Raw genomic sequence first — 144,179 nt, 5'->3', positions numbered from 1 at the left:
AAATTCTGACGTCTTCATGGTGGTGTAACCACACTGGAAATACTGTGTTCAGTTCAGCCAGCCAACCTGGACATTGGTTTTAGGGTTTATTCTATAAAAGAGATGAATGACTCTGGAGATGCTGATATGGACAGGTCTTGAAGATAAGGCTGTGGACTAGCTGGGGTGATTCCTCTGCTTTGGTTCAACAGTGTTGTGTTTTCTTTGTCTCCAGCATGTTAAATCTCTAGGCAATGACTGTTTCATTTCCTGAACTTGCCTTTGTCTTGTTTAAAGATGCACTTAACTGATGCTTAATATAATATCATGGATAGTCTTGAATTTAATGAGTTGCCATGTCAGATTTCATTTAAATCCTTTGATTTTTGTCTGAGGTTTATAGCCTAAAGCTCTGTGTTTCATTTTGACCGGAGTTATTGCTCTAGCTATTGGCACTGGATGGGCTGTATTTACATACCTACAAAATAAAGATTGAGCCAAAGTAAATTAAAACTTAATAATAATAAAAAACCCTCAGAAAATGAAAACAACAACTGAGCTCCATACTTCACCTTCTCAGAAATCTTAAACCACAACACATCAGCAAAAAGTACCTTTTTAGCTTTATTACTCAAGGCATGTTTATGTATTTGGGCCTCAAATGAATGGGCCCTTCTTAAATATGACATTTGTGGATTTTAAACCAAGCTGAACCTTTCTGCAGGGATTATGCTAAACTAACACCCACGGAGATTACAGACTCCTCTTTTCATGTGGAGAGGATGTCACCCCACATATTTATTTTCATCTGTGTGTTCAACCCATGCTCCTGCAGTGCTGCTGTGCTGGGGCAGATAGAGGGATCATGCAGCCTGGGATGCTGAAGCTCCAGGTCTGCTGGTATTTGCATACATGCCTGTGCCATAAGCAGTCATGGACACAGAGAATCATTAAGTTTGGAAAAGACCTCTAAGACAATCATCTCAACACCACCAAGGCAACTATGACATGCCCCAGAGTGCCAGTCTACATGTTGTTTGAACACCTCCAGGCGTAGTGACTCCACCACTTCCCTGTACAGCCTGTTCCAAAGCTTGACCATTCTTTCAGTTAACAAATTTTTCCCAATATCCAACCCAAGCCTTCCCTGGTGCAACTTCAGACCATATCCTCTTGTCTTATCACTTCTTACTTGGGAGAAGAGACAGACCTCCACCTCACTACAACCTCCTTTCAGGGAGCTGTAGAGAGTGAGAAGGTCTGCCCTGAGCCTCCTTTTCTCCAGGCTAAACAAGCCCAGTTCTCTCGTCTGCTCCCCAAACCACACCACCTTTCCTTTTATTTTACACTCTGTTATGTGAGAAGCAGAAGCAGGCATGTCTTTGTATACTGCTGTGATGAAGATGAGCAATCTCCTTGTGGAGATGAAGCTTTGACATTTCCATTTCTCCTATTTGCCTTTGCTCTTGAATCATAAACCTGGATCTTCTCCTGAATTGCATTTCTAATGAGCATGGTGTTTACAAGCTCGAAGCTGATTTAACAAAGTGACTTTGTGCGTGTACTTTTGGTCCCCTGTGTGAGACCTTTTAAAATGCTGTTTGACAGGTAAACAGCAGCTGCTGCATATTCTGAAGAAGCAGATGCTCAGGTGTGCTCTGGTCAGATAGCAGCAGCCTGTGAAGTTAATTGGTGTTTGTAGCTATGATGCCACGTTCATTGTGAGATGCATTAGCTGCTCTTTTCTTTACATTTCTTTACAGCCTCTTCAGAAAAAAAAAACCCAAGATCTGCTGGAGGGAATGGCACTACAAATCCATCTGGTGAAATCAAGAGCTGTGTTAAAGCTGTAATCAAGCATTTCTCCCCCACCCCATCAGACTCTCTTCAACTAAGTAGCTCATGGGAGAGGTTTATTTCCCCATTTGTAAAGACTTGAAGTGGGACAAAGGATTTGTGTGGCCAAGGATTAATGACAAAAGACTAAGGCAGTCTTTCTAGCATTGTGTCCCTCTCTTAATCAAAACCCAAAATGGAATACAAAATACTTCTCTTGTGTTTTGGTAAATCACAAAGTTATTCCCCCAGTTTTCCTTTACCTCAGCACAGGGCATTTTACTTTCAAAGCAGAACATATTTGGGTTTTTCTTATATACTTCAGTGTTTTCCCTTCCTTTCAAGTTACAAAACAAACAAACCCTACAAAACACTTTGAGAAGATGCATTAAACTTGCCCTCCTTAATGAAGCTGAGGTGATTGAAATGAAATGTAGATGTGTCTGGGGCTTTTGCTTTCAGGGCTGATAATGAGACTTAAACAAGAAAAAAAGAGAAAAATAATTAAATGCTCCTTAATTAGGCACCTGTTATGTTCTGTCACGATCAGTGCTGTAAGGGACAAAAACAACCCCAACCAAATGCCAGTGACATTCTGCAGAATTTTGAAAAGCCACCATTTCTCCTCACCCTTTGCTAAAGAAATGCAATGAGGCTGGCTGTGGTTTGCTAACAGATATTTTTAAATCGGTTTGGGGAAAGTTATCCCATGAGGTAGAAAAATGCTGTTTGAAGTCGAAGCTGTTCATCTGAAGAAACATCCGTCACAAGACATGAAAAGAATGATTCCTTTGTGGCTGGGAAATCAATGAGACATCTGTTTTAATGTACGGCCCAGAAATAATGCAGCTAGTTCAAAAGGGAATCATAAAGAAGGCTGCTTTTTGTCTCTTCTCTCCAGAGTGGTTAGGATGGAATACAGAAAGGTATTTTGGCACGAGGAGGACTCTTTTAGTTTGTGTCCTTAACTATGTGGTCGAAGAGGACCTTTTTAGCCTGCTGACTTTTAGGGTTAGATGAGCTGTGGAGATTTGTGTTTGCTAGAATCATAGAATGCTTTAGGTTGGAAGAGACCTTTAAAGGTCATCTGCATGAACATCTGCAACTAGATCAGGTTGCTCAGAGCTGCATCCAACCTGACCTAGAACGTTTCCAGGGATGGTGCTTCTACCACCTTTTTGGGCAACCTGGGTCAGGGTTTCACCAGCCTCAGTGTAAAAAAATGTCTTCCTTCTGTCTAGCCTAAATCTCCCTTCTATTAGTTTAAAAATCATCCCTTGTCCTGTTCAATAGATTGTACTAAAAGGATTGTCCCCATCTTCGACAGGCCCTCTGGTATAAGGTCTCCCCAGAGCTTTGTCTTTTCCAGGCTGAAATATCTAAGCTCTCAACCTGTCCTCACAGCAGAGGGGTTCCAGCCCTCGGAACATTGCTGTGGCCTCCTCTGGCCCTGCTCCAACAGGTTCATGTCTCTCTTGTGCTGAGAACCCCACTGCAGGTGTGGTCTCAGCAGAGCAAAGCAGAGGGGCAGAATTATCTCCTTTGACTTGATGGCTACAAAAGAACCTCATGTGGGGCTGGATTTTGTCTGTTTTCCAGGCACAGATTACTCAAATGACTGATCCTGCCCCATTCTTGGTGGGGAGCAGGAGCTTCAGGCTGCATGGCCACTGTGTTGCCCAGCAGGAGGCTGAAGCACCAATTCACCTTGTGCTTGCTCTTACTGGAAATATGGGACTGTATGCTCCCAAACCAGAGAGGCAGTGGAGCATGTATGGACATCTCTGCATGTGGTATGACCACGTCTGCTTGTCTTGTGTCCTGGTTTAACACAGCCTGCGCTAAACAAGACTCACTCCCGTGACTGAGAGCAAGGGAAACGCACAGAAATCTTTGTAGTTTGAGATAAGGAGAGTTTAATGAAAATAATACAATGTACCTTAGCTATTTGGCAGAAAACCAAAAGCAGAAGCAGTAGCAGAAGCCAGCCATAAAACTACTCCTTCACCCCCAAAGCTTGCAGCTAGCCCAGTGGAAAAGACCAACACCCCAAACTGGAAACTGGAAGCAAAGAACCCTGGAAACAGAAAGCCCCTGAACGTACAATCCAAACTACAAACCCTGTGATGCTTGCTCCAGATGGCACTTTCATTATAGAGCTGGCATGATGTCAGCAAGGTGTTGAATACTCATCAGCAGATCCAGCTGAACCCATGACATCTTGCGTGCTTCCATTCTCTCCTCTGGAGCCTCTGGAAACCTTGCTGGGTCTCTATCTCTTATCACTGGAGTGCTTACACAATGAGTTCAGGTTTTCCATTGTGGGCTGTTCTTTACAATCTCTTTAGCTTTCCTGCATGGCTGCCCAGGGGGGTTGTGGAGTCTCCTTCTCTGAGACTTTCAAAACCTGCCTGGATGTGTTCTTGTGTGGACTAACCCTAGGTGATCCTGCTCTGGCAGGGGGGTTGGACTCGGTGATATCTGGAGGTCCCTTTCAACTTCTAACATTCTGTGCTTCTGTGATATGGTAGTGGTGTGGGAAGCAGCAAAAAAAGGTTTAATAGCCATTTCCTTCTGCTGGAAGGACCCTCCCCAAAAAACCTAGATAACCTAAATGAGGCCTAGCTTTTTATTTGTAAAGTTTTTTTGAGGACAAGAAGAAATTAAACACGAAGGACTTCATTACCCCAAGGCACATACTGCTGGTGTTTTATAGCAGCATTGTATGAGAAACATGACCAAGAGAAATCCTCAGGTATTAACTAATGGGTTTGTTAGATCCCCACTGGTGTGTGCAGTACAGAGTCTCCTTAGGGCAAAATTGGACTCGCAGATGTCTTTTTCCAAAAGGAGGAGAGAATAGCAAGAGGATAAGCAGCTCTGGCAATGTTTGAAATCTGAGATCAATGGTCGCCCTGGAAACAACATGTTGGAAGTCTAGAAAACCTCCTGGCAGTGCGTGGGTGGAGTAAAAACAACCCTTGGGTTTATATGTGCAATTCCAACAAGTTGTGCTCGGCAGGAGGGAAGGCAGCTACTGAGGGGACACACGCACCCGTCCTCCAGGGAGCCATCTTATCGCTCCTGCGCACAGAAAGCTGCTGGAAAGGATTTTGTTTAGGACATGCTTTCCCTTGGGAAGTGTCAGTGAAATGAATGCTTTTTTTGTTCCAGTCAGCACAGTCCTGTGGAAAAAAAAATTCTGTGGAGAGATGCACAGAACAATAAAACATGTAGTCAAAGGTGGGAGAGCTGTGCCTTGCCAAAGGCAGCAACCCCCCCCCCCCTCCCCTTGCTGTTCCCACCAAAGAGAATCATAATAGATTCATGATAGAATCATTTTGGTTGGAAAAGACATTTCAGAACATCAAGTCCAACCGTCAACCCAGCACTGCCAAGTTCACCACTAAGCCATGTTCCCTAGCACCACATCTACAGGTCTTTTAAATCCCTTCAGCCTGTTCCAGCACCTCATCACTCTTTCAGTAAATAAATGTTTCCCAATATCCAACTTAAACCTGCCCTGGGACGCCTTAAGACCATTTTTTCTTGTCCTGCTGCTTGTTACTTCAAGGTTAAGAGGAGATCTTACTGCTCTCTACAACTACCTGAAAGGAGGTTGTAGTGAGGAAATGGGCTTAAGTTGTGCCAGGGAAGGTTTAGGTTGGATATTAGGAAAAAATATTTACTGAAAGAGTGATGAGGTGCTGGAATAGGCTGCCCAGGGAGGTGGTGGAGTTGCCATCCCTGGAGGTGTTCAAGAAGCTGTAGATGTGGTGCTTCGGGATAGTTTAGTGGTCATGGTAGTTGGGTTGCAATTGGACTCAATGATCACAGAGGTCTTTTCAGGCCTTAATGATTCTATCCTTACCTCGCTACAACCTCCCTTCAGGTAGTTGTATCCCTTGTCCTGTCACTACAGGTCCTGATAAAAAGTCTCTCCACTTCATTCATATAGGCCCCCTGTAAGTACTAAAAGGCTGCAGTAAAGTCCTCCCTGAGCCTCCTTTTTGCCTGGTTCCTTCAGCTGCTTCCACCTGACAATTCCTGGGCACATTGCTTTTTTTATGCAGTCAGATGAATGAAGTTATCTATTATGACCCTAAAATCTTGTCCCTAAGTGACAAGATGTTAAGTTAGGATTTGTTTTGACCAGGTGTGTTCATTTACACCCAATTTAGTTTGATATGCTGTTCCTTGGCCAGTTTTCTGATACCATTGTGCAGCTCCTCACTGTCAATCTCATTTTCACTCTGAATATCTTTGAAACTGCAGTGATCTCACCACCTTTTACAGGGGCATGAATGTGCTGGTGGATATGCTGGACAGCATAGATTGGACCTCCGGAAGGAGTGGGAGAAACTGATGTTTTTACTACCTTGTGCTTTGTGCCCTTGAATCAGTTACTTCTCCATGGGAAAACTGCTGATCCAGTCCAGATACTCAGTTTTTCTAAGAGCCAGTGGTGAGACCAAAAATTCAAAATCACCAGATCTTCCCTGGTCAACACACCTGTTGAGCCCATCCAGGAGCTGCTAGAACAACATGTTGATGTGAGTTCTTAGGGTCTTGGTTTAGTGGTGACCTTGCAGCATTGGGTTAACAGCCACAAAAATGATGAAGGGAGTGGAACATCTTCCTTATGAGGAGAGACTGAGGGAGCTGGGGCTCTTTAGCTTGGAGAGGAGGAGACTGAGGGGTGACCTCATTCATATTTATAAATATGTAAAGGGTGAGTGCCAAGAGGATGGAGCCAGGCTCTGCTCAGTGATGCCCAATGACAGGACAAGGGGCAATGGATGGAAGTTGAGGCATAGGAAGTTCCATGGAAACATGAGTAGGAATTTTTTCACTGCGGGGGTGATGGAACACTGGAACAGGCTGCCCAGGGGGTTGTGGAGTCTCTTTCTCTGGAGATATTCAAAACTTGCCTGGATGTATTCCTGTGTGAATTGCTCTAGGTGATCCTGCTCTGGCAGTGGGGTTGGATTAGATGATCCTTCGAGGTTCCTTCCAATCCTTAACATTCTGTGAACAGTTGGACTTGATGATCTCAAAGATCTCTTCCAGCCAAAATGATTCCATGATTCTTCCCAGCGTATGATGTTTATTTCTGTGCCACTCCTAATTCTATTCTTTAGAAGAATTTTTCTACCAACTTGCGTGTACAACTGTGTCCAGGAAGTCCCACAGCATTAAAATTGAGTGACTTTCCTTTCAAGCACTGGTAGCAGGAAACTCTATGGATGACATAAGGGAAATCAGATTATTATGTAAAGGAAATTGGTGTATTTCTACGTATGTAAAGCAAGTCACACGTTTCCACCTTCTTGAGGTTGTTTCACTGTTGATGTGAGATAGGAAGGGCAACTCTATGATATCCCTGTTTTGTATTGGTTCTTCGTCAGCCTTGATGGAGTTAAGACTTAAAGCACTGAAGACAGGAGTCCTGTGTTACTTGTGAATACATTTTTATTTCGGTGAAATATGTAAATGGTCTTCAGGCTTTAATAAAACTAAAAGCTGGTAATGAGGCAAGTGCTAAATATTAGTTGAGAGATGCAAGGCTTGAAGGGAGATTTAAGTTCTGCAGAAAACCCCTCCAGTTTCTAGTGTTTGCTGGGTCATTTAATGCAGAGAATTCCTAAAGAAAAAGGATTTTCTAAAGAAAAAAAAAAAGCAACCCTTCCAAATTAAACATGGTTAGTGTTTCTCATTTCACTATTTCCATACTCTATGATGAGAAAAAATACCATCCTGCCTTAATTTGCTGTCTTTTTATTTAGGAAGGGAAAAAAAAAAAAGTTTGACCAAAGTAAATAAAGCTTTTCCAGACTTATGGACTCCCTTAAAACATAGTCTTTATTCAGCTTTGCTTTTTCTGTAGACCTGGGTAAAATCTACACCACACTAAGAAGAGTTTGTTTATCTGATACCTCAGAGACGTCCTTGACAAGCATGAAAATGGTCTCAGTGCCAAGGTTGCATGAGCTGATAAGGAGATGCAATAAGCAGGAAAAAAAATAAGTAAGCTGAGTGCTTTCAGCTAGTGAGAAAGAATGATGTGCAGAGGAAGATTAGCACTTGTGTTTGACGTATCAGCTCATGCTCTGAACATTACACATCAGTGTGACGAAGCTTATTTCTTTGCGGTTGGTCTTTCATTGCTTGGTGAATCTGGCAGCTAGAAGAGGTAAGAATAAATCTGATACTAAATTTACAATGCATGGAAAAAATGCTGGTTTCACACTTTATGAATATACACCTACCAAGCCTTTCTTTTCTTTATGCATACATCTGATTCCATCATATTCAAAAAGCTTCAAAGAATCACAGAATAGTAATAGTTGGAAGGGACCTCTGTAAATCATCTAGTCCAAACCCTCTGCTAAAAGAGTGTCACCCACAGCAGGTTTCTCAGGATTGCGATGTCCAGGCAGATTTGAAATCTCTCCAGAGAAGGAGACTCCACAACCTCTCTGGGCAGCCTATTCTAGGGCTCCAGCACCCTCCAGCAAAGAAATTTTTCCTCCTGTTCAAATGGAAGCACCTGGGTCCTAGCTTGCACCCCTTGTCCTGTTTCTGGGCATTCTGAAAAGAATCTGTTGCTGTCCTCTTGACCCCTACTTTTTAGCTATTTATAAGCATTGAGAAGATCTCCTTTCAGTCTGTTCTCCAGGCTAAACAGCTCCAACTCTCTCAGCCTTCACTCTATCACAGAGGTGCTCCAGTCTCCTCAGCATCTTTGTAGCCTCTCCTGGACTCTTTCCAATAGTTTCCTGTCTCTCTTGACCTAGGAAGCCCAGAACTGGACACAATAGTCCAGGCATGGCCTCACTAGAGCAGAGTGGGAGCGGAGAAGAACCTCCCTGCACCTGCTGCCCACACTAATCTTAATGCACCCCAGGCCACTCTTGGCCTTTTTGTCCAAAGGAGCACACTGTTGTAAGTGTCCTGGTTTTGCTGGGACAGGATCCCAGGCCAGCTATAGGCTGCAGACCATTAGCAGTTCCGAGTCAGCCAGGACAGCTGACCTGAATTGGCTCCAGGTGGATTGCAGACCATAAGCATCATACTCAGTATAAAGGATGAAATTTGCTTGGACTGCTTGTTTGAGTTTTTCCTTGCCTTGTTTCTCTTCTTTCTTCTGCTTTTGAGGGCTGCTTTTCTGGATTTTGTGGCTGCTGCAATTTGCTGGGCTAAGTACAACTTTATATACTTTATATTGACATTGTTGCCAGTTTGTTTATTTCATTAAGTCCTTTTTAATTTCAACCTGCGTTTTTTTTCTCTCTTTTTCCTGATTTTCCCCTCTCTTGCTGGGCAGGGGGATCACTGCTGGTATTTAGTCTCAGATATGGGCTAAATGTTGATAGTAAGAGTGCCTCATGTGAATAAAGCCATATGCATGTGTCTGCAGAATCCAGACTCAAGTGCTGACTTTGTTTTGGGGAACCTATTTTTTTTTAAATGTGTCTTGTTTGTGTGATTTCTTGTTTTAACAAACCATAATCTATGATTTATATTCTATAAGTGGTTGTATTTTCATATCCAATCCCTGCCTCCCTCCCCCAGCATGCTTCATTGACAGTGGTGATGGCTTTAAGGGAAATGTCTTTTCCCTTTATTTTCCCAGAGAATTTGGCTTAGACAGTTTTTCTGTGATGGATGGAGCTCTGAGCAACTTAATGTAGCTGAAGGTATCCCTGTGCTGTAGACAGGTTGTACCAGATAACCTTTAAAGGTCCCTTCCAGCTCAAACCATTCTGTGATTCTATGGACTTCCACAGATTGTATCAGAAAATTGAAATTCTACTGCTAAAAAGTAAAGGATGTTTAATGACTCTAAAAGCCTACCAAGATTAATTCAGAAAGTGACTCTTCTGCATATGCAGCTTCTTAATTTTGACCATGAACATTTTGTTTGAAGTTATAGAATCAGAATATCACAGAATGGTTTTGATTGGAAGGGACATTTAAAGATCATCTAGTTCCAAACACCTGATGTGGTCATGGACATCTTTCACTAGATAAAGTTGTTCAAAGCCCTAGCTTGGTCTTTAAAACTTTCAGGATGGGGCATCCACAACTTCTCTGCATGACTTGTTTCAGTGCCCCACTTCTATCTGCTCAAAATCTCCCCTCTTCTAGTTTAAAACCATTACACCTTGTCCTATCATTACAGGCCCTGGTAAAATGCCCTTCTCCATCTTTTCTGCATATCCTCTAAGCATTGAAAGGCTGCAATAACTGGTGCCTCTTTAGTCATATCTGAACTTCCCAAAGGAGTGGTGATAGTCTCTTTTTGTGGTGCCCATTGAAAGGTCAGGGAACAAGGGGTACCAGCTAGCACACAGCAGGTTCCATGTCAACATGAGGAGATGCATTTTTACGGCGAGGCTGACAGAGCACTGAAATGGGCTGCCCAGAGAGGTTGTGGAGTCGTCTTCTCTGGAAACATGAAAAATCCACCTGGATGCATTCCTGTGCAGCCTGTCCTAGGTGAATTTGCTGTGGCAGGTGGGTTGGACTCCATAATCTCTGGAGGTCCCTTCTGATTCCTACCATTCTGTGAGTTTAAAATCATTGCTTCTGTGGGAGTGGCAGTTTTCACTGCTGCAGACTTTGCTGTTGCAAATGTTCTGTAAACAAGTATGGTGCCATGTGCTCCATAAACACTATGAAAGCAATATGCTATGTTGTCTTTCACTAATTGTCATCTCTTGGTGGATGCCAGCATGTGTATATGACACAACAGCACTATCCAAGTTCTCAAATGAACCCCTGTACATGGGTTCGCTTTCAGCCCATGTGTTCAGTGGTAGAAGCAGGGCCTCCTAAGAAGCTTGCTGGTAATTCCTTTTGGCCTTTGCTGGATGGGAAAACATTTGCAGCTAATGAACTTTTATTCTTGGAAAATATATACGTTGCTGTCCTCAGTCTGTCTTATTCTTGCCTTGTACATCCCTCTGACTCTGTAGGGAAGATGTCTTTTTGGTTGGTGGAGAAGAATACAAAGAATCGAGTGATCTATAAATAAACAGATGAAGACCACTGAAAGAGGAGTGAAGTTGTTTGAGTGAGGAGAACACCAAAGTATCATGATTGTTTCCGGGAATAATCCCCTCTTACAAAACCCTTAACTTTTTCCACATTTCAACTTCTGGGTACAATTGTCCTTTAACACAAATTCGAGTTCAGAATGCAGCATGAGTTCATGTGGCTTCATCTAAATGCTATGGAATTTGATTTCTTCACAATTTTTTTTTCTGAATTATTTATTACCACGTGGGTGCTATGGAAATGCATTTTAGATTGATTTATTCAAACTGAAATTGAAAAGTGGAAAATTCTTCTTGTACAAGCCTAGCACTGGAGGAGCTGTACAGAAAGAGTCTTGATCATATTGAATCAATGTCTTGTGGATTATTATTATTTTTTTTTAACTAGAATTCAGGTGGCTGACCCAAAGTGCATTTAATTCTCACTGAAGTGAGTCACTTTGAAAGATTAGTGATTATGTAGTTGAGCCTGCAACTCTTAAGGATAAGTCTTGGCATGAAATACAACAAACCAGCTTTATAGACTACATGTCTCCTTTACATACACTGTAACACCTAAGAGAAAAAAAAATCAATTCTGTCCTTATTAATTTGACCTGAGGTGGGCCTCAGTTTGGCAGCTGACTTGATTTAACTTGCCAGCTTTATAACAGAACCACGGAATACCAGGGGCCGGAAGGGACCTTGAGAGATCAACTAGTCCAACTCTACTGCCAGAGCAGAATCACCTATACCAGATCACACAGGAATACATCCAGGCAGGTTTTGAATATCTCTGGAAAAGGAGATTTCACAACCCCCCTGGGTAGCCTGTTCCAGTGTTCCACCACCCTCATGGTGAAAAATTCCTCCTCATGTTTCTGCGGAAATTCCTATGCCTCAACTTGCACCCATTGCCCCTTGTCCTGTCATTGGGCATCACAGAGCAGAGCCTGGCTCCATCCTCTTGGCACTCACTCATTTACTTGAATGAGGTCACCCCTTAGGCTCCTTCAAGCTAAAGAGCCCCAGCTCCCTCAGTCTCTACTCATAAAGAAGATATTCCACTCCCTTCGTCATTTTTGTTGCTCTGCACTGGAATCCTTCCATCAGTTCCTTGAGGTCCTCTTTGAACGGAGGATCCCAGAACTAGACACAATATTCCAGATGAATCCTCACCAGGGCAGAGTAGAGAGGGAGGAGAACGTCTCTCGACGTATTGATCACACCCCTTCTAATAGTCCCCAGGATGGCATTGGCCTTCTTGGCCACAAGAGCACATTGCTGGCTCACAGTCAGCCTTCCATCCACTTCCCCCTTCACTGCTCTCCAACAAGTCAGTCCCCAACCTGTACTGATACCTGAGGCTGTTCTTCAAGTGCTACATTTAATTTTTTCTAAGTGTATAGGAGGTTAGGATGCCTGTTTATTAGTAAGAATAACAGAACCACAGAATGGTGGGTGTTGGAAGGGACCTTTGGAGAGCCAATCCTCCTGCTAAATCAGGGTCACCTGGAGCCAGTTGCCCAGGATCCAATCAAGATGGATTTGGAATATTTCCCAGGAAGGAGACTCTACAACCTCTCTGTAAGCCTGGTCCAGGGCTCTGTCACCTATGAAGTCAAGAAGACTTTCTTCGTGTTCAGATGGAATCTCCTGGGTTCTAATCTGTGTCTGTTGTTTCTTATTGTGCCACTGGGGCAGCACCAAGAAAAGTCTGGTCTTATCCTTTTGACATGCTACTGATGGGCATTGAGAATATCCCTTCTCTGCCTTCTCCAGGCTAAACAGCCCTAGGGCTCTCAGCCTTAACACCAAAGAAGAAAACTAATGTACTGAAGTAGACTGGGCTTTCTGAATGAATTATTAGAAATTTGGTGTTGGGCTCAGAATGCAATTTTCCTGTTTCAGAAAAATATTTCTGAGTGACAGTTTTGATATATTAATTCATATGTTTGGCTCTTATGCTGATCTTGCCTTGCAGCTTAAGTAATGCTGATCAGTATCTGCATTTGATGTTCCCTGCTTTTTTTTTTTTTTTTTTTTTTTTTTTTTTTTTACAGACATCCTTTACATCTGCTTTCAAACCTTCTTCTTGTAGGGTTCATAAGTTGATTGCTTTAGCCTCATCCCACAACCCACACCTCTTCCAGTATGTGTTTTCAAGCATGACTGGGACTGTATGGTATTACTGAGGTGGTTTCATGAGAGGATTCTATAATTTCTATTCCTGCTGGATAGGGAAATAATTTTGCCTGCATATGAGGACCATATTTTCTTCTGCAGTGACATCATAGGTGTGGTGCGGTTCTCGCTCCTCCTGTTACAGAGTGACTCATTCTTTTCTCTGCTCCTCATCAAACTAATGAAATCCCAGCCTATGACATAAAATCCTAGGGATTTCTAAATTACTGCTTGCCTTTATGCTTGGCACTGCTAAATGCTGATTTCCAGAGCTCCATGTCTTGAGGTTATCTGGTTCTTCTCAATGTTCAGACACAAACTCGGAATCCCCTTCCCCTTGACCCCACTACCAAAAAGTGCCAGCAGCTTTGGTAGTAGTGGTGAGTAGTGGTCACTCCAAGAGGTGCTGGAGTGGGTCCAGAGGAGAGTGACAAAACTGGTGAAGGGACTGGAGGGAAAGTCTAATGAGGAGAGGCTGAGGGAGCTGGGGTCATTTAGCCTGGAGGAGACTCAGGGGTGGCCTTATCACGCTCTACAACTACTTGAAGGGAAGTTGCAGTGAGGTGGGGGTCAGGCTTTTCTCCCAGGCAACTTGTGACAAGGGGGCATGGCCTGAAGCTGTGCCAGGGGAGGCTTAGTTTGGATGTTAGGAAGCACTTCCTCCTGGGAAGGGTAGTTAGACACTGGAATGGACTGCCCAGGGAGGTGGTGGAGTTGCCACCCCTGGAGGTCTTTAAGGAAAGATTGGATGTGGCACACAGTGACATGGTTTAGCTAACATCATGATGTTAGGTCGTAGGCTGGACTTGATGATTTCAGAGGTCTATTTCAGCCCCAGTAATTGTGTGATTGTGTGAGTATCCATCCAGTGGGCCTACTGCTAGTCATGGGCAGCTTCTAGCAATGTGCCAAGCCATGTGTTATCTACAGAAATATGTTTATTGCAGAAGCCACACTTTTTAAGTACCCCACTCTTTGCCACTCTTGATAATAGATCCATCCTTCTGCTATGTTTGAATAGCCAGAGGCATGAACAAGAATATATAGTTTCTTGAAGAACTCCAAGACAACTTCTGTTCCAGACCAATTGTTTTGCTGTCAGCACCTTTCCCTGTAGTTAGTTTCTTACCATCTTACAATTGTTGAATTCAATTCCCATTTGCTACAGTGTAGTTTTTTCTCATATGACACTGTAGAAAAAACTTTAATGAAGTCCAGATATATGAAAACTGGTTCATTTCTCTAGTTTGAAAGTCTGTTACTCTGAAAAGTTCAGCCTTTGGTAAGCCCATCTTACTTTATACTCCCATTTTTTCACTTTCTTCCATGTCCTTAATTTATTTCTTTCCTTCAAAGAGTGTGCTAAAACCATGGATGAAGTTTTTGCAGTCCAAAGGCTTTTAATTTTCCAAATAATTTTTCTTCTTTTTTTGCTTTTCATATAGACAAGGTTTTCTGTCCTGTCTTTGCCAAAAAGTAGACTGTGTCTTATTTTGAATTAGATGGTAAATAGAATAAAAATGCAAAATAACCATAGAATCACAAAGCAGAATAATGTCCCAGTCCAGGAACTAGGAAGATACAAGCTCATTCTGGTCCTGTGATGTGACTTAGGCTGACATCATCAAATTCTTATTACATGCAGACGTGTATTTATTAGATTAAGGCCTAACAACTATCTAAAGCTATGCAAACCTTGTATGATAAAGAAAATGTCTTAGTAGGAAAACATTGACTGCTGAGCATGGGAGATCCAGGCTGAGGGAGCTGGGGTTGCTCAGCATGGAGAAGAGAAGGCTCTGAGGAGACCTTATAGCAGCCTTCCGGTACCTGAAGAAGGATGGAGAGAGACTGATGAGGGGTAATAGCTCCAAACTGGAGAAGAGCAGATTTAGATGGGATGTTAGAAACAAGTTCTTTATCATGAGGGTAGTGGAACACTGGAACAGGTTGCCTGGGGAGGTGGTTTGGGCCCCATGCCTGGAGATATTCAAGCTGAAGCTTGACGGGTCTCTGGGCAACCTGATCTAGCTGAGGATGCTCCTGCTGACTGCAGAGAGGGTTGGACTGGATGACCTTTGGAGGTCCTTTCCAACCTAGACCATTCTAAGATTCAGTGAACTTCTTCCTGATATCAATGATATTGAATTTGTAGCTCAGTGCTCATTAAACCTGAATAACTGTTATCTGCACAGTGTGGAGACCTCTATGTCCTCTGGTATGGTTCTTTAATATTCCCATCCTCTTTTGAATCCACTGGGAAATTTCAACCAAACTTGATGTTGGTAATAATTGGAAAGTTTTTGCATATCTGGAAGTTTGGACAGATGGAGGAGAGAGATATGTAGCAATGTTAGTGCTGACACATGAGGAAAGACCAGAGTATAAGCCCTGGTACTATAGGGAATGATACCTTCAAACCACCAGCAATGGGAAGAGTTTCATGTGAACTCGCACCTGTATTGGGCAATGAGGAATCAAAAGGCTGAGAGATCTGGGGCTGGGTAGCCTGGAGAAGACAGAGAGGGGATCTAATCAATGCTTATCAGTACCCATCTTATCAATGCTAGTTTTCCTGCCCATGAAACAACTAGTTTAAAACTGCCAATGGGGTCTGTCTTTTTCTTTTAGCTTTGGGCATTCCCTACCCAGCATGGATACTCCTGTCAAGGGACCACATTTGAGAAAAGCCCTATTCAGAGTCATAGGATTACAGGTTTTTGCTCAGTCTGGAAGATTTTCCAGATGGTAGCTGAGCTATGACTTAAGAGAAATAAAAGATATTCTCATGTCTTTTAGATTTCAGGTTCCCCTGTCTTTGACACTATCCTGAGCATTCATCTGGATAATTTAATTCTGCTGTTCCTCTATGTACAACAATGTGGTAGAACAGTTGTCTTAGCAATAAATAAAATCATGCATGTCTTGTCTCTGTCAGCTGCCAGGTTACACCTCAAAGCTTGAGTGGTCATATTGACAACAGGTTGTGGGGCCATATTGCCTGATTTTTATTGCCCTATGGTTAAAAAATCCAAGACACTTAGAAATCTTTCCTCATTGTAATCCAGTGATGAGATTTTTTTTCTCTTCTTATTATTCTTCCATGAGAAGGATAAAATTTCCACCTCTGCCTGTGACATTTTGTTGAGCATTTAATATCTTCTTACCTAGCATGTCATATTCCATTTTAATAGACCCTTGGCAGGACTGTGGGGCTGTGAAAAAGGCCATTTACCTATAAGGTTTTTCCTCTTCCATTTTCTTCATTTGTGTTTGGCTTAAATTTTTCCATACTGTGGTCAAACCCTCTATAACAGTTGTGATTTGTGCCTGTGAAATCTCTGCCATTAATTTTGAATGAATAGGCCTGTAGAAACCTTTCTTTGATTGAAGGTAGGAACGTAAAGGAGTGATTGAGTTAACCAAGGGGATGCTTTGGGGAATGAGGGTAGAGAAATGGCCTGAAGGAACAGGATTGAATTAATTATCTTTTGAATTCAGCAGTAGAGTAGTAGTTACTATTATAAATCTAGGGTAATATACTTAAACACAAGCTACAAACAGGATAGAAACAACTGGTTAGGTGGCAGTTCTTGCAGAAAAGTATCTAAGGGTTGTTCTGTGTTGCTATTTGAATACAAAGTCATGATTGCAGTTTTGGACTTTCATGACTTGCAAATTAGTCTTTGCCTGAAAGATGTGTGAAAAAAGTTCCTGCTCTGTCTCAGGTGATGTTTCTCTGATAGGTTTTGTTCTGTCACAATTAGATTTGCATTTAGATAAACATTGTCTTTAAGTCATCGGGCACCTGCTTATAGGACCTCTGTCTGATAAGGGTGTAGCTCCAAACCCATATCTATTAACAGAATCACTGAATGGAATCATAGAATTCTTTAGGCTGGAAAAGACCTCTAAGATCATCAAGGTCAACCACCAGCCCAACAACACCATGCCTGCCAAATCACGTCCCCAACTTCCATGTCTGTGTTCTTTGAACACCTCCATGGATGGTGACTCCATCTCCCTAGGCAGCCCATTCCAATGCCCAACCACTCTTTTTCAGTGAAGTTCATCCTAATGTCTAACCTAAACCTCCCTTGGTGCAACTTGAGGCTATTTTCCTCTTGTCCTATCAGTAGTTACTTAGTAGAAGAGACCAACCCTGTAGAATTAATGTGGTACTATTCCTACATGGCAGGAAGATCAGCTTTTAGCAGCTTAAAGAGCTTTGCACTTGCTGTGTTCAGTTCCCAGTGGCTGTAGATATTTTCCCCACTCTTGCACTGATATGTGGTATTTCTCTTCTAGCCTCTTAGATGATCTTCTCACTTTCTGGCTTATTTCTGTGCTGAGGGCATTGCAGGCACTGCCAGCACCTCTGAGTTATTTACTTCCTGTTGTGCTCTTTTAACATCTTGTGATGCGTTCTTCCAGTACATCCTTCGATCCCCTTCCACCCTTCCTTTTTAGTAAGGTGTCTACTAAGACTTCTTAAGGCTCTTTTTTTCATACTAGTGGTAGAAAGACCATGACCCCTTTGCTACTGGAGTCAGCGATTTTACTTCCATAAGGCTGAAACAGTCCATGGATGGAGCAGGCAGATCTGGAGGGATGTGCCAGGAATGGCTCAATGCCATCAGGTAGGACTTAAGAGAAGTGGTGGTGACTTGGGCTGATGAGGTCCATGGTGGGGAAGAAGTCCAACCTGCATTTAACATAATGTGTCCAGGAACTGGCTAAAATAATCACGTAGAACTTCAGAGAAACAAGGGGCAACTTGGGCTGGTGTGCTCCACAGTGGAAGAAAGTTCCAACATACATTTATCATGACTCACCACCTTATGGTATGGTTGGCAAGAACTTCACAGAATCACAGAATATTAGGGGCTGGAAGGGACCTTGAAAGATCATCTAGTCCAACCCCTGTGCCAGAGCAGGATCACCTAGAGCAGATCACACAGGAATACATCCAGAGGGGTCTTGAATATCTCCAGAGAGGGAAAATCCACAACCCCCTTGGGTAGCCTGTTCCTGTGCTTCAGCACATTCACAGTGAAAAAATTCTTCCTCATGTTCACATGGAACTTCCTGTGCCTCAACTTCCACCCATTGCCCCTTGTCCTGTCAATGGGCATCACTGAGCAGAGCCTGGCTCCATCCTCTTGGCACTCACCCTTTATATATTTATAAATATGAATGAGGTCACCCCTTAGCCTCTCCAAGCTAAGGAGCCCCAGCTCCCTCAGTCTCTCCTCATAAGGAAGATGTTCCACTCCTTTGATCATCTTTGTGGCTCTGTGCTAGACTCTCTCTAGTAGCTCCCTGATCCTCTTGAACTGAGGGGCCCAGAATGGATACAATATTCCAGATGAGGTCTCACCAGGGCAGAGTCTGGGCTTAGGTGGAGACATCTCTCCACGGGTTGAAGAGATGTTGAGCTCATTGTTGATCAGCTAAATTACATTCAAGTGGTTTTAGGGTGGATTAGTTTCCTTTCTAGGTCTGAGCTGGGGGTTAGGGAAGCAGGTTGGAGCAGAGTGGAGATCTAGGGATGGGGAGAGTAGGAAGAGCCAGTTTCTGGGTAAAAACATATAAAACAGTGAAGTTATGAGCAAACCCAGAACCTCAGGTCAGAAGCCTTAAAGAAACATGTTCAAGCTGGACAGGGTGTTTTTAATCCTGCTGAGGGCTTTACCAAACCTGTTAACTTCAGTACAAAGTAGCAACTCAAAGGCGTTGGGATTGTGTGGGGTTAGATGGTGCACATCATCGGGCTTTGGTAAGACGGAATGTAACTTTGAAGCCTTAGGGAAACTCTGGTGGGTCACAGGGTGGGTGGCTTCCTGTTGTGGGCTTTATTTTTTAGCAGCTGGCACACCTTTGTTTTGGTATAGGAGGAAAAGAGAAGCCTAAAGCTGGTTTAGGCTTTAGACATAGGACTGGGAGATGTAGGGAAAGCAGAGCTGGACAGATCTGTGAAGGGTGCTTATTTGTCTGTAAAGTGGATGAGTTGTTTGTTACTGCAGCGCTTTTTTAGGGTGGGAAGTTCCTTTCACCTTATTCTTTTGAAGCCTGCCGCTGCATCCTTGCCTTTCACTCTGACCTTCATGCTTGTGAGAATTACCAAATGACCTCCTCTACACAGTGAGCACATGCTCTTGGCTGGTAATTCAAGGCTCCTTGTGACTTAGCAGTGCTCTGCCTGTTGCTGCCACGTGTTTAGCTCTCCCACAGTCAAAGAAAAACCAAACAAAAACTCCATCTTAGCTCTGCCAAAGGGTCAGCCTTCATGTTTTGCATTTCCTTACACACTTTATTTTGGACACAGTGGGACCTGGAGTTAAGATTGGAAAAGACTAACCATCACAGGAACATAGAGGAAGGCTGGAGAGGGACTTCTCATAAGGGTAGCTAGCAATGGCACAAGAGGAAACTGTTTTAAGCTGAGGGATAACAGGTTTAGACTGGATCGCCTAAATCATACTGATTCCCTTTGGCATTGGAAGGCATCTATGAAATTCCCCCAGAGTTTTCTTCTTCAGGCTGAACAATCCCAGCTCCCTCAGCCTATCCTCACAGTAAGGTGCTCTAGCCCTTGGATCATCTCTGTGGCTCTCCTCTGGACTCACTCTGACAGTTCCATGCCCTTCTTATAGGGACAACAGAACTGGATACGGTATTTAAATTGGGGTCTCACAAGAGCAGAGTAAAGGGAAGAATCACCTCTTGTGACCTGCTGGCTACATCATCTTGATGCAGCCTAGGATATGGTTTACTTTCTGGGCAGCATGAGTGCACTGCTGGCTCATGTTGAGCTTCTCTTCAAGAGAAGGATGTCTCTAAGTCTCTGAGATGCTATATGATGTTAAATGCCTTGCACAAGGTCAGGTAGATGACATCAGTTGCTCTTCCTATATTTACCAGAGCTGCAACTCTGTTGTAGAAATCCACCAGATTTGTCAGGCATAATATGCCCTTTGATGAGAAAACAGTCTCAAGTTATGCCAGGAGAGGTTTAGGTTAGACATTAGGGAGAATTTCTTCTCTCCAGGAGTAGGTAAGGCTCTCCAGGGAGGCAGTGGAATCTCCATCCCTGGGGTGAATTAAAAGACATGTAGGTGTGATGTTGAGATACATGGTTTTGTGGTGACAGGGTAGTGCTGGGTTAAAGGTTGGCCTTTAGAGATCTTAAAGACCTCTTGCAGCCGAAATGATCCCATGATTCTATAGTGCCCCAAATGTTCCTTTCCATGATCACTCTTCTATAGGTAAGGCTTCCTCAGAAATGGTCTCATACAAGCACTTTGACAGATAAAGATGATCTTGCCTCTGTGACTGAGCAACCTACCCCTGCTTGCTTCCTTGACAAATTTGCACTCAGTTCATGTTCATGGAATCATAGAATTGTTCTTAAGCCCTTCATCATCATCACCCCCATGATCCTCTGTGGGGAGAAGCAGGGCCTGCATTCAGCCACCATTGTGAAGATGAATGTGTTGGATAGTTTTGATTACTAATTTGCTATTTTAAGTCCCCATTGTGCTTTGATGGCTCTTATGGGATTTTTATTTCACAGCAAGGGACAAAGATCTAAGGGGGGTGTCGGTTTACTTTTTTCCATCTTATAACAATACAAAATGTCATCTTGGCCTAAGTAGATACACATGTCACCAGCCCTGTGGCAGTGTACTGCCTAAAAACATCACCCTTCATGCAAATACTTGAATATTTAAATGTACTGTAGGGAAGGGAATGAATAAATGAAATTCTAGAATATTAAATTAATCTGCTATTGCCTCATGCTCAGTTCAGAAGTGAAAACCTCTTAAAAATGCCTCTTTTTAAAACTGTTTAATGATTATTTTCCAGCTCAGAACAATCAAGAGATTGTCTTTTCCAGACCAAAATATGTGGCTGGTCTATAGCAAAATCCTGATTACGTTTCCTTAAATCCAGGTGTGTGTTTTTTCACTAATCCAGTTGGTTTTTCACTAGGAGTCTTGATCTAAACATAATATCAAATTCTGACTTTAACTGTTTCATTCTCCCACTGTAAGCTATTCTTGGATTTTACTTGGCTCTGAACACTTCCATCTCTACAAGCTTATGGTCTAAAAATGTGTAGACATAGCAGTTCAGGTCATGGTTTGGTGGGCATGATGGTGTTGGGTTGATGGTTGGACTTGATATTAGAGGTCTATTCCAATCTTAATAACTCCATGATTCCATAACTATGAAATTTTCTGTATTTAGGGGACAAATGGGATTAAACTCAACTTTTTTTTTTTTTTTTGCTTGCTAAAATGTTCTCCATTAAAAACGATGATTTGTAATCATGCTGTGTATTTACATGAAAAACATTCTGAAGCAAGGTCCTACCATTCACAAAATACTTCATCGCCTACGCATTCTACATGCAGTACTTGGACACTACAAATGTTATTGGGTGTAAAAGTTAAGTCTGCAGCTTGCTTTAATGGAATCAAGGCTGAGTCTTGAAGTTGTGCATGTACTTACAAGCTTGCTTCTGTGGACATTAGGAATTTTGGGCTGGAAAGGACCTATAATGCTCATCTAGTCCAACCCTCCTGCAGTGAGCATCTGCAACTAGATAAGGCTGTCAAAGCCCCATCCAACCTGGCCTGGAATGTTTCCAGGCATGGGGCTTCAAATACTTCTCTAGGCAATCTGGGCCAGAGTCTCACTGCTTGGTAACCTTGCATCTCAGCTGTAAGGGTGTCAACACCCAGTCTTAAACTGGGGTCCAGTGTTGAAATTACTTCATGCCTGAAGTCAGTCTTACAGCTCTGAGCAGTCTTCCTGAAACTAGCACGTTACTTAGGTTGTCAGTACTTGGTGGATGGCTCTCTGATGGCCTCAGTCCTTTCGACACTTCTGCATGTGCTTAATTTGGAATTACTGAGTTTACAATGAAGGACATATATAAGAGCTAGAAGGATTTGTTGTTCCTAATTTCTTGCTACAAAGAGATTTCTTAATGTACCTATTGTATTTTAATTTAAGATTTTTTTTTTCCCAGTAATCAAGACATGTTTGCTACAATCAGTGAATATTTGCTGGCATCAAGACTCTACATATCAGCAGAAACCAATATGCCTGCAAGAGCTGTTACCAATTATTTATCTACAACCAACTTGTGCTTCAAGAAATTCCTCTATAATGGTTTCACCTCAAGCTAGTACATGAAAGGTGTATATGCCTCAGATGCATATGCTTCAGATGCATATTGTAAGAGACACAGTGAGTATATATCCTATAAGATGACTTTTATTACCCCACTTCTGACATGAGCTGTTCCTGAAAGCAGCTCTTAGAGAATCTCAGTGTTGTTTGATTAGAATCATAGAATTGTCAGGGTTGGAAGGGACCTCAAGGAGCATCTAGTTCCAACCCTCCTGCCATGGGCAGGGATGCCTCAAACTAGATCAGGTTGCTCAGAGTCCCATCCAGCCTGGCCTTAAAAACTTCCAGGGATGGGGCTTCCACCACCTCCCTGGGCAACCTGTTCCAGTGTCTCACCACCCTCATGGTGAAGAACTTCTTCCTAACATCCAATCTGAATCTACCCACTTCTAGTTTTGCTTGGATCCATTCCCCCTAGTCTTATCACTACCTGACATCCTAAAAAGTCCCTCCCCAGCTTTCTTGTAGCCCCCTTCAGATACTGGCAGGCCATAATAAGGTCTCCTTGGAGCCTTCTCTTTTCCAGACTGAACAGCCCCAACTCTCTCAGTCTGTCTCCATAGGAGAGGTGCTCCATCCCTCTGATCATCCTTGTGGCCCTTCTCTGGACACAGTCCAGCACCTCCATATCCTTCCTGTAATAGTGGCTCCAGAACTGGATGCAGTACTCCAGGTGGGGTCTCACCAGAGTGGAGTAGAGGGGAAGAATCACCTCCCTCGACCTGCTGGCCACACTTCTCTTGATGCAGTCCAGGATACAATTGGCTTTCTGGGCTGCAAGTGCACACTGGTGGCTCATGTTGAGCTTCTCATCCACCAGCACCCCCAAGTCCTTTTCTTCAGGGCTGCTCTCAAGCCAGTCACTGCCCAGGTTATATCGGTGCCAGGGATTGCCCTGACCTAGATGCAGGACCTTACAATTGGTCTTGTTGAACCACATGAAGTTGTCATGGGCCCACCTCTCCAGCCTGCCAAGGTCTCTCTGGATGTCATCCCTTCCCTCCAGCATGTCTGCTGCAGCACACAGCTTGGTGTCATCAGCAAACTTGCTGAGGGGGCACTCAGTGCCTCTGTCCATGTTGCCAACAAAGATGTTGAACAAGACTGGTCCCAGGACTGAGCCCTGAGGGACTCTGCTTGTCACTGGCCTCCTGTGGGAGGCCATTGACAGCCACTCTTTGGGTGTGGCCACAAGCCAGTTCTTTATCCACTGAATGGTGCACCCATCAAACCCAGACTTTACCAGCTTGGATACCAGGATGTCGTGAGGGACAGCGTCGAAGGCTTTGCTCAGGTCCAGGTAAATGATGTCAGTTGCTCAACTTCCATCTGTTAATGACGTGACCCTATCATAGAAGGGCCACCAGGTTTGTCAGGCAGGATTTGCCCTTGGTGAATCTGTGCTGATTGTACCAAATCATGTCTTCATTATTGTGCTGTCTCAGCAGTGCCTTCAGGAGGAGCTTGACTTCTGTCTTTATTTAGCTAATACATGTTCACTGATAACTTAGAGAAACAACCTGGTGGATTTTGGATTCTGGCAAAGTTTAATTATAGAGGTGTTGATGATTTAGTCTTTTTAGGATGAAGGGCGATCCTGTGCTACTGTTTTTGCATGTTGCTTTTAATTTTGACAGAGAATTGGGGATATACATGGCTTTGTCTGCCTTGTAAACCCACCACTTCTACCTCAGCAAGGCACCCACCCAGCAGAGACATTGAGAAACATAGCTGAGAAATGTCTTGACTCCTTGTTTTATTTTAAAAGCAGCTCTGTAACTTTTATAGATGATGATGGTGGTCAGAATCCTCCACTATTGTGTTTCTTCCGTAGTTGCTGCAACAAAGTCTCAGTAATTCAACCTCTTGTCATGGGTTGTCACATCACACACTGCCAGAGAGAGTGGTGATGACATGGTGATTGTGGTGGATGATTAATTGGGGTGTGTGATGATCATCATGATCTATTAAAAAAACAAAACAAAACCCCCAAAACAAGTAGAAAAAGCACAACTAGCTTTGGAGATGCTGATGTGTCAATGTTGGGAGATCTCCATAGCAGTCCCATTGGCTGGGGTGGTTTGGATGCTGATGTGTCAATGTTGGGAGATCTCCATAGCTGTCCCATTGGCTGGGGTGGTTTGGATCTGAAAAGGGCATTGATTGTGTGGGCTTTTCTCCTATTTTTATTTTTATTTTTTTCCCCATTTCTTTTAACTGTTTCTGTGTGGTCCTGTGCAGATCCCACCAGGATTTCTTGAACTTCAGTCCCTGTTGGAGCAGCTCTGTAGGGAAGTTGATATATGACATGGTTTGGTTTCTCCTATAGTTGGATTTGTACGCTTGGATTGAGGGGAGGGATGGGAGCCCTGCAGTGCCTGTGTTGCAGTACTGCCCTGCAGCCTTGTCCTGCCTTGACAGCTCACTGCTGCTCTGCACTGGGCTCTAACTTCTACCTGCTTGGGAATGGTTCTGCACTCTGTAAATCTGTGCCAGAGTGGAGTTGAATTTTTAGGCTGGAGTCTCCTAAATTCTAGGCTGATAATTTCCTCAGCTGACTACTTCTAAATTGCCAACACTCACTAAATCAATGCGTACTCCACTGAAAAGTGTTGATTTTGGCCACAATAAAATTAATTAAAAAAAAAGTTTAGAAAATATGTCACTGCCTGTCTCCTCAAGAGTGACTTGGAAGCGTTATAGGGAATTGGGTACAGTTTCTTCAAAGCATATCCATGTGTTAATCCACACTGTACCATTCCTCTAACCATCCTTAGCTTTGCTTAAGTGTTTGCACTACGGAGGGAGAATTTTGGGGTTATTTCAAATGTTATTTGCTATGTTCTGTTTGTAAAGTCTGTTTATTGAATCACCAAACCTGGTTGCTTCAGGCTGAGCAGATCCACTCATTGCTACCTTACAAATGTGAAGAGATGTTACAGCATGGCTCCTGGCCTTGGGTTTTTGTGGTATGATCATACTTGAACAGGCTGCCCAGGAAAGTGATAGAGTTGCCATCCCTGGAGATATTTAAAAGATGTAGATGTGGTGCTGAGGGGAATGGTTTAGGGGTCACTTAGGGCAAGATGAACAGGATCATGTTCAAGAGGGTTTGAAATCTCTCCAGAGGAGACTCCACAACCTCTCTGAGCAGTCTGGTCTAGTGCTCTGCCACTTTCACAGGAAAGTTTTTCATTGTGTTCAGATGGAACCTCTTTGGTTCTGCTTTGCGCCTGTTGCCCCTTATCCTGTTGCTGGGCACCACCAAAAAGAGTTTGGCCCCATCCTCTTGACTCCTGCCCCTTAGATATTGATCAGCAGACCTCTCAGTCTTCTCCAGGCTAAACCGCCCCAAACCTCTCTTTCCTCATAAGATGCTCCAGTCTTTTCCCCATCTTCATAGCCTTTTTTCTGGTAGTTCCTTGTCTGTCTTGCACTGGAGAGCCCATGTTTGTTAGAAACAATATTTTTAAAGCATGCATCAGCTTCATTGTTACTTTAGTTGTGCCCTTTCCTCCCTGCCCCTTTCCTCCCTGCCCCTTTCCTCCCTGTCCCAACCCACCAAGTGAATACAGTCTCAAGGATGAGCACTGTTTTTTTCTTCAGCATCACCTGTGGCTTCACTCCACTTGTTTGGATTTTTGCATGGCATCAGTTGCTGGGTCTTTGGTGTGCCTTCTCAATGTATGAAATGGAATTCAAGGTTTTGGCTTGGACATGTGAGTAGCCTGAGATTTATTTAACAGAGGGACTGCTCTTTTCCCCTCTCTAATACTTATGCTGTGGGAGCTGGCAGAGATGATTAAGCAAGTGTCCTTTCCACAGGTGAGAAGTCTTCTGGCTATTTGTCATCTTTCCCACTGAATTTTATAACCCTCCTGGTGAGCTTGAGCTTCTTGTCTGTTCTCAGGGCCCTGCAGAGGAAGATGATTGGCTGTTGCTTTCACTGGGCTTCAGATATGGAACTGTATCTAGAATCTTCTTCTTGAGCATCCTATTCTTCCATGGTGGTGAAAGCTAGGAAGTTCTGTTGTAACACAAAAGAGGTATCGATGGAGTCTGCATCAAATGTCTCGTGTAGACCGTCTATAAGCAATAAAAAGGTAGAGATGGTTCATTTGTGTACCCAAACTTCAGAGGCACACTATGAGTACCTGTGCTGATGCACCTCTGAACATCCCGCAAAGGAGCGGCCATATCAGAGTTGTACAAACATACGAGTCTGGGAAGATCCTTGGTCAAGGAAGCTTCTTTGTAAAGAGGAAAGATGAATGGAAGATAGTTCATGCCCACTTCAGCCCTGATAGCTCTTTCAGTTCAGCCAGAATGCTGTTTGCCACCTGGGTACATGCTAGCTCATGTTCAGATGGCTGCTGACCAACGCCCCCAGGTCTGTCTCCACTTGGACAGCTTGCCAGCCACTCTGTGTCACCCCTGTAATATTTCCTGGGGTGATTGTGACCCAAAATGGAGGACCTGTCACTTGGCCTCTTCAGATGAGGGCAATAAGGAGAAATTCTGATGAGTGAAACTCAGGAACTATCTTTTGTGCTGCCTTTCCAAGATTCTGAGACCAAGGCTCCATGAAAAAGGATGGGGGTTTAAAAGGCTTACACAGACCCCTCCTTAAGCACCATGTGATGATAAGACTTGAATAACTAACTTTTTCTACCAGGTAGGGCTTTTTCTGCTCTGCTGATTGGCTGTAGTCAGTGAGCAGTCGCAGAGTTTAGCCCAGTGCTGTCTCCTGCAGTGGAGACAAAAATATCTAAGACATCTGTGTCAATAAAATTCTCTGAGAGGAGTTCTTCCATTGCTGTCTTCAACTGAAGTGTCACTGGCAAAAATCACAGCCAGATTAGGATGCATACGCAGGACTATTGGATCTACCTCAACCCTCAGTGGATGCAAATACTGTGGCAGCTCCACCAAGTTTGGTGGAGCAAATATTTAGAAATAGAGATGATTTAAGTTCTCTGAGGTGCTGCTGTACCTCATGTTGCAAAAGATTGTTATTTACCAGAATCCTGAGTGACTTTAGGGCTCCCAGGAGCTCTCTCACCTCTTCTGCAGTGAAGATGTTTGCAGACAGAGATGCCTGCTGAATTTCTGCCAAGAACAACTTTCCTACTGCCAGTATGTATATGGCAGGGAGGAGAGGGCACCTGGAGTGCTGCTGCTCCTGTCTCTGGCTGAGGTACCAGCAGGGTTGTGATCATTTATCTCTGACTTAGTGTACATGAAAGCAATAGAGGGGAGTATCTGAGGCTCTTGTATCTAACCCATTTGCCTTCTAGGTAAACTTCACGTTCAAGGAAGGGTAAACTCTGCTGTCCTTGTACATGTAGACTCATAGAACTGTTTTGGTTGGAAAAGATCTTTAAGATCACCATATCCCTCAGCACCACACCTACGCTTCCTCTTTTCATGGGCAGCATGTTCCAGAGCTTGACAGTCCTTCTAGAAATGATATTTTTCCTAATATCTGACCTAAACCTCTATTGGTGCAACCTGAGGCCATCTCCTCTTGTCCTATCACTTGTCTCTTGGGAGAAGAGACTGACACCCACCTTCATACAATCTCCTTTTAGGTAGTTATAGAGAGCCAGAAGGACTCACTTTAGCCTATTTTGGCTCAAGGCTACACCCCTGTTACATCAGCTGCTCCTCACTTGTGCTCCAGACCCTTCACCAGCATCATTGCTTAATAAGGATGCTTAATGTTATTATTGTAGTGAGAGTCCCAAAATTGAACCCATTATCTGAGATGCATTCCCACCAGTGCTGAGTATAGGGGCACAATTATTGCCATAGTCCTGGTAGCCACACTTACTGCTGATACAAGCCAAGATGCTGTTGGCCTTTTTGACTCCTACTCAGTACCCTATTTTCTGCATGACCCATTTCCTACATGGTCAGCGTTGGGTTCATCCTTCCAGGCTGAGCAGGAAAAACAGTGTATGTATCATCCCTTGAGCTGCTTATAGCTAGTGTTGTTTCAGAGCCCATCTCTGGTGGGTCAGTCCAAGGCTTGGCAATTCTTGTTGCTGAACATGGCTGAAGTCTCCAGTTAAGGCTTAGAAGTATGCAGAGGGTGATTCACTATTTGGCAGCAAACACAAAAGCTAAGAGTGAAAGAGAGCAAGAGGGTGAGCTCTTTGGGCTACCACAAGCCTAGGTGATGATTGAACAGTGAACTAGGGAAGCCAAAAGCTTCAGGGTTTGTCAGAGCTCAGAAGAACCTTTGGTCTGTGTAATGACTATGTGACATTTCTGAACATTAGGGGTGTACAAGTTCTGACAACCACTTATGTTGGTCATTGTAAGGCTTCTTTAAAATGACATGCTAGAAAATCATAGAATTGTATCACAGAGTGGAGGAGATCTCAAAGATCATGTAGTCTCAATTCCACTTCCATAGAAAGGGAAATTCTCAACTAGAGTAAGTTGCACAGAATCCTATCCAACCTGATCTTGAACACTTCCAGGGAGGAGGCATCTACAACTTCTCTGGGCAACCTGTTCTAGAGTCTCGTCACCCTCACAGTAAAGAATTTCTTCCTTACATCTAACCTAAATCTGCCCTCTTTCAGTTTGAAACCATTACCCCCATCCTATCACTATACTCCCTGACAAAGACTCCCTATTTTTCTTGTAGACTCCTTTTATGTGCTGAAAGACCATCACAAGGTTTCCTCTGAGCCTTTCCTTCCCCAGTGTGAACAACCCCAACTCTCTCAGCCTGTCCACACAGCAGATCCTTTTTGTGACCTCCTCTGGACCCATTTGAGCGGGTCAGTGTCTTTCTTACACTGGTAGTCCTAGAGCTGCTGCCTTTACAGAGGAAATGGGAAAGCAGCTGTTATCTTGCTGAATGTTATCTTGCTTCTGCACATAATCTAACTGAGACCTGTTGCTACAACCTACCACTTCCATGAGAGAGAAAAACATCTGACTGTAGATATTCCTGTTCCTGTATGTGTGGTGCAACACAGATGTCTTCTGTGACCAGGGGGGTTGCAAGGATATGCCAGTCAGGGCAACATCCACCCTAGATGTCATTGGAATTGCACACAACTGCACCTTGACTATGTGTTGTGGGACTGAACAGGCTGCTCCAGGGAGTGCATATGTGAGTTAGGCCCTTCCTACAACATTGATCCCTACCTCTATCTCCCAGTATAACCCTGGTGGAGAATTTGGCCTGATTTTGGGTTTGATTCTGTCCCTCAAAATCCCATGAATTAGACAGGAGAAGAAATGATGCCTAGATTGGTCTATATTTAGCCTCTGGATTTGGAGATGGTGTAAGACCTTTCAAAACCCAGACAGTCAATCCTAGCCCCTCCTGCCTCCCGCTGTAAGGAAAGGTGTTGATTCTCGACACTGATAAAGCTGCTGCAAATCTGGAATCTTTTGGCTGTATCTCTCCCTTCACTGGAAATAACATGCTCTCCCCCCTTCCATCTCCTCCACCCCACTCAAATTCTTCAGCTACAGCAGGGCAAGCAGCCAACTCCTTTTCTGAGCTTCTCTTGTCTGAGGCTCCGTCCAGATGCTTTGGGAGAGAGGTCTGATCAAAGCAGACAGTGCTGTGATTGAGCCTGTTTGCAAGGAGCTGTGAAATGGTCCTGCACTCCCCAGAAAATGCCACAGCTTCTGGTCAGGCTGCTTTGATGAGACTACTGAGCTTCCCAGACAGCCTCAGTACTGATGTGGTCATCCCCTACATCCAGAATGGCACTAAGGACAGAAAGGGATAAACATAAACATTTGGTTGGCAACATGAACTGTGTTCGCTTCAGGACATGATTTAATGGCCATGGTGGTGTTAGGTTGATGGTTGGGCTTGATGATCTTAGAGGTCTTTTCTGAACAAAATGATTCTCTGAATGGTGGACATCAAGTTCTCCATGGGACAGCAATGTGCCGTTCTGGCCAAGAGGGCAAATGGTATCCTGGGTTGCATCAAGAAAAGTGTGTCCAGCAGGGCTGGGGAGGTTCTTCTCTCCTTCTACTCTGCCCTGGTGAGACCACACTTGGAGTATTGTGTCCAGTTTTGGGCTCCCCAGTTCAAGAGAAACAGGGATCTGCTGGAGAGAGTCCAACAGAGGGGCTTGAGGATGATTAGGGGACTTGAGCATGTCCCCTGTAAAGAGAGATAGAGAGACCTGGGGCTGTTTAGTCTGGAGAAGAGAAGGCTGAGAGGGGGTCTGATCAATGTCTATAAATATCTGAGGGGTGGGTGTCAAGTGCAGGGGGCTGATCTCGTTTCGGTAGTTCACAGTGATAAGACAAGGAACAATGGATCCAAACTTGAACATAAAAGGTTTCACCTCAACATGAGGAGAAACTTCTTTACAGTGAGGGTGACAGAGTACTGGAACAGGCTGCCCAGGGAGGTTGTGGAGTCTCCTTCTCTGGAGACTTTCAAGACGCACCTGGATGCATTCCTGTGTGGCCTGCCCTAAGTGACCCTGCTTTGGCAGGGGCATTGGACTAGATGATCTCTGGAAGTCCCTTCCAACCTTTAACGTTCTGTGATGCTGTGAAAGGGTTTCATTTATTTGCAGCAAGGTCTTGTGTGTTTTCCACTGAATCACAGAATGGTTTGGGTTGGAAGAAACCTTTAAAGGTCACCTAGTCTAACCCACTGCAGGAAGCAGATCATGCAGATTCAACTAAATCATGCTACTCAGAGACCTGTCCCCATTTTTCTGTCTTGGTGAGGATTTATGTTAGTTCTTCTTTTGTCTCAGCAAACTTACTTATTTTTCTTAATTTGTGCTGGAGGGTAAGGTGTTTCTGTGTCCTGCTTACCTGATTGTGATTTATCCTCATGTCAAGTTGGTGACTTGAAGGAGAAGTTATCATAAAACATGAAGTGGTTTTCCTCATAACTTAGGGGAAAAAAAAGAGAGTTGGAAAAATAATTCTGAATTTGTCATCAAAACCAGGGGAGAAAAAAATTCAAGATCTAACTGCATTTTCCCTTCTTTCCCAGCTTTCTGTTATGAAACACATTTACTACTTGTGAATGGCTGTGGTAAAGGGCGAGTAATGTAATTCCTGGAGAAGGGTGATCTCAGGATATGAAAGACTCTAAAGTGAATCCAGATGAAAAATGAGGGTTTGGGGGATTTGCTTTTCAATTTCTCTCCAACTTGCCATTGTTTGTGGAATATGCTCAGGTGTTGCTGGTGCCTGTGTGTATTCTGAACTTGGGACTATGGCAGAAGGAGCAAACTTGCAACAGAAACCTTGCCTAAGTGTGTAGGTGATTATATGACGTCTTAGAAATTGTTAGGCAGCTTTTGAGCCTTGTGTCCAGTGTTTTCTTCCTCTGTTTTTCCTAAACTATTGCCACAACCCTAATTAAAAATACCAAGGTCGTAAATGATGGTCTGCCAGTTACATCTTGTCCTGCTAGAACTTCCACTTGCTTTGCTTTGTGTTAAATATTGGGAAATCAGCTACTGTGTCGCTAAGTGAAGAACTTTCCTAGTTTAATGGAACATTTTGCACGTGAGATGTGTATTGATGAACTTGGTTGGACTAGGGGTGGAGTGCTTCTCCTGTGAGGACAGACAGAGAGAGTTGAGATAGTTCAGTTTGGAGAAGGCTCCAAGGAGATACTATTGTGTGGCCTTCCAATATCTGAAGGGAAGCTGGTGAGGGACTTTTAGGGTGTCAGATAGTGATAGGACTAGGGGGAATGGATCCAAGTTAGAGGAGGGTAGATTTAGATTAGACATCAGGAAGAAGTTCTTCACCATAAGGATGGTGAGACACTGGAATGGGTTGCCCAGGGAGGTGGTGGAAGCCCCATGCCTGGAGGTTTTTAAGGCCAGGCTGGATGTGGCTCTGGGCAACCTGATCTAGTGTGAGATGTCCCTGCCCATGGCAGGGGGGTTGGAGCTAGATGCTCCTTGAGGTCCCTTCCAACCCTGATGGTTCTGTGATTTTGTGATCTTAGAAGTGTTTTCCAACCTTAATGATTCAATGAATTCAGCCTATGAGATTCCATAGCAGATCTCACAACTTTAAACTCGTCTCCACGTAACTTTGAAGAACCAGTGGGTTACACTGGTGTCCCTCTTGTTGCTGGAAGTGCTGGGTCTTTAGAGAGTTGAAGTGTTCCCATATTCTAATATTAACACAGTTTGATGGTTGGACTCAATGGTCTAGAAGCGATTTCCAATCTTAAGGATTCTATGATTCTGTTCTTTCACGTAACTTCCTGTTGAAGTGAGAAGTTTGGAGATGACAAAGTTGTTATGAATTTCAATATAATGTCCTTTACATCATCTATGGTTCTCCAGCATTCTGTCAGATGCCAATTATGGGCAGGTGCTACTACTCTTTACCCCAACATCATCTCATAGCAACACAGACCTTGGTAACCCCACAGCTCAGTTGTGATTAGGAACAAGTTCTTTACTATGAGGGTAGTGGAACACTGGAACAGGTTGCCCAGGGAGGTGGTTTGGGCCCATTCCATGGTGATATTCAAGGTGAGGCTCAATGAGGCCTTGGGCAGCCTGGTGTAGTTGGGGATGTCCCTGCTGACTGCAAGGAGGTTGGACTAGATGACCTTTGGAGGTCCCTTCTGGCCTGAACCATTCTATGACGTATCTTTTGTAGGAGTATTTCCACACATCTCCTCTGCCAGTCTCAGAGGGCAGCAGGACTTTGCTCTCCAGCTTTAAGCTGCCACACTGAAATTCCACTCACTCTACATTCTTTGTTGCATATCTAGAAAGCGATTTTAAATTAGTGTTGTTAATTTGAGATTTTGGCTGTATTGGATGCTTACTTCTTTGGATGGTGCCTTTGGAGATATCACAGGAAAACAGAGTTTTCATTATCTTGGGTTGGCAGGACCTTAGCTACAGGATGAAACCTACATGTGAAATTTGTGTGATAGTCTTTTGTAAGCATTAATGTTGTGGATTGTGTTATTTTTCTGGGTTTTGTTGGGTTTGTTTCATTTTGGTTTCTTTTCTTTGGAGGATGGGAGGGGAGAATGTTCCAGAATTTTTTAGTTTAACAGATGTTGGACTTTTGATTTCTCTATCTTTTTCCCCTTATCTGTGTTTTGTGGCTTTTTTCCCCCTCCTTCCAGATGCATGCATCCTCATCCAGAAAAGCATCAAAGCTCATGGGCTCATCACTTTCTGCTCATGAAGGTTCTTGAATATAGCAGGCAGGTGTCTAGTCCTTGCTGAGGTCTTGATAACCTACTGACATGCTTAAGCTTTTGTTTGTGTGTTCTTCAACAGCAACTTCTATTTAGTTTTTCTTTCATTAATGAATTGTCTTATTTGGTAGATGGAATCATAATCTTTGGTGGATGATGAAGTGGTGCTATAAATGGTCACCCAGACAGGTGGGTGAAGGGAGCTGGCACAACACAGTTCACAGCTGTCCAACTCATCTCCCACCAAAGCAGGACAGTCCTGTCCCTACTGCTTATTGTGGTCATCTCTGGCTCACTGTGAGCTCCAGAATGATGCTGAGAAATTGCCTAGGAGAGGGTTGGCTGCATTGCATCCTGGTATTACATCCACATTGGAGCAGGTGATTGTGAGGGGTGAGGGGTGGTGGGTGACCCTCCAGGCTGGAAGAAATGTTGGATTCTGGATACTGAGGCAAGTTGTTCAACCTTCAGTACAAGACATTTGTGGGTTTAAAAGTTTGGGGTTTTTTTCCCAGAAATCATCCAGCTATGAACTTTGTAGCTCTTAGTTAGCTTTGGTAGAATATCACAGAGGAGTAAAATACTGACCTTACACCAAGCAAAATCTAATTAAAAGTATTAGAAGATTTTGTATGAGCCTTATAAGAAAGACATGAGTGAGGGTAAATTTACAATTACCACACTCCCTTGCTCATTTCACAGTCCAATTCATCTCACTCTTAAGAGCCTTCTTGACAATATTTCAGCATAAATAAAAGGCTCTGCAGTTTCAACTTGCTTGGCCCACCCTAAAGCATGAGTATGGGAGTGCAAAGGATGCAGACGTGCTACTGCATGTCTGCAGAGAGATGAGGCTTGTGTTGTGCAAAAGGGAGCAAATAACAGCTTGCTTCTGAGGGGAACTGGAGCAGCTGTGGACTGCAGCACCCATCCAGCCAGTTTAACTGGTTGCATACACTGGGTCCATCTGGGAGCATTTAATGTGAAATCCTGTGCCTGACTTTCTTAGCGGGTTTTAGGAGGTAGTGTTTGGGGGCTGGGGGGAATCATAGGACGTTTTGGGCTGGAAGGGATCTTTAAATGTCATTGAGTCCAATCTCCCTGCAATCAGCAGGGACATCTTTCACTGGATCAGGTTGCTCAGAGCCCCATTCAACCTGAACTGGAATTGTTCCAGGGATGGGGCACCTACTGTCTCTCTGGGCAACCTGTGCCACTGTTTCACCACCCTTATGTCTAGTCTAAGTCTTCCCTTTTTCAGTTTAAACCTATCACCTTTGTCCTGTCACAACAGACCCTGCTAAAAAGTCTGTCCCCATCTTTCTCCTTGTCCCTTTTAAGCACCAAAAGGTTGCAATAAAGTTTTTCTGGATCCTTCTCGTCTGCATGCTGAACAACCCCAACTCTCTCAACCTGTCCTCACAGCAGAGTGATTCCAGCCCCCTGATCATTTTTGTGGCCTCCTCTGGACCTGCTCCAAGTGTTGCTGGCAACAGAGGGCTTCAGCTGCCAGGGCTAGAGAGTGGAGCTGTGGGGGGAACAGGGGCTCTTCGGTGTCATTGCCAAGGTAACCTCTTCTCTCTCTCAGTCATCCAGAAATCTTATTTATCTGTAGATATGGATGTTCTCCAAGTTGTATGTATTCAGCCTGTGAATAAATGTGGGGAAGGCAGCTGAACACCTGGGGAAAGACGGAGTTTGGTGGTGGCTGTGGATTGTGGTGAACTGTGTATTGACACTGGCTTTTCCCTGTCTCCTAACACAATCATTTGGGGTTGCTAATGGGGGGCTACAGGTGCTTCCTCTTCCATGCCTGACAGCTATGGCTCAGGATACAGCTGCATAGTGGCTCTGAATGGTCTTTTTCTCTGCACGTGGTGCCCGTCACTAAGAAACCAGGGTGGTCATCATTCAGTAAGCATGCTGGTGTGATCACAAGGGAACTAAACTCACATATTTTAAACCTGAATTATTAAATGGCATCTGGTTTAACATTAGACTTGGTAGAGTTAGACAAAGGTTGGGCTTGATGATCTTAAAGGTTTCTTTCAGCCAAAAGAATTCTACAATTCTACATTCCAGGCTATTTGTCCATCAGGATACAAAAGTGACTTGTCAACTCTAGCCTCTTCAAAAAACCACCAAGACCTTTTGGAGGGAGGTGAGGGGGTGTCTGGAGGAAGGCTAGGCAGCTTGATAAGGATTTTCACCATGGCATAACAGTAGCTCTGGCTCCCTTTGGAGAACATGTGATAGGACAAGTGGCAATGGATATAAACTACCACACAGGAAGCTCCACATAAACATGAGGAGGAATTTCTTTGCTGTAAGGGAACAGGCTGCCCGGAGAGGTTGTGGAGTCTCCTTCTCCAGAGACTTTCAAGAGCCATCTGGATGTGTTTCTGTGTGACCTGCACTAGATTCTACAGTCCTGCGCTGGCAGGGGGATTGGACTAGGTGATCTCTGGAGGTCCCTTCCAACCCCTAACAACCTGTGATCCTGTGACATGGTATTTCTATGCTTGCCAGCTCCAGGCTTTGTCATTTACTGCTGCTAACTGTGCCATGGGAGGGTGTGAGGAGCAGCAGACACATAAGCAGTTTGTACCAGGGTCTTTGAAAGCTACAGAACAAGGAAGAGTGTGAGGAGCTCCTCTGGGCCATCAAGGGCTAGGAGCAGAGAGCTGGCATGCATGGTCTGCAAGTGTGAGAACTTAAGTGTCCTCTCACTACAGCTTCTGCTCAGCATCTCAACCCGCAGAAGGACTGTGAAAGGTCATCTTTTGGGAAGGCAGGACTTTGCTAACAGCACCTGCTGAGTGTTAGCAAATGGATGCTCCTTACAGAGAGTGACTTTTGAAAGCTGCTTCTCCCCCACCTTGTCAATCCAGTTGTGCTCCACTGGCTAGGAAAGGATCAAGATTGGAAGTAGGGACACAAGGAGGAAATGCAGAGCCTTTTTCCTACAGGCAGTGATTTAATGCATGAAAACCCCAAGTAATAACCCCTTCTCTGTGGCATCAGGGAAAGCTTCTCTTGGTGAGATCCCTCTTCCTGATCTTCTGTACCAAAGACCTTTTCTGCACTATATTAAATAACACACGTTTAAGCAGTGTCTGAACTGGAACTAGGGCAGGAAGTTATCCAGAAAAAAAAAAAAAAAGGGGAAAACCTTTTGGAAGTGATTATTGGTCTTGTGAGGTGGGAGCTGTCTCAGGGAGAGAGGAGGCAGAAGAACATGAACAGCAGCAATGTGGTCTTTAGCAGGTGTTGGGAAGAGCAGAACCTAATGGGAATCATAGAAACACTTGAAAGCTTTTTAACTCCATACAGGATTTGCAGGAGCTGTTGATAGGAAACGGTAGTGACCCAACTGACAGTTAAAGAGATGAAAGAAAGCCCTTTGGATTAAATAAGATTTAGGAAATAAAAGGATTAGTGCTAGACAAAAGCTAGATTTAGGGGTTTATTTAACCAATGCAGTGTGGCACGATGGGATGTGGGGCATCAGAAAGGAGATGAAAGACAAAATAAAAAGGCGAATGCGGGAGGTAGTGGGGAGGCAAGGAATCAGCAAAACATCTCCAAAACCCCTTCACAAATCTTCTTATAATTGAAAATTGCACAACAGAAAACACAAAAAACCAAAACCCAAGGGTGGGGAGTAGTTTTCATTAGCAATCTCAGCTTCTTTACATAGTAACAAGAAGTGTTATAATGAGGAGAAATCTTCAGCGGTGAGGCTGTCAGCTCAAATCCCTGCCACAGGAAAGGAGAGCCTACGTTGTCAGCCTTTGTGCCCTTACAGATCAGATGCCTGATGGGGTAAAAAAAATTAAATTTATGTAAAACTTTCCCTCTGTTAGATTCATAGTTAAGGGATGTGATTTAACACCAAATTTGATAGAGTTAGATAACGTTTGAACTTGAAGATCTTAAAGGTTTTTTTCCAACTCAAAACGATTCTATGACTCTAACTCATTGTGCTCTCAAGTAGGGAGTGAAGTTGATGGTCGTCATAGAAATTAGGGGTATATATGTGCTGGTGGAGCCAAGAGTGTAGAACTCTAGGCATCATCTGTCACAAGAATGTTTCATCTTGTAGCTGAAAAAAAAAGAAAAGAAGAAAAAAAGACTGAGAGGTTTCCAGAGCTCAGTTTCTGGCTGGATCATGATGATGTCAGGGAGCATAAGTCTGCATTTGCAAGTCCTCAGGTATGCTTGAAATTGAAATTTTCAGAGTTCACTGTAAATAGCTTGCTTGCAGCTCTGGACTCCTCAACTGTGTCTTCCCACTTATAAGCAAATGCAATCAAGTCCAAGGGGAAGAAGCATCATCCTTTGGACCACCCTGAAGCAGAAGTCCTTCTTGGCTTCTGGGCTCTACAACCTTGATTGTCCCATGCCCTTGCTTTTGAGCCCTAAAAAAATGCCCTTTTTATCCAGTATTTATTCATATGCACTTCAGGAGGAGTGGGGTGTTTGTTGCCTTGGTTGACTTATTTTCTGCCCTCTTTTTTAAAAAAAATCACAAAGTATATGCAACAAATCCAGTTATAGGTCACCCAGGTGAGGACCAGAAGACACTTATAGACTTTCTTTTGCCCTCAGCTTTTCCTTTCCCAGAACAGATAACTTGGTCATGTTTAAGCAGGTTTTCAGGAGCATAATCAATGCCAGGAAATTCTGGATCAGGATATTTCAAATCTTCACAGAAGCACACAACGTTAGGGGTTGGAAGGAATCTCTGGAGATTATTTGTTCCAATTTCCCTGCTAAAGCAGGGTCACCCACAGCAGGTTGCCTAGTATCACAATGTGCAGGTGGATTTTTGAATCTCTCCAGAGAAGGAAACTCCACAACCTCTCTGGGCACCCTGCTCCAGTACCCTCACACCAAAGAAGTTTCTCCTGATTTTCAGATGGAACCTCCTGAGCTGCAGTTTGTACCTGTTAGCTGCTGTCCTGTCAGAAGGCACCACTGAAGAGAGTCTGGCCCCATCCTCTTGATCCCCACCCTTTAACTCTGGCTGAGTTTGCTGTTCTCCTGGCTAAACAGCCCCAGGTCTCTCAGCCTTTCCTCATCAGAGAGATGCTCCAGTCTCCTCAGCATCTTTGTAGCTTCCACCTGGACTCTCTCTTGGCAGTTCCCTGTCTGTTTGTGACTGGGGAGCCCAGAACTGGGCACAATACTCCAGATGTGGCCTGCCTAGGGCAGAGTAGAGGGAAAAGGAGAACCTCCCTTGACCTACCGGTGATACTTGATGCATTCCAGAACACTGTTGGCCTTCTGGCTCATGGGGAACTTGTCCACTGGGAATTCAGATCCTTCTCTGCAGAGCTGCTTTGCAGCAGGTTGGTTCCTTCCCTTTTCAGTTTCACATCCATATTGCAGGACATGAGGACGATACTGGAGGTGTCTGCTCCCATAATAGCAGTCACTGAAACTTCACACTGGCTGTTGGTTTTTTTAAATTTTTTTAAATTTTATTTTCCCCTGTGGATGCACTGGTTGCCACTGGTGTTTCTGTGTATTTTTGAATCTGAAAGCAATTATCTGTCATGGGAAATGTTGTCTTGGATGAACAACCTTTGGAAAATGTGTTTTTGAAAGCTAGAAAATGAAGGTATTAACAAAGGCATGTTTGGGGCAACATATTGAAAGAGTGCCACTCTACTGCCTAGGGTAGCACACGGATGATTGATTCAAACATAATTTCAGAACATTCTGGAACACTAAATTTTGCATAAATGCAATTTTATGATAATTTCTTCCAAACTTTGACAAGATTCCATCAGTATTTTCTTCGGAAATTGCACTTAATTCGAGTGTGTTTCTGCACCGCTGTCTTCTCTCATTTGTCTCCTTTTCAATTAGAGTGGAAGAAATGCTGGAAGATTATTGTGGTGGACTTCAAATTCCTCAACCAGAACATACCAAAGGGCTCCAGGAGAACAGAAACCTCTTTTTTTCTTCAGCCACAACAGAATACTCTTGTCCAAATGTCTCCCTGGGGACAGCCTTTCCATGCAAATAATTTTTGCTCATTAGCAACAGGGGCAACCTGGGAAATCCTCCTCTGTGTCCTCCTATGAGTTCACCTGAATCAAAGCTGCTGCTGATTTCAGGGTGAAGGAGCTGACACAGCTCTCAGATGCTATGCTTTTTTAGCCCCCAAAACTAAATTGGCAGAGCCAACCACAGACTATTCCATGTTAACACTGAAGTTGTCCAAAAAAAACAAGTAGACCTGGTACTTGAGGGCATAGTTTGGTGGGTATGGTGGTGCTGGGTTGATGGTTGGAGCTGATGATCTTAGAGGGCCTTTTCCAAACTTAGCGATTTTATGTTAACCACATATTATAAACAGCCACAAAAAAGGGTGGCTAAGGAAAATGCACCTGAGGTTTCTTATTTCTGCTTTATTCATTCGCCAAATATTTTTTCTCCAGATGATGAATGTGGTTCAAGCTTAAAAACCTTTTGATTGGAAAACTCTGGAGCATAATATGATTTCAGACTTGATGATCTCAAAGGTATTTTCCAATCTACAGGAATCTATGATTTTATTCCTGCCTGGATTTGTTAGACATTATACATGAAAATTATTTTTCCCCCCACCTCTTCTTTGTTTGTTTGTTTGTTTTTTTTTTGCTTGTTTTGCTGTGTTTTGTTGTTGTTTTATTTGGTATTTTTGCATTCTGGGGTATTTTTTGGTGGTTGTGTGTGTGTTTTGTTAGGGTTTGTGTATGTGTGGTTTTTGTGGGGGTTTTTTGTGTGTGTGTTCCACTCTGGTAAGCAGCAGCAACACGGAATACTGAAATCCCAGCTCAGCTGGGCTGGCTCCCTGTGTAATAGAATCTGATGAAGCTCATTGAACTCAGACCCTCTCTTACATGAGGTCATCATGTTGATTAGCTCAGGACTCTGCTCAGCTTTGATGTGAGCTGCAATATTTCTATGAGCTCAGCCTAGAGATAAGCTGGTGGCCCTGGACTCCACGGTGGTTAAACATGAATGCAAACAAAGTGGAGATTTGCTTTGTGCCAGATGAGGTCACTTTCAAGTGTCCCCACAAACTCATAGAGAATGGGTATGTTTGGTTTATTGCAAATATATAATGGTACCGAAAGAAACAGTATTCCAGGCGCAACAATATTCATGGCTTGCCAGCTCAGAGGCCTCAACTCTGTGATTTCAGTCTGCAGAAGAGATCAGGCAGTAACTCCGTCAAGACTGGTGGAAGGTTTTGAATGTATTGTCAGTCTCTTTTCTCATATATTATAGAGTTTCTGCACTACCTCTTTCAGCCCTACATTTTAATGTTTTTCCTGACACTGAAGTCAGCTTTATGGGGCATTAGATTGATATATCAAATGTGTGTGTATGGCTGGATAGACATTTCTCCTTTTTTGTCCCTGTGGGTATTTATTTGGAAGGAAATGATGTATAAACTATCAGCAGCTCTTCAATGACTCAAGTATTCAGCTGCTGTGTTTTGGGGAGCAGATGGTTTGTCTGCAGCTACTGAAGGATGGTGTCCTATGTTTCGTATTTTCAAGCCAAGGGAAAGGGAAAATGTAAGCTTACATAAAAGATGGTGTCTTGGAAGGGATTGCCTCAACTCTCAAGTATTGACATCGGTAAAATATAGCAAATTGAGTGCATCAGAGGGAATATGGGAAGCTTCTGAGGTAGTGCATGGGAAGCTTCTGAGGTAGTGCATGGGAAGCAGGAAGGATTTTTGTAAAGACAGAGGCACATATAAACTGTTTTAGTAGTCTCCTTGAGCAGTCAAGCAGATTATGTGGCCAACCTTTGAAGAGAGGCTTGGTGGACTTACACAGTCATAGAATCATAAAATTTGGGTTTTAAGGGACCTTAAAAGTCAACTAGTCCAACTCTCTGCAATGATCAGGAACATCTGCAAACAGATCAGGTCGCTTAGAGCCCTGTCTAGTCTTGCCTGGAATGTTTCCAGCAATGGGGCATCTACCACCTCTTGGGGCAACCTGTGCCAGTATTCCACTACCTTCAGTATAAAACGATTTTTTGTTCTGTCTAGACTAAATCTCCTCTCTTTCAGCCTGAAAAACACCATCCTGTTGTTACAGGCACTGCTGAAAGGAATGTCCCTACCTTTCTTCTAGTACAGGAAGGCTGTAGGCTGCCACAAAGGCTTCTCCAGGCTGACTAATCCCACACCTCTGTCTGTCCTCATAGGAGAGTTATTGCATCTCTCTCATCATTTTGGTGACCATCCTGTTCTCTGTGTGCTGTGAGGATCTGAACAACACATTCTACCACTGCTTCAATATTTAGGAATTGGGTTTGATTTTTAGCATTTTGGTTAAGCTTCACAAAGTCATGTAGGGTCCTTTCGGGACTGCAGTTATTGAACAGTAAACTTAAAATGTGGGCTTAAGATGAAATGTGCTGAAGCTGCTTCCCTGTGCATTCACCATAGGAGAAAAGACCTTTTGGGGAGCAATTCTTCCAAATGTTAGTGAAAAGTTAGGAAACTGCCAGTGCAGCCCTTGAAAATCAAGGTTTTGAAATGATGATGTGTTCATTGTAACAGGTAATGGGAACGTTACATCTGGTCTTCTTCAGGATGAGTCACACAGTTTTCCTCCTTTCTAATTCTGCAGAGACTTGGCACCTCTTTGTGATGAAATCCATATACTGGCTGTGGTTACAAGGCTGAGAAAAAAACAGAGCAGATGAAGAGATACAGGTCAGTGTGTGCATCTATAGCTGTTTGCCAGAGGAATGTTTGAATACCATCCAGAAATTGTCATTCCTGAATATACATCCACCAAGATGACCCTAGAGAATGCACACCTGGTTTTCACTGATCGAGTCACAGAAGAGATACCAGCTCAAGAGTCTTGAGATGGTGGAAAATGTTGACAGGTCAATGCTGTTGCTAAAATATTCTGGGATATGGGATATGATGGGGATGTATTTTTATGTATTAAATTTTGTTCTAAAAACAGGTAAAAAAAGGAGGCTCTGCTCAAAGAAAGAGGACAGAAAGTGTGCAGAACTACTTCTGCTTTAGCTCTGAGCAACTGATCTAGTGTGAGTTGTCCCTGTCTGTGGCAGAGGGGTTGGAACTAGATGACCCCTGAGGTCCCTTCCAAGCCTGGCAATTCTATGATTGTGTTTTGATGAACCTGTCACTCCTTGGGATTTGTTTCCATTTGCTTGATTTTGTTTTTATCTTACATAAGCAATAGCTAATTTTCAGAAGTGATTTCTGAAATGAATGGTAGTCCCTGCCACTGGCGGCCCTGTTACCACAGAACGATGATAGGGCTTGGAAGGGACCCCTGGAGATCATCTAGGCCAACCCTCCTACCAGAGCAGGTTGCAGAATAAATGATTCTTATGGAGAGAAACCTTCTCTGCTTTCTGAGATTAACAGCGCAAGATTGTGTTCTCCATACTGCCTGACTCTAAACCATGGGGATAAAACTGTGCACAAAGAGAAGTATTTTAATTCAGGTGTCTGGGAATACCTGTTACAGGGAAAAAATTTGATGTTTAGTCTAAATTTTGCCTTTCTTAGTGTTACCATTATTTCTAGCTGTTGCTCTTTTCCTATCCTCACTTCTGCTAGCTGTTTATGTCTAACAGATGCCTGTAGCCGGTTACCATATGTCCCCTCAGTCATTGCTCAGCTAAACTCTACACAGACCCCTTACTCCATTTTCCACCCCCCAGCTGAGCCCCCTTTTTAGCTACTTAACATTTTCTTTGGTTTCTCATGGAATCTAGTAAGTCTACATTTCTGCAGAGCTGACTGAGCTGGCCTTGGGAGTGGCAATTTGGTTAAAGGAAAAAAAAAATCTAAATAAATAAAAACACAATCTTTTTTTAATTAAAGCTGCTTATTATTTTCAGTGCTGTGGCTTGTGAGGGCCTCATTGTTCTGGAAGGCTGCACAATAAAAAGGGAGGCTATGATCTATGGCCTTGTTGCTTCTAGAAGGAACTTCCTCAAAAAGGAAAAAGACCAAAACCAACCCCCCCTAAAAAACAAACCAACCTCCCAGAAAAACAAGCAAACCAACCCAACCCCCAACCAACCAAAACAAAACCCAAGGAAAACCCCAACCCTCCCCATCCAAAAAAACAAAGCCAAACCCAACACCCTTACAGACAGAACAGTCACTGCTGTTGTCCTGGTAGCTGGTAGCATTCAACAATGAGTGATACCTTTTTTTCTGATAAGTTGGATTTTTTTCCCATTCCCTTTGTAGTCTTTGCTAAACGATTTTTCCATTAAGTAGTTTTGTAATTGTAGGTATAGAAGCATAAATTGGTTTGGGTTGGAATGGATCTTTAAAGGTCATCTGGTTTAACCCTCCTGTAGTGAGCATAGACATCTTCAGCTAGAGCTGGTTGATCACATCTCTGTCCAACCTGACCTGGGAAGTTTCACTACACTAGATACTTTTTAAAAAGGCCCTTTAGGACCAGTTCCAGAGATGGGGCACCTGCCACCTCTCTGGGCAATCTGGACCAGTGTTTTACTGCCCTCATGATAAAGAATTTCTTCCCCTCTATAGTCTAAATCTTCCCTCTTTTAGGTTAAAACCATCACTCATTGCCCAGCAATAGGCCCTGCTAAAAAGATTGTCCCCGTATTTCTCCTAAGCCCTTTTAAGTACCAGAAGGGCATGAGAAGGTCTTGCTGGAGCCTTCTCTTCTCCAAGCTGAACAATCCCAGCTCTCTCAGCCTCTCCTCAGAGCAGAGATGTTCCAGCCCTATGATCATTTTTTTGGTCTCCTCTGCCATTTGCAAGTCTTTCCCATGCTCTAGGGCTCCAGAGCTGACTTCACTCCACAGTTCGGCTGTGGCTTTGTTTCATGGTGGGAGCCTCTGCTGCTTGTTAGATCCAGTTAATGATGAATGCTGCTGCATTACAAGAAAGATATTGGGGTGCTGGAGTAGGTCCAGAGAAGGGCAGTGAATTTGGTGAAGTGTCTGGAGAACAGGTCTGATGAGGAGCAACTGACAGAACTGGGATTGTTTAATCTGAAGCAAAGGGGGGTAAGGGGAAGCTGTATCACTCTCTACGACTACCTGAAAGCAGGTTCTAACGAGGCAGACATTGGTCTCTTCTCCCAATCAACAAGCAATAGAACAAGAAAAAATATCCAGTGTGGTGGAGAACATTCACCTAGGTAAGGTGCTTTCCATGCCACAAGGCATGATTTCCTCTGTCACTGACATCAGTTACATGTGGGGATGAGCATTGCATTGTGATGGATAATGCACCATAGAATAATCCACAGGACCACTGGAGGAAGAAAACCCTTGGGCTGATTCTTCCAAGCAGTATTAGGTTTTGTTTGCCAAACATACTTAGACCAAGGATCCCCTAAAAGTAGGAATTGTGCAGTTTCCATGCATGACGTACTTGTCCAAGAGTTTAAAGGTTGCCATTGAGCAGCTCCTGTTACCTGCAATTATTTCCTCTGATGGGAAGAGTGAGGTTGGTACTCACACCCCAGCAGCATTGCTATTTCAAGATGAAGCCGGGAAAGGCACAGGGGAATATTGAGAAGAAAATCTGCAATTTTCTCCAGCGTTTTGCTGTCTCCCTTCATTGCATGTCTGGGAGAGGCAAACAAGACCTGATGCGTTTATATTGAAAACAGTTTTGGCAGAATTGGAATCTCTCAAGTGTAGATGATGGAGGTAGACATGATGCTTTGTATTTCTGGTCTGCTCAACATGCAGGGCTCTGTCTGCCTTCAGTTCCAGTGCTGCTTCAGCCTTCAGATCGTTAGGTTCACTTTGTTCAGCCTTCAGCAATGTGGCTCCCAGATGTGTTTTCCGGTATTTCGTTTATAACTGTGAGGAATCTGCAGCATCCACTCACCCCTGTGTCTGTCTCTTTTTTTCTTTTCTTTCCTGGCATTGAAGTTCTTTGAACAGGACATTCCTATTAACATCAATAGTCAAAGAAAATGAAATAAACCCCCAAAGCCTGTCAGCTTTTCATTCTCATCAGGAGGATCTTTAAGGTGGAACTTCAACACACACTTTTTAAGAAGTATTTGCTAGTACAGCTTTGGGGTTTGTTTTGGTTTTCTTTTTTTTTTTTTTTTGTTGTTGTTGTTCACTGGAAGTTTTCATCTGATATCTTAAATTCATATGCAGTGTGCCTTTTCAGTCTTCAGCTTTGTGAGTATTGGTATCAGCATGGTAGCTTCGATAGTTTGGGGATTTAAGCGGTTTATTATACCAACTGAATGTGACTTCCTCAGGGCACAATATTGGTTCTCTTCGGTATCTTTGTTGATGATTTTGATGAGGGGACCAAGAGCACTGTCAGTAAGCTTGCAGTTGACACCAAGTCAGGTGGGTGTGTCAATCTGCTTGAGAGTAGAAAGGCTCTACAAAGGGACATGGACAGGCTGGATTGATGGTCTGAGGCTGATGTGATAAGTTTCAACAAGGCCAAAAGCTGGGTCCCGCACTTGGATCAAAATGACTCCAACCAATGCTCCAGATTTGGGGGAGAGTGGCTGGAAAGCTGTCGAGTGAAAAAGGACCTTGGGGTGCTGGTTGACAGCCAACTGGATGGGACCCAGCGTGTACCCAAGAAGACAAACAGCATCCTGGCCTGTATCAGGAATATTGTGGCCAGTAGGAGAAGGGAAGAGATTGTTCCTCTGTACCTGGCACTGGTGAAGATATCTATCTGGGTTCAGTTTCAGGCCGCTCACTCCAATAAGGACATTGAGGTGCTGGAGAGTGTCCAAAGAAGGGCAACAAAGATGATGAGGGGTCTAGAACACAAGTCTTGTGAGGAGTGGCTGAGGGCACTGAGCTTGTTTAGCCTGGAGAAAACGAGGTTGAAGGAAGACTTTATAACTCTCTCCAACTACTTGAATGGAGGTTGCAAGATGTGGGTTGGTCTCTTCTCCCTAGTTACTAGTGATGGGACAAGGGGAAACAGCCTCAAGTTGTGCCAGTGAAGGTTTGGTTTGGACATTAGGAAAAACTTCTCCCCTGGAAGGCCTGTCAAGCCCTGGAACAGGCTGTCCAGTGAATTGGTGGAGTCACCATCCCTGGAGGGGTTTACAAGATGTGTAGATGTGGTGCTGAGGAGTATGGCTTAGAGGTGATTTGGTAGTTCTGGCTTAAAGGTTGGAGTTGATGATCTCAAAGCTCTTTTCCAACCAAAGTGATCCTAGGAGTCTGTGATTCTATGAAGTTGAGGAAAAGAAACAAGCTGGAGGAAGGGTTGTATGCCTTTGTATGCTGTATGGACCTGAAAGATACTACCTGTCTTTCAATTGTTGCCTCCTTTTGTAATCAGGTGGTTGGATAATGATCTTCAGCTGTTGCTTGGATAAATTGTTTGTAAAGAATTTGGACACACAAAGTAGCCTTTTTAAAATTGTCTAAAGACCTTTTCTTAGAAGAAGTGGTTTTCTTTTCATTTCACAGACACACAAAAATGCTTCTTGCCATATGCATTTTCAGGCCATTTTTTAAAATCACATGGAATGATTTGCTCTTATAAATTTTCACATGCCTGTGAAATGCAGGCACCCATTTTTATCTAGGTCATTTTGAAAGGGTGTCACTATGTCTGACTTCAAAGTGCCTGATAAATCTAGATCAGGAAGGCAATGAATCTGAAATATAAAATCATACATCTCAGAGCATTGTGGAAAATTATAAAGGGAGGGGGAAAAAAAAAGGAGTCTGAGAGATTAAGAGATCAGAAAACCATAACTGAAGCAGGATCGTGGGAGTTGGAGTTACTTTCTTCTTTACATTTATTTTGTTTAACAGGATCTTCGTATAGCTCCTGTTGCAAGGAGAAAACAGCTTCAGCCCACTTTGTCTTTTGCAGGCTTTGCCTTTCACAGCTCATCAGCTGGATCCTAAAAGAGGTTCATGAACTTCACAGCAGGCAGCTAGTCCAATCTTGTCTGCATGCAGTCTTAATTGCAGTACCTAATAATTGGTTTGTGCTCGAAAGCATAGGGTACAACATCTCTTCCAAGAGTATTGCTGTTAATGATGATAACTGCCTATTTTCCATATCCCAGTGTCTGAATCCTGATTACGCCTCAGCCTCTCCAGCTTTCAGGATAGTGTGCTCCTCACTTTAATCCTGTGCTTTATGGAGAAGTACTGTGCTTTGGAAATGCAGCTGGGGTTTGTTGCACTGACTGTAGAGTCTGTGACAGAAAGGCTCTATCCATTCTTCTCAGAATATGCCATGTTTTAGATATTTCCATCAAATTCTAGATCAGTCATTGCCTTCCTAACGTTAGTGGTTCCAGGGTTTCCAGATTTATTTGACAGGAGAAGCTCTGCCTCTTGGTTAATCCTACTCCACCCTGTAATGCCCTCACTGAGGTGGTTACTCCTTCTCTTCCTTATGGAGCCAAACCTTTGCTCCTGGCTGGGAGGGGTGACTGACACACCACTAGGCTGTGCTGTCATTCAAGTGAGATCTGGACAGGCTGGAGAGTTGAGTAGAAAGGAACCTCATGAAGTTCAGCTAGGGCAAGTGTAGCATCCTGCACTCAGGGAGTAATAACCCCCTGCACCAGTACAAATGAGGACTTGGCCTGCTGGAAACCAGCTCTATGGAGAAGAACCTGAAAGTGCTGGTGGACAAAAAGTTCACCATAAGCCAATAATGTATCCTTATGGCCAAGAAGGCAAATGATATCCTGTGATCTGTTAAGAGGAGTGTAGCCAGCAGTTTGAGGCTCCTCCCCCTCTAATCTGCCCTAGTGAGGCCACTTCTGGAGTACTGGGTCCAGTTCTGGGCTCCCCAGTTCAAGAGAGACAAGGAACTACTGCAGAAAGTCCCATGAAGGGCTATGAAGATGGTGAGGGGACTGGAGCATCTTTCTGATGAGGGAAGACTGAAAGACCTGGGGCTGTTTGTCCTGCAGAAAAGCAGCCTGAGAGGAGATTTGATCAAAACTTATCAATATTTAACCAGCAGGGGTTAAGAGGATGTGTCCAGACTATTTTCAGTGGTGCTCAGTGATACAACAAGAGGCAAGGAGCAGAAACTGGAACACAGGAGGTTCTATCTCAACATGAAGAGAATCTTCTTTCCTTTAAGGGTGCTAGGGCATTAGAGTAGGTTTTGTTATAGTCTCCTTCTCTGGAGAGATTCCAAACCTGCCTGGACATTGTGATCCAGGGCAACCTGCTCTGGGTGTGGGACTAGATGATCTCCAGAAGACCCCTTCCAATGCCTACCAATCTGTGATTCTGGAACTGAATGACAGACTTTCTGCAGGCTCCCTGCCATGCCTCACACTCTCTCTGCTTCAACTGAGATGTTTGTCAGAACCCTGTAACGTATAAGATTAGGTTTTATTTAAAATTGTATTTCAAAGGGACAAGTTTTCTGTTTTATGTTTGGTTTTACCATTGTGTTTGTGATTTCTTGACCTGCTAGTCTGCTCTGGCCTGGACCAAGTCCTGGATAACCAAATCACCTGTCAGTGATGACTGATTCCATCCCCAGGTTTTTACAGATATTCCAAGGTATATAGAATCACAGAATGGTTTGAGTTGAAAGGGACCTTTAAAGGTCATCTGTGTCTGTCTAGACATATTGATTAAGCAGTGCACCATTTCAAGTCTCTGGCTGATGACTGCTAGATAGATAATTCATTTCTTGATCCTATCCTTTGTTTTCTAGGCTGTTTCTGATCTAGTAGCAATTCTCTGGCTGATGGCTGCTAGATAGATAATTCATTTCTTGATCCTATCCTTTGTTTTCTAGGCTGTTTCTGATCTAGTAGCAATTCTCTGCCTTTTTCCCCATAAATAAGTAACTTTTTGTGCCTCATTGAAAAGACTTTTCAGGTCATGTCTGAGCTGTATGCCAGGTCATGACCTCAATTACCTTTGGGAGGACAAATTTTTAGGCCCACCAGTGTCACTACCAACATGAAGTTTTGTCTTCAGCAAAGCTAAACGTTCAACAGTTCTTCTTTTAGATTTGCCCAGTGTTCAGCTGTAAAACAAGTGAAAAATTCAGCTTATGGTTAAAACAAGATGTTGCATGAAGTTTTGCATTTCCCTAGGGAACACTGAATCCCAATTCTGAAGAAATTCATGGTTTTAAAGACTGGGCTATGTGATGGCAGAGGCTCATAAGGTTTCTAGTTCTGTTGCCTCAAGCCATTACTCTGCCATGTGGGTAATGTTAACCAGGCTGATTTAATCTTCTTTGATGCAACATAACAACCACTCTGGATCTAAGTATTTTCATTCTTCTGCTATTTTGTTTATTTTTTTTTTAGTGTGTGAAAAGACTGAACTGTCTGTAGTGGGGAAGGGAAAGGAGAGAGGGGTTTATGTTTGGTTTCCTTTGACCAGCTTATAGTTAAGGTTTCAAGTGCTGGCAAAACCTAATGTACTCTCCAAGGCCTTGTTCTGTGTATTATAATTTCTAATCATCTCTGCTACAGTTTCCACAGAAGTGCTAAAACCGTTTTACCACCATTTCCCTGGCAAAAGTATTCAGAGAGTCTCTCAAAGAATAAAACTTTTCATGAACTACAAATCCAAGACATTTGTGAAGTCTTTACAAAAATACTTGGCATTTAAAAGACGGTGTTAAGTCCAAGAGTAATTTTCAGATCTGCAGTATATAAAAAAATATCAGTCCTCTAGCTCCTTGTAAATATCAGCACAGAAAGAGAACTGTGAAAAGTCAATTCTTGATTTCATAATTAAAAAAGTAAAAGGATATTAAAGGCCAGAAGACAGGTTTTTGCAGATCAGAAAATGGTCTCTCCACATATCTTTCATCCAGAATTGTACACAAAATTGAAAACTGGTTTTCCTTACACCAGATTTGTATGTGGGTATTAGTAATTTAATAAAGTTATCCACTCTACAATAATAAAAGACTTTAATTCAGGACCAGTGTGACTCACAGAATCACAGACAGGTAGAGGCTGGAAAGGACACCTCAGTGGTGTCTGCAGCTGAAGAGCAAATTATTTAATCACAGCATGCCAGCGTGGCAGGAGTTGCAAGGAACCTCTGGGGATCATGTAGTTCAAGCTTCCTGCTAAAGCAGGGTCTCTCAGAACAGGTTGCCCAGATCACAATGTTCAGGTGGGTTTGGAATCTCTCCAGGGAAGGAGACTCCACAATCTCCCTGGACAGCCTTGTTCATGCTCTGTCAACCTTACAGGAAAAGTTTTTCCTTATGTTTAGGTGGACTCTTCTGTCTTCAGTTTGTGGCCATTGCCCATTACCCTGTCATTGGGTACTACTGACAAGAGTCTGACCCCTTTGTCTTGACCCCCACCCTTTCAGATATTGATAAGTATTGAGAGGATCCCCTCTATGTCTTCTCTTCTCCAGGCTAAACAGCCCCAGGTGTTTAAAGCTTTTCTCATAAGAGACTCCATGTAGAACAAAACATGTCATTAACCCATTTTCTACACCAAAATTTTCAAGTTCACAATTTTCTAAAGGAAAAAGTGGAGGAAAGTATGAAGGTTTCCAAAGCAAAATGATGTGAAATGGTTCCTTGTGAGGAAGAGACCAGTACAATCAGATCTTAAAGAAGAGATACAAAATTATAGGTTGTGGCTTTTTAATCTTGCTTTGAATTTGCCTTAATTTTCAAGCTGGATCCTGATTTGAACCTTTTGATGTTTTTAAACTCAGTCTCTTTCTTTTAAATATGAAAAACTTAAACACGAAAGATAGAGACAGATTCCATTTCTTGTTTCACTTGACTCTTGACAGAAGTCTTGAAAACCATAACTCTACCTGGTGGAAACAAGTCTGTATGAGACAAGAGCTAAGGTCTGACTGTTTCAAAAAGGTAGAAGGCATGGGAAGAATTCATGCAAACATAACTGTCATTCTGGCTTTGGGTGGAGCAAACACACTTTCACCTTGGTGAACTTAGAAAAATATCAACAAAGCCTTTGCTTTGAAAATCTCATGACTATCTTTATATCAGAAGGACTGTGTAAATGCCACAATGCTCATTCTTGTCATTTGGTTGATCCCAGATAAGCGATCTGAACCCTTCCTTACCAAGGTTTTTGTGAGAATCGTAGAGTGCATCCTGTTGGAAGGGACCTTCAGAGGTCATCTTGTCCAACCTCTCTGTAGTGAGCAGGGATATCTCCAGCTAGATAGGTTGCTCAGGGCCCCATCAAGCTTGACCTTGAATGTCTCCATGGATGAGGCTTCCACCACCTCACTAAGCAACCTGTTCCAGTATTTCACTACCCTCATTGTAAAGAATTTCCTTCCTATGCCTAGCCTGAATTTATGGTGCTCTAGTTTAAAACTATTACCCCTTGCCCTGTCCCTATAAGCCCTTCTAAGCAGCCCTTTCCCAGACTTCCTACAGGTCCCCTTCAGATATTGAAAAGTCTCTATAAAGTCTCTCTAGAACTTTCCCTTCTACCCACTGAACAACCCCAACTCTCTCAGCCTGTCCTCACAGCATTCAAGCCCTTTGGATGTTGTGCCTTCCTCTGGACCTGCTCCATCAGGTCTATGCCCTTCTTGTGCTGAGGGCCCCAGAACAGGACACAGTACTCCAGGTGAGGTCTCACCAGAGCAGAATAGAGTGGTAGAATCACCTCTCTTGACCTGCTGGCTACACTTCTTCTGATGCAGCCCAGGATATCAGACAGATGGATCTCAATCACAACGCAGGCAGTGAAATCAATGCTGAAATTACGTTATGTCCCCAGGGAGAGAAGGAGGTTACTGGATGCTTATGAATTAATTTTGGGGTCTGGACTTTGCAGATATGAAGAGTTTGCCAGTTAATGGCTTTAGGAGTTTATTCTGAGATTGTTCCTAAATCTCATGCTGCATTCACATGCTGTGACAAGAAATCATTACATACATATCTAATACCTCCCATGTACACATCAGGTTTTTTTAATCTCCTAACACTTCCAGGTATGTGGAACAGTTTTTGTGGTTATGCTTTGTGCTTTGCTGAGGGGAGAAGAGTATCTCAGTGAATTTGCCCTTGTACAGCAGTCTGTAGCACTGGTTCTGGGCCTACACCACGAAACTGAGTAGTTGTTGGTCTCTCCTCCCAAGTAACTAGCAAGAGGATGAGAGGAAATGGTCTCAGGTTGTGGTGGGGGAGGTTTTGATTGGATATTAGAAAAAAAATTCTTTACTGGAAGAGTGGTCAGGCATTGGAACAGGCTGCCCAGGGAAGTGATAGAGTCACCATGCTTGGAGGTGTTCAAAAATGCATAGACATAGCATTTCATGTCATGGTCTAGTGGGCATGGTGGTGTTGCGTTGGTGGCTGCGTTTGATCTTAGAGGTCTTTTTCAACCTTAATGATCCTATGATCCAAATTTGGTGATGTGGTCACACAACAAAGGGCACTTCTCTGTAGATGTTGTTTGAATGATGTGGGAATCCAAGGCAAGATGACTGAGCAATATTTTTTTTTTTCTGTTTGCACCTTGTTTGGTGGAGTTAACTTCACAATTGTCAGACTGCCATGTAGATGCCAAGAAACAGCTTGATGCACATCGATTTAAAGACCAGCACACCTACTTACTTGACAATCACTTCGGAGATTCAGTGAGTCTTGGCAGTTTTATGTTGCTGCTCTCCCATGCATGAGAGTTGTGAGAGATGCCACCATACAGCTCTGACAGTAAAGAATGAAACAGCCTCTTTCCTCAGCAGTGAAATATGAGCAGTTACAGTAATTTGCAGACATTTTAATCCCTTGTTGTTAACTTTCTTTCTGAACAAAAGGATGAAAGATTTTGGTTTTTCTTTCTGAAGGCTATAAGCCAGACTGCCAAAGAAGTAAGTTACTCATAGCAGACAAGAATGATAATTTAGATATTGATACCAACCTGTATCTGCCTTGTGCTTTTCAAGCTTCTGTCTTAGAAACATTCTGAAGCTTAACAAGATTTTGGAAGAGCAGTAGCAATTTAAATCCCGGTGTGGTATCGTGACAGCTCTGGAGACAGATCTTGCTCCCACAAAAAAATATGGCAGGATATTAACCTTTCTTTCAAACCAGAGCTGAGGGCTTCAAACCAATGGTATTAACCTCTGAAGGGTGAATGTTGACAAGTGTTTTCTCTCTATTCCCATTGCTCATCTCCAGTGCAGTGGTCTCTGCCCTAAAATATCATATTAGAGAAGTCAGCTGTAAACATGTCATGAGCATATTGTTGGAGAGGGTCCAGAGGAGGCCACAAAAATGATCTGAAGGCTGGAACCCCTCTGCTGTGAGGACAGGCTAAGAGAGTTGGGGCTGTTCAGCCTGGAGAAGAGAAAGCTCCAGGGAGACCTTATTGTCTTTAGGGGACCTAGACAAAAAAACAGCTGGGGACAATCTTTTTAGTAGAGTCTCTTGTCACAAGACAAGAGGTGATGGTTTGAAACTAAAAGAGACTGTTTAGACTAAACAGAAAGAAGACATTTTTTTATGCTGAAGGTGGCAAAACATGGAGCAACAGGTTGCCCAGAATGGTAATAGAAGCCCTGTCCCTCAAAAGCTGGGTTCAAGGGTCAGATTGTTTGAGGCTCTGAACAACCTGTTGCAGATGTCCTTGCTGATAGAATCAAGTAATGAATTATCTACACAGTAGTCAACATCCAGAGCCTTGAAATGGTGCACTCCTTAATAAATATGTCTAGATGTATGTAGATAACCCTTGAAAGTCCCTTCCAACTCAAACTGTTCTGTGATTCTCTATTTGTATGACAATGTAATACCATATTACACATAGCATTTCAGAACACGTCTCAAAGTACCACACAATGTTGTCAAGAGACAGCACTAGTGGCTTTACCATGCTGAATTTTCTTGTTTCTACAGATCTTTGTTTCAGACATAGTAGATAATTTACATGAAATACATATCCAAAATCTTTTGCATGTTTCTTAACCCTACATCTTTGGCTGCAGTATGTCTAGTTTTCTACCAGGATATATTTCCATGTGGTGAAGCACCTGCTGGGTCCAGTGGGTGAATCAGGAATGAGTGTAACCCACTGATGAGGCAGAGCTTAGCAAAGACATTTCTAACTGCTGTATGTCTGCAAACCTGAAGACTTAGAGCTCTTATGTTGTGTCTTTGTATTTATCTTAGGTAATGGCTACGTGACCTTTCACAAGGAGATGTGAGCTTGCTCTGTCTTTGCTCTGAGCTGACTGGAAGCCATAGAGCAACCTAGCATGGCACCAGGCCTAAACTAATATGCCCTGCTCCTCAGCTGAACTTTATTAGCTTGGGCTTGGTGCCTTGCTAACCACAGCTGTGGGTTTCTTGTCAGCTTGGGAGCAGGAGCAGAACAAGCTCAAGTCTTTCTACGGGTAGTGTTGTAGGGTTTTCATGCTTATGAATAGTGCCAGCGTTAGAGATGTGAATATTTCTTCTTTCTGTCCTCCAAACGAGCCACAAGGTGAGTTGCACAACCTTCCAGTTACAGCTCCTCTGTCAGCAAGCCCAGGGGTTTTTTTTAGTCTTGGAAATTTTTGCTTGCTGTCAAAAAGTCATTCTTTGTGCCATTAAGTCTTTTCTTTTGCACTCGTTTAGTAGTTAGAAGAAACAATTAATTTTCTAGCTCTTTAAAAAAAAGAAAAAGAAATAAAAAGGGGCAAGTAACTAAACAAGACAACTGTAGAAAATTAACGAAGAGTAGCTGAAGAAAGACTTGGAAATTTGCATAGAAGAAACAGATGGTTCTTGGCAATGTCTTCAGATTATTTAATCTAGATCTTTGATCAGAGAATTGCTTGTTGGGAATTTTCCTTTTGTAAACATGTTCCTGGGACAGGCCTGTTTGTTCAAAGTAAGGCCACAATTTAGCAAAAGATAAAATGCCTTGGAGATGATGGCCCTTTTCTGGGTTCTGGTTTAATCCAGTCTGCATGAAGTTGGGTGGAAAACTTCAGTAATGGTGGCTTGCTGTGAGGAGCTATCTTCTGGAGTGGGCCTTGTTTAGCGTCTTTGTGCTGCTTGGTTTTGTATGTATAGGGTCTGGGGTTCATAGATTCATGGCACGTAGCAGTAAGGGGTTATGCTGGCCTGCTGGACTCTTGGCTTCAGTGGGTTCTCTTCCCCTTTTTACATTCCACCTCTTCTTTTCACACCTGAGACTGTTGAAATAGTTGCTTACCTCTTACTAATAAGTTTCAATTTGACAAATAGTGGGTTTTTTCCACAGCAAAATTTGGGATAAATGCTTAGCAGTTCTTCCAGTTCAGAATTGCTCAAGCATTTTCACTAAGCTTCCTAAATTTGAATCAGGTGGAGATACTGAAACAATAATCAATTACTCTGTTTTTCAGACTTTAGCTAAAACTAGATAGAAGCAGAACATGTGAAAGTAAAAATCAGTTAAAAAAATATTTCTGCATCAAAAGCTCTGATTTAATTTTTTATCTAAATTTTTTTGCAGAGATTTGATTAGTCTGTTATCAAGATATGCAAATTTTGTCAGTTTACAGAAACTGCTGTTATTTTGTAGACATGTCTGCAACTGCAGAAAAAAAATGGACTTCAAAATGCATAGACATTATCACTAAGGGGGCATTCAGAGAATTTTTGCTAGCTCAGAAAAAAAATGCAGGCAAAAGTTTGTGTTTCCCACCTTCGCATATCTCTGTAAACAATAAAATCATAGACTCCTTTAGGATGGAAAAGACCTTGAAGATCATTGAGTCCAACCATTGACCCAACGCTGCCAGGTCACCACTAAACCATGTCCCTCAGTACCACAACTAGAAATCTTTTAAATCCTTCCAGGAATGGTGACTCCACCACTCCTCCAGGCAGCGTTTCAGGGCTTGACAACTTTTTTGGAAATAAATTTTTCCCAATGTCCAAACTAAACCTCCCTCGGTGCAATCAAAGTCTGTTTCCTTTTGCCCTATCACTTGTTACTTGGGAGAAGAGACCAATCCCCTCCTGGCTCCAACCTCCTTTCAGGGAGTTGTAGACAGCAAGAAGGTCTCCTCCAGACTTCATTTTCTACAGGCTAAACAACGTCAGTTCCCTCAGCTGCTCCTCAGAAATCTTGTGCCCTAAACACTTCTCCAGCTTGGTTGTACTACTTTTGGACAAGCTCTATCACCTCAACGTCTTTCTTGTAGTGAAGGGCCCAAAATTGAACCCTGTATCTGAGGTGCAGCCTCACCAATACTGAGTACAGGGGCACAGTAAGTGCCCTGGTCGTGCTGGAATCCTTTGTTACTTCAGGACAGAATTCAGTCCTGAATTTGGAAATATGGTATGGCAGTTCGACATCATTGAGCACTACATGGGTGGGAGAAGGGAGCTGAGAATTTCAGATGTTGTCCAGTGTCTCTATGTTGGCATCCTCAATGGTATTTCAAAGGAAATATTCCCATGGCATATTGGAGACTAGTAGATCCAGTCTGCCTGCTCTTTAGCTATAGAGTGGAAGCTGTTTTTCCAGAATGACACAAGATTGCCTTTGAGCAAATAGATATTGTTTTCTACTGGGAGTGCTTTTTGTGCTGGTAGACAGGATTTCATGCCCTTGGAATAGGATGGTGACTAGAAGAACAGGTTTTCTGCTCAGAGAAGTGGTATAAAGACTTTGCAATGAATCTCACAATTGTCAGTGCTGGAAGGGACCTCAAGGATCATCTAGTTCCAACTCCCCTGCCATGGGCAGGGACACCTCACACTAGATCAGGTTGCCCAGAGCCCCATCCAGCCTGGCCTTAAAAACCTTCAGGGATGGGGCTCCCACCACCTCTCTGGGCAACCTATTCCAGTGTCTAACCACATTTACGGTGAAGAACTTCTTCCTGATGTCTAATCTTAAATCTCCCCTCCTTTAGCTTGGATCCAGGAACATCTCCAGAATTCCCAGCACCTGCTTTTTTTATAATCCTACAGAGAAAATGATGAATGTGTCTTATTGTTCATCCTTCAAGGGAAGAGAGATAGGGACCCACGTACCAGTGGAGAAAAAGCTTATTGTAAGAGATGTCAAAATGGCTCCTTTATCTATGATGCAGTGAAAATGAGCCTTGCAACAATGCAAGGTTATACTTTCCAGGCAATTCAACATTTATCAAATAACATAGCATCACAGAATGCTTTGGGTTGCAAGGGAATTCTAAAGGTCATCTAGCCCAACCACCCTGCAGTGAGCAGGGGCATCAGCCACTAGATCAGGTTGCCCAGAGCCTTGTTGAGCCTCACCTTGTATATCTCAAAGGATGAGGCATCGACTCCCTCCCTGGGCAACCTGTTTCAGTGTTCCACTACCCTCATGGTAAGGAACTTGTTCTTAACACCCAGCCTAAATCTAATCTTCTCTAGTTTGAAGCCATTGCCCCTCGTCCTATCACTGCAGGCTTTGTAAGCTGTCTCTCCCCATCCTTCTTGTAGGCCCCCTTCAGGTACTGGCAGGCTGCTATTAGGTCTCCCTGGAGCCTTCTCTTCTCCAGGCTGAGCAACCCCAGCTCCTTCAGCCCGTCTTTGTAGGACACGCTTCCACATTTCTGCCTTTTCTGGACTGATATTTTGTATTTTGAATGTGTTTCATTAAAGCTGATGGAGAAGTGATGTTGAAATGCAAATTCTTTTTTTTTTTCTGTTTTAATCTTGAGGCAGTTTTCTAAACTAAATATTTTCTACATAATTTTTATACTGTTGAACCACAGGAAATAATTCAGCAGGGATGGATGGAGGGAAAAGGAGGCTTTTTTCTAATTTTTCTTCCTATGACTGTTTTTGTTATTGTTAGTTTTGTTGTTGCTGTAGTGGGACATATAAGCAGGCCACTCATTTTCTCCCTTGAAGGAGTTTGCTGAGTTTCTGTCTTTTGCTAAATGCACATAACTCTCTGCTACAGTATCATTGCCTCCATAGTAATGATATCATAAATAATTTATTCTTTCAAATGAAGGAGGAAAGTAAATGAGCTGATAAAGCAGGCTTTTCTTCTTCATTCTCTGTTATTTCTTTTTGAACCAGTAAAGCATTAAGTGGAACATGACCTGGGTATTGGACAGAGGACAGAGCAGCAACAGGTAGCAGAGATGAACTGATAAGCAGGTTCTTCACAGTCTGCTCAGAGCTGATTTCTCCTTCTAGACCATTTCCCCCTGCTTTTCCCAGTTTGAGCATGCTTCCTGGACAAAAAAAAAAAGAGTTTAAAAAAAATTTAAAAGTTCTAAAACTGGTTTAAAAATCCATGAGTCTTAAGGGAAACATTCATTAGAGTGATGCCTGCAGTCTTGTCCCTACTTGCAGTGCTGAGAGAGTTGCAGGGCTGGGATCCTGGCCCTTAGCTTTGTCTCCTAAGCCTTACAATCCCATCATGTGTCAATGCTCTCATGATACGAGTGAAGTTAATTAAAAGTGACTGGGTGAGAAAAGTTCCATCTTTGTGGAAAAAAACTGCAGCACTCAGAGTTTGGTTTTCTTTGTTCGCCTCTGGAACAAAACAGACACTTAAAACTGCTCCTGGGGGAAAACTCTGAATTAGCCTAATCTGGGTCTTGAAAACCCTCAATGAATTTAAGCCAGGTGGTGAATCTGGGATTTCTTCACTTTAAAGAGGGTCCTGATAACTCCTTTGGGTTGGGTAGCAGGGGGTGGTCTTACTCCCTGTTACAGTTTGAAAGGGGAACTTTAGCCTAGTTCCTGACTACAAAGGCTGAAAGTAAAATAAATTACCATCGGACGCAAAAGGAAAATAATGATAAGGTCTATATTATTCATTGGATTGTTAATGGGTATATAGAGCAGAGCCATAAACAGTTCTTTCTCTCCTTTCTTCTTCTGCCACTTCTGCTTGCAACTTTCCCCTTTCTCCCTTCCATGGCCTTGCCAAGGGTATCTCTGTTTTGACTACTGTGTGAGGTAACAGGAAGGAAGGGAGGGAGTGGAGGAGGAGGTGAACAGGTCCACTGGATCTGTCCAGGGGATTCTGAGGAGCTTCTGTGTTGTTTATAAATTGTAAATATATGTATATTGTATACTTTGTATGTATTCATTTCATCTCATATTTCTAGATTTTAGTTTGCTGGTAAATGCAGCTTCATTTGCTTCCATCCCAAACTAGGTTTTGCCTCTGCTCCTTCATGCCAAAGGGATTTTTAATTTTTTTTTTTTTAATGAAGATATATCTGACCTCTCTCAGATCATTACCCAAGACAGTTTCAATTAATAAAGAACAAAGCACGTGCCAGACTTGCTCAATAGTTTCTTTGTTCTGAAAATAACTGTAAAATGTCTAATAATTGACCAAACCTATATGGAGCACTGTGTGACAAGGTCAGGGTAATGGATGTAGCATGTACATGAACTCAGGAGATGTTTTTTCCATCTACCTTCCCCTTTGATCACAGGTGTGTTCTGTCATTCCACTTCAGTAACCAAACAGATTAGCTCCTAAAATGAAAAATGTCTTGAAATTTGATATAAAAGACCTAGTGTCCAGGCCAAAATGAAAGGAGGAGGGAGAGAAGTAGTTATAAATTACACTGTCTTCATACTGTGATGCTGGCGGCATAATTTTCTGCAAAGGAGATAATCTTTCCTCATTATTCAGCTGGCCAATGAGGTACACAATTTTTTGCCAGAAGCAGAAGTCACTATAAAGATTGTGTCAAGTTATAGTTTGCCAAATTAAACATCAGTACAAAAGAACAATATCTGCTATCTTGCCATCTGCAGTACGGCGACAGCTGGGGCACCTCTGTAGGTAAAGAGCCTGGCTTCCTGAGTATGGAATGTGGTCTGTGGGTTGGCTAAATGACCTTGAGAAGATGTAGTGCCCTGAAACAGCTTCAAAAAAGTTGCAGCTGATTGCAGGCTTGTGTTTTGTCTCATGCATAGAAAGAAATATTACAGTATTCACAAAATCACAGAATGGTGGCACTTGGAAGGGACTTCTGGAAATCATAGCCCAACTCCCCTGCTAATGCAGGTTTCCCTAGATCAGGTTGTCCAGGATCACAATGCCCAGGTGGGTTTGGAATCTCTCCAACAAAGGAGACTCCACAATCTTTCTGGGCAGCCTGGTCCGGTGCTGTCACCTTCACAGGAAAGAATTTTTTCCTCATATTCAGATGGAGCCTCCTGGGTTCCAGTTTGTGCCCATTGCCTCTTGTCCCATCATTGGGCACAAAGTAGAAAAGAGTCTTGTCCCATCCTCTTGACTCCTCCTCTTAGATATTGATAGGCATGGAGAAGATCCCCTGTCAGACTGCTCTTCTCCAGGCTAAACAGCCCCAGGTCTCACAGCCTTTCCTCCTCACAGAGAGGCTTCAGTCCTCTCAGCATCTTGGTAGCTTTATGCTGGCTTCTGTTCAGTATTTCCATCTCTCTCTTGAACTGGGGAGCCCAGAACTGGACACAGTGCTCCAGAGTGGTTTCACTAGGGCAGAGTATTCTTATTAAATGTGCAGTAACAGTGCTTATGGAGAATATTGACTGAACAATTAATGAGTCATGATACTCTTTGCTGTTTGGGTTGTGGGTTTGTTTCTTTCTTTCCTTCTTTTCCTTGGTTTTATCTGTTTGTTTTGTTTGTGTTTGTGTGGGATTTGTTGTTTGTTTTTGCTAGAATTGAGATGTCTATGGTTACCCTTTTAAGCTTCAGAAATCCTCTGGAACTTACGCTCACTGCTTTGAGTTTTTTAACTGTGACTGCATGCAGTGATTCATATTTAAATAATTAAGCATTGCTGGAAATCAAAAGGAAACTTCTTGAAGCTTGAAGAGATAAAATGCCCTGGTTGAGACTGTGGTCAAATTAAGCTTGAAAACATTTCTGGATGTCATTGGTAATGCTTTTCAAAGTGGATTTTGTTGGGTGGAATGAAATGATGGGTAAATGAAAGAAGTTCCAATGTATGAAGAGATGACAGCACATTATCCTATTTGGCTGTATTTTGTGAGTTGGCACTGGGGACTAAATTACAGTGTGCACTGTAAATCTCAAGGCAAACACTGGGATCAGTGTGATTTACTTAGCTGTGAGCTGTCAAACTCTCCCACCTTTATATACAGTACAGGCTTTGCATATTCAGAGGAACCAGCTAGCTTCAATTCACTGTTTGCAGAAAGCAATGGTAAATCAACTTTTCAGCAAGGCTAGTTTATAAATCAACCAACAGTATATTCCTTTGAGACCTTCAAACCTGTGCAGGAAAGCCACTCTAAAGCCAGATTAACAGGGATCCTGATTTACAGTTGAATCAAACAGCCAAAGTCTATTTTCAGAGAACTGAAATACCAGATTTATACAACTTATCTCAGTGACAATTTTTAAGGCTTGCTACTGGTGCTGTTTGTTCAGGCTTTTTTTTTTTTTTTTTTTTGGGGGAGAGATATAGGAGCTCAAAGTATGCCTTGCTATGGGTTTGCATATGTGTTCTATGCTTGTAGGGGGTTACTATTCAACTGAAATCTGCACCACTCTGCCTGCTGCTGTGGAGCCTCTGCATGGCTGCTCCTCTCCTTCCCTTCATCCTTTTGCTGTGTTTTTTTATCTTGGTTTTATATCATAGCCCAGCTTGAACATGGAAGTGTGAACTGTTGCGTGATTTCTTCAGCACTCAACTTCTCTCTATGACACTACCAGATTTGAGGCTCAGAGGTGGGGGACGAGCATGAGCTGTATGAGTAGGTACTACCCAGGAAGTAAGCAGGCACCTGGCTTTGCCCTGTGGTGGAATTGTGTGCAGTTGAAATGCACTGCTCCTAGGCATCCACCCTGCAGGTGATTTATACAGCAGTGGTCTTACTGGTGATGTTTTACAAGACAGGAGTATCAATATGTGATTCTTATCATGTCTTCCAAAACACAGACTGGCTTTGTACATCTAAAACCGTCTCTATTTGGTTTTTAATACACAGTTGTAGCCAAACCTGGAGGTAATTTGTCATTTAATTTATTCCAGTAATTTTTTTTTTTTTGCTACTATTTTATAAAAAATGTATCTTCATGTTTGACCTGAAGCTGCTGTGTGGTTCTGCTTTGTTAGCTAAAAAGTCTGATTTGAGACTTTGCTACCTTAATATCAACTTAAACAGAGCTGGGCTGCAGGTTGAGTTCCCTTGTTTAGACCCATAATCTCCATCTCCAAAGGGCTGCTTTCTGAGGTAGCATCCATAACTGGGATGTCTATTCCTTTCTGGATCATCAGAAACCTAAATTTATCTCTTCTTTCTGCTCTATTGTAATTTCTCATTTCCCCAGATCTTTATTTATTTTTAGCTGCCAAGGTTTTGCTTTTCCTCAGGAAGGGAAAAGGGAAGCTTTCCAAGCCTGCTTTTGAAGTGACAGAACCACTGTATTTTTTCTAAGAAGAAAGGTGCAAGCTGATAAATTCTACCTATTAAAGCACTTCCCTGCAAGACATAGAGCACCAACCTACTTCTTTCATCAGAATCAGAGGGGAGTGTGTGGGGGGATGTGGGTGTTGGAAGGGACCTCTGGAGATTATCTTGTCCAACCCCCTACTGAAGTGGGTTCACACAGAGCAGGTTGCCAGGGTCAAAATGTCCAGGTGGGTTTGGAATCTCTCCAGAGAAGGAGATTGACCCTGGCTCTATATATTGTCAGTAGAAAGAGAGCTGCTGTGTCTGGGTGAAGCAGCAGTGGACAGTGGGATGACTATTTTATTGGTATTTTCAACTAAATTGTTATTTAAATTAGAGCTGCCTAAATCTAGGTGAGGTATTCACCAGGCAGTTTGAATGTAAGGTGATTTGTGGTCATATCTCAGTTTTGAGGAGATAATTTCTGTCCTGCTGGATGCAGGGCTTAACCTTTTATCATTCCATTAGATAAAAGACCACTTGAATTCAGCTGGATGATGCATTAAACTGAGAGCTGTCGAGGGAGGCTCTACAGAAGGATCTGGACAGAGTGAATCTATGGGAAGAGGCCAGCATGATGCCAAGTGCCTAGTCCTGCACTTGGTCAAAACAACCCCATGCAATATTCCAGGACTGAGGAAGTGTCTGGAAACCTACCTGGTCGTAAAGGCCCTGAGGGTGTTGATTGACAGCCAGTGGGTGCCCAGGTAGCCAAGAAGGCCAACAGCATCCTGGATTGGATCAGGAATAGTGTGGTCAGCAGGAGTAGGGAAGTAACTTTCCCTCTGTACTTGGCACTGGTGAGGCTGCATCTTGAATTCTATGTTTGGTTTTGGGCCACTTGCTCCAAGAAGGATGCTAAGGTGCTGGAGCATGTCAGAGAATGAAAATGAAGCTGGTGAAGGGCCTGGAGAACAGCTCTTCTGAGAAGTGGCTGAAGGAACTAAGGTTGTTTAGCCTGGAGGGGAAAAAAGTCTGAAACGAGACCTTCTCACTCTCTACAACTTCCTGAAAGGAGGTAGTGAGATGGGGCAGCTCTCTTCTCCAAAGTAATAAGCAATTGGACAAGAGGAAGTGGCCTCAAGGTGTACCAGTGGAGGTTTAGGTTGGGTATTAGGAACAATTTGTTCACTGAAAGGGTTGCCAAGCCCTGGAACAGACTGTCCAGTGATGTGGTGGAGTCACCATCCCTGGAGGTACTTCAAAGACATGTCGATGTAGTACTGAGGGATATGGTTTAGTGTTGGACTTGGCAGTGTTGGCTTAATGGTTGGACTTGAGCATCTTAAAAGTCTCTTCTAATCAAAATGATCCTATGTGTTCCTGATTCTCTGTGTCAGGTTCACTGTTTGCTCAGCCATGTTGTGAAAGGAGTAAGTGTGCTGAGGCTAAGTCATGCTTCTCAGACTGCAGAGCTGGCGGTTGTCTGACAGCATTAGGAAGCTCATTGAACAGCTTGTGATGGCCTTAGAAAATCCAGGCCAGCCCTGGGTGCTGGCAAGTGTGCCTGGATTATTTATGGTGCTCAGTTTTTAACTTCATCTGATAGAAAAAGGAAGGAAGCAGACTGAATAAATGTGACACTCCCTTATTACCGTAACTTGGAAGATAATTTATGGCTCACCGAAAGACTTTCGTAGTTTCCTCTGTTGAATGCCAAAACCTTCAAAGGACAGGCTAGTCAGGTCATAGTGTTTTTAATAATCTTTAATTATACAATATCCAGTTAAACTCCTAGGAGGATTTCCAAGAAGCTTAGGTTCCAAATTCCCTATGGACTGCAATGGGGGAAGGAGGAATCTGGAGTAGTTTTAGAAGAATTTGTTTTTGAATTATTTGATTCTGAGCTATAGTGAGCAGACAGCTTGGGAGACTTCTCTTGGTTGAGCAGCTACAAGAAGGGTCAGAAGCAAGACTGGGGACCTAAAGGCCTGTTAGTCTGATCTCAGTGCCAGGGAAGGTTATGGAGCAGATCGTCTTGAGTACCATCACATGGAGCATACCAAATGATCAAGTATTCCGAGCAGTGGCTGAGGGAACTGGGGATGTTTAGTCTGGATAAAAGAAGGCTGAGGGGAGACCTTCTTGCCTTCTACAACTCCCTGAAAGAAGGTTGAAGTGAAGTGTTCTCTTCTCCCAAGTAGCAAGCTACAGGACAAGAGGAAACTGCCTGAGGTTGCACTAGGGGAGGGTTACGTTGGACAGGAAGAACGATTTCTTACCTAAAGGCTGCATGGAGCAGTGGGAGAGTCACCATTCTGAGAGGCATTTAAAGATGTGTAGGTGTGCTGGTTAGGCACATGGTTTGGTGATTACCTGGCAATGACAGGTTAAGAGTTGGACTTTTCCACCTAAAACATGATTCTGGTGCAGGACTCTGTGCAGACATGAGAGGATGGTGTCTGTCTTTGCTATTGCAGTAGCTGGGAGAGGCAGAGAATAAAAGGCTGCTCAGGTAGTGACCAATGCTTCAGTTCACTTCTCTACTGCCATGACATTTGCTACTGGTGGCTCCAGAGGCTCTGCAGACCCTCTGCAACATCAGCCAGGCCACAGGGGCTGTGAAAAATGTATATACTTTGGGATTGCCATGGTTATTTAGGGAAAAAATTGAGACTATAAATTGCTTTTTTCTCTTCAGTGCTTCAGTTGGGTTGATAAAAAGACAGGCTGCTCTGTTTCCTTTGCCTGTGCTGGGTGAAAAGACACCATGGTGATGATTTGCAGCCACCATGCTTTCTTTCCTGCTCTCTGTGACTATTACCCAGCAGAGAGAGGATTTGCCTGTATAGGAGCTGGGGCTCATAGCAAGCCTTAACCACCCTCTTCAAAGGCCCAGGAGCCACCTCTGGTGCATCATCTTGGGCATAACATGCCCATACCATACAAATGACTACAGCTGTTGCTTCTCAGCTTTGAGTTTCAAAGTGTCCAGCCCTCCTGGAAAGGGCAGTCACTCTTTTACCTTGGGAGGTGAAAAAACTCCACCGTTCCCTGGGAGTTCTGGAGGTCAGGCTTTCATCTGGATGCCTTGATGGATCAGACTGCCTCCCCCACCTTTCAATTCTGTCCTTCTTTTCCTGGATATTGTAGAGGGTCATAAAATGCTTTGATAATTAAGCAGGGAAAATTTCCACAACCCATAAAACATAAAAGGTAATACTAAGCCTAATTTAGCTTTCAAATGCCTTTCAAATAACCTGTATTTAATGGTTAATATTACATGGTAAAGGTGCTTGGTTGCTGCTCTTGAGCAAATGAATCTCTAAGCCTGGTTTTTAGTGTCGTGTGTCCAGACTGGCTGTAGCCATTCCAAAAGCATTCCTAGGTTCAGATTTCCATCATAAACTGCAATGTGGGAACCAGCAGAGGTAAAATAAAGAGCTGACCTGAAACTTTGCCCAACCCATGGACTGGACATAAATTGTTCTTTTGAAATGTCAAAAATTATTTGCTTTTGCTTGTTTGTATAATTTTTCTTAGACGAAACTGCGTGAAATTTGGTAAAGGCTGGCACTTGGAGCAGTCTTGGAGAGAAACTTGCACATCTGGGAAAGTTTGGAGAATAGCCTGAACTGTGTTTGGAGATGAGGGTGGTGGAACATGGGAACAGGTTGCCCAGGAAGGTGGGTGAGGCGCCTTCCTTAGCGATATTCAAGGTGAGGTTCGATGAAGCCCTGCACAACCTGATGTAGTTGAGGATGTCCCTGCTGACTGTGTGCAGGGGTTGGGGGGGGAGTTTGGACTAGATAACCTTTGGAGGTCCCTTCCAGCCTGAACCATTCTATGACAGATGGCTTTTGGTAGAAACTATGTCGGAATAATTTGTTTAGAAATTTTAAGAGAGTATTAAAAGAAGAAATCATTGGTACCTGCTTGGCTCTTCTGCAAGACTTTGAATGCAGGACAAATTCATAGAAATGGAGCATGAACTTCAAATTTAAACCAGCAAGTTCTTTACTGTGAGAGTGGTGAGACACTGGAAGGAGTTGCCCAGAGACATTGTGGATGCCTCATCCCTGGAAATGTTCAAGACCAGGATGGATGAGGCTTTGAGTAGCCTGGTCTAGTAGAAGGTGTCCCTGGCTGTGGTAGGGGGCTAGATGGGCTTTAAGATCCCTTCCAACTCAAGCCATTCTATGATTCTGTGTCTCATACCTGTGTCATGGGTGGAAATGATCTTCCTGAGATACCATAGGTTTATGGCTAACCTATAACTGAGTTGCAAGTTGCTCTTAATTTCTTTTGGCTCATCAAACATCACAGGAAACATGTTTGGCCTGTTCAACTGCATGTTGGCCCAAGCTTGGCGTGTGGTCCCCTACCTGCATAGTAATGAGCCACTGTCATCAGCTGCAGTCCTTGGGTCAGTGTACAAAGGGGCTTAGCAGAAGCCAATGAAACCATCAGGATGTAGAATTAAGCTCCTCTCCTTCCACATGCTGAGCAGCAGGAAAGAACCAGCATGCCTAAAAATTCCATTCTGCATCTCCACAGTCTTTGTGTTCAGGAGGAAGTTTGCTTTGCAACAGGAATATCACTGTGAGGTTGAGGGCTGAGGGGATCCATTGGTGATTTTAATACTTACTTTTGAAGAGGCAGGCACCATATTTCTCTGAACTAGGAATTTACAGCCTTGGGTTGAGGAACATGAAGATATAGTAAGAAAATGAGAGCAATGGAGGAACAGAGGTCTAAGCCAAATTGGGGGGATTATGCAGAAAAGGTATACGGGGACAAGAAATCTGGATATTGAGACAGGGAAAAGACTTTGCCATTGACACACTGCAAGTCTTTAGCAATCAAAGTCCAATACAGTTACAGGTCCCTGTATTTTTGGTTTTCTGACCAAATAAAATTGGGAAATAATGGAAATTTTGCAACTGTCCAAATCAAATTAGAATTTTTCTTCTGTGGTAATCTTGATGAGAAATCTCTCACAGTAGCCCTTGTGATGACTTGTTCCTGTGCTGTGTCTAGTTAGATGTTTGCTAGGACAAATTAAAATATGTTAATCTTATAGTGTTTATGGAATCATGGAACAGTTTGGTTTGGAAGAGACCTTTAAAGGTCATATAGTCCAACCCCCCTGCAGTGAGTCAGGACATATTCAACTAGATCAGGTTGCTCAGAGCCTGTATTGTTTGGGATCTGGTGTTGCTGGAATCTTTTTACAGTACTTCCAACACTAATGTGCTGCAGGTTTCCTTGTTGCAGGGCTGGCAGCAGGCATTCCCTATGGAGTCCAACGTTGTTTGCAATGGTGAATATCAATTCCTCTGGTTTAGGCTGACTAATCTGCCTACAATCCTCATCTGTGTTCTGACATCCTGGCCTGATCGCTCAAAAGGCAAAATGCGATTGCTTCTGCCTTTAAAGCTTGTTTTATTATTTTTAGGGAATTTTATAGCGCTGTCAGGATCAGCCCTTGGAAGCTTATTGAGTTAGCGTTCTGTAAACTGGAGATAGAGTGCACTTAATGGAAAACCTAATTAACTCAGCTTTTAGTTGGCTGATAATGACTGGACAAGATTGATATACCAGTTGGACATTCATTTCCTGAAGCACTTCTAAAATGTCTATTCTGAGTAACCACCTTCTGCTGTTTCCCTGAATTCAAACAAAGCAGTCTGACAAGTGCTAAATAATTGCTGTGATACCTTAAATAATTACCATTATAGCTGCACCCATTTATTAGTTTATTTTTTAAGAGGCCAGTACCATATATCCTAGTAACTGCCAAGCAAACTCCTAGTTGTGCTTCAGCAAACCATCAGACATTTTTAACAGTGAGTTCCAAGCCAGATGAAGCTCTGGGAAGCCAATTAATTTTAAGCCGATAAAAGGCTGGAAAGGCTTCACACTAGGAAAAGTTTGTGTGTTTCTCAGATTGATCATGTCTTATTTTTAATGTTTTTAATGAAATATTGACAGAAACTAAGATCGTGCTTCAGGAGCATGCCGAATGATTGCAACCCAAGGGAAACCTGGTGCCTTCAACAACCAGCAAAGCAGGCCAGCCAAGTTGGGTGATGAGTCACACCATGTATGTACAGCCATTTAACCAGGCAGATTTTTTTCTTTTAAAGACTGTGGAGTTAATTTGGAGGGGGAAAAATGCATTGCAGATGTTTTCTTTTTTAATTAAAAAAGAAAAAAGAGAAACTTTTTGCTGCAGTATGTTGAAGGACTGGAGGTTAAGACCTTTTACATCCTCTAATATAAGTTATTGCTTCATCTTAAAATGAACTTCATCTGCTTCCAATGATTCTGGGTCATTTCCTCTTCAGAAATCAGCATGGTGTCTAATATTCAGAGTGTAGGTAATTAAACGTAGGGCCAGGCACAACACATCGAAAATTCAGTCCTAGTTAACTTTAAGGAGCAAGATGGTAAGGGGTTTAATGGAACATAATATATTTCAAAAGGTTTGGAAATGAGTGTTAGACAAAAAGGAAATTGCAGTAAAATTGCATAAATTTTCTTTAAAGTTTTGTTAATAATGCCCCACAGGTATAGTAGCTTGAATAGACCTGTGCACCTAGGTGGTTTACTTTGAGGTTTCACTCACATATGGGAAAATTAAAGTGATGTTGTCACTGTCTTATATAGTTCCCTTTCTCCTTGCACTGATGACACTGCCAAGATTCCCCTAGGTTTGCATGGTATTAAAATAAAGTTATCTTGTGTCTAATTTTGTGCTCGCCTGTTCAAGAGAGACAGAGATCTGCTGGAGAGGGTCCAATGGAGAGCCACAAGGATGATTAGCGGACTTGATCAGCTCCTCTGTGAAGAGTGACTGAGACACCTGGGGCTGTTTAGTCTGGAGATGACTGAGAGGGGATCTGATCAATGTCTATAAATATCTGAGGGGTGGGTGTCAAGTGCAGGGGGCTGATCTCATTTCGGTAGTTCACAGTGATAAGACAAGAACAATGGATACAAACTTGAACATAAAAGGTTTCACCTCAACATGAGGAGAAACTTCTTTACAGTGAGGGTGACAGAGCACTGGAACAGGCTGCCCAGAGAGTTTGTGGAGTCTCCTTCTCTGGAGACTTTCAAAACCCACCTGGATGCATTCCTGTGCAGCCTGCCTTAGGTGATCCTGCATTGGCAGGGGGGTGGACAAGATGATCTCTGGAAGTCCCTTCCAATCTCTAACATTCTGTATTTCTATGATTCTAAACATGGGTACCAGACTCTATTCCTCTGGGCTATCATCTCTGTAAGTACTGTGGTGGATATTTACAGAAGACCTAGCTTCAGCCCAGGGAGGATAATCTGTTGTTTCTTCTGTCCTTGGTAGAAAATGAGATTGATTCAAAATGTCTAAAAGACAACCACCTTCTTGACTACCCAAAAGGAGGTAGCAAGGTGGGTGTCTGTCTCTTCTCCCAAGTAACAAACAATAGGGCAAGAGGAAACTGCTGTGAGTTGTGGCAGGGGAGGTGTAGGTTGACCTTTAGTTTGAACTCAGGTAGGTGGTTGAATTGCCATCACTGGAGGGTTTTAAAAGATGCAGAGATGTGGTGTTAAGGGACATGGTTTAGCACCTGCCTTGGTAAAATCAGGTAATGATTGGATGATGAATCTAATGTCCTTTTCCAACCAAAATGATTCTATGATTCTATTCTATGATTAGGAAAGATTTATTCCTTGAAAGGGTTGTAAATCCCTGGAACAGGTCGTCCAGGGATGTTGTGAAGTCACCGTCTTCAGTGGGATTTCAAAGATACGTTATATGTGTTGTTGAGGAATGTTGGACCAAATTTTGTTGTTTAAAAAGAAGGTAAAAAGTAAAATGTAGTAGTTTGATAGGTTGATGAAGTGTTCAAATGCAGGTTGAATGTGGTCTTGAGTAACCTGATCTAGTAGAAGGTGTCTCTGCCTATGGCAACAGATTGGAACTCAACAATCTTTAAGGTGTCTTCCAACACAAACCATTCTATGATTCTGTGGTTTGGTGGTGACATTTCAGTGCTGGGTTAAGAGTCATACTTGATGATCTTAAAGGCCTTTTCCAACCTAGGCAATTCTACAATCTCGAAGAAGAATCTCTCTATTGGGCAGAGAGGCTGAATTTCCATTTCCCGCTCTTCAGTCTGCACTCCTGATCTCTATCCTCAAGTGACATAAAAAGCAGAGGTGGAGCTTATTGACAAATCAACCATAACTTAGAAAGGGCAGCTAGAATTGCCAATACCTAGGTTGTCTGATGTCACAAATTGTCATGAAGTGTCACACATGGGTTTGTTGTATTCAATGGTTAGAAATGATTAGACTTGATGATCTTAAAGGTCTCTTCCAACCAAAATGATTGAAACATTGTACATCTGCTACACTAAAATGGGGGATGGGGGGCGGGGAGGAGGGGAGGGTGGGAAAGAAAGAGATGGCTCAGATATCTCTTGACACTTTTCTGCTGAGTGTTTTCATCTGCTGAAAACATAAACAGAAGGTCATTCAACAGAAAGTCACTATCACTCAGCTTTGATAAAAATCTTTGCCTACATTCTTCTTTTAAACAGATTTTTTTTAAAATATGTTTTAATCTATGGAAAAATCTTATGGAACCTCACGAATGACATACAACAGTACCAAATTACTACCTGCATTAAAATGTCACTCTGATTACAACACAATCAGGCATCTTTCCCTAAATCGCTAATAGAACCATAAAAGTGAAGATATTCTTTAACGTTAAATTTAAATTGGAGGAGATTTGAAAAGGCGGGGGGGGGAAGGCTGGAGAAGGATGTTGTTAATTAAGTTTCTTTACGATAATTACAAATGCATTCTTTAAAAGAGGGCTCATTAATGTCTGTGTTGTAACCAACTTTTCATTTCCTAAGCTCTTGAGGTAGAGATTTACCAGAGTGAAAATGCTGAGTAGCTGATAATTGGAGCATGAGGAATTGGCTGCTGCTGTGGCTCTGATCTTCTCTCGGCTCTGCTCTATGGTTTGTCGGAGATTCCACGTTTATGGCTGTGCTCTGAGCACAAGCATTGAGAAATCCTCATTCTGCCTGAGCATAAAACATGTTTGATTTGTCAAGGAAACCAAAGTCAAGATGCATGTGATAATGGAGATGAATTGACGAAATGGAATGCCAATAAGGATAAACAGTTACAGGTTTGAAGCCGGGCTGCTCTTGCTCCAAGAGCACTCTGGAGCTGGGATTGCTGCACTGCAGAAGCTTTATTACTGCCACAGCATAGAAAGAAAGCATATCATTAGCAGTTCAAATAAATCCTCTGGGTGGAGGAATAATTTTAGGCATTTTTCAAGTGATGCTATCTCCCAGGCTCTCTCATCTCTTCTAGGAAAATGGACTGAAGTGTTGAGATATGTAGCCTGGGAGCTACATAACTCAGAGCACAGATTTGAGAAGCTGACAGCTGTGCTGTCTATCCACTCAGAGCTGCTCAGTGGGCTGAATTTGCAGGTTCCTCTTCGGTCCTGGTTTGAACAAAGCTTCTAAGACAATATGTTTTGGACAAGGAAGAGCAGCCAGAACTTTGAGTTACAGCCCAGTGACATGCAAGTGCTATATGTTTTATAGGGTGCTGAGAGGTTTTGGGAAAGGGCAATAATGTCACAAAAAGCTTAGATGGAATCAAAAAAGACTCAAGCTTTGGAGACACTGAGAGGCTAAGTTTAAATCTGGAACTGAGTTTTGAAAACATAAAGATATTTGGGGGCACTTTAGGTCACCAGAGGGCTGCATTTTTCCTTCTCTCCCCCCTTTACTCTCCACCCCTTTTTCTCTATTATCCTTTCCCCCTGTGTTCTATTTTCCTTTTCTCTTTTCCTGCTTTCCCCTTTTTTCCTGCTTTCCCCTTTTCCCCCTCTTTGCCCCCCTCACTTTTCCCTTTTTTTCACACTTTTCCTCTTTTACCCTTTTTCTCCTTTTCCCTCCTTATTTTTTATTCCTTTTCTTCTTCCCCTCCCCCCCTCCCCCCCCCCTAAATAATAAAGCAGAAGATAACAGCTATATGGTAACTCAATCATCGCAAAGCTACAAAATACTAAAACTGATGAATTTCTTTTTATGAAGTGTTCTCTGAGATTCACTTCAGCAAGCCAGATTTCTGTGTGGGGTTTTTTGTTTTCTTTTGAGTGGACAGAAATCATTACAGATGTTACAAACAAACAGGTTAGACAGCCTGAGGCAGCTGGAAAGCCTCACACACAAAATTCTGATCAGCCTACAATTACAGGAGAACATGCCCAGCCCATCAGCTTAATTAAAATACCAGCAGATCTTTCATTTATTTCATGTCTTTTCTCTTGTTGGATGAAATGAGGTGGTGAGACCTTGGAGTGCAGGTGCACACGCAACCTGAGTCTGTATTTTGCTTCAGCCAAAATCTAGACCTTTATCAGTATCACCCAGATAATTTATTTTCCTATCCAATCCACACTGGAAGGAAACTTGATCACAGATAGGTCTAGGAACAAAAACTGTTTTGATAAAGCTGTGTTAAGGAAATTATTTGTGATGTGTTGTCTCTTTTCACATGCTTCTATGCACAACACAGTCCTTCCTAACTGAGTTGTTTCCCAGTCTTTCAGGTATCTTCTTCATCAGTGCCAATGAAGATTTTAAAATGGTGGGAAAGTGTTGATTAGTATCCTTCACCAGTTGTGTTCTCCTGCTTTGATAGCTCTGCACTGTGGACGACTCCTGATGTCCAGGCATCTTTTTTCCTGAAAAGAAAAACTATATGTAACAGTGTAGTCAACTGCAGATGACCAACCAGTCTTCTGCAGGTAGAAATTCCAAGTTTGTAAGAACTAGTGGTCGTATATAGCCCAGAAAGCTGAATGTTTAGCTGAAAGGTCCTGTCTAACATACATTTTGAATTTACTCTTGAAGTGTGATTTATTGTGGTTGTTTGGAATTTACAGTAAATTATTTTAATGAATTTCACTAAGTTCATAGAGTTGTGGAGCATCTACTCTCTCTCATCTCACAGAATCATGGAATTGTGGGCGTTGGAAGGGACCTCTGGGTATCATCTTGCCCACCCCCCAGCAGCAGATCACCCACAGCAGGTTGCCGAGGATCGTGATGCCCAGGTAGGCTTGAAATCTCCCCAAAGAGGGAGACTTCACAACCTCTCTGGGAAGCCTGCTCCAGGGCTCTGGCATCCTCACTGGCAAGAAGTTTTTCCTCATGTTCCAGATGTTCTAGTTTGTGTCTGTTGCCCCTTGTCTCTGGGCACCACTGAGAAGAGTCTGGGCCCATCCTCTTGCCCCCATCCTTTAGATATTAATGAACATTGAGAAGATCCTGTCTCAGTCTTCTCCAGGCTAAACAGCCCCAGGTCTAAATTCCATGGCATGGTGTTACAGTCCTGTTTGATGGGAGTTTGTACAAGCACATGATTTCCTATCTATGCCGCACATTTTCTGTACAACTCTGCTTTTACTTTCAATTCCAGATATCTCAGCTGTTCTGATCTTTCTCTGAACAAGAGCTGCAAAAATTTGGTGCTGGTTAATAGAGATCATATAACTAACAAAAGGAATTTTAACCATTCCTAATGTCTGGAACAAACTGGAACTTTAATTCAGACCCCTACGTATTAAATGACGGAGTGTACACGTGAGTATGGGACAAGTGGGGCTGTCACCAGCTCTGTGCAGGAAGTATCCCAAGTGACTGTGGGCTTTGTATTTATCCAGTTTCATCCCCAAAGAATGAGTTTTGAATTCTGAGGTCTGAGCTGAAAACATAATGGAAAGCTTGTGAGAAGCTTGGTAAGTAAAACAGAAATTCTTCACTAACTTTTTCTCTGCTAGAGGCTGGAAAAGAGGAAGAAGGAACTAAAGACTGCAAAATGATCATGCACCACTTCAGAAGACAATTGAAATTCTGCCTTCAATAAAATACTTTAAAATCATTTTGGCTTCAGGGAATCCCAGAATCTCAGCATGCTGGCAGTGGGAAGGAGCCTCTGGAGATCATCTAGTCCAACTCCCCGGCTAAAGCAGCATCATCCAGACCAGGTTCACAGTGATCAGGTGTGATCCTGGGCAGCCTGTGGTGGGTGGCCCTGTATTAACAGGCAGGTCAGACAAGACGATTTCCAGAGATCCCTTCCAAACACTGCCAGTCTGTGATTCAGTGAAATGCTGTGATAAGCATGAGGCAAGAAGGTATTGATGAGCATAGGCACATATGAGCTGCTGCTGCCATCCAGGAGTATGCTTCACATCAAGAGTAGCACTTGAAGAGAGGGAGCGGTCCCAAGGGCTGCAGCATCTCTCCAAAGCATTCCTGGTTTGCCTCTCGTGTGGTTCCTGTGAGTGTGTGGAGCTCCCCACTGTTTCTCCAAACACAAGACATGTTCAAAGGCATTAGTCAGAGATGCATAATGGACTCTTTGAAATCTTCTCTGTGATGTGTTTGATTTCTTCTTTAATCAAAGCTGGATTCATATGTTGGTAATTGCTGAGAAGCTCAGATGATATGATTACATCAGCCATGGCTTTCACTTAAAAATAGAAGAGGCTTTCTTGAAAAACATGATAACACATTCCTGGGGTGATTTAGTCAATCCCAGATTAATTCAGGAGTAAATAGTTAGTGCCTTCAGATTCGAAAGCCAACATGAATGCCTTGTCTCTTTCAATAAGCCACATTTTGCTTTTTTTTTTTTTTTTAAACTTTAAAACACAGTTAGTTACTTCTATCTCTTCAGTCTGCTTCTGTTTAGGCAGCTGGGTGTATATGTGATCTATGAGGCTGAGCTACTGCAAAGGTGACAGCTGACTCTTTAGGCTAATATTTAAACGGCAATGAATAATCTGAGAAGTAAGATAAATCTCTAAGACATTCTACTTTTGGTGTGATTTGAATTTTTGTGGTCTCTCATTGCCAGCCTGAACTGAGTCATTTGAGACTTTGCCTGACATTTTTCTGGCAGTGATGCATCTGAAAATTTGTCAATGTTTTGGTTCTTCTCTTGACATTTTGTTGCTAGTCTGTATTGCATTTTTACAGAGGAAGAATCTTGCTTCATACAAGGTAGGGTGGTGAGATCATAGAATATTCTGGTTTGTAAAGGACCTTTAATGGTCCAACCCACAATACTGCTCTTGGGTTATATCTACAACATCCATAGTGAACACAGGGTCATCATAATCATAGAATCATAGAATTCATTGGGTTGGAAGGGACCTTTAAGGGTCATCTAGTCCAACCCCCAGTACTGCCCCTGTGTTATATCTACAGCAGCCATAGTGAACATATGATCATCATAATCATAGAATTCATTGGTTGGAAGAGACCTTTAAAAGCCATCTAGTCCAACCCCCCTGCAGTGAGCAGGGACATCCCCAAATGGATCAGGTTGCTCAGAGCCCTGTCAAGCCCAGCCTTTAATGTCTCCATTCCATACAGCTTTGAGAACATCCTAGGGTGCAATAAACTTCAGGTCAGTTCTCTGCTTCTTTATACAAAGTGCGCTACAGGAAAAGTGAGCACAGCCCACCTGGGGTGTTCAGCCATGTATTAAGTTGCCAAAGATGCTCTCAACAACATTCCTAGGTGTCCTCCAGCACATGATCCCTTCAGAGTTCCAGAAAAGCCCTTCTGATCAAGGATTTCATTTTGCTCCTACAAAATGTAATTGCTGGAGTGTTTCCAGAGAAAAGCAATGAAGCTGGTGCAGGGTCTTGGACACAAATCTCCTGAGGAATGGCTGAGAGAACTGGGGCTGTTTAGCCTTCAGAAGAGAAAGCTGAGGTGAGACCTCATTGCCCTTTACAACTCCCTGGAAGAAGGCTGAAGCAATCAGAATTAGAGAATGGTCTGGTTTGGAAGGGACCTCCAAAGGTCATCTAGTCCAATGCCCTTTGCAGTAAGCAGGGTTATCCTAAACTAGATCAGGTTTCCCAGAGCCCTGCTGAGCCCCAGCTTGAATATCTCTAGGGATGGGGCCCCAAGATGGGGGTTGGTCTCTTTTCACATGCAGCACATGCCAGGACAAGTGGAAACAGCCTCAAGTTGTGCCAGGAGAGGTCAGGTCATATATTAGGAAAATTTTCTTCACAGAAAGGGTTATCAGGCATTTGAATAGACTGCCCAGGGAGGTGGTAGAGTCACCATCCCTGGAGGTATTTAAAAGTCATGAGGATGTGGTGCTTAGGAACATGGTTTAGTGGTAGTAGTTTAGCAGTAGTAGTGGGATTGTGAGCTCTAGGAGAGCGGTTGGACTAGATGATCTCAAAGGTTTTTTCTGACTTCAGCAGTTGCCTGGATGGAATGTGTGCCAGTCCCCAGGTAGACCCCTTGAAGACCATTCAAAAAAGCCAGTGTCCTGATAGTTATTGAAAAAAACCCAACAACCTACAGGGAATTCATTCATGCACTGAACAGATGCATCAGGCACCATTGTAATTTCTGCCCAATAACAGCCACAGCTGTGGCTTTCATTCAGGAGTTTCTGGCAGGCACTGGAGTGCACCATAAATTGTTATTCAATAGAGAAGAATTTGGAATACAAATTAAGGTGAGCAATTTTATAGCATTACCCAGAATGGATTTCTTAGCACATGACACACTCCCTTAGGAATGTTTCCAAAGAGGCAGCTGCAAATTTTCCCTTAGTAGAATTTATCTCTGCTGGGGTCTGTTCATTTTCAGAGATTTTTATCCTCACCAGCCACTTCAAATCTCTATTAAAAAATCCAGTTGTCTACATAGATAAGACTCTGGAACAGCCCAAATTGTATCCTCAGATTAATTTGCATTTAGATTGTGCCTTTCTGATGGCTCTGAAAGACATTAGAAAGACAAATTAGGTTTCATGCTGGCCCTGTAGAAGCCTCTATTGCAACTTTCTGAGGTTGGAAAAGGCAAAATTAGAGATGCCATGACCTGAGAGCCCTTACCTCCATGCCAAGGCATTCTGCAACTCAAGTAGTAGAAATTCTTCCCTTGAAGAAGCTGTCATGGTTTTAAGCAGGACAGGTTTCTCTAATTCCTCTGTGGCAAATGAAGACTGCTTTACACTCAGGATTGGAGTATTGGAAAGTTTAAATGGAAAAGCTTTTCACAAGTTACCATACTACAATATTACGATGCATAGTGGTGCGCATAGTATAGGATATAAAATGCACAGGAATGCATGTTCTGGGCTTAACACAGAAGCTCATTAATCATAGAAACATAGAATTGTTAAGGTTGGAAGGAACCTCAAGGGTCATCTAATTCCAACCCCCCTGCCATGGGCAGGGACACCTCACACTAGATCAGGTTGCTCAGAGCCCCATCCAGCCTGGCCTTAAAAACCTCCAGGCATGGGGCTTCCACCACCTCCTTGGGCAACCTGTTCCAGTGTCTCACCACCCTCACGGTGAAGAACTTCTTCCTAACATCAAATCTGAATCTACCCATTTCTAGTTTTTTGCTCCATTCCCCCTATTCTTATCACTACCTGACACCCTAACAAGTTCCTCCCCAGCTTTCTTGTAGCCCCCTTCAGATACTGGAAGGCCAAAATAAGGTCTTGGCAGAGTCTTTTCTCCAACAGCCTCAACTCTCTCAGTCTGTCTCCATAGGAGAGGTGCTCCAGCCCTCTGATCATCCTCATGGCCTTTCTCTGGACATTAAGCCAAAAGCTTCATACAAAAACCTTCACCAAATCAGACCAAAACTCAGTACTCTTCTCCCAGTCTGGGGTTCCACATATGCCCCAGGTGTCTTTCTTCCCCCCCCCCCCGCCATTGCTAGGCTGGTTTCAGGCTGGCCAGGTTTGAAACTGCCTCCCCTAAGGCCACAGATAGACTGAAACCATCCTCCCACCACACTAGATAAGGGAGCTCAGCGCATCCAGACATGTGCAGAGGAAGAAAGAGAATGCAACTGACGTCTCAGCCAGCTTCATAATGATGTAGGATTTATGGGAGGAAATGCAAATATTACACATTCCAGTACACCTCCTGGACACTCTGTACCTCCTGGAGGACTGCAACTTTGTGGCTTCCTTGAGGGCAACCAGTTCAAACTGGGACAGAAGCAAAAGTCATTGTTGCTGATTAAAATGAATGAATATATATGTATATATTTACAGTATTTTGCTCTGGTGGCCATTTTGTTGAAAAGTTGACATCCTTTGTGGTGCCAGCAAGCATAAATCTGCTGTAACTGACTGTGAGCCCTTCCTGTGCTTGTAGCTTAACTCGAGGAGATGATGTTTAAGGGATAATTTATGGTTAGTGTTATCCACACTGGTATTCGTTTTATCACTAAACCAGTGCCAAGGCACTGCCTGTAGTAATACTTTAATATTTTTTTCTTTATTCTGGGATATGGTGTGCAGATTGCAATACATTGCAATGAGAAATGATTAGTAGTGTGGTTTCCTCTGGGAAATTCCATTTGTCAGACTTTGAAAAGGAGATGCAGAAGAAGCTATTTGAGAATTACTTGAACAGCTGATATTAAAAGAAAAAAAACAACAACAAACCAATGTCAACAACATAAACCTATAGTACTGTTAGAGAAAACTGGTTTAATCACACTCCTATCTACCTGAGAGTGGACATATCCAGTGTTTGAAGAGCTTGTATACAACCGTTCCAGTTTTGCTGGGACAGGATACCAGGCCAGCCATGGGCTGCAGGTCATTAGCAGTTTGGAGTCAGCCAGGACAGCTGTCCTGAGTTAGCTACAGGTGGATCCCAGACCAACAACATCACACTCAGTATAAAGAAGGAAGTTTGCTGAAGAGAGCTTGGACTCCTTCTGACCTTGCCCTTCCTTGTCTGTCTGCTTTCCTGCTTAGTGTGATTGCTGTGCCTTTACTGGGGTGAGTACAGCTTTATATACTTTGTAATGACATTGAGATCAGTTTTATTAGATCCATTTTCTCTTCTGCCTGTGGTGGTCGTCTCCTTTTCTCAAACCCTCATCTCTGCTGGGCTGGTGTCATAGAGCAACTGCCCCAGGTATGAACTTAATGTAGGCAATAATTCTAGAAAGGATTTGTAATTTCATGTGCACATTGGATGTAAGTCAAACTCAGGTTTGGTGTTTTCCCACTACCTGCTCAACATGGCCTAAGACACGTGAAATGCTGTCATCTGAATGTGAGAACTGGAAAGATAGCAGGTGAAAAATGTGCTTGAAAATACTTGGTTGCTGTTTGGCTATACCCTGATATAATTTATTCTCAGCCTTTCTCCTTCCCCTCCAAGGACTTCAGGACTACCTTGTGTGGTCCTGTTGACTCCATGAGCTTATTTGGCAAAGGACTTTCTTTTGTACTTGACCAGAATTGCCAAGGAAAAAGCTGGAAACGTGCCATGTTCCTGCACTTTATAGTTAAGTTATTCTTCCTGACATGCATTCCTTTATTATGTTTAATGGTGTGGACAACTATCTGATATCTTATTGTTCAGTCATGCAGCAATTTTGCTGTAACTCTCTGCAGTATATTTGAATTTTACAGGATGCTGAGAATTTCATATTGCCAATAATTTTATCTTCTGAATAACCTTTACTTGTTATTCAGCCCCTGCTACAGATCTGTTGTGGATAGGTTGAGAAGTAGAGATCATAGAGCAGATCTCCTGTCAGGGTGGATTTTGTTTCTTGAAAGAAGTTACTAATTATACTAACTCTTGAGAGAATTTTTCACCTTTTCTCATGACAACTTATCTTCTCTATGTGTCTCTCAATCTGTTGAAGGTGTTTTGAGAATCCACATATATCAAATGAGTCATCCTATTCAGATGGTTATTGATGTCTTCAAAGAACTGCAATGCATCTAGCAGGAATGGCAGCCTTATATATATTAAAAAACCACTTACTAGGATATATTTATGGATGTATCCTAACAAATCTGCCTGATGTGGAAATCTAACTAATGGTCTACAGTATCCTGTATTTCCTTATTCCTGGGATCTGGCTAATAAGTTTCTTCATCTACACAGCCTTCCAGTTTTCTGTGCTGAGAGACCTTTGAAGCCATTGAGGTGATAAATCATGTACTTAGGCTTGTGTATATCAGTTCCTCCAGGACCGCTGGGTGAATGGCATCTGGGCTTAGAGATTTGCTACTGTTTTATTGACCTCCTCTAATCCCCTGCCACTGGCACTTCAGTTGGAGATTTCAAACTTGCTTCACCCATGAACCTCTCTCTGAGCTTTTCCTTTGTAAACACCAACTCAGATATTCAGCTTTTTTGATACAACCTTGAGCTTTGCTTTTACTTCTGTCATGTATTAGTCACAGGAACTCTGACAAAGCTCTTGCTGCTTCTGTGTTTGCAAGACTTTGGTGATTGCTTGGGATGTCTGTAGCAACTTGAATACTGAACAGAGTTTTGGGCCCCTCACTACAAGAAGGACATTGAGTTGCAGGAGCTTGTCCAGAGAAGGGCAACAAAGGTGGTGAAGGGTCTAGAAAATGAGTCTTGCAAGGAGCTCTTGAGAACACTGTGGTTGTTTAATGTGGTGAATAGGAGACTGAAAGGAGACCTGAAAGGAGGTTGTAGTGAAGTGGGTGTTGATCTCTTTTGTCCTAGTGCTTGTTACCTGGAAAGAGAAAACAGCCTCAGTTTGCACTAGGAAAGGTTTAGGTTCGGTATTAGGAAAAATTAATAGACTTGGAGGGTTATCAGTCCTTGAAACAGGCTTCCCAGGGAGGTGGTGGAGTGCCTGAAGGTGTTAAAAAACCATGTAGACATGGCACACTGGGACATGGTTTAGTGGGTGTGGTGGTGTTGGGTTGGCAATTGGACTTGATCTTAGACCCCTTTTCTGACTTTAGTGGTTTTTATAATTCTAAAGTATTCCTCAAAGTGGCTCTGATTTGTTTATGCTTTTGCATTTAACGTCTAAACTTTTGTACCTTTTTTTTCTTCACTTGGAAATGACCTCCACTTCTGAGCAATGCCTTTCTACTTGTAAGAGCTTCCTTTAGTCTGACATTTAACAATGTTGAATGTACTTCACTATTCTCTCTCTGAAACTTTTGAAGAGGTGGCACTGATTTATTCTGAAACCCTAGTAAAATATTTTTAGATAGTCTCCTAACTGACTTCAGGTTCATCACCCTTTTTAGCAACTTAGCTTATTCTCCTCTTACTAACCTCTCATGCTTCTGTGTTGTTTCTTACATGAATCTGGGGTGGGTTTCTTTCCCTTTCATTCCTACAAGGATTTTGAATTTGATTAGCAATCATGAAAGCTCTTTGCAATAAATTTTGAATGGAGTCCTGTGGATTTCTTGGAACTAGGTCAAGAAATGCTTCTCCTTCTGTCAGTTTTCTGGTTGCTCCATGAGACAGACATTTATACTACATACAAAATAAACAAGTCAATTGGCTGTTGCCTCACAAGCCACTGTGTCACTTCTTGAATTTTCATGGGAGTAACCAAAGTCTCCCATGATTATTTCCATGTGTTTGCCCTCATGGCTTCAGTAATCTGTTGTAAAATGTCCTGGACAACATTTAATTCAGGGGGACCCGCTTTTTCTTTTGCTTGTAGACTGAATCAAAATTTACCATTTTTCTTTCTTCCATCGGTATGACTGCATTAGTTACATTTAGGTGATTAGTGTTCTGATCCCCAAATCTTGTTTTCTTTCTTCTGTCACAATTTAGAGGTGGTATGAAAGTGATTTTAGTCCAAATATGTTTGTCTAATACATCAAGTTTAAACCAGTCTTAAACACCAGAGTAAATAAAGACTGCTGTAATGGTTTAATTTCTGGATTTCATTGTCTTTATCCCATACCTTCTTGAGCTCTGTTTGACAGAGGCTCTGACTTGCTATGGAAGAGCCAGTTAACCAGATAAGGATCTGCAGATGGTTTGAGAAGGGGGAGAGAAAGGTATAACTTGGAAGGAAGAAAAAGGGAAGACATTTAGCAGACCCCCTCCCACATTCTCCAGTCAAGTATGAGGTGAATTCCCAGGACTTGGAGAGCAGAAGAGGTCCACAAAAATTACAAGAGGAAAGAGGACTGGGAATGGTCTGTCTTGAAAAGAATTGCTTGCTTAATGGTTTGTTGTGGTTTTTGTATCATGCCTTGAAAGGATAAGGGGCTCCAGGGACTGTTTTTCCTGCGTGTTTAGGGAGTGAGGAAAATCTGAATGCCTCAGTGGGGAACTGCAGCCATGAGAGAGCTCAGCAGCCTGAGAAAACCACTAATGACAACCTGTTCCTAAAACATGCTGCTTTGGTTTGGTTTGGTTTTTATTTCTAGGATCAAACGCAGTAATTCTTTCTGACTCAATAAAGCTTCTTTGATAGCAGATCTTATCCTGATGGAGTATTTATTCACTGAAATGAGTATGATCAATCAGGGTATGTAAAGGTCTGGTGGGCTCCTGTGTTGCTTCTTGCCATCACGATCTCTCAGCTTCCTAACCAGCCACCTGGATGATGATGGGAAACCGAAAAGCTCTAGAGAAGCCAGAGCTTCACTTTCCAGGGGTGAGAGGCTTCGGTATTACAATCATAAGATCATCATAGAATACCAGTTTGAAAGACACCTCAAAGATCACTTGGTCCAAACTTTCTTGGGGAAACTCATGGTCTAGACAAGATGGCCTCAGCTGGAATACTGTGTCCAGGTCTGGAGCCCTCAATATAGGAAGGATATGGACCTGATGAAGAGGGTCCAGAGGAAGGCCACAAAAAAGATCAGGGGGTTGGAACACCTCTGCTATGAGGACAAGCTGAGGGAGCTGGAGTTGCTCAGCCTTGAGAAGAGAAGGCTCCAGGGAGACCTAATAGCAGCCTTCCTGTACCCGAATGGGGCCTGCAAGAAGGGTGGAGAGAGACTGTTTACAAAGGTCTAGAGTGACAGGATGAAGGGCAATGGCTTCAAACTAGAGAAGAGTAGATTTAGATTGGATGTTAGGAACAGTTTCTTTACCATGAGGGTAGAGGAACACTGCAACAGGTTGCTCAGGGAGGTGGTTGGGGCCCCATCCCTGGAGATATTCAAGGTGAGGCTCAACAGGACTCTGGGCAGTCTGATGTAGTTGAGGATGCACCTGCTGACTGCAGTGGGGGTTGGACTAGCTGACCTTTAGAGGTCCCTTTCGATCTGGACCATTCTGTGGCCCAGCATCCTGTCCAGCTGAATCTTGAAAATGTCCAGTTTGAACTTCACCCTTTCCCTGGGGAGAATATCCTATGACTGATTGCCCTTGTTCTAAAACCCTTTCCTCTTGTGTCCAATCAATCCGTGGGATGAACTTGTACCCATTACTCATCTTTCCAATGGGACCTCTTGTAAAATGGAAGTCTCCATCTCCTTTGTTGCCACTTTTAAAAAATTGGGACGTGGTGATAAGGTCTCCCTTAAGACTTCTTTTTTCAAGGCTGAACAAACCCAGTTCTCTCAGCCTTTCTTCATATAGCAGCTTCCCAGTCCTTGGATCATCTTCATGGCCTTTTTCTGGACCCTCTCCAGCTTGTCCTTCCTATTTTTCTGTGAGAGAGATCAAAATTGAGCACATTATTCCGAGTGTGGCCTGACTAGCCCTGAGAAGAGTGGGATAATGCCTTCTTTATTTCTGCTGGTGATGCCCTTCTGATGCAATCCATCATTTTGTTGCTTTTCTTTGCCACAGCAGTGCAGTTTGCTTGTACTCAACTTGTCCACCCGATCTTTCTCCAAAGAGCTATTCTACAGCCAGGTAGATCCCAGGCTAGCTTACAGTGCTGTTAGAAGTCAGTGCTAATACATGTTCATCACAGTGGATGCAGTACTAATCTTTCCTCTATTGTCTACTTCTTAGCTGCAAAATGTGTTGATATAGTAGAAAACATTGACCCAAAAAAAGCAGAAGTTGTCTTGAGTATGAAAAAAGCGTTTGGAAAAGTTTGGGGAAGAAACTGATGTTCATTCTTTTAGTTGACAACATAATATTTGTTTGACAACACTGTGTGGTTGCTCTTTCTTCAGTTAGATCAGATGCTTTCTCCATCTGTTGTGAGTGTGGGCCTACTGTACATAAAAAATGAGAAACTATATATGTCTCTCTATACATATTTTATATGTGTGTGTGTATATATATTGTGTTAAAAGAAAATAAAAACCACTCTTGCCAATTCCTTCAGTTTCAGGAGTGAGCAGACTTCTTGAGACCAAGCTTCAGCTGTGATTTGTAACAGAGCTTGACTGAACACAACTTGATTTTGTGTCTTATCTCAAAAATCTGCCGCTTGCTTCCCAGGAAGCTTCAACGGGCTGAGGAAACTGCTGCACACAATCTTTTTGTTCTTTGATTTTTTTCCTTCCTACATTTCTCTAATGGTATAAATGCAGAATTTCCAGTGAAAATGATAAACTCATAAATGGGGTTACGCTGTGGGTAGAACAACACTTCCTATTGTTTTGGAATTTGAGCTATTTCTATGGGAATATTAATATATTAGAATCAAAGTGTTTGTGATGGTTTTACAGTGCCTTGGATATGTTTTCCCTTTGATACTAGCTGAGCTTTGAAAGGCTTAACAGAAACTTTAAATAAATGTGTACTTTAAAGGTGCTTTGTGTTCTCACAGGGATTTATTTGGGTGTTTGTCAGATGCCTTCAGCACTTTTAAAATTAAAACACATTTGGAGTTGAGCAGTGGAGTGCTCTTTTTGGAGATATTTTGGTGGTAGTAAGGCAGGAACAGGAACAATTATATTGTTAAAGGCGTTTTTAAATGATAATTATAAAATTAGTGATTTTTTCTATTAAAACAATGTTACGTATCAAAACATGGTTTTTAAGGAACACTTGAATTTTCATCATGAGCATAAGCCTCGTTGTTCCTTCATAAAGGACTATCTTTTGCTTTAGCACCATGTAAAAACCAAGTTTGACATTGCATGGGATATGTTGCTTCTGAATGTTGGTCTGGCATACTCTTCCCTCCTCAATTCTCTTTGTGATAAAAGTGTCTTTTAAAACAAGCTCTTCAACTCTCAGAATTATAATGCTGCTTAGTGGCTCCCCAGGGAGTTGGCTGAATCTCAGTCTGTGGAGGTGTTTAAAAATCACAAAGATGTGGTGCTGAGGGACATGGTTTAACACCATCCTGGGTAGAGTTAGATAATGGTTGGACTTGATGATCTTAAAGGTCTTTTCCACCTAAAATTATTTTGTGGTTCTATTTTATGGTTCTTCTGCAGGTCATTTTGCTCACAGCCAGCCAGACTCTTGAAGTCGGTAGTACAAACACTGGCAGATTCACTCTTCTGATGACTGGAGATCTTCCAGTGGTCAATAATTAAATGTTTTTAATGTACTAAAGATATTGGGGAGGTTAATACAGGTGACCAGCATGCTGGAATTATTTTCTTTACTGTGCTTCACCTCTTGTGATCCCTACCTTTATATTTTCCCTGAATATTGTCAGCACTTTTTTTTGGTTCTTTAAAAATGTGTTTGCTATTATAGGGTAATTGTGAAAAATGTACATGAATAATTCTTGGGAGAATATGTAAAATATGAAAACCAAGACGCTTTGTATTCTCCTGTGGCTTGAACATACACTTTCCTTCTGTGATCATCCTCATTTCACTCATGAAATCAGTTATTGGTATGAACATTTGCTGTCACAAATCTGAATTCAATTTTCTCTTTGTGCTCTGTTTTCCTGCTGTTTCACTCAAAGTACATGTTCAAAATCAGCTCAGGAAGTACGGGAATGCCAATGAGGAGAACAAATTGGATTAATATTTGAATCTGTTGCAGAAAACATTAGGTTACTTCCAGCAGTGAGTGATGGTGTGTGGGGTAAGATGAGCATTGACATCCCTCTCTGGTAACACTCCCTTCCTGCCCTCAGTTTGGTTTTCTGGTTGGGAAATGAGTGTCAGAAGGGAAATCAGTCTGCCAAGGTCTGAGGGACTACCATAATGCTCTGAAGAACTGCAGCACCAGACTGGACTTAAGGTCCATCTTGCCCAGTGTTGTCCTATCAACAATAAGCTGGTACAGTAGGATGAGTAGGCACTGGGCAAATATATTTAAATATTAACCTCCTCTCTCCCAAGTCCACTCACAGCTTCTATTTTCAGCTCAAGGACCTTCTGGTCCTGCCATGTTCAGGCTGTTCAGTATAGCTCTCTATGGATCTTTCTGACATCTTCCCACCAATCTGCAAACTTCTTGTATGCACAATGTCTTTTGACTAGGACAGCCTTATTATGGCTGTATAAAAACCCATCTCCTTCTGCCTAGTTTTAAGTTCAAAAAAGTTCTTCTAGCCTCATCTGAGTGTATGAGTTTCTTGTAGCTGCAGAAGTGGACATCTTTGTGGTGTTTGTGACTTTGTAGACCTTAGCTGCAGGTGCTCTAATTAGGTCTTACTATTCCACAGCAAGAGGCTCAGAGTCCTTGCTTTTTCATCATATGAAAACCCTTCTACACCGTCTTATCAGCCTCCCTGCACTTCTGTGGTGGGTTGAAATTACCCCCAACATAAAATTTCCAGACCAACTGAGTTGAAAGCAAATGAAGCTGTATTTGTAAGCAAAACTACAATCTAGAAATATGGCATGCAATGAATATGTACAAAATATGCAATATTTACATACATTTACAATTTATAAACAACCCAAGAACCCCCCTGGACAAAACCAGGGGGTTAGCAACAGCTTCCCCCTCCCTGCTCCCTTCCCCCCTGTATGAGGTGAAAGAGAGAGAAGAGTAGAGAGTTGCTGTTAGTACTTAACTACAACAAAGAACACAGCCAAGATCAGCAGCAGCTAAGCAAAAGCCAGCTAGTATCTGCCAGAGTAAAGGAAACTGAAAAGAGAGAGAAGAGTTAGTGTACACAAGTAGCTTTATGTTGGTAATCAGACCAATAGCATAATGTAGACCTTATCACTATTTTCCCTTTTACATCCAGTGGTGATTTATTTGCATTCTACTAATTTCTGTTCAAGATTTGTGGAAAATTTCCTAGGCAGAGCTTAAAACTGCCACCACCTCTCAGCCTTTGGCCATTTAAAGCCTGTTCCCCTCCTCTCCAAAAGGACTGGTACTGTGGTACTGAGAGAACATGGTTTAGCAGCAGACTTGGTAGGGTTAGATAATAGTTGGACTTGATCTTGAAGATCTTTTCCAGCCGAGGTGATTTTATGATTTCAGAAGCCACCACTGTTGGTTGTAGATCTGGAATTGTCTTTCCCCACATGCATTGCTTTGCAGTTACATCCAATGAATTTCAGCTGCTGTCTGATTTCCCTGCCATTGCTTCAGTAATGCTTCACAGTCTGCTCATGGTCCTGTTCCTCTGCATAAGTGTCATCAGTAATCTTTACCTCATGCTTCACCCCTTTTTCTGACATAGAGTAAATATCTCATTTCTCAGCACCAGTGCCAGTAAAACTGAACTGGTGACCTCCCTCTGTTGTGGGAACTAACAAATTACTCATACCCTATTTAACTTATTCCTGCAAGGACTATCCTTGTCCTATAGTCACTTGGCTTTTTTCTGCCACCCTTAGATAAGAGACTGTAGAAATCCTGGTTTGCAGTTTCCTTTCCATGAACATGTTACCTCCAGAATGTCCATCTGTCACCAGTGTCATTGATGCCCAGGCAGATCACTGCTGCACATTCTTTCCCCAGGCTTCCTCAGACCCTGCCCAGGTTTCCGGTCAAATCCACCACCTTTCTTGGAAAACAAGCTCCCCTGTGCTTCTTTCCAGGGTCATGCATCCCGTTCTTTCACTGATGATTGAATCTCCCACTGCTACAACCTGCTTCTTCCTATCTGGTCTTTGATCTCCTCCTTGTTTTAACTTCCCCTGGAAAAAAAAATCTGTCCTTGGACTTCAGAATGTAGTTTCCAGGAATTTTGTGTTTGGTGAAGCTTTGTTTAGAAGTGGTAGAGGAAGGCTGCTTCTGTCACTTCCTCTGAAGATCCTTCCCAAGTGCCAGATGCTTCTCCTGAGCACGCACTTTGCTCTGGCTGTGATGGCTGGCATCATGCAAACAGAGTTGTTTTGCAGGCATGTTGATGAGAGGGATTAAGACTTGTTGTCCTGGTCTGAGGTAGAGCAGAACCAATTCTGTCCAGTGATTGGACTTCTCTGTTCAGTGCCAACACTTTCTGAAGTTCAGGGCATGTTTGTACAGACAGTGGCTGCTTCTAGCAGTGAGAATGTTAATGAGGAGAGTTACTGCTAAGGGCTGGGCTGCAGAAAGGCTCTGGCTTAGACTTGTTCTTATGCAAATCAGGGTCATTGCCACATCTTGTGTCCCACACTGGAAGTCAGAGGTGGCACCTGAAGGGAGAAGGAAACAGGACAGGTGACCTTAAACTAACCAACAAGGGATTCCATCCCATGGATGTTTCTTCAGTACACAGTTGAGGTATTACCAGGGTCAAACCTGGTTCTAAGGAGGACTTTGTCCATTCTGCCTTTGATCCTAATCTGTGTGTTCCAGAATCCAAGTCCTGAACCTAGTTCCCATCTATTTCTGAGTCTGAGATTTCCCCAGTGCCTGCCCACAACATCATTGATGACAGTGACATCATTGCCATCAGGGAGATGAGGTTCAATATTACTTTTCTATGCATTTGTATCTATTTCACGTTGTTGTTATTATTTTCATTAAAGCTGATTTAGTTTTCTTTCGCAACCCAGCAGTCTCTCTCTAACCTTTGGGAAGGGAGAGAGGTTCACAGCATTTGTCTTTCATCTAGTGGTTGGCCCATCCCTAACCCTTGACACCTATACAGAATATTTTAATATGACCATAAGGTGAAAGGATAAACTAATTTCCAGACCTAGGTGTTTCATTTTTCTATATAGTTCTTCTCAACTCAATTTCACTGTCTAGAAGGAAAATCTTCCCATCTTTTTTATAGGAGATTTTCAAAGGTCATATTGCTCCATTTGCACCCATAACTTGCTAATTTTTTCCCAGCCTTGACCAATACTTCCAATCTACATACAGCAAAGTGCATGATGACCTTTGAAACATAGAAGACTGTGATCTACCTTGCCATTTTGGAAGAAAAACCTACTTGCTTCCAGGTATATGAAGAATTAGGAACTTAAGAGCTGGGTCTTTCTCCTTCTTTTTATATACTGAAATTCCAAGGAGACCCTGATGGCATTGATTCATAGAGACTGGCTGAAATGCGTGGCAAACAACTCTTGCTGAGTGTCATCCAAGTTACATGGATATTTTTAGAGCAGTGAAGAACAGATTGATTATTAAAATAGCTCTTGGAAAAGCTTAATTTGCTGTTTTTTCTATGGAAAATCCATCACTTTTATGTTTGCATGTCAGATCAATACATATGACTGAGCAAACACGAAAGCCAAGGAGATACCAGCAAATAGCTGGTGGCTCTACACTACCTGGTCTGAACTGCTGCTGATATGCAGCTGTGGTGACTTACAGCTTCGATTGGATCTCTGGTGTAATCTTTCCACGAAATGAAAGCTAGAAAGTAAGGAGATCGAGGAAATGTCTTTGATATGATGATTAAAGCATCATCTAGTTGAACATATCCTTGCTGACTGCAGGGCAGTTGGACCAGATGACCTTCAAAGGACTTTTCCAACCCAAAGCATTGTAGGATTAAATTATTCAGCAGGTGAATATTAGATTTGCAGTGAAATGTCTTTGAAACAGTAAATCTGTGAAAGCTTTCTGGTGCAGGAGATGGGAAGGGAGAGGGCAGCCAGGCAGTTTGAAATGGAGTACACATGCACAGGTTTTTTGTCAGCAAGGATACTCAAGAGTTAAATATTTGAGAGGGTTCAATTGTTGTTGGCTTAACAGAAAGCAATCATGCTTCTTATGAAGGCTGAAACAAAATCTAAACCATCCCCAGATGCAGCTCTGAGCACTCAAGGGATGGCCTCTGAGACCTTTTGTCCTTGTGTGCTGAGCAGTGGCTGTGAGTGTCAATGACCGTCACAGTTGGGGAAGTAGCTATCATGGAATCATTAAAGTTGGAAAAGACCACTAAGACCAACAATCAACCCAACACCACCATACCCACTAAACCACCAGTAGCTGCCTACTCTTTTGGAGCACACTGTAGGCTTTTGGAGTCCCAGGGTCCTGTAGCCTGGCAAATTTAGGCTTTTCTGTGGTTTTCCTTTTTGGTTTTCTGTCTTTTAAAACCAGCTCCAGAGTAAACAGTTTCTTTTTGTAGGGTCTAGTTGAAGACCCTGACCTCCTGTGGACTGTACAGGTGAGAAGAAGGGAATGGGACCAAGTTATGGGTTGGTTTTTTTTTTTTTTCCTTCTTCCTTTCTAAGAAAGGAAAACCAAAACAAACCAAACTGAAACCACCAAAAAGCAAGGGGAAGAAGCTGCTGGCCGGCTGTCACCCTGAATGGCCTTGTTTTTCTCCAGGTCTCTGGACCTAATTAAGGGACTCCATTTCTAGAGGCGATGGCAGCGTCTAATGGCAGCAAGCAGAAGATGGCTAACACATGAGGAAAGCCTGTGATGTGGCTTTCTGGAATGAGAGACTGCAGTTGTGGGAGGAGGAGAGAAAGGATGAGGAGGAGTATGAGGAGTGGAGGGATAGAGGTCTCTCTACAGAGACAGAAGCAGCAGACACAGGAAGGAGTTTAGTTTCCTCCCAGGAACTCTGGGAAGAGCTGGGGAGAGTTTGATTTCAAAGTCCACCAAGGCAGCTATGGCATTTGTTTCCAATTCAGCAGGAATGAGCTTATGGTTTGAACAATTCTTTCGAGGTTCCTGGCAGGGGGAATATAACTCATCTCAGCTGGCTGGTTTAGGAGATCAAATGACACAAAAATTTTCACTCAAAGCCGAGGGTATCCGTCTGGAAGCCAGAGGCCATGCACATCTTCACAGATTTGCTCTTTGCTCTAATGTGGATCAAGAGCTGCGTGCTGTGTAGAAAACTGCCTGCTTACAAAACAATCTTATTATTGCCAGATGTTGGCTCCCTGCCTGCTTTTACATAATTCAGGCTTTTCTTTGCACAAGACGTTACAGTTTAAAGGTGTTTTAGAAGTTTTTATTTTAAAAGCCTTGATAATGCTTTTTTCCTGATTATTTTTCTCTTTTCTTTTTCACCCCACTTGCTTGGAATGACTCTTCCACTAGCACATGCTGCAATCTGGTGTGTGCGGTATACATGAATATACACAACCAAGAACAGCTAAACTCCTTTTAAGTTCTACCTCTGGCTTGATTTAAACAAGAATAAAAATATCCATAGGGCCACGTTGCCTGCATTTTGGTGACTCACACATACCAAATGCAATGTGCATCTTTGTTTCAAATGCTGTCCTACACAGTCAATCTAAATTTGATTTTTTTTTTCAAATTTTTTTTTTTTGTAGTTTGGTTTTGCTGTTGTGTGTGTGATTTTTTTTTTTTTTAATTTGTTTGTTTCTTTTAATTTGAAATGCATCTTGGTTTGAGAGAGAATAGCTCTGGATTGAGGACAGAATGAGTTTACCCCAAAGGAGTAAATAAACACCTTCACACAGAATTGGAAGTTAAACAGAAATACTCATTACAGAAGGTGCCAAGGTAAAAAGATGTACATATGCATCGAATCATTTGTGCATATGAATCGACCCTGACCTAGCCCCCCTGGCTAAGCCCTTAACTAGGCCTCTGCTAGGTCACAATTAAACCCCAAGTTAGGCCTCAGCTAAGCTTCTTCTAGGCCTCAACGATGCAGCAAAAAATATCCCCCAGCCAGCCAAACCTCCCCCAGGCTGCAAGCCACACGTCCAGAGAGAGCTGACCACGAAGTCTGCTTCTTGAGAGGGAGATACAGGAGAAGGGAACAGAATAACAAATTATGATGTCCTGTGCCCTCCCTTGCAGCGTTCTAGTCTCCTGGAGGACTTTTATCTCTATGGTTTTTGCAATTAATCTTTAACCTACAGCAAAACTTTAGGAAATAGATTACTGTAAGTGGTCAAAGACTGATCACAGAGGTTTAAGTCTATCAAGTGATGTATACATCTCTAAGCAGACTTCTTCATGTGGCTACTGGTGCTTTGTTCATAGACTTCATCCATCATCCATAGATCAAATAATTGTCAAAGTGGTGTCATAATAAGCCTGTGACAGACTCCTTATGGAATCTGCAGTGGGTTACCCAAAGAACTGAAGAGCAGAAATTTCTTTTTACAAGCTTATCCTAATAAGTTACTAGCTGAGGTTGAAATAGGGTCCTTCATTCCTGCCTCTCAGCTTTTTCCTCTACCTGCTTCAGACACAGGAGTTCCATGGGTTGTTCAATTGCAATTTGACCACCTAAAATGTGTGGATCTAGGTGAGCGGATTCTCAAGGCTCCTTTATTAATGAAAGGGAAAGGATGACTTCTTGTGTCAGCTCATCCCATTTTGAGGAAGGTAGGGAAAACTTTCTCAACAAGGACAAGAGTAGTATCCAGCACCTTGGAAGGAATCACCTCATGTATCAGTAGATGTTTGGGGGTGACCTTGGGTGTAACAACACTATGCACAAGTACAGGTTAGAGGTTGTTCACCAGCAGTCGTAGGTCCCTTTTCTCAGAGGTGCTTTCCAGCAGGTCATTGAATTCACCATGAGCCAGCAATGTGTTCTTGTGGACTAAAAGGCCAATGGCATCCTGGGGTGCATTAAGAAGACTGACCAGCAGGTTGAGGGAAGTTCTACTAGAGAGAGTCCAGTGGAGGGCTGTGAGGAGGATTAAGGGACTGGAGTATCTCTGTGAGGAAGAAAAGCTTAGAGACCTGTGGCTGTTTAGTGTGGAGAAGAGCAGACTGAGAAAGATCTGATCAATGCTCATCAATAGCTAAAGGGAAGAGGTCAAGTGGATGGAGCCAGACTGTTTTCAGTGGCACCTAGGAACAGGACAAGGGGTGGTGGGTACAAACTAGAACACAGGAGATTCCACCTGAACATGAGAACGTGCTGGAGTGAAGGACCAGCCTGTTCCAGAGAGGTTATGGAGTCTCCTTTGGAGAGATTCCTTCCAACCCAAAACATTCTATAACTTTAAGCCCATTATTTCACTCTGTCTTTGGAAAAGCAATATTGCAATACCCAGGACAGTCTGACCAACAGTGCAGTCATCCAAGCTGATGATGAAATAGTCTTCTCCCACTAACCTTTGTATTTAAGGTTTTGAACAAACTATTCCCACTGAGAAATCAGTTCCAGTGTGTTTTGCTGTGTGAGTTCATAGCATTCCAGTAATGTCTAAAAATCTTTAAAAGAAAACAACAAACCTCCTCTCTTTCTGCTTAGAATAAACACCACTGTAAGTAATTGAATGAACAACTGCTGGCAATAGTTGTACAAAAAAATAAATACTGATAAGTTATTTTTTCATTTGGGGACTGAGAGATTTTTTTTTTTCCTATTTAGTTTGACCTTTTTTTTTTTTTTTCCACTTAGCTTTTTGTTGTCCTAGAATCGTCTGGGTGGGAAGGGACCTATGAAGGTCATCTAGTCCAACCCCCTCTGCAGTCAGCAGAGGCATTCTCAACTAGATCAGGCCACCCAGGGCCCTGTTAAGCTTCACCTTCATTATCTCCAGGGATGGAGCCCCAACCACCTCCCTGCCAACCTGCTCCAGTGTTCCACCACCCTTATGGTAAAGAACCTGTTCCTAACATCCAATCTAAATCTACTCCTCTCTAGTTTGAAGCCATTGCCCCTTGTCCTATCACCACAGGTCTTTGTAAACATTCTCTCTCCATCCTTCTTGGAGGCCCCGTTTGGGTACAGGAAGGATGCTATTAGGTCTCCCTGAAGCCTCCTCTTCTCCAGGCTGAACACCCCCAGCTCCCTCAGCCTGTCCTCATAGCAGAGGTGTTCCAACCCCCTGATCGTTTTTGTGGCCCTCCTCTGGACTGGCTCCATCAGGTCCATATCCTTCCTATATTGAGGGCTCCAGACCAGGATGCAGTACTCCAGGTGAGGTCTCACTAGAGCAAAGTGGCAGAATCATCTCTCTGGATCTGCTTTTCATGCATCTTTTGATATTATGTAGTGCAATTTTTTTCAGTATGCAACAGATAGAATTGATTTCACGAAACTTTAATCTGAAAACATTGTTATGATTAGAGCAATATGAGCATCTTGGACAAACTTTCCCCTTTTGATGGGAAAATAGTTGAAATGTAAAGAAAAATCTGGTCTTTGTGCCTTTGTTTCCTTTTTGGGGTGGGGTTTTAAATTATACAATTGTGAGCTAGGAGAACCTTTTTTAACAAAAATGTGACTTTTATTATGTGCTATCTTATTGCTGTGCTCATCATCAGGGACTCTGAAGGTCTCATTTTGTGGCCAGCAGTAAGGACTATGTACTTAATTAACTTCAGGGCGTTTTTCTCTCCTGTCTGTGAAAGCCTAATTTTTATCTCTGTTGGAGTCTCATCTGTAACGTAAGAGTTTAAAATGTGTTGTTTCCACACACATCCCTCCCCACAACTTCTGAGTCTGAATTCCTTGGCCAATATTAATGATACTCTTATACCAAGACTTCTATCATCAGATGTTGCCCTTTATTAGTCAGTTGGGGTAAAGATTCATTGGATTGTGCTCCCTGGAGGATCTGGTTGGTAATAAGATCTGGTTGAAATTAGGTCTTTTTATCTTCTTGGATACATCAAGAGTTGGAAATCCATTTTGGTTTGACTTAAAATGAAAACATATTGGTTTAAAATTTCATGCAAAACAAACTGGTTCAGAAAATAAAGATGTATACATAAGCAATCATGTGTTTTGAAATGCAGGCATCTCAGAACAGATTAAGCAGATTAGCTGGATAGCGAGTAGAATAACAGATGACAATATCCTGTGTCCTCCCCCTAGACTTTCTAGTCTCCTGGAGGACGTTTTATCTCTATGGTTTCACAATTAAACCTCCACCATTCCACTCCTTTATTCTATTCTATTTCCTGTATCCATCCACTCATCAATCTAGAAACTTCTTTACTGAAAGAGTGGTCAGACATTAGAACAGGCTGCCCAGGGAGGTGGTGGGGTCACCATCCCTGAAGGTACTCAAAAAAACTTGTTGACATGGCACTTTGGGATGCGATTTAGTGGGTGTGGATTAACAGTTGAACTTGGTTGATCCTTCAGATCCTTTCCAATCTTAATGATTCTATGACAAAATGTTTTGAGAGTTTCTTTCAATGTTTCTTCCATTATAAAAGGAAGACTTCTTGGGGATGTCATGACATAGTGTACAAATAGCAGAATAAAACCCCTCACAAAGCAACATTTCCTTACAATCCAAAAGTGTTCTGAAATGAAAATGTTATGATGTATCTCTTTTAAAGTGTTATCACTGGGAACTAATGCATTTTTCAAAATGCCTTACTTTAAAAGCAAACATTTGGAAAATATTGGATGAATGTAATTGGCAAGAGCTTGCTTTAAGGGGCAGATACCACTTAGAAATCCAAGAGTCATACACAGCCTTGTTGACCAGCTGCTCTCTGCTACTGAAGAACTGTCAAATGGTATGTTTTGGGATTTTGCCTTCCATAAACTTTGTTAGTTTTCAGCAGAGAAGTAAAAGCATGTTGCAGCAGGCACTTGTTTGGCTGCTTCACTGAGAACATAAGAATGCAGAATGAAGTCTGCCTTTTTTTTTTCCTTCTGGGCTCTCTGCTCCCCATATCTATCCATGCATATGGTTTGTATTGGGTTATGCATGTGCCCACATGCACATGGAAGGAAGCAAGATTCTATCTTAGTATCTGGAGAGTGCATTTCTCACCAGGTGGTGATTATGGAAGAACCTTACAGGTCTTTTCCAACTCAAACCATTCTGTGAACCTCAGCCATGCCAAGAAATCCATATGTACATATAGAACTGAGAAAAAGGACACAGGTAGGCTGAGGACTATCTAAATTTGAGCTTCAGACATGCCCCTTCTTGCCCAAGATATTAAAATTCAATCTATGCATTGTTATAGGACAGCATATATGCAATGTTCTCACATAAATGATGGGCATCTGTTGTTCTCTCATGGAGAAAAAAGCAGCTCTTATTTTCACAGAATCCAAAATTTAACCCAGCACCTTCAAGTCACCACTAAACTGTTCCTCACCACCACATCTGCATGTCTTCTGAATATCTTCAGGTTACTTAAACCAGAAGGATTTGAGAGCAAAGCATATTAACTATACTGAACTGGGTGCTGGATTGAATAGCAGAGGTGCTTCTAAGAGCACTCTTCATAGATACCTCTTTTTTTCACAGTCTCTGCAGATTTACAAGTTTGGATTATATTTAATTGGAAGGGACCCCCAAAGGTCTTGTCCAATTCCCCCCTGCTGTGAGCAGGGACACCTCCAACTAGATCAGGCTGCCCAGGTCCGTATTGAGTCTGATCTTTAATGTCTCCAGGGACGGGGCCTCAACCACATCCCTGGGCAACATGGGATGTAAAGAACTTATTCCTTATGTGCAATCTACTGTGATTCAGTTTTGAACTGTTGTCCCTCATCCTTTTTCTGTAAGTCCTTCTAAACAGTCCTTCCCCATCCTTCCCATAGGTCCCCTTCAGATACTGAAATGTAGCTCTGAGGTCCCCTTTCAGCCTCCTTTTCTTGAGGCTGAACAGCCCAAATTCCTTCAACCTGTCCTCGTAGGCGAGGTGCTTCAGCCCTCTGACCATCTTGGCAGCCCTCCTTTGGACTCGCTCGAGTAGGTCCATGTCTCTCTTGTGTTGGGGGACTCCAGAGCTGGACACAGAACTCCAGGTGAGGTCTCACCAGAGCAAAGGGGTAGAATCAACTCTTATTGACCTGCTGGCCACGCTTCTTTTGATGCAGCCCAGGATAGCATTGGCCTGGGCTGCAAGAGTGTGTTTTTGGTTCATGCCCAGTTTTTTTGTCCACCAGTACCCCAAGTCTTTTTCTGCAGGGATGCTCTCAATTTCATCATCCCTCAGCCTGTATCAATATTGAGGATTGCCCCAAATTAGGTGCTGGACCTACCTATGTGTAGGTTAAAAAAGGAGTACAAGTTCTTCACTTGACATGTAAAATAAGCAGTGATTAATCTTAGTTATAGTGAATCTCCCGTACTGTATTTTTGGCCATCTTTGGAGATAGCAATATCCTGCTACAAGCACATTTTTCTCCTAAAACAGATTTCATATGATTCATGGATGCAATTATAGGGATCTAGCTGCAGAGTATAAAGAGGCATCACAACTTCAGAGATTACAAGTGAGAAACTCTTACTAGGATTGGTCTGCCTAAAAGCAAAGTTTACCTTTTGAATGCCAACAGCAGAAATCAGTCATCCATACTCCTTTAGAGTCATTTCTGGAAATAAGCACTTAATAGACCACAGCCCACTTGTTTTTAGATGTCACTCTTGGGGTGAGATGACTCATGAGTCAACTGCCTACACAGGGGCTGATGAATCTCACCCTTTCCACTGTTGACTCCAACACATCTTCCAAACACACGGATGGAAGTCATGCACGCTGCCTCCTTCTTAGCAACATGCAAGTTCTCCCTTGCAGAGCTGCTTGCAGAGAGGAAAGTGCATCCTCTTGATTTGTTCTCCAGCCACTTGCTGCTGGATGTCCCTCTCACTCTTCCATACTTGGACACCTCAGGGATTTCCAGACCATCCAGAAAACAGTCCAAATGGACAGATGCTCTTATTGCTCTAATCACAATGGTATTTTCAGATTGTAAAATAAAATTTATCTGCTGAGTAAAGACAAAAATATGCTAAATAATAAAAAAGATAAATAGAAAAAAAAATAAACTAAATAGGTAAAATATAATGAAAATAACTTAATACCACTTAATTTTTTCCCTACCACTATTGCCAGCAGTTGTTTATTCAGTTACTTATGATGGTGTTTATTCTAAGCAGGAGACAGGGGATTTGTTGGTTCCTTTTAAAGTGCTTTAGAGGTTACAGGAAAATTGAGAACTGGCACAGAAAAATACACTGGAACTGATTTCCCACTGATATGGGAAATATCATTCAAACCCTTAAATATGAAAGGTAGTGGGAGGAGACTATTTCATCAGCAGCTCAGATAACTGCACTGCTGGTAGGACTATGCTGTGATTTGCAATATTGCTTTTCCCAAGACAGAGTAAAATAACAGGCTTATAGAGTCATAGAATGTTTTGGGTTGGAAGGAGCCTTTAAAAGCCATCTACAACAAGCTGCCTGCAGTGAGCAGGGACATCTGCAACTAGATCAGGTTGCTCAGGGCCCCAGCCAACCTGAGCTGGAATGGTTCCAAGGATGGGGCATCTACCACCTCTGGGCAATCTGAGAGTTTCTTGCCACCCTCAGTGTAAAACAAAATTCTCCCTTCTATCCTGTCCAAGTCTCCCTCTTAGTTTAAGAACATCATCCTTTGTCCTATCACAACACACCCTGCTACAAACTCTGTCCCCATCTCTCTCACAGGCCCTCTTTAATTACTAAAAGGTCACAAGAAAGTCTCCCTTGCACTCCTCTGTAGGCTGTGCAACATCAACTCTCTCAGTTTGTCCTCGTAGCAGAGGGATTTCAGGCTTCTGATCATTTTTGTGGTCCTCAAAACATTCAGTGGAGACACTTCAATGTGAGAGGAAGAAGAGGTTGCTTGGGACTTGAGCAATCCTGCCTGTCAAAACATGCCTTAGCTCTGGATGCTGTTGAGAGATGACTGGCTTCAGTGCAACTCTAGGGCAGCTCGTTTGCCCCATGCACCATCCTGCAAAATCAGATTTCCCAAAGGATTTGTCTCCCCCAGCAGAAAGCATAAACATGTAAGAAGCAGCTATCAGTGCCTATGTGGGGTGGAATCATGCTGGTCCAGATGGTGTAAACCTGAACTTGATGACGGTGGTGGGTAAATCTTCATGTTCCTTGGATAAGATTGGACAGCTTTCCTCATTAAAGTAATGATACAGTGGCTTATTTCTTTTGGTCTTGAATTAAGCAGTAAATTTTGTCTGAATAGATGTGTGTGTGAGAGAGATGTTATCCTCTTCCAGCATTTAAGAGGAGACTGATGTGAGGCAGAGATATAGACAACACCCTAAATTGCTGTCTTCACAATTAGAACCAGGCTCTGGGGTTGGCAATTGACGTTCCAAACTGACTGAAGCTGTGACAGAAAACAAACCAAACCAAACAAACAAACAAGATCACAACTCCAGGCTCTTTGAAGTGGCACCCAGGCTGGTGATTTGTACTCTCTTTCTCTCAGTAGGTTTTGGCTTTCAAAGAGGGATCATGCTGAGGAGCCAGCAGTGCCTCCTGCTGAGGAGCAAATTATTTAATCGCAGAATGTCAGCATGGCAGGGGTTGCAAGACGACTTCTGGGGATCATATAGTCAACCTTCCTTCTAAAGCAGGGTCTCCCAGAACAGGTTGCCCAGAATTGCAATGTCCAGACAGGTTTGGAATCTCCCTAGAGGAGGAGACTCCACAACCTCTCTGGGAAGCCTTGGTTTAGTGCTCCAGCACCCTCACAGCAAAGAAGTTTTTCCACACGTTCAGATGGAATCTCCTGGGTTCCAGTTCATGCCTGTTGATCCTTGTCCTGTCACTGGACACCACTGAAAATAATCTGGCCCCACCCTCTTGCCCCTTACCCTTGAGTAATTAATCTGCCCCAGGTCTCTCAGCCTTTCCTTATTAAAGAGATGCTGCAGTGACTTCAGCATCTTTGTAGCCTCTGTTGACTCTTTCCAGTAGTTCCTTGTCCCACTTGAACTGGGGAGCCCAGAACTGGACACAGTTCTCCTGATGTGGTCTGACTAGGGCAGTGTAGAGAGGGAAGAGAAGCTCTCTTGACCTCCTGGGCACACTCTCCTTAGTGCACTTAATCAGGGAGGTTGCTTGTGGTATGTGACTGAAATAATAGTAATAAATAATAGTAATAAATAATAATAAAATCTTAAATTTAAAGGCTGGAGGAACTTTCTTAGTCCTGTAGCAGAGCATCTTTCCTAAGAGAAGCAGGAAGCAAAAGCTTGTATAAAGATCAATAATTTCAGTTTCATCTTTTCTTCACTTTTCCAGGAGACAGTCTCCTGTGACTTTCCAGGATGGCATGCCCAGACCTCATGCAGACAAGGAGTCAGGTCTCAGCAAGGGTGCACACTGGGATCTGAGAGTGGGAAGTACTCTCGGATCCCACAGTCTAGACGTAGCTTCAGGGAAGATTTCCTCCCCTCCTTTTTTTTGGGTTAGTTTATTCTTTGCCTTCCTCCTGCCTTCTTTCTCCTTTTTGCATCTTGTGAATTCCAAATTGAATTTCTGCAACTTATGTGAGTGCTTCTCACTGGTCAATTAGACCAAGGAGGGGGATGTGAAGTGTTGTTCTCACAATGATCTTTGAAGGAGAAAATGCTTAGACACCACTCTAATTTCACATTAATTGTATGGAAGTGTAATTTTACCATTGATAGTAGAGCTGCAACAACCATCTTATTATTGCTAGGGAAAACTCTTACTACAAAGGTAGAGTTAGATTGGGATGGTTTTCACTAGGATGGTATGGACAAAACTAACAAGGGACAATAGCTGACTTATTAGTTTGCTGAGTTTCTCATCTCTAAGATAGGTGCAGGAAAACTGAACTTAGAGAATGAGAGATTGTGTGGGGTTTTATTTATTTTTTTAGTTTGGTTGTTTTTTTGGTTTTTTTTTTCTTTTGCAAGATAGTTAACTGTACTTTCAGGCTGCACAAGTTCAAAAATATTCAAAAATATGAGGAAACTCATCTGGGGCTGGCAAGAGCTCAGCCTGTCCTCATGGGAGAGATGGTCCAGCCCTCTGATCATTTTACAGGCTGGGGTTGGAGTGGCTGGAGAACAGCCAGGCAGAGAGGGACCTGGGGGTACTGGTTGACAGACAGCTGAACATGAGCCAGCAGTGTTCCCGGTGGCCAAGAAGGCCAATGGCATCCTGGCCTGTATCAGTAATAGTGTGGCCAGCAGGAGCAAGGAAGTCATTCTGCCCCTGTACTCAGCACTGGTGAGGCCACACCTTGAGTACTGTGTCCAGTTCTGGGCCCCTCAATTTAAGAAGGACATTGAGATACTTGAACATGTCCAGAGAAGGGTGACGAGGCTGGGGAGAGGTCTGGAGCACAAGCCCTGTGAGGAGAGGCTGAGGGAGCTGGGGCTGTTTAGCCTGGAGAAGAGGAGGCTCAGGGGTGACCTTATTGCTCTCTACAACTACCTGAAAGGAGGTTGTAGACAGGTGGGGGTTGGTCTCGTCTCCCAGGCAACCAGCACCAGAACAAGAGGACACAGTCTCAAGCTGTGCCAGGGGAGGTTTAGGCTGGAGGTGAGGAGAAAGTTCTTCACAGAAAGAGTGACTGGCCATTGGAATGTGCTGCCCAGGGAGGTGGTGGAGTCACCATCCCTGGAGGTGTTCAAGAGGGGATTGTATGTGGCACCTGAAGCCGTGGTTTAGTTAGTCATGTGGTGCTGGGTGATAGGTTGGACTTGATGATCTCTGAGGTCTTTTCCAACCTTGTTGATTGTATGAGTTTTTGTTGCCCCCTCTGGACCTGCTCCATGTCTCTCCTGTGATGAGGACTCCAGAACTGGACACAGCACTGCAAGTGAGGTCTCAGCAGAACAGAGCAGAAGGGCAGTATCCCCTCTCGCCACCTGCTGGCAATGTGAGATTTTGGTCAAACCATGAGGTTTGGAAATGTTTTTCTTGTAGCTATGTCTAGGAGAGGTTTGCTTGTGTTCAGGGATCAATTCTCTTTGAAGCCAACATCTTCTCATTTAAACCATCACACATGGCCATGGTGGTGTTAGGTCAATGGTTGGACTTGATGATCTTAGAGGTCTTTTCCGTCCAAAACAATTCTATGAGCTTACTGCACCACTATCAAACCAGAAGCTCCTATGGTTTGCTAATGCCCAAGCTGCTAAAACATTGGTAGCTTTTTTTTCCCCAGTGCAAGTTTAGTGTGGGCAGACAAAGCCAAGCAATGGTAAGCAGAAAAACTGAAGGAGATTCTTAATTTACATTTTATTTCCTCACTGCAATTTGAAGAATAATGTAGAAAACAGCACAAGGGCTTTGCTGCTGAAATTTTGAAAGAGATGTTTAAAAACAAAACAAGAGCAACGCCAACCCCCAGGTTTTCTGGATACCATTCACAATACTCTAATCAACCCTATATGTTGTGGACTATGCATCATAAATGGTAAAAACATCTAGCTGAGCTTTCCTCATTTGTGTTCCTAGGCAGCTGGAGGTTAGTTAATTGTGTGCCATTAAATACAATAACTCCCAGCAGTGCCAACTTAGAGCCATATGCTATAAGAAAGAAAAATTAAAGCATTTAAATGTTGTAAAATGTTTATGTTTTGGAAAGAGGGGGGAAAAATATTCTTTCTAAGTAGCACCAACTCTTATATGCTCCAACCAGAATAAACAGCCAAGATCTTCTGGCACAGGAGGCTAAAAGTAAATTGGATCTTTAGTGTAATAAAATTAACAAGTGGAAAGCTTATTCTGCTATTATTTCTAATAGATTAAAGGCATCTCTAGCTGTAGATTGTAAAGTGTGATTAAAAAAAAACTCTAGTTGATAGAAATGCATGGCTAGAACCTATGACAGAGCTCCTAGATCTATGGCAGAGTTTCTTCTTAAAATCTGTTTTTCTGCCTTTTAATTATTATTTTTGCTTGAAACATAAACTGTGTAAACAAGGGTAAATGTATCTGTCACATATGTAATGGCTGAGGAGAATCTCATCCATGCTTATGGGTATCTTGGAATCGGGGAATTGTTTCAGTTGGAAAAGTCCTCCAAGAGCCACAAAAATGATGGAGTGGAACATCTTCCTTATGAGAAGAGCCAAGGGAGCTGGGGCTCTTTAGCTTGGAGAGGAGGAGACTGAGGGGTGACCTCATTCATGTTTATAAATATGTAAAGAGTGAGTGCCAAGAGGATGGAGCCAGGCTCTGCTCAGTGATTCCCAATGACAGGACAAGGGGCAATGGGTGGAAGTTGAGCCATAGGGAGTTCCATGTGAACATGAAGTAGAATTTTTCCACTGAGAGGGTGGCAGAACACTGGAACAGGCTGCCCAGGGGTGTTACAGAGTCTCCCTATTTGGAAATATTCAAAATCTGCCTGGATGTATTCCTGCATGATCTGCTCTAGGTGATCCTCCTCTGGCAAGGAGGTTGGACTGGATGATCTTTTAAGGTCCTTTCCAGCCCCTAATACTCTGTGATTCTGTGATCTTTGCGTCCCACTGTCAACCTAAGACCACCATTCCCATTAAACTATGTCTGAAACTGCCATGTCTACTTGTTTCTTGAAAACCTCCAGGGTCAGTGACTCCATAACCTCCCTGGGCAGCCTGTTCCCAATACCTGAGCACTCTTTCAGTAAAGAAATCTTCTTTTTTTAATTTCAATCTAATTGGTTAATCTTGTGGATGCTTATCAATATCTGAAGGCTAGGCATCAAGAGGATGGGACCAGACTCAGTGGTCCTCAGTGATAATAGAAGGGATGATAAACGCAAACTGGAACGCAGGAATCTCCATCAGGAAAAACTTCAAGGGTGCTGGAGCACCTGAAATTGGCTGCCCAGAGAGGTTGTGGATTCTCCTTCTCTGGAGACATTTCAAACCCCACCTGGACATGATTCTGTGCAGTCTGCTTTGGCTGCCTCTGCTTTAAGCAGGGAGGTTGGACTAGATGATCTCCAGAGGTCTCTTCAAAACCCTTACCATTCTGAGAATCAGCCACTGTTACTGCAAAATGTTTTCCTAGACATCTCACAGCAGATGTAACAGTCTGAACTGCCATGTGCTTTAAAGAAACAAATTGGAAAACTGCCACCTTCCCTGTGGATGTTTGTTCTGTCAGAAAGATAGTCTTGCAATTATAACCGCTTAGATTTTTACTAATCCCAGGAAAACTGAAGTTGGTATAAATGCTGCATTCTTTGAGGGCATAAAAGATGACTTGAGCATAATTATTTTTGACTTAGATTTCAAGACCTAGTTAAAAGCAAAAGATTTCAGAACTCTAGGATGTCTTGACAACAGAAGTTATTTTCATAATGAAGATGGCTCTATACAAGGCAACTTTTCACAATTTTTATTTTTGTTTTCCCTCTATTCTCCCCACCCCAAGTTAATCCAATTTGAATCCCTAGGAAATTACTTTTCTTTGCTGACCCATCTCCATTAATCAGCTTGACCTGATTTCACTGGTATATGTAAAGCATAAGTCTACAATGAGGAAATAGTAATTAAATCATTTTATCACAAACTTTAAGGCTAGGATGATAGATGTTTTTCACATTCTACTGCAGAGAGGGATCGGAAGAGGGGAAGGCAACTGAAGGACTGAGTTCACAAGGGTCTGCTTTCCCAGTCACTTAAACCATGACTGGCTGCAGAGTTGAAGGGATCACAGGCCTAGTCAAAATAGTACAAGAATGAGCAATCTTCATACCTGTAACCATTGAGGTGCTGGAGCGTGTCTAAAGAAGAGCAATGAAGTTGGTGAAGGGTCTAGAAAACAAGTCTTGTGAGGAGCAACTGAGAGAACAGGCGTGGTTTAGTCTGGAGAAAAGGAGGCTGAGGGAAGACCACCTTGCTCTTTACAAATGACTCAAAGGAGGTTGCAGTGAGGTGGGGGTTGGTCTTTTCTCCCAAGGTAACAAGAGACATGATAAGACGTAATGGCCTTAAATTTCTCCAGGAGAGGTTAAGTTTGGACATTAGGAAAAAATTCTTCCTCAAAAGGGTTGCCAAGTCCTGGAAGAGGCTGCCCAGGAAGTGGTGAGGTCCCCATCCCTGGAGGAATTTAAAAGCTGTGTAGAAGTGCTGCCGAAGAACATGGTTTATTGGTGAACTTGGCAGTGTTGGTTTAATGGTTGGACTTAATGATCTTAAAGATCTTTTCCAACCTAAACAATCCTTTGAGTCTATGACTATGTCTTCTTGCTACAAGAGTCTGGGCTAGAGTATGATGAGGTGCAAATGATGGGACTTTTAAGTGAATATTAGAAGTGCTGTGGTTTTATTATTTATGAGTTAATAAAACTATTCTTACAAATGATTTATGGATGACTGGTTGTTTAGCTGAAACATGGTCCACAAGCCAGACCTTCAAATGAGACCAAGTTACAAAGAGTAGTTTTATTTCTGTGGCTAAAGCCATGTGCTTTCCAGTCAACCCAGTTGCAAAGTACCTTTAGACATAGTATATTTCCACATTTTGTTGGAAATGAACATTCCCTGGTGGTCCGATTTCAATCTGCATAGAACAAACATGCTCATTGTGTGGTCCACACTGAAGTCCAAACTTACCTGAAAATAAATTGAAACATACCTTTTTTTGTTTTGTTTTGTTTGGCTTTTGAATGCAATTAATATTCTCCTCATAGTTATTGGAGTCAGTATTTTTCAGTTTTATTTTCTATTTATGAATTTTATATCATGCAGTGTTGTATTTATTCTTCAGAAGGCTGAGCCAAAAGCCTTAGTGAGTGGAGAAAAGACCTCAAACCCCTGATTTCTTTCACTTATTCTTTTTTTCTCTCTTTTTTTAACTTCTAGAGGTAGGTTCATGAGCACATTGCTTCTTAAAGGCTGTATTGGTCTGTTCACGCCCTTGTTTTTCAGAATCACTTTAGTATGAGTGCACTGACAAACACTTTTTTTTTTCTTTTTCAGAGAATTTCTTAGAAGCACTTTTTAAACCTACATATTTCTTAAGAAAATATGCAAGATGTGAATCTGAATCACTTGAGACAATTCGAAGATGCTCATAGGAAAACATTACGATATGCATATGTGGTATAAACTTTGATAACTGCTGCTCAGTATACCCAAGTAAGATCAGTAAGATGACCTGTGGTTAGTGATAAACTGATGGTTGTCCTCTTGAGTGTTGGTATACAGCTATTTTCATTAGGAGGTGCTTTTGTTTAAATTGTATTACCAATGAAATGGGCATGAATAATGAAGATTTATTACTATGGGCAGGAGCTTGCAAGGTGCTGCAGCTGGATCAGGGCAATCCCATGTATCATAGACTCTATGATACCAGGTATCAATACAGACTGAGGGATGAAGGGATGGAGAGCAGCCCTGTGGAATAAGTCCTGGGGGTACTGGTGAGTGAAAAGCTGAACATGAGCTGGCAATGTGTGCTCACAGCCCAGAAGCCAACCATGTCCTGGCCTGTATCCAAAGCAGTGGGGACAGCAGGTTGAGGGAGGGGATTCTGCCCCTATGCTCTGCTGAGACCCCACCTGCAGTGGTGGCTACAACTGTGCAGTCCTTAGAAGAGACATGGACCTGTTGGAGTGGGGCCAGAAGAAGACACAGAAATGATATGAGGCCTGGAAGCCCTCTGCTGTAAGGACAGGCTGACAGAGTTGGGGTTGTTAAGTCCAAATAGAAGGCTCCAGGGAGGCTTTGTGCCCTTTCAGTACTTGAAGAAGGGCTGCAAGAAAGATGGGGACTGACATTTTAGCAGGGCCTGTTGCTATAGGACAAGGGGTGACGGCTTGAAACTAAAAAAGACGAAAAGATGTTGACTGGATGGAAGGAAGAAATTTTTCACACTGAGGGTGGTGAAAGGCTGGCCCAGGCTGCCCAGAGAAGTGGTAGAAACCCCATCGCTGGAACCGTTTCAGATCAGGTTGGACAGAACTCCAAGCAACTTAATCTAGTTGAAGATGTCCTTACTCACTGCAGGGAGGGTTGGACTAGATGATCTTAAAAAGTCTTTTCCAAGCTGAATTATTCTGTGATTCTGTAATTTAGAAATCTGCAGCCATGCCTTTGGCAAATCATCTCAAAGCTGCATATGACTGATGCTGTTTTTAAGGCACCAGGTTTAAACATTATTTCTAACAGGGCAAGATTTTTCTTGATGAAAGAAAATGTGCTTATCCAGCTGGGACTGAATATGTTTGCTGACTACTACATATCTTCTCCTGGTGAGATGGGCCTAGCTCCAGTACTGTTTCTGAAGATAACATTCCTGTTGAATATTCCTGAAGATAACCATAGCCTGTTGGGGCTAAACTTTTCACATACAAAATTACCACTCAAATGTTTATTTCTCTGTAGAAGTTCAGTCACTGGTGTGCAGCATCCTTAGTTCTAGCTGTGTATGCAGAGAGAAAAATTCGTATGTGAGAGAAGGTCAGAGCCTTAAAATAAAGCATAAGGCTTCATACGTGATAAAGTCTCACCCTTGTATTGCTAGGAAATAAGGGTTTTCAAGACTTGGAACAGGCTGCTCAGGGAACTGGTAGAGTCACCATACCTGGAGGGATTTAAAAGCTGTGTAGTTGTGGTGCTGAGGGACATGGTTTAATGGTGACCTCACAGTGCTGGCTTAATGGTTGGATTTGATCTTAAAGGTCTTTTCCAACCTAAATGATTCTATGAAATTGCAGAATGTAGAAAGTCACCCAGTCCCCAGGGAGAGCAAAACCTGTGCTTTTTCACATGGGATATTGCTGCTCACCTTTATGTCCAGGCTATGTACTTCTGTCTCCCAAGAAAATTCTTCATTGAAAAGGTTATCAAACATGGGAACAGGCTCCCTAGGGAGGCTGAATCCCCGTCCCTGGAGGTGTTTGAGATGCAGAGATGCGGTGCTGAGGGACATGGTTTAGCATTAGACTTGGTAGAACTAGATAATGGTTGGACTCAAAGGTGTTTTCCAACCAAAATGATTCTATGATTCTTTGCGAAGCCCTTTCCATTTCATGAGATCTCCAGGTGTGCCCCACAACCAACCCCTCCATTGTGCTTCAAGCTCTGTTCATCTCTGCAGGGGAGCTTGCTGTTTTAGTAACACAGCCCAACAGGAAGCAGCACATCAGACTTACTGTTCCTTTGCTGTCGTTTCTGAACTGTGGCCAAGGATGGTCAAGGTCAGGTCATAGCAACAGCCTCCTCTGATGAGAAGTTTTTGGAGAGACAAGATGGAGAAAAAGCAAATATCAGTCTTAACCTCGCCAGTCATTAGCCATTGACTGGAGGAGCTGAAAGACCCTAAAGAGTTTTAGAACCACACTGTAAAGAAAATAACAATGGTGCTATGAAAATAAAGAGGCTAGTCCAGTGCTTACACATTTTTAGCAGATTTTCATTCAGATGCAGAACAAAAACAGTTCTCCCTACCCTGAACTTCCTGAAGAAACCTCTGCTTCTTAGCACCTCCTGTGAGCTCACATCATAAGGAGCCAAAGTAAACTCAGAACAAAAGGATTCAGATATCCCCCCTGCCATGATTAAGTGAGACACTGTATCTAGGGGGGGAAAACACACTTCTTGGCCACTTCCTCTAGACTACAAATGTTTTGCATCTCCTCTTTAGCCCTCTGAGTGTGTCTTTAGTGTCAACACCTATTAATAGTTATGGGACACTGGCATAATTTTTAATAAGGTATGAGACCAGAGCAGTGCTACAAAAATCTACCTTGAAGACCCATGTCTGGGTCAGCATAACTCTGGGCTCTTCTGAGTGAGGGTAAAAGACAAAATTTCTGTATTTATTTTTTCCTTCATGGAGAAAACCCTTAAAAGATTGTATCATAGAATCATTTTGGTTGGTAGAGACCTTTAAGATCCTCGAGTCCAACTGTTAGCCCAGCACTACTAAGTCCACCATTAAACCATGTCCCTAAATCAGTCATTTTAGGACTAGCTCTGGCCAGTGAACTCCTTTCACTGGTTTGTTTCCTCAATTCGTGTGAATTAAGCTTAAGTTTATGTAGTTCTAAGGGTGGAATTTATATTCTACAGTTTTTGTTGAGAACAATACAGTGAATTTGATGTATCTGGCAAAATCAATACTTTTCAGATTTAGAGAAGCCTGTTTTGAAAGACTAAGCAATTAGCATGTCCAAAATTATGTCATTGTTGTTTAACTGAGGTGCAACTTGTTGCTACAACAAACAGAACAAGCTTGTGTAGCCTAGCTCTTACTGATATTGTTACTGCATGATATTGACAGCATGAAAGGTTCAGAGCTGCAAGCTGGAGGAGCAAGAGGGCATAACTTCCATTAATTCATTTTCATTCTCTTTTTGTTTATTGATATTCAGGACATTTTAATAGCTGGGCCATTCCTTCCCTGATCCCACCTGAATTTAGTAGTGATAAGCCCACAGGCTGAACTGAAAGCACGGCAAATATAAGTCTAGGGGGTTAAACTTACTGACTGGAAATAGAAGGATAAGGCTGATGAAAGTCTCATAAGAAAAGTCTCACCCATCTTTATGTGATGCATCCACATGCTCCCACACATTTGGTCTTTTTGTGTAGGGCTGGTTCATTGGGGTTTTTGCTTGAATGATTTGGGAAATAATACTTCTGTGCGGTTTTCTTCATGAGCATTTCCTCATCTGATGTCTGATTTTCAACTATGCTGAGATTTTCTTACAGTCACGAGTTGAATTCGATTTGATAGGAGAGGTGTTACTCCCACTGACAAGTTCATAAGTAGGAATGCCTGCATCAGTCACTGAGATCACTCCTTTAAAATACCCTTTTTCCAGAAAAATATTGCTGACTCCAAACTCCTCCATTGGAATATTTCCCAGAACATTAACAATATATGACCAGAAACATAAATGAAATGAAGTGTGTTTGATTGTAAATCTCTGAATAGACCCAGTAGCTGCTCTCCACTGCCTGTGGTGATCTAACGTTTCACCTGATGGTGTTGCTTTTGGGAAGACTATAAAGGCAAAGCTCTTCATAATGAGAATGTTTCCCTTGTAGATTAACTTAGTGCTTACCCACAGGCTTCAGTTCTGGTACTTCTCAGATTGCTTAAGCCGAAGCTTACAGTAAATGACCCAGAAACTCCTTTCCTTCTGGTGCAACTGCCCTGAAATGAGGTCCGCTCTGGACTCAACATTACTGAGACTGTGAAGTTCCCTCCCAAGCAATCCCAAAATCTCAGCCTTCTGTAAATATTCCAGGATAGACACATAAATGGTGTCATCTGTTTTGATATTTGAAATGAAGAACTACTTGTTCCAAGACCAAAAAAAAATTAAAAAAATCATGAGCTCTGTGAGCTACAGGAATCTTTGCAATGCAGAATCACAGAATGCACAGCATGGTGGGGGTTGAAAGGGAAGACCATCTAGTCCAACCCCTAGCAGGGCTGAAACAGGGTCACCCACAGCTGGTTGTCCAGGATCACAATGTCCAGGTAGATTTAGAATCTCTCCAGGGAAGATGACTACAACCTTTTGGGGCACTGGTCCAGTGCTCTGTCACCTTCACAATGAAGAAATTTATCTTCATCTTTAAGTGGAACCTCCTATGTTCCAGTTCGTGCCATTTTCCCCCTGTCCTATGACTGGTCACTACTGAAAAGAGACTGGACTCAGTTCAGGGTTACCTTTTTGGGCAGAGATCTCTGCAGTGGAAGTTTTCTCTGTAAATAAAAGGGATGAAAAAATAAAGAGGCATCTCTAATGTTCTGTTGTTTGTGTGATTGTGTATCTTAAGGGGGCCTACAAGAAAGCTGGTGACTTTTTAGGATGTCAGGTGGTGGTAGGACTAGGGGGAATGAAGTAAAACTAGAAGTGGGTAGATTCAGATTGGATATTAGGAAGAAATTCTTCATCATGAGGGTGGTGAGACACTGGAACAGGTTGCCCAGGGAGGTGGTAGAAGCCTCATCCCTGGAGGTTTTTAAGGCCAGGCTGGACGTGGCTTTGTGCAACCTGATCCAGTGTGAGGTGTCCCTGCCCATGGCAGGGGGTTTGGAACTAGATGATTCTTGAGGTTCCTTCCAACCTTGACAATTCTATGATTGTATGGGCTGTTGTGAAGGGGTTGAAGGAAATTGTTAAGTTAAGCTATTTGTTTTGCTGTTTTCCATGAAAATAGTAAAATAAAAAGCTAGTGGGAAACTCTGCCAGTTCTACAGTTACCAAGTGTTTGTAGTCAGTCTTGTGTCTCCCGGGCCTTGATTCTGTAAAATCCTATTTCTGGATTTGTTTAAACCTTAATATCTGAAGAAGTACTAGTCCATTCAAGTATCTCATCAGCCACACAAATTCCTATTCCCATTAGAAGTCACCCAGCTGGAATAAAAATATCCCACTGCTTGCCAAATCAACGCTATCGAAGCTCCCAGAGATAAAACTGTAACTGAATACTCTCACAGGCATAATGAAACTGTCCTGAAATGCTCCCTGCTGACAGTAAGTTGGGTAAAAGTTACTTAGATCTTAGCAGCTGAGGTTAAATTTCCTGCTTCCACGGTTGTGTTTTTTCACTCTTTGCTTTCTTCTTTTGGAGGTTTTTCTAATGAGCTCTTGTGTTTGAGTACATCACATAAAAAAAGTTCACAATTTCTTAATAAGGGTTTACTTACTTCATACCAACAGACTGGACTTGACATTAAGGCATCAAACATTACCGCATGGCATTTTGATTTATGGATCCCATAGGCTGTAATCAACTTGTTGCACATGGTAGCACTGGAATGCTGCCTTATTTTAGAAGTAATAAGTTCACCCGTGGAAAGTCATTATGTCTATGGCAGCTCAGAGGTATAACCTGGGATGTCAAAGATGATTGGAAAGACACCTCCAGAAAAGGTCTCCACTTTTTCTTTCTCTTGAAAATCTTTTTTGAAAGCCTATAAAATTATGTAGTTTTTGCCAAATGACCTGTGAAATAACCATCCACAGCTGTGGCTGTAAGAGAAATGACGTTCCACTGCTGGCACTCGCATGGGTCTGAGGAGAAGTTTCTAATGTAAAATCATCATGCCTTTGGAAAGATGAACCTATGCATCATGCAAAGAACATGATAGAAATTTTTGAGGCATGAAGGATCACTACCATCAAGAACAGCAGCTACTGAAAATAAGGAATTTAATGTAGATTTCTGTGAATGTATCTGAAATGGCAGATGATCTGCTCTGGAAATGCTCTGGCATAGCAACAGAAATCCACATGCACAACATAAGAAATTTCTTGCTGGAAGAAACCCTGTAAAGAAACTCTGATCCAACTTACTCTGTGCAGAGGACCGAATTATAGCTTAAATTGTGGCTTGGTAGACTGTAATGTATATTTAGGATTCTTTATGTATCAGAAACTCAAACTGTGAATGAAAGGTTTATAGAAATAGCAAGGCTGAATTGTGGAGGTTATTGACTTACTCAACTGTATTGTACCTCTTCTTTCTTTCTTCATTGTGTCAGAACTATGAGTGTGAGGCTGTCTCTCTTCAGAGAAGAGATGATATTTTTGGTGCTCTTTCCTCCTTGTTTCCTTCTCTGTGTTTTTCCATTGTCTTTTTGATCTTTTCTCTTTGCCGTCATCCCAATCAAGCACTACTGTGTTGCAGACTCTGTGGTTGTTTCTTAGATTAAACCAATGCCATCTTCTTACACCAACCCGCCACATCAAGGATGAAGGTGAACATTAGACATCTTGTTGTCTGAGGTTCAGGTTACCAGCTTAAGAACATGAGCAGAAAATCGGAGGAGTTTCAGCTGACCTGCTGGCCTTAGCTTTTCTTTTTTTTCACTCCCTCAGGTAAGTTACCTTCACAAACACCTTCTGTTCTTCTAAACTCTTCTGAAGCATGTACTCTTAGATTCTGCAGTGCATTAAATGTGCCTAGCATGTCACAAATGAACACAGCACATGTTTCTACTTATTACCCTTATTAACAGAGAAGAATACAAAACAAGCCTTGTGGTACAATACCAATACAGATGGCCACCGGCAGCGGCATTCACTGCCAGGCTCTTACCAAGTATCTTGCAACTTTTGCTTTTGCTGGCAGTGATCAGAAGATGTCTTTTTGATTTTCAGGCATAAAACTGGAAATTGGTGCCTAATATTTTCCTATATGTGTAATTTACCTTTCTTCTGATTTTCTTTTTTGGCCAATGGATTTATGAGCTAGCCAAAAAATTTACTTGCTCACTGTTTCAGAAGTGGAAATAAATGTGTTATAGAATCATAGAATGCTTTGGGTTGGAAGGGACCTTTCAAGGTCATCTAGTCCAACTCCCCTGCAGTCAGCAGGGACATCTGTAACTAGAGCAGGTTGCTCACAACCCTGTCTAACCTAACCTGGATTGTTTCCATGGATGAGGCATCTACAATCTCTCTGGGTAATCTGGGTGAAGGTTTCACCAGCCTCAGAGTGAAATATTTCCTGCTTCTATCTAGGCTAAATCTCCCTCATTCAGTTTAAAGTTATCATATCTTGCCCTATAGGAATAGGGCCTTATAAGAAGTCTGTCCCCATGCTTTTTTTGGTAGTCCTCTTTTAAGTACTGAAAGGCCACAATAAGTTTTTCTTTGAGCCTTCTCCAGGCTTCCCAAACTCTTTCAGCCTATCCTTGGATCAGAGGTGTTTCCAGACCTCTCATTTTGGTGGTCTTCTCTGGACCTGTTTCCACAAGTCCAGGTCTTTCTTGTGCTGAGAACTTCAGAGCTGGACACAGTACCACAGTGTCAGAGTCTGAGAGCAGAGGGGTAGAATTACCACCCTGGATTTGCTGCACATGCTGCTTTGGATGTCCCCAAACTCAAATAAAGGGCAGAAAGGTGAACTCACCATGTGATGAGACAGGAGATAGATAAAGGTATTAATGCACATACACTGACCTTCCTCCATGTTACCTGCCTGTGACTTACAGGATCCCAGCTAGAATCTGGGATTCAAACCAGAGTTTATAGGTTCACAGGCTGGGAAGAATGACTGGGTCTAGTATTGCCTTCCAGATCACAGAGTGATAACATCTTTGGAGGTTTGTCGCAGTGACAGAGCACCTTTCTTTCATTGGATCTCAGGAACAGGAGAGCTGCATAGCAAAGAGTGTCTTATTTCCAGGGGCAGCATAAGGAGTTTTTCCCCATGTGTCTCTCAGTCTCCTAAAAGAAACTGCAAGTCTCCTCTCTGATCTATTGCCAGTCCTGGGAAGTGCTTAAATACAGGAATACTCCAACCTAAACAATGACCACACAATACTCACATCCAAAAAAATAATCTAAATTAGGTTGTTTGGCACCTGAAGGTATAGGGCTCATGGTTTTAATGTGTTTCAAACTGTTTCACTTCAACTAGCAACCTTCTCTGTGCTGACCATGGTAGACCTCTTTGGGAGTCAAGTTCAGCCAGGGCACTCTCTTGCAGAGAAATCACCACGAGTATCTGCATGAATATTGTCCTTGATGTCACTGGGGTCTTGGGCAGGCTGAGCTGGGCAGGATAGAGTCCTTAGCAGTGGTAGTGAGTTTGGAATTCACAAGCTCTCTGAAGAAGTGATTTCAGACTTGGAGTTTGGTACTTCCTCTAGGAGTTTTGGGTCAGGCTTGGATTGACCCTTGTGCTGTGTGAATTTAAAAAGTGTTGGAGATTTTAGCCCTGCTCAGGATGGGGTTTGAAAAGTGCTTTGTTGATGTAAATATCAATAGTGAAGTAGCTGCTGCCATCCTGGTTTGTCATCAGTTGTGGTTTAAACTGCTGGTGATCTGTATTCTCTTTCCCAAGCCAACTCTCTACCACTTTACAAGGTTAGTAATAAAGAGGTTAGTGAGGGACACTTCATGCAGCTCACCATATTTCTCATCAGATGAATCTGTGCTCTGCACTGGCCCATCTTTTTCTGAGAGCTTGTTATTTTATGATATGCTTAAGAAGATACAGACCAGGAGTCTGGCATGTGTCATATCCCCCACTCCTTTGCTGTAATTTCAGAGCAGGACTCGCCCTGTTCTGAAAGGACTCAGCAGGTCATGATGTGGTAGCCTGACTGAGCAGTGGGGACACTTCCTTAGTAGAAGAGTCCTGGTCCAGGTACTGCGTGTGCCTTCACCTACTAGCAGCAGAAAGCAAAATGACTTCTCTTGGGAAAGCTGTGTAGAAGATCAAACTGCTCATTGCCATCAAGCAGCACATCCAATTTAATTGAGAATTCGCTGGGTTGTTACCAGAAGGACTGGCCAAATTAACAAATTCCTGGTTCGTGGGAAATCCTGACTTTTGGGTTTCTTCTGATTTGGAATGAAACCAGTTATTTCAAAATTACCCACAAAACAGAAGTTTCTGGGGAAAAAAACCCAAACAACTAGGAACAGGAAACAATGACGCATGGTATTTCCAAAATAAAGTGTGCTCCTCAGGATGTGCTTCTTTCCAGCCTCACTGCTGCCCCGTATGGAGCAGGACATCGAGCCAAGGCTGGGGCTGGGAGTTTAGATTTTTTGGAACTGCTGGCTTCAGCCCAGGTCTTCCAGCACTACCAGGCTTTCAGTTCGGTGGCAGCAAGCCTATGATCCCTGTGTTCCAACAGCCCATCAAGGTAGCTGGTAAGAAGCTGGGCAGTTTTCCAGTGGAAAATTACCTGTGGTTTGATGTTGGTTCATTGAAACAGATCTGCTTTAACAGGAAGCTTTCTGGCTCTTACCAATCCATTTCTCTCCAGTGAGATGACATGTCATCAGAAATCTCATGACTAGTTCTAATTGCCACTTTGATGACTAAAACCTTTAGATACCAGAGTACCATAGCTTCCTGGCAATACCAAATCTCTTACAAATCTCTTAAGCAGAAAAACAAAGCAAAACAAAAGAAAAAAAAAAAAAAAGAAAAATCACAGAAGCAGAAAATGGTAGAGTTTGGAAGTGGCCTTTGGGCATCATCTAGTCCAACGCCCCTGCTTAAAACAGGCTCGTTCACAGCAGGTTGCCTAGGACTACAATGTCCACCTGTGTTTGGAATTTCTCTAGAGAAGGAGACTTTACAACCTCTCTGGATATCCTGGCAGTGCTATGTCATCCTCACAGCAAAGAATATTTTCCTCATGTTCAGCTGGAACTTCCCATCTTCTGGTTTGTGCCCACTGCCCCTGGTCCTATCACTGGACACCACTGACAATACTCTGGCCCCATCCTCTTGACACCTGCCCTTTAGATATTCATAAGAACGGATAAGATTCCTTCTCTGTTTTCTCCAGGCTAAACAGCCCCTGGCTTCTCAGCTTTTCTTCTTCACAGTAATGCTTCAGTCACCTCAGCGTCTTCGTAGCCCTCTGCTGGACTCTCTCCAGTTCCTTGTCCCAGTTAAACTGGGGAGGCCAGAAATGGACACAGTGTTCCAGATGTGGCCTCACTAGGGCAGAGCAGAGGGTCAGGAGAACCTCTCTTGTTGAGCAGGTCACACTCATAATGCACTCCAGGACAACACTGGCCTCCTGGGCCACAAGAGCACATTGCTGGCTCTGGGTGAACTTGCTGTCCCTCAGGACTGGAAGGTTTTTCTCTGAGCAGCTTCTTTCCAGCAGGTTAACTCTTAACCTGTACTGGTGTGGGAGGTTATTCCTCTCCATCTACACTTGCCCTTGTTGATCTTCATGAGGTTGCTCTCTGCCCAATTCTCCAGCCAGTCCAGGTCAGTGTATTTTATTTTGTACTCAACAACTGTGAAATTTGCAGGGTTGCTGTGTAAGTATGGCATAAAGAAAGTTCCTGCCTGCAGGGAGCAGTCCCGGGGACAGGCAGCCCTCGTTTGAGCCTTATCACTGCTGCATTAGACGAACAACTGCCTGAGAAGAATCCCACTCCTGCCTCTGAGGAGCAGACCATGGCCTCGTTGCCTAATGAGGCACGTTGTCCAGGTCTAATTAGAAACAGGAACAAGAGCACTATTGATTCACATCCTTACAGCCTAAGATTTCAATAGCCTTTTCATTGTTTTTATTATTATAACAGGGCAGGCTGTTTATTGAATTTTCTCCTGTCTGAGTGTTTGTGTATATGGAGACTTCCAGCTCCTGATGAAATGGAGCCTCCTAAAACAACGATAAAAAAATAGAAATAACTTCACTCAAGAGTGAAATAATTGTGGTCAGAATCATACTTCAGCAAAAATGTTCCCTCTTTCTGAACCACCAGAGACTTTCTGTGGTGTGACAATGGCCCCACAAGTCTCCATGGTGGGGAGAGGACTTATCTCCCAGTGCAGCAGAGTGCCTAGGCCCTTGCTGGGCCTGGATGGATTCTTCCCTTTCAGAGATAAATTTCTCCACTGCTCTAAGCTAGCCTTTATTTTGAACAGCAATAGGTGTCAGTAGGAGTGGCAGAGGCAGGCTGGTGCCAATTGTGGTGGACTGGGACTTATGATGGACTTGTGCTCAGGCTCTCATGGCTGTGATGCTGCAGAAGAAATGCTGAATGGGGAGGACTCAATTTTACAAACTCAATTTTATTTCCAGAAGCAAAGCTTTTCCTTCTGATTTTTATGAAGAGTCTAGAAACATGAGCTCCTACAAATTTAGAAGTAACTGATAACTTTTCTTCACCCAGAGTTTTCTTTTGCAGTTTCCTTGCTTTCCAGATTGCATACTGTCTTCATTCCTAAGTTTCTAACAATTCACCTCCAGATGTGAGCTCACCAGATTGAAACTTGAGACTCAGGAGTACATCTTAATCTTTTACCAATAGGTCAGACTTGCCAATAGATGTGGTGCTAAGAAACACGGTTTAGCATCAGGCTTGCTAGAGTTGGGTGATGGCTGGACTCAGTGATCATAAAGGTCTTTTCCAGTCAAAATGATTCTATGGTTCCATAATACCACTTTTCTGTTCCAGAAATGTTAGCATCTGAAAAAACTTATTTCTAAACTTATTTCTAAGGCTGAAAATACTCAGAAGACCACTTGCTAGATACAGGTCAGCGAAAAAACTTTTTCACTGTGAGGGTGACAGAGCACTGGAACAGGCTGCCCAGGAGCATTGTGGAGTCTCCCTCTCTGGAGGTATTCAATACTCACCTGGATGCGTTCCTGTGTGACCTGGTCTAGGTGATCCTGCTCTGGCAGTGGGTTTGACTAGATGATCTTTTGAGGTCCCTTTCAATTCCTGACATTCTGTGATTCAGTGCTGAAAACAGCTTGCAACCACATTGTTTTCCAAGGAGCTGATGGAGAGAAGCAAAATTCCTCTTAGGATTTCCAGTATTAGCCTCAACATTTTCACAAAGATACGTACAGACCACGGTAGCACAATGTTAGTAGTGTGTGAGGGCATATTTGTTCCTGGATTTAATCTAATCACAGCAATAAAAATGGTCAAGTCACTCTGCCTTGTAGTCATTCTGCTTCCACTACTCCAAAAGTCTCTCCCATATAACATAGTTCTGCGGTGTAGCACAGTGTTCAGAGAGGCATTGCTTCATCTAATCCACTTTTGTGTGGGTATAGGGTGCAGTGGTGATGCAGCTCCATCACTCCTATGCTTCCTTTAGAGTTCTATTTCCCCAGTAGGAAGGTATTTTATTTATACTTCTCAATAACAGAAGAGACTTTTCGCTTGCTTTCTCCATTTCTGCAAAAACTAGACCCAGACTAAATCTCACTGAAGTCAGCTCCTGTCATTTTATCTTGAGGAGACTTTCCAGCAGCAGCTTCATCATCTTGGCATGGATATGTTACAGTTCATGGACCATAACCAGCCTCTAGGCATAAAAGCACAGAGCTCTACTCTTCTGGGCACAGATGGAGTTACAAGCCCCAATGAACCATCCATTTTTTGGTGTTTAGACATGGACTGGTTGGAGCAGTTCCAGAGGAGATCACAAAGAGGGCTGGAACAGCCTTCCTGTGAAGAAAGGCTGAGAGAGTGGGGATTTTTCAGCTTAGAGAAGAGAAGCCTTTGAGGAGACCTTATTGTGACCTTTCAACACATAAAGGGGGCCTCTAAGAAAGATGGGGACAGACTTTTTAACAAGGTCTCTTGTGACAGGATATAGGATGATGGTTTTAAACTAAAAGAGTAGAGAATCGGCCTAGACAGTAGGAAGAACCTGAGATTTTCTGGACACCTCATTAAGTAGCCTTCAGAGGACTCTGTGGGAATGGAGGCTACATTGATATCGTTGTCAAAGGAGGATCTGACCTTTGGGACAATGGGTTCATCCCCCCCAGCCCTCAGCAATATCCTTCTAGCCTTGTTTCCCTCCTATCCCAGGCATGCTGGCACCCAGCCTGGTGCCATGACCAGGAAATGATCTCTGCCTTCTCAGTGGGATTCCCACCAGATGAAGAGCCTGTAGACAACTCACTTTTGCTTAGGCTCCCACATTGCAGGAGTTCAGTGTAGGTGTGGAAGGAGAATCTGTATTCTGTATATTCTCTTAAACAGGCTGTAATTTATGGTCTCCATTTCAGGTGGATGGATCTAAAATTTTTTTCCCAGTGATCAAAACAAGAATTATTCATGATTTGGCTGTGCTAAGTTAACAGTTGGACTTAATGATCTGAAAGATGTCTTCTAACCAAAATGGTTTTATGGTACTATGATTCTATGATTACTGCTCGTGCCCCATGTGCCAAATGAGATGAAGGCTATGTCTAGGTTTTAAATTATAATCTAAAGGCTTCTGCAACCTGATCTGGGTGTTTCATTGTATTAGATGATCTCCAAAGGTCCCTTCTGATCCCTACCACTTTGTGATTCTGTGGGATCAATACATGGTGTGGGATGTCAGATTTATTTAGTTTTCTGCAATAAAGCAATTCTTTTTCCATTCAGTTTACAAAAGATACCCATAATGAGTTGCTGGGACGTGTTCTATGTCTTGGGAAAACAAAACAGCCCTTTAAAGAGGGACTCACTGACAAATGCTTGGGTTCACTCTATGGAAACAGCCAAACTGATTCTCTATATAAATAAATGTTAGAGGTATCAGCCTCTTTTCTTGCCCTTATATTTCCAAATACCTCCTGGAGCCAAAATGGGACTCTGCACAATAGGTGTTTAAACACACTTGTCCCTTTTGCCCACCCCTGCTTCTTGCTAGAAGCCATGTCTGGAATACAGGTTGTAAATCAGGTCCTACAGTGACTGATCTGTGTGCCAGCAAGTGAAGCACAAAAAATAGCATGATGGTTGAAAGGACATAAAAAAAAGGGAGAACAGACCATTATTATTTCTGAGCTCAAGTTGAATCTGATATGCTGGCCAAGTCTGAGTAGCTCTGGCCTGTCTGGAATACACAGGCAACTGCTTTGCTCCCTCCTCCACAGTTCTGTACCCCTCTAGACAAGCAGCTGGCCCCATTTTCTGGCCTGTGAACCTGGCACCTGGAGGCCTGATTCCTCTGAGGAACTTCTCTTGAATCTCTTTTTGTGCTCTAAATCAACTCTGGCCTGTCTCAGGCTGTGAAATAATATATTGGCAGGGCAAATTGCATCTTTGCTCTCTCTGAAGCCTTCATAAAAGCTGCTGACATGCCAGCCATCCATTTGAGGCATTTTTTTCCCCTTATCTTTGGCTGGGAGGAAAATTTCTGTGGGTTGCATAGTATTACTAGATGTAGAAAATTCATAATTCAACTGTTCTGACAGTTTAATTAGGAGTCAGAAGGTTCTGTCCTGTTCACATTTAGATAGCAAGAACTGCTGCTCAAGTAGGAAAGAGCTACAATAGGATAGTAATATTTGCATTAAAATAAGTAGGTACAAACAAAGATAGGAAGGGAAAACCTACTGCTTCTACTCGCACATTTATCCACCATTGTTTTACTACAAAGGAGAAGTGTGAAGAACTAAAGTAAGAAGAAAGACTCTTTAGATTCAGTATCTTTAGATGCTGTCCATATACTTAATATAATCTTCTGCTGTGAATGGGTAAAAGTAGTAATTAAATAGTCTGGTAACCTTTACTGTCTGCACTGAGCAGCTGTTTCTTGCCCAGGAGACAGTTCCATTGTTTCCTGATTTTCGTGGCACATGCCTGGAAAAACCTGGTAAACTTCCTTGCCTCCATAATACAGAATCACAAAATCATGTACACACAGGGAAAGTCTATTTGATATGTATTTATTATATGCATTTATTATGTGTTTATGTATTATATTTGAATATATTTATGTATATTTATTCATATATATTTTTTCACATATAAAATATAAAGTATTGAGGGATTTGTCATCACATGATTTTGTTGCTACTCAAGTGGCTCTGGTGCTGTTGAGTTCACCTTTAAAAGGATGAAAAATGCTTCTGTTTCTGAGTATGACACAGACCTTCATGGTGCTTCAGAAGCTCAAAAAGAGCCTGATGGTTCTTGAAGGAATTATCATTTAGCTGTGCTGGATTAATGGTTGGACTTCATGAACTTAGACGTCTTTTCCAAAGTAAATGATTCTGTGATCTTATGAATCAACTACGAATACTCACTTCTATGATTCTTAAAATTTCTGCTTTTCCCATGTTTATTTGGTACCTGTTATTCCTTCTCTACCTGGTCACAGTTTTGAATACCGTGTCCATGTTTGGGTCCCTCACTACAAGAACAACATTAAGGCGCTGGAGCATGTCTGAAGAAGAGCAACTAAGCTGGTGAAGAGCCTGAATGCAAATCTTACAAGGAATGGCTGAAGTAACTGGAGCTGTTTAGTCTTCAGAAGAGGAGGCTGAGGAGAGACCTCATTGACCTCTACAACTACCTTAAAGAAGGTTGAAGTGAGGTGCAGGTCAGTCTCTTCTCACGTGCAACAAGTGATTGGATAAGAATAAATGGCCTTAAGTTGTGCCAAGGAAGGTTAAGGTTGGATACTAGGCAAAATTTCGTCACAGAAACGGTTATGAGGCACTGGAACAGGCTGCCCAGGGAAGTGGTAGGGTCACTATCCCTGGAAGTATTTAAAAGACATGTGGATGTGTGTTTAGAGATGAGGTTTAGTGGTAGTAGCTTAGCAACAGCAGTGGGATTGTCAGCTCTAGGTGAGCAGTTGGACTTGATAATCTCAAAGTTCTCTTCCAACCTCAACAGTTCTATGGCTCTATGATAACTGCTTCAAGATTGATTTAGCCTTCTGTCCCTCACTTCAAAGGCATTTTTGTGCTGTATATTGTCTCCAACAATACTTTCTTGCTAGACCTTTTGGTCACCTTTTATTCTGGGAAGTGCTCATTAGTATTCAACAGGACCTGGTAATGTTTTTTTTTATGGATTCAGTTTCTCAGTGATCACTCGTCTTGAATGGCTTGAAATTTTCTGCTGAAAGTATGGTGGTTATGTCCAGCTACATATCTCTGAATGAAATAGAGTTTACACTGGACTTTAGGAAATGTTTCTTTACTGTAAGGGTGGTCAAGCATTGGAACAGGCTGCCAGGAAGTGCTGGAGTCACCATCCCTGGAGGGATTTAAGAGGCATGTAGATGTGGTGCTAAGGGACACAGTTTTATGATGGACTTGGCAGTGCTGGGTTAACAGTTGGACTTGATAATCTTAAAGGCCTTTTCCAACCTAAATGATGCTGTGATTTTTCTGATTCTATGAATGTTAAGATCATATAATGTTCAATGTACTATTGTAGAGGTATTTTTCTCATGCTTTTACTTCTTTCTTTGTCGTTTGGCTCTAGAACTATTTAGACCAGATAGCAGGAAGAAATGCTTTACACTGAGGGCAGTGAAACACTGGCACAGGTTGCCCAAAGGGGATGGTAGATGCCCCATCCCTGGAAATGTTCCAGGTCAGACTGTCTGGGGCTCTGAGCAACCTGATCTAGTTGCAGGTGTTCCTGCTTAGTGCAGCAATTTTGACTGGATGACCTTTAAAGGTCCCTTCTAATCCCACCTATTCTATGAGCCTATGAATAACAGTTTGTATGAGTCCTCTTTGGCCAGAGCATCACTGGTAGAAGTGACATTCATCTGTCAGGCAGTGAAGGAGCTTTTTCTTGGCTTAGTCTATTTTGCCATGCATGTGATTTGATTAAGCCAGTCACTATATTCATTAAACTAATCTTCAGCTAGGCAAAAATGAAGACAATTGTAAAACGCATCAAAGTGTTAGAAGCCAAGTGTTTGCACATGCCTACCAGTATTAGTAATAAACCCAAAGTCTGGAGTAACATATTACTTAAAGCATCAGGAAAATCTACATTATTTTTATAGCTTTCTCATTTGAAAATCTGGAGCTCCTCTGGCAAATTTAACTTCAAAGGATTTGTAATGTGGCATGGACACTTAGTTCCATTTAGAAGCAGCTTGCTTCAGTTCATTTTAAACCAGTTCAGCCTTGGGGCTGAGATACTTGGTCATGTTACAGACATTCATAAACTGTCTTCCAGTGGCTGAGCCTGCAGTGAGGTGGAGTCAAGCTGAACTTTGCTCTGGAGTACACAAATGTACTTTGATAATTGTACCATCATGCCTCTTGAAGGGAAGGAGAGAGGTAAGACTGTCAAAAGGCACACCAACCAGGTCCAGGTTAAGAGACAATAGTGGTTGGACTAGATGACTTTTAAAGGTCCCTTCCAACCCAAACCATTCTATGATTCTATTGTTCTATAATTGTTCCCTGCTCCATTGCTGTCCATCCTCTCACCTTGCAGCTTGTGTAACTTGTTCTCTCATTGCTCTTAAATGGGGCCTGCTCTGGAGATGGCTCCTTCTTGACACACACTTTCAATCTCCCTCAGACCATCAGCAGCTGAAGGCTGCACTTTGGACTAACCCCTTGCTGTAAATCTCTTGGGCACCATTTCATGCAGCCATTTATGGATTATCTAGCTTTGACCTGAATTGTATTAGATGGAGATCTATTAAGATGTTAAGCCCAGGTAGTGAGGTTACCTGTACAAGCAACCAATGTTTTGATTTCAGGGCTCTGCTTATCCAGGAATTATTTTGACAGTTGAAGCCTCAACCTGAAGAGACTCTGAAATGCAAACTCAAACCTCTGTTTATGCCTTTTTTTTTTCCCCTCATTGATGCAATATTTTTCATTTCCATGCTGATGCAAGTCCATCTTTCTTAACCAGTAATAACAGTTTCCCCAAACCTCTAGGGGTAGGCATCAAAGTGATTCCTAGATGCTGTTGCTTGCTGATTCCTTGTCATCCAGGCCTGCACTGCCCCCTTCCCCTGGCACACAGACCAGCAGAGCACAGCAAAATACATGCTCTGATTGAGCTCTAAAAATGTAACTACCACAAGTCCTGATCTGAGCTAGATCAGAACCAGTTCTGGTCTGGGATTTGACTTCTCAGCTCAGTCTCAGCTCAGTGAGGGCACTTTCTGAAGTTCAGGGCAGGTTTGCACAGCCAGGGTCTGCTTCTAGCAGTGAGAGCACTGATGGGGAGAGTTACTGTCAAGGGCTGGGCTGCAGAAACAGTCTGGTTTAGACTTCCTCCTGTGCAGACCAAGGGCACTGCCACATCTTCTGCCCCACCTTGGGGTGCAGGAAATCAGAGGTGGCATCTGTGGGAAGAAGGCGACAAGACAGGTGACCGTAAACTGACCAACAAGGGATTCCATCCCATGGGTGTCATCTACAGGAGCAAGCTGAGGGTTCACCGGGGTCAAGTCTCTTTTTCAATAGCCAGTGTCCAAGGAGAACTGTTTGTTCTGCCTTCAATCCTGATCCATGTATTCCTGAACCCAGTTCCAAAATCCAGCTCCTGAATCTAGTCCTCATCTGCTGCTGAGTCCAGTCTGGGACTTCCCCAGTGCCTGCCCCCAGTATCAGTGGTGGCAATGGTGACATCATTGCCATCAGGGCTTGGGTTCCATATAGGTTTCTATCTCTTTGTCTCTGTTTCACTGAATTATTCTTATTTTCATCCTAGTTGGTTTAGTTTTCTTTCCCAGCCCATCAGTCTTTCTTCCTTATTCTCTTTCTCTTCTCTTTGGGAAGGGAGAGGGGGTTATAAAGAGCCAGTCACTCATTTAGTGACTGCCCCCGTCCTAACTGCTGACATCCAGTTTGGGGGAAACCAGATCAAACTGGAAGTTGAATTGAACATCTGTACCTTCAGCTTTCCTCAGGTTCAATCAGTGAAGGGACTCACTTAAATTCTGCCTTAAAAACATGTCTACGATTTCCACCATTTCTCTGTTAGCTTGCTATGGAACCTTGAGCTTGACGTAGTTTACCCTCTGAGCTACTGGGAAAGCAAGAGTTAAGCAACTGAGTTGGAAATCTCATGAGATCAGGTTCTTCTAGTGGGAAGATTTCCTATACTTCCTGCTTTTTGATGTGCTGGAAATACTTTATGCTCAGCCTTTCTTGTGGTATCTTGGCACTGCTTCTGTAAATAGTTGAAGGGACATCATCAACATAACAATCATGCATCTGTCTAAAGTGTTTTCATTACTCCAAATCGTGACTACAAGAGAAGGAGATTAAGGTCCCTTTCATTCAGCCACTTAAGCATGAGCCACCTTTCCTAAGTGTTGGTCTGATCACGCCCTAGAAGATTTAGGGATTAAATTCAGGAACTGTGTTGGCTTTGCTGACAGTGCTGGTAGAGGAAGTTTTGATAATTTGTTCCCATCCCCACTACAGTTTGTTGCCCCTTTGGTTATACCATTAAGGCTTTGTAGGTGATTGCCAAATCAAACTCATGGTTTGCAGGATTTGTATGAGAAGTATTGACCACTTTTTTGTCTTTTAAAGAGAGGTTTATTTTTAATTAGAACAATTTCCCTGCCCTGGTTTTACACTGAGACTCCAGCATCTGCATTTGGGCTGAACTGAGGAGATTGGCAAGTCGAGTCAGGATGAAGCACTCAAGGTGGGAAGATCAGAGACCTGCAGGCAGAAGTGCTCAGTGTTACTGGCTGGTGCTTTGCCCACCTTTGGGCCGTGCACTGAAAGCTCAAAGACTGGTGCATGTGCACTCATCACAGGTCTCCTCAACTCACAGGGCTAAAGACTGAAATGAACTCTGCTCTGAGGTGATCCTCTTGTGTTGCACTGTTTACCTGCATGGGCAACCTCAAAACGTGGGCCTGTATGAACCTCATGAAGGTCCTGCACCTGAGTCAGAGCAATTCTCAGTGTTAGTCCAGGCTGGGGGAACGAAGGCATTGAGATCAGTCCTGCAGAGAAGGACCTGGGGGTGCTGGTAGATGACAAGCTGGACATGAACTAGCAATGTGTGGTCAGAGCCCAGAAACCACCTGTATCCTGGGCCACATCCAAAGCACTGTGAGCAGCAGGTCAACATTTCCAGCTGCACTGGTATACTTGTGGTATATGCTGATGAGGAAAACCTGGGCATGAACTGCTTTTAAGTTGTGAAATGTATTCTCAGAATGTGTAAAATGTGCAAACAACTGTTCTCAGAGGTTCACCTGCCATGTCTTCTTTTCACTTCCAACTCCTGTCCCTTTGATTTCCTCAGCAGGCTGCTCATGTGCCCTCTTGCAGGGGAGGCACAGACCCTCCATGCATCACATGCTAGTGGGAGTGACACACTCTTCCAGGGCTGCCTAATGACTACTCCAGAAGGCACAGTACAGGAGCAGATTAGGACCCTTCAGAAGTCACAAGTCAGGAAGTCTCTAATTTATTGTCCTTTCAAATAAACAGCTTTAGCTTCTCATTTCTCCACTTACATTAATCACTCATGTCATGGGCCACTTGGAAAACTTCAGCCACTTCAGGGCCACCTATAATGTTGCCTGCTTCAGTTAGAGCTCTGCTCGTTCAAGTTTCCTTTCTCACTGTTTCTATGAAGCCTACAAGAGGTGATCCAAGTAACCACTCTAACCAACTAATCACTCTAACCAAAGCTTTCACTATGTGGTACACCAGCTGAGAGGGACAGGAGAGTGAGGAGGCTATAAACATAGAATCATAAAATGGTTTGGGCTGGAAAGGGCCTTTAAAGGTCATCCTGTCAAACCACCCTGCAGTCAGCAGGGGCATCTACAGCTATATCAAGTTGCCCACAGCCCAAAACAACCTGACCTGGAATGGTTCCATGGATGAGGCATCTACCATCTCTCTGGGCAATCTGTGCCAGTGTTTTACCACCCTCATTGTAAAACATTTCTTCCTTATATCTAGTCTAAATCCACTCTCATAAATATCATCTTACTGATGCTGCCTCTAGCTCTTCTTCTTACCTTTTACTAAAGTCTTCTTAACCCCCTGCTCACTCATGTCTGATGATACTTTTGAAGAGTTTTAGAAGAATTAGACTATTTGATTGCATTTGTTTTGCAAACTGTTACCTGGCAAACCCTTTTTAAGGGTCATTTTAGACTAGGTAGAGAAATTAAGTCAGAATATTATTTCTGTGATGTAATTCAGAAACCCTCTGAGTAATATTTCAATCTGAATGCAAATTGAGATTAATTTAGCCTCAGCTCTTGTACATTGTACATTTCTCAGTGGCCTGGAGGACAGGAATCTGGAACTGGAGTTGGTTCCTCTGATTGTATTCACACTTTTATGATTGAGATCTCTTTCTGCCTTAACTCTCATTTTTGTCTTCCATGTAAAACCTCTAGGAAGCAGCTGAGTTTCTTAGCTTATTGAGCTGTAAAATGTGCTTGATGATATTCCCCTATTCCTGGTGTCCTGAGATGCTTGGAAGGGCAGAACTCTTCCAAAGCAAAGTTAATGAAGAGGTAAGGCAAGTAGGACATGGGTCACAAACTTAATTTTAAGAATTAAATAGGAATGGAAAATAAGGAATTCTTAACGACCAAGGAGGCTTTTATGAGCAAGAAGATTTTGCAGGATTCTGCTTTCTGACTAATGCTATTTAACATTGCTGCTTGGATTTGATATATCACAGAGACTGATGCCTTGGAAGTAATTTTCCGCGCTTAAAAGTTTTATGTCTAGCAGTAGAGAATTAGGTAGCTCCAGGCCCCAATTAGGTCACCCCAGGCCTAATTGGCAGCATTGCCAAGGCTGACACCAGGCCTCCCTCCTCTGCAAGAGATAACAGCCTGTGTGCCCTTCTCAGGAGGAGAGAGGGAGGGGAAAGGGAAGAAAACTGACTTTGCAACCTGATTTTGCAACCAATTATATAGGGATGAACCTTCTGGTCCATGTTGTGGACACTCTAGGCTCCCAGAGGTCTGTAACTTTGTGATTCTTAAAGGTACCCTCACAGCAAAGAAGTTTTTTCTCATGTTCAGATGGAACTTTCTTTGTTCCAGTTCGTGCCTGTTGCCCCTTGCCCTGTCACTGGGCACCATTTGAAAGAGTCTCGCCTCACCCTCTTAACTCCCACCCTTTAGATATTGACAAGAAATGATCAGAGCCCCTCTCTCTCTGCTCTTCTCCAGGCTAAACAGCCCCAGGTCTCTCAGCCAAATCAGTAGATGCTTAAATGAAATTATCATAGTGTGTGGTTTTGGCCTCAGTTGTGAAAGTATGAGTATTCCTTAAAAAATCAGCTCTTTTTTTGCTTTGCTGATCAGAACAATATAAAGCTGCCAAAGAAAGTTCAGCTTTTATTTCAGGCTATTAATGGTTAACCCTGTACAAATAACTCTCTCTGTCTAATTTCCCTTTATTATATAGCTCTTTATAGAAAGAAGGCTTTTCTCAGAATGTATCCACCCAAACAACAATCTGTTATATGATGCTGTAGTTTTAATCCCACAACATATGGAAAACATTCCCTCCTACTGAAGAGATATCATTTTATGAAGTTGAGATTTTGCTTGCTCTGGTGACTCACAGTCAAAGGAATATTCCTTTTGGGCTCCCATTGAGTGACAGAATAAAGCAGACTTCCATGTGTAGGCATTAAGGATGCGTATGCTTGCGATTAGTTAGCTAGAAGTCCTGACCTCTACATTCCCTGACAGACTAGGAAGCATTGCTCCCTACCACAGAGGGCCAGCAGAAGACCTGTGCACAATCTAAGCTTCACTTCCATGCAGTTTTGAGTACTTCTATGGAATGTGGGTGGGCAGTAAGTTTTGATCACTGAAACCATTTAAGCATTAATTTGGAAACAATTTTATTAACCAATGAAGTAGTTTCTACTAAGCTTTTCTAGACTAAAGAACGTTGTCACATAGTTCCATTATTGAATTATTGTTAAATTACAACATCTCTCTCAGGAAGATATTAAATAATGATTTAAAGACTTAAAGGTATGACAAATTTACCACTTAATGCTTTGTTCAATACCTATTGCCTTATGCCAATACTTAATTGCCTTATGCTAGTGCATAATTCCCAATACCTGATGTCTTATTCCAATCCATAATTGCCTCCATTTATTTCCACTTCAGATTTTAGATTTATCTTCTAGCCATCGAATGTTAATGCACTTTGCTGCTAGCTTGAAGTCCCAAGACTCATCACAGTTTGAATAGGTGACAGAGATAAAATAGCTCAAAAGAAAAATAGTGAATAATAAACTGTGTATATCTCTTGATACCATTAAAATTGACTGTCAAGTCTACACACCTTGTGCCTACAGTGAGTGTTTGAGCTGAAAAGAGAAACACCATTTCTCTGAAGATGGTGGATCTTTTAAACCTTGGGTTTATTTGCCTTTTCATATTGCACATTGTGATTATCCATCAACAGTAATGCCAGAGGCTCTCCGATTAGCAGAGGCAGCCATGACTTTCATCTTGTCAAAACAAACAGTAATTTCAAAGTTGTTACAACCCTCTGAAATAGGTTAGAGACTTTGAGGTGAATTTGTAGCAACCTGGCTGTGTGTGGGCAACGCAAACACAAGCTGCAACAAACAAGTCTTCTAACTTTTTCTTCGAGGTGTCCCATGCAGGACTGAAGGTTGGAAGCAATTTTGTCCTTATTAGATCAGCGTCACCAAAGCAGGGCCTCTTCGTGTTGACTCGCAAAACCCTTTCATGCTTATCAGCATACAGCTGGATTTCCTCTGCTTTATCACACCACCACTTTTCCTGTATGGCTCTCAGCTTTGTTTGGAGTTCCCGGGGTTTGCTATTATATGCACTTCTCTTTGATGCCAATGATAGATCTTGCAAGTGTGTTCTGTGAAAGGTGCACCTCTCCCCACGTGGTGTATAATTGCAGGATCACTCTTATCTCATCCATCTTAATGTTTTCTAATTTTTTTTTTGCTCTAGGGTCTTGTTTGAGGCATGGCACAAGATATCCCTGAAGATTTCCAAATGGTTTTGTTGAAATTCTTTAGAGCTTCTCAGCCTGAGCTCTTTAATAAAGCAGATCTCTGAGGACACAGGTCTGCTCAGGGCTCAGTTTCCCTTACGGGAGGTTGTTTTGTAAATGAAGGAAGTATTTTATTCATCAGCGGAAGAACTTTTAATTGTACTTGTTACAATAAGGAGAGGACTCTGTGCATTTCTCATGTTCATAAAACTTTTCCTCTTACACTAGAGTTTCTCCTGGCCTGATCCATGCAGTTATTGTCTCCTTCTGAGGTGGCAAACTTGAAGTGTGTACTCCCCCATGACTGCAGCGTTGAAAAACTGTCCAACTCTACACTGCTCCATAGTCTTGTGAAGCATTTTGGATTGATTGATTCCAGCCTCTTGTTTTGCCTCATTTCTGACAGCAGTATTTCTTGTTTTGTTCCCTGGACATTAAATATCTTCCACATGTTAACATAGTTAACTGATTCTTTATTGTCACTTTGAATTACCTACAAATTGAGATAAACAATTTCTCCAAGTTGAGCTGTTTTGACCATTTGTTTTTTTTTTTCAAAGTTGTTTTGAATTCTTGCTTTAATTGATATATTTTTGTCCTCTTTCTTCATTTCCTCTTGCTTCTTAAGATACGCTGCTACACTAACATATCTGCCTGCTTGTTGTTGTAGCAGGGAACTGTAGAAGAAGGAAACTTGGCAGCAGGAATGGAATAAGCTGGTGCCTAGACAAGGTCATAAATAGATGTATCTAGGAATGGAGAAATGGAGTCTCCTACGTTACCCATCAGATCTGATGAGGATGTAGATTTGACATCTTTGCATAACATGTAGATGAAGAAAGTATTTCAGCAAACAGGACTACCGTTTTTTTTTTTATCAAGGGTATCAAAGAATCATAAAATAGCTTATCCTGGGAAGGGACTAAAGTCATCTAGTTCCACCCCCCGCCATGGGAAGTTGCTCAGGTTGCTCAAAGCCTCATCTATCCTGGTCTTAAACAATTCCAGGGATGATGTGTTCACAGCTTCTCTGTGAAACCCATTCCAGTGTCTGACCACCCTCATTGTAAAGAACTTCTTCCTAACGTGTAATTTAAATCTACTCTGCTCTACTTTAAAACCATTGTCCCTTGTCCTGTCACCACAGGCCCTTATAAATAGCCCCACTCTAACTTTCCTGTAGGTCCCCTTCAAGTATGGGAAGGCTGCTATAAGGTCTCCTCATATCCAAGTATGGAACCAAGCCTCTTTAAAAGTCTTCTTCTTTGGAATAAAAGTGTAATTGGTGTGTATCTTGAGATATCTCTCACAGATATGAAAAGACAGATTCAAAAGAGAGGGTAAGAACTAGAACTATTGTAAGATGTATGGTAAACTGGTGGGAGTGGGGGTTGCACACAACCTGGGGTTATACCCATGAAAATACGGTTCTTATGGGATTTCTTCTACTAAATATTATTGAGAAAGTTCAGACAGAAGTGTAGCTGCCCTCAAGAACAAGATCCTGAGCCCATCCTTAGGCATGGATGCCAGTGTGAATGTCCAAGTGAGAAATATGAAGGGACACCAAGGCTGTCTCTAGAAATGAAGGTAGCATTGAAAGAAGAGTGTCATGCCCCACCTTTTCTTGTGTGAGAAAGGAAAAAACCAAACAAAACACAAAATCACAGAATGATGGAAGATGGAAGCGACCTCTGGGCATCATTTAATCCAACTCCCCTGCTAAAGTAGGGTCGCCCAGAGCGGGTTGCTCAGAATCTGAATGTCTCCACAACCTCTCTGGGCAGCCTCATCCACCTGGCACACTCACAGCAAAGAAGTTTTTCCTTCTGTTCAGATGGAAATTCCTGTGTTCCAGTTTGTGCCTGTTGTCCCTTGCCCTGCCACTGGACACAGCTGGAAATAATCTGGCCCCATCCTCTTGCCCCCTGCCCTTTAGATATTGATGAGCATTGAGCAGATCCCCTCTCAGGCTGCTCTTCTCCATGCTAAACAGCCCCAGGTCTCTCAGACACTCCTCATAAGGCTTGTTGTCCAGACTCTTCATCAGCTTGGTTGCCCTTTTCTGGATATGCTCCAATAAACTCAACTTGTTTAACTGATAATATTCAAAGGCATGGAAAAAAAATCCTCCCTGTTGGGCTGCTGCTCTTATCTGTGGCTCTAAGCCCTTACCTAACTGCACATTGTGAAATACAGGCCATTGAAAATGTTCCTTTCCTCCTCTGTAGTCTTTCAAATGTCAATATAAACCTTCACATCCAGACATGGCTAGCTTGGAGGACCAAATGCATTACCTACTGTCATGTGAATAGAGCTGTAGTCAATATCTGGTTAATATTTGCCATATGCAATGTGGGATATGCCTTTGTGATAGCCAAGAGCTAACGAGACTATTTACAGAGCAGAAGGGGTTAGGTTTGCTACTCATTTCCCCTTTTCTCTCTGCTAAGTGGGCTGTGTTTGCACTCACTGAAATCAAGGCATGGGGTGACCTCAGCTCAGGGATTAGCTTTGAGTTTTTATTTGTTTTTCATGGGTGAATAAAGGCAAAGACAAATCATCTAGTTTCCAGTGGATGGAAAATGGAGGCATAGGTTTTGTGCACTGTAGTCACTGCTCCTGACCAAAATTGTGGGTAGTGGAGGTGTCCTGATTTGAGGCAGAGAAAAACTAATTCTTTTCAGTGATTTGACTTCTCAGCCAAGTCTCTGCTCAGTGAGGGCACTTTCTGAACTTCAGGGCAGGTTTGGACAGCTAGGAGCTGCTTCTAGCAGTGAGAGCTCTGGTGGGGAAAGTTACTGCCAAGGGCTGGGCTGCAGGAAGGCTTTGGCTTAGACTTGTTCCTGTGCAGACCAAGGACACTGCCACCTCTTGTGCTCTACCTTCAAGTGCAGAAGGAAGTCAGAGGTGGTACCTGTGGGGAGGAAGGGACAGGACAGGTGACCCTAAACTGACCAACAAGGGATTCCATCCCATGGACATCATCTTCAGATCACCAGGGTCAAGCCTCTTCTTTAAATGGTTGGTGTCCAAGGATGACTCTGTCCATTCTGCTTTTGATCCCAATCCCTTTGTGCTTGAGTCCAGTTCCAAAATCCATTTTGTGAATCTAGTCCTCATCTGTCCCTGAGTCCAGTCTGGGACTTCTTCAGTGCCAGTCCCGAGCATCAGTGGTGCCAGTGACATCATTGCCATCAGAGAGGTTTTTTCTGCTACTGGTTTTGTATATATTCAAATTTTTATTATTATTGTTATTATTAAACCTGTTTCAGTTTCTTTCCCAACTTTTCAGGCTCTCTCTCTTATTCTCTTTTTCTTCCCCTTTGGGAAGGGAGGGTGTTCATAGAGAACATCTGTCACTCATCTCTGTTGGCCTTAGACCTTGACAGAAAGGAAAGTTAATGAGGGATAGTTTCATCCTTGAATTTTAAGGTGTTGGATTACTTTGCAGAAGACAGATTTGTACACCAACCAAAAATCCTCTGAGTTGACTTACAAATTTGGGAAGCATGTCTGGTGAAGATGGGCCAAACACTGCTGCCATGGGTCACCTCATGTAGTCTCACTTGGTATCTGAGAGATGCCAGGGATGCTCACAGTCATCCTCTAGCATGTTGCAACAATTGCTTTATATTATTAAAATATATATGTTACACATTTTATATTGTTCTTCTGTACTCATCACTACACTGAGACCATACCTTGAATACTGGGTTCAGTTTTGGGGGCCTCACTACAAGGAAGGCATTAAGGTGCTGGAGTAGGTACAGAGAAAGGCAACAAAGCTGGTGAAGGGTCTGGAGAACAGGTCTTAGGAGGAGCAGCTGGGGGATCTGGGGTTGTTTAACCTAGAGAAAAGGCGGCTGAGGGAGATCTTCTTTCTCTTTACAATGCCCTGAAAGGAGGTTGTAACGAAGTGGGTGTTGGTCTCTTCTCCTAAGTAACAAGTGGTAGAATGAGCAAAAACCACCTCAAGTTGCGCCAGGGGAGTTTTAGGTAGGACATGAGAAGAAAGCTCTCCACTAAAATGGTTCTTCAACACAGGAATAGGCTCCCCAGTGAGGTGGGTAAATCCCCATCCCTGGAGGTGTTTGAAAGACACAGAGATAGGGTTCTGAGGGACATGGTTTAGCACCAGCCTTGGTAGAATTAGATAATAGGTGGACTCAGTGATCTTAAAGGTCTTTTCCAACCAAAATAATTCTATGATTATATATATTATGCATGAACAACAGTGGGTATGGGTCTGGTGATGTGTCATGCAAACTCTTTCGAATGAGCTCTTTGAAGTACAGAAATCAGAGCAGCAGCAACCTTGTAAATGGAAAAAAAAAAGTTAAAAAATCAATCTTTATACTGAAGGAGTGTTTTCTAGTGGGCTGGGAACCTTAGTGACCTCTTGGTGTCAGCTGCAAGGCGTGTTTGACAAGTGGCCTGATCCAGTGCAATTCCCCATCTCCTGAGCTTTTCATCACAGCTTTTCCCTTGCTTCTCAAGGTGCAGATTGAGAGGTGGGGTTATACCTGTTGGTCTTGTTTTGGCAGTGGTCAGATAATGTACTCACTTTCATGGCACAGGCAGCCACGTTTTCCATTTCTAATGGAGGAATAAGCAATCACTTTTAGAAAAATGTTGTCAAACCAGATATATCAGCACTTAAAAAGCAAGGGTGTATTGTGGCAAGAAATTCACAGAGAGGGAAGATTTCTGGTTTGGATAAAACTGATGTGATTCGAAAGGATTTTCTAAGATCTCATGACTTCTTAGTTGACTTCTTAGTGACTCCTACCTCTGTAATCATGACAGAAGATCAATTCAATCCGAAGATGATGTCAGTTGGTTTAATACAGAGATTATGGTTTCAGGGAAGCATTTACTTCCCTGCACACAGGACATCTGGAAACATTCCCCTGCCACATTTTATTAGAACATTGAAATCACCTCGTTAAATGATATGGAGAGATTTAGAAAGCTGGGTAATTGTTGGGAAATCAATCACAGATTAAACTTCCCATACCATTTTAATATGTTCCCATTTACTGCCACAGACACTCATTCTGACCATTGACTTAATCTATTTAAATGATTTTCATCACAGACTTCCAGGGTTTCTGAGCCTTCTCCTGGTGAAATGACCCCTGCAGCATTTTCCTGTCTTTGTTGTTGAGTGAATGAGCTGATAAGCAATGAAGCACATATGCCAAATGACCATTTTAGTACCAACTGTTGCTTTTCTCTTAAAGCTAAAATAGTAGAGCTGGGGCTGGAGAGAAAATCTCAGCTGTTTAGTCACATCTGTTCTCTCAAACCTCTGATCAGGGCTTTATTCACAGACTCATAGAATCACAGAATCATTTAGGTTGGAAAAGACCTTTAAGACCATCAGGCTCAACTGTAAACTTAGCACTGCCAAGTCCACCACTAAGCCATGACCCTCAGAAAGACATCTACGCAGCTTTTAAATTCCTCCAGGGATGGGGACTCCATCACTGCCACGGGTAGCCTGTTCCAGGGTCTGATAACCTTTCTGGGGAAGAAATTTTTGCTAATATGTAATCTAAAGCTCCCCTTGCACAACTTGAGGTTGTTTCCTCTTGCCGTTCCCTTGTAACCTGTGAGAATAGACTGACCCCCACTCACTACAATCTCCTTTCAGGTAGTTGTAGAGAGAAAGAAGGTCTCCCCTGAGCCTCCTTTTCTCCAGGCTAAACCACCCCAGTTCCTTCAGCTATTTCTCCGAGGATGGACTTATGCTTAGAACCTTCATGAGCTTTGTTACCCTTCTTTGGACCAGCTTCAGTACCTCAGTGTCCTTGTAGTGAAAGCCCCAAAACTGAACCCAGTACTCAAGGAGTGGTCTCACCAGTGCTGAGTACAGGGGGATGATTACCGCAGTGTGCCACAGAGTAGGTGAAATGAGTAATCTAGTATTGTAACCAGGGGAGAGTTGAGGGAATAAAAGAGTAGTTGGAGGGCTTTGAAGGCTGAGGGTGGGTGAGCATTCAGGGATGGAGAGGAGGTGTAATCAAGAGAGTTTCAGTGCATGCTGGCTGCTGAGGTGAAGACACACATAGATGCTGAGTTGACATTTGAAGTCTCGCAGCAAGAGGCTTTTGAGGGAGGAATAGTACTGTTGACAAAAAAGGCTGGGAGAGTGAAACTGCCCCCAGCCTGTGGAGGATGCATCCGGTGGAAAATAACAGCTGCATCAACAAGGATAGACACTGGGTCTGTGATGCTGCTGGATGGGGCACTAAATTCTAGCAGATGGGTTGGAAATCAGGTTAAGGCTCAGTGCTTGGTTAATGGCTGGACTCGAGGATCTTAAAGGTCTTTTCCAACCAAAACCTATTCTATGTTTCTCATGAGTGGCATAATTAAACTTCTAAGAGGTACCCACACAGTGACTAATATGTTTGTGTTAAAGAGGAGACCACCAGTGCAAAGGAGAATTTGCTGGGAGGTTTTGAGATCTTCTCAATGTTTATCAATATCTAAAGAGTGGAAGTCAGGAAGATGGGGCCAGACTCTTTTCTGTGATGCCCAGAAACAGGCCAAGGGGCAACAGGCAAAAAATGGAATGCAGGAAGTTCCATCTGAACATGAGGAAAAAATTCTTTCCTGTGAGAGTGCCATAGCACTGGACCAGGCTGCCCAGAGAGGTTGTGGAGTCTTCTTTTCTGGAGAGATTCCAAACCCACTTGGATGCTGTGGTTCTAGGCTACCTGCTGTGGGCAGGACAGTTGGGCTAGGTGATTGCCAGAGGTCCCTTCCAACCCTTACTATTCTGTGATTTTTGGTTATTGATAAAGTAAAAACTTTGGAGGAAGAAAGCCTACAAACTGAGAACCTCACTCAGACTGGCACAAGCGCTCTTGAGGTGATGGAACAGAGTTGGTAGAACTGGAAAAAATATTTTTTTCATAGAACATTGGAAGTTAGAAGGGACTTCCAGAGATCATTGAGTTCATCCCTTCTGCCAAAAGCAGAATCGCCTAGGGTAGTCCACACACAAATGTATCCAAGTTGGTTTTGAAAGTCTCCAGACAAGGAGACTCCACAACCTCCCTGGGCAGCCTGTTCCAGTTCTCCATCTCCCTCACTGTGAAGAAGTTTCTCCTCATGTTGAGGTGAAGCCTTCTATGTTCAAGTTTGAATCCATTGTTCCTTGTCTTATTATTGTGAACCACCAAAAGAGATTGGTCCCCTCCACTTGACATCCATCTCTCAGATATTTATAAACATTGATCAAATCCCCTCTCAGTCTTCTCTTCTCAAGACTAAACAGCCCCAGGGATCTCAGTCTTTCTTCAAAGGGGAGGTGCTCAAGTCTCCTAATCATCCCTGTGGCTCTCCATTGGACTCTCTCCAGCAGGTCCCCTCTCTCTTGAATTGGGGTGCCCAAAACTGGACACAGTATTCCAGGTGTGATCTCACTAGGGCAGAGTAGAAGGGGAGAAGAACCTCCCTAGCCTTGCTGGCCACCCTTTTCTTGACGCACCCCAAGATACCATTGGCTCTCTTGGCTACAAGGGCACATTGCTGTTCCATGGAGAACTTATTGTCCACCAGGACTCCAAGGTTTTTCTATGAAGATGGGAAAATGTACCAAAACTGTGCCCTGTATCAACTTTTTTACATACTTTACAGAAAGAACCAAAGGTATAAAGTGTCTGTATGCTGGTCAATGGCAAATTTTTTTGCTTCAAAAGTCTATGCAGTTTGTGTTCTTACACAACTTTATATCCTATGCAATTGATGTACCTACCCAATTGTGTATCCTTTATGCTCTTTCCATGCAAACTTGTTTACCAGAACGATCATTCATCAGGTTAATTTTTATTTGCACTTTAATCCCTGTTTCTTTCCCACTTCAAACTAATGGTGTGTGGTTTTGTCCCTCCCTTTAACAACTGTAAATAGAAAGCAGACGGGAAGTCAGGAGCACTGACAAAAAGCAGGAAGAGGAGAAGAAAAAGCCCTGGAAAAAAAAATGACAGGCACACATGGCACACTGATCTCACTGTAACAAGGAGGCTTGTAAAGACTTGCACTTGAGGGTCATTTCCCCCTGCCATTCGAGATGTTTGTTTTACTTGGTAAACAAGGATCACAGCCCTCTGCTTTTAGGCAAATAGACCATGGATGTATTTTCATAACTGACCTGGAATGACTTTAAAAGTGTGTAATAGGTCTCATTGCTTTTCATTTCTTTTAGACACGGCTTTTAAAATGTTCTGTGACTATTGATGGCCCTGGAAGGTAGACTCGGGTCAGTATTCCCTTGCTTTGATTCTGGAAATCAAAAGAGATGGAGCTTTTTTCCATGTCCAGGCAGCAGCTGTGGAGTTTCTCTCTCTGTAAATGTGTTTTACTCCAGTTTCTGGTGTTTATGCCTGGCTCTGCTCTGTTAGCTATGATCTCAGCAGCACTCAGAGGTGTTCAGCTGTCAATGGTGCCCACATGTTGGCTTGCTCCAAGTGCAAGGAGATTGGCTTGCCTAGCATGGAAACCCAGATGGTTGTCAGGAATCCAGTATGGACTTAGGCTCTGCCTCTTATGGACAACTTGGTTGTAACCAGCTTGACCCACATATAGCATGAAGGTACATCTGCACTTTGGTATGGCTTAGAGGAGGCCTCATTACCACATTCCAGTTTTGGAAGGGTGGCTACAAAGAAGATGGAGACCCCCTTTTTGCAAGGAGTCAGGTGGTAAAGATCATAGAATCACAGAATGGTCTGGGTTGGAAGGGACATCCAAAGATCAACTAGTCCAACCCCCCTGCAGTCAGCAGGGGCATCCTCCATTAGATCAGATGAGGGGTAATGGGTACATCTTCCTCCTGGGGAGGTTCTGACTGGACCCAAGAGGAAAATTTTTCACAGCAAGAACAATCTCCTCAGGGAAGTGGTGGAGTCTCCAGCATTGGAAAGTTTTAAGATTCAGCTGGATAGGATGATGAGCCATCTAGTCTAGATCCAAGAAATGTTGAACTAGGTGATCCTTGATGTCTCTTCCAACCTGGTATTCCATGATTCTAGGGTTTATGAAGAGACCCAAGATGTCGTCTCTGTTGTTTTACCTCTGTGCAAGAGCCATAGACACCTGTGGGGGTTGCTGGCCTCTTCTAGAAATGTAAGACCAAATCTTACTTATCCAGTTCAGTGTGACCTAGGACCCTCCACATAACTCAGATAAAGTGCCTTTCAACACTTCCTGTTATTATCTGCCCTTTGATGTTACTCTTATTTGGAAACTCAACATTTGTGTCTCTGCTCCTCTGGTCTTTGTGGCAATGAAATAGATTTTGCCTGTCTTGCGAAATTACACACTTCAGATGTACTTTGATACTATTTTGAAGGAGTTTTGTGGCCCTTTTGCCTGTTTCCAGGCCCTCAAGGTTATTGATCAGGATAATTTTGCTCTCATTTCAAGACCTCAGGCTGAAACTAGCAAATGCATTCCTAGAAAATTCTTCAGGAGTGCTACCAGCTTCACCTGAAAACAAAATACCTTGACAGCTTCACCATGTTCCTAACCTCCTGCCTGCTCATTCCAAACACAAGACCAGTGATGTCCTCCTGTGTACCAGCTTGATCCCTTTCTTCATTAAGGAGCATCTTACCTTTGTCCCCCAAACCCCACTTGAGTTTCCTGCTGTGCCTTTTGTCCAGCCCCAGGGCCTTCATTATTATGGTAAATGAGCAGCTTGAAGAATAGGTTAGTTCTCACCCAAGTGAAAATTATTCTGCTTTGGGGAAATTGCCAGGATCCAGGTGCTGTCAACCCTCCTAGCTTCACGTACCCCTCACCCAGGATGTGAAGGTTGCTGGCAGCAAGAATTCACAACAGCAAGGTGTCACACTGCTTACTGCCTGAGAATTTTGTGTAACCTCAGCAGTCTGAGTCACAAAAGCAGTACCTGTGAGCTGAGGTCATCCTCTGATCTTGGTCTCACACTGAATCAGAGAATCATAGAATGCACTACATGGAAGGGGTCTCTTGGGATCATGTAGTCCAATCTCCCTGCAGTCATCAGGGACATCCCCAAAGAGAAAAGGTAGCTCAGAACCCCATTAAGCCCAACCTTGACTGTCTCCAGGGACAGGGCCTTCACCATCTCCCTCAGCAACCTATTCCAGTGTTTCCTCACACTCATAGGAAAGAACCAATAGCCATTCTAAATCTACCCTTCTCTAGTTTAAAACCAGTGACTTTGCTCTTGCACTCTTTTGAGATTTGTTTCAAGTTTGATGTTCATCTTCTTTTGAAAACAGAAAGTGTTGACCATCACCCATCCAAAACCAAAACCAAAACCTGCCCCGTCCTCAGGCCCAAAGAATCAGGCTGGAGGGAGGGAAAGGGGACCAGGCTAATCTCCCTTTCAACAGCAGAGAATCAGCTGGAATAAAGCTGATTCAGCACTTCTGAATGTTGTTCCATGCCCTCCCAGCTTTCAAAAAAATTCTCTACTCTCAGGAGGGGAAAACAGCTCTTGTGACAGCTTTTATCCAGGTTAGGGGCAGCTGGAGGACATAGTCAGGAAGCAGTTTAACGCAGTCAAGCTAGGACTGGGGAGACTGGAACTTTGCCTGCGACTTGCATCCTGGTCTTCTCAAGGTTAAACCATGGTGTTCTTGGCTGTGCTGCATTGACAGCTGGACTTGCTGATCCTAAAGGTCTCTTCCAACCTAAATGATTATGTGTTTCTATTGAGCAACATCAGAAATAATGCTGGTCAGTGAACAGGGATCAGGACTTAGTTTTCAGCCCCAGCCTGCTTTGTGATGCTGAGAGGCCCAACCCTGACCTATGTTCCTATTTCTCTTCTCATCCCTGATTGTGTTTTCACTGAATACAAGCCGGCAGTGTGCCCAGGTGGCCAAGAAGGCAAACAGCATCCTGGCTTTTATCATAAATTCTGTGGCCAGCAGAGTAGGGCAGTGATGGTCCTCAGAACTGGTGAGGCTGCACCTCATATATTTGGTTCAGTTTTAGGCTTCTTTCTACAAGAAGGACATTGGAGTGGGTCCAAAGGACAATATTAGCTGGTAAGGGGTCTAAAGAATAAGTCCTCTGAGGCAGCTGAGGGAACTGGGATTCCATAGCCTAGAGAAAAAGGAGGTTGAGTACTTTCTCACTCTCTACAACTACCTGAGAGGAGGTTGCAGTGAGGTAGGCTTTGATCTTTCAAGTAACAAGCAGGAGGGCATAACTTTAAGTTGCACCAGAGGAGGGAGATTTAGGTTGGATTTTAGGAAAAATCTTTTCACCCAAAGGGTTGTCAAACACTGCAATAGGCTACCCAGGGAATTGGTGGTGTCACCATCCCTGGAGGGACTGAAAAATGTGTAGATGTGTTCCTGAGGGTCATGGGTCAGTAGTGACTTGGTAGTGCTGAGTCAATGAGCTTAAAGATCTCTTTCAACCTAAATGATTCTATGAAGTTTCATGAGGCAGTGAGGAAACCCAGAGGGGTTACAATCCTGGCTGGGGTGGATTGTCATTTCTAAGACAGCCTTAAAAAGATTAAGCCTGATATAGGGATTTGAGCAGGTCCTGCCCTCAGCTCCTGCTATTGTCAGCTGAGGAAATCTACACTGTATCAGCGGAAATGCCACTGAAGATGACTCCAATAGCACATAAGAAGGACAGATGACTGAAGAAAAGGGTGATGCTGAGTTTTGGGGCATGGCTGCTATATAAGAGATGCCCTGGCAACCTTCCAGATCTGAAACCCCAGGTTGTCTTAATGGGTGTTTTTGATCCAAGCTTTCAGAAACATCACATCAGTTGGGTTTAGTAAATATTTCCACAGTGTTTGGAAGTTCCAATGAAAACAGAGAAAACCTTTGATGTCTACAGACCCTTTATACCACTGTACACCTCCCCCCACGCTTTTCAGCAGTGTTGTTTAGTCAGTGTTCTCTGACCGAAGGGACACAAGGTGCAAAAATTTGGGCACACTGAAGTCAACAGTACACTTTTCCCTGGTTATAGTGAGGCCAGGTTTACTCTGAATTAGGTCAAAGAAAGTGATTTTAGGTTCTCTGTGGAAAGGAAAGAGAAGGAAAGGGAAGGGGAGAAGAAAGAAAAGAAAAGAAAAGAAAAGAAAAGGAAAGGAAAGGAAAGGAAAGGAAAGGAAAGGAAAGGAAAGGAAAGGAAAGGAAAGGAAAGGAAAGGAAAGGAAAGGAAAGGAAAAGGAAAAAGGAAAGGAAAGGAAAGGAAAGGAAAGGAAAAGGAAAGGAAAGGAAAAGGAAAGGAAAGGAAAAGAAAAGAAAAGAAAAAAGAAAAAGAAAAGAAAGAAAAGAAAAAGAAAAAAAGAAAAGAAAAGAAAAGAAAAGAAAAGAAAAAGAAAAAAGAAAAGAAAAGAAGAAAAGAAAAGAAAAGAAAAAAGAAAAGAAAAGAAAAAGAAAAAAGAAAAGAAAAGAAAAGAAAAAAGAAAAGAAAAGAAAAGAAGAAAAGAAAAGAAAAGAAAAAAGAAAAGAAAAGAAGAAAAGAAAAGAAAAGAAAAAAGAAAAGAAAAGAAAAAAGAAAAGAAAAGAAAAGAAGAAAAGAAAAGAAAAGAAAAAAGAAAAGAAAAGAAGAAAAGAAAAGAAAAGAAAAAAGAAAAGAAAAGAAAAAAGAAAAGAAAAGAAAAGAAGAAAAGAAAAGAAAAGAAAATAAAAGAAAAGAAAATAAAAGAAAAGAAAAGAAAAGAAAAGAAAAGAAAAGGAAAGGAAAGGAAAGGAAAGGAAAGGAAAGGAAAGGAAAGGAAAGGAAAGGAAAGGAAAGGAAAGGAAAGGAAAAGAAAAGAAAAAAGAAAAAAGAAAAGAAAAGAGAAGAAAAGAAGAAAAGAAAAGAAAAGAAAAGAAGAAAAGAAAAGAAAAGAAAAGAAAAGAAAAGAAAAGAAAAGAAAAGAAAAGAAAAGAAAAGAAAAGAAAAGAAAAGAAAAGAAAAGAAAAATTAATCAGAAAATTAGAGCCTCCTTTTAGAAACAAACAAAGCAGAAAACAGAGTGCACTGTCAGCAAGTATGCTGATGACACCAAACTGGGTGGAGTTGCTAACACACCAGAGGATTGTGTTGCCATTCAGTGAGATTTAGGGTGAAGAATCAGGCAGGGAGAAACTGAATGAAATTCAACAAGGGCAAGTGTAGAGTCTTACACCTGGGAAAGAACAACCACATGTAACAGTATTGGTTGGGGACTGACCTGTTGGAGAGCAATGGAGGGGAAAAGGACCTGGGGATCCTAGGGGATGGAAGGTTGACCATGAGCCAGCAATGTGCTCTTGTGGCCAAGAAGGCCAACGGCATCCTGGGGTGTATTAAAAGGGCTGTGGTCAGTAGGTCAAAAGAAGTTCTCCTCCCCCTCTACTCTGCCCTGGTGAGGATTCATCTGGAATATTGTGTCCAGTTCTGGGCCCCTCAGTTCAAGAAGGACCTCAGGGAATTGCTTGAGAGAGTCCATCACAGAGCTACA

Source organism: Indicator indicator, chromosome 6 (assembly GCF_027791375.1).
Source record: "Indicator indicator isolate 239-I01 chromosome 6, UM_Iind_1.1, whole genome shotgun sequence".
Taxonomy (NCBI): Eukaryota; Metazoa; Chordata; class Aves; order Piciformes; family Indicatoridae; genus Indicator; species Indicator indicator.
This window is presented reverse-complemented; position numbering follows the sequence as displayed.